We start from the raw sequence: 144,179 nt of genomic DNA, 5'->3' as shown, positions 1-144,179 counted from the left end.
ACCAAGCTCAGGGTCCACTGCGATATATATATATATATGTATATATGTGTGTGTATGTGTATATATATATATATATATATATATATATATATATATATATATATATATATATATATATGCCTATAATGTCGTGATACAGACATGGACGCAATTAGCAAAAACCCTGCGGGAGAGTAACTAGGAAAATTTGCTTGCGTTATATCAACTGAGCTTTACAAAACTGTCTGGAATGTAACTACTCAACTTCCTGTATTGGCCCTATACCCACAAGATTGAAGGACGGATGTCTGATTTAACTGTAGAAACATATTCAAGGTTTGGAAATGCCACTAATGACTTTGCGGTCGTAATGTATCATAACCTTGCCCTCTCACTTTCAAACATGCTTCTGAGTAATCAGACTATAATCACTGCCTTTTGGTCGTTATTAAAAGAGTGATAGACAGGGCGGTTAGGTGGCGTAGCGGAGATTGCGTTCGTCACCAACCCCGGAGACGCTAGGATTCGCCTGTTCGAATCCAGCTCACAGCTCCGGGGTTGTCACCAGCTTGGCTGGCCGTTCACACTAATACAATTGGCAGTATTAGAGGGTGGGAGAAGCTGGCGGGGTGGGTCCGGGTCGTTGTAAACAGCGACTCCTACAGTTCGGTCGGGGCGCCTGCTAAGCGCGGATGGGACCTGAGTGGGATAGTGTGATCCTTCCACACGCTACGCCCTCTCAGAGAATATCCGCGCTGCCAGGTGAAAAGAAGCGGTGATTGGCTGGACGTGTGTCGGAGGAAGCACGTGGTAGCCTCCACTCTCCCAGACCGACTGTGGGGGTAAGTGCGCAGCGACCAGGAAGGGGATTGGGAATTGGCATACGACTAACATTGGGATGGGAGAAAATCGGAGGAAAATGGAGGGGGAAAAAGATCAAGAAAAAAAAGAAAAAAAATAGTGATAGACAGGTCAGAAATGTGCATGGTGACGGTGGTGGTGGTTTGAACGGTGGAGGAAGCAGTCTAGTGGCTGGCAGCTCACTGCCAGCGAGTTGAATGTTGACATTCCTTTAGAACATCAACAAGATAAGCTAGGTAGCAGGCAGAGACAGCAGAGTGGCACGGTTTTTGTTTTGAAACCCGAGGGTTATCTTTAGACAAACAAAAAACGGTGCTCAGAGCATGGAAGCCACTGTGCAGAATTGTATGAGCGAGATGAGAAGAGAGCCACTGCTGCGGGTTAGTATACAGTAGGCTGATAAGCTTAGGATCCTTACGGAGAATTCCCTGTGTGATGAGTAAAACAAAAGCAGGGTGTTTTTGTTCATAGTTATCTAGCTTCTTGATGCGTGTATGTGTGAAACTTGTTCTGTTCGTGGAGCAAAATAAGAGAGATGGTTTTTTTTACACTGTACTAAGTTAACTCTGTCTATTGTTTTAGTACAGGTTCAAAACTGTCAGGTATTGAACTGTGTGTGTATCAAACAAGAGGAACTGTCAGGTTTTAAAACTGTGTAGGACCCAGGCCTAGAACTGTACGCTGAGAAAGGGAACTGCACCCAGAGAGGAAGGTTTGCCCTGCGGGAGTTGTTTTGGGTTGGAGGGGTAGTGAACAGGAGGTTCAGGCCATTCTATTGTTGTAGTCTTTAAAAAGGGAATCGGACCTCTGCAGTTTTAAGCTGCATTTCATAGCCATCGTCTTATTTAATAGGAGAGCCGGCACATCAGTGGCATTCTCGCTCCACCAGGAAAAACCTCTGGTGATTTAACTCCACAAACTCTGTTGCTGCCTCAGCAAAGGTAATGACGGGGCTTGACTGTAGATGTCAAACCGAAGATTTTACATAAAATCTATTACAATGGGACTCTTGCAAACACATGTACTTTAATGCAGAGCTTTATAATGGGTTTATTGATGTCAGTCCTCTCATTGGATTACCATCGTGCTGTTGACTAGTTCTGTATCGTATGGCTCTCGCTCGGCGTCACTCTCTGCACTGTCCTCGCACACGTGCACGCGCACTGAATAAAGACCACAATGTACCTTTAATCCCAATATTTGTCTGACCACACCCCTATCAGCTTACCCATATAAGCAGGGGTGGGGCCACCCACTCGCCTCCTTTCTCGCTTTCACCACAAGGAAGTGCCTCGGTAGATCCCCACTTGACGTGATGTGATGGTAGGAGAAGAGTTGGAAAACAAGGATACGTTGACATCATATCTTTATTTTCTCTCTCACTATATTCGAGAAAATACGGCGATATTGTCTTTGTACTGGAGTGTCTGGAAGATGATGATCATTCTAAAAATCCTCCACCGGTTTTCGTATTGGGAGTTCGCGCCGCTACATGCTTTTCCAACTGCAGTCCTTGCTGTGTGCTGGTTGCGGTAAAGACACAGCTGGGCTGTAGGACGCGCCGCTGTTGTGAGAAGCGGTGGGTTCCAGGTTTGGTGAGTTATGTTTTGCTGGCGAGCTCCACTTGTCTGTTAGTGCTATGGGGGCTAGTTGACAATGTTTATGAAAACCGGCCCCAGACTAGGGTCCTTTGTTCAGCCTCTTAGGCGACAGAAGACCTTGGTCTGAAGCCCATTATAGTTAACTAGTGGGCCACGACCATTAACACTGGTGATCCCTGTGTTTTCTGGACGAGTGGATGTTTTCTCTGTCACCGTGTAGGCCCCGTCTTTCATATCCAAATGAGAGTATTCCCTCACGAGGAAATATGGGCATGGATGTTCGTTAGCGGAAGATCTGTGTTCAAGTCAGCTACAGGCCAGTTGGGTATTGTGCTGGCTCCGTCGGGTGTTGGTAAAATCACCGTTGTAAAACTGTGTTAACATCTTGTTTCTCTTTTCTCTTAAAAAGTGAGGAGGGTTTCAGAACGGCGGCCTGTCTGAGTGAGTGAGTGTTATATCATTGTGTACAAGTTCAGGTGATAGCTGCTTAGCTTACGTGCTAGTGGTGGCCTACTGTTAGCCAGTCAGCTGTTAGCTGCGGCGCTAGCCTGCTGTGATCACTAGGCTAGGAAACGTTAGCTTGCGTGCTAGTCGTGGCCTACCTAGGCTAGGCTAGGAAACGTTAGCTTGCTGCTATCGGCCGAGGCCCAGCGCGGGGTGGCTCCGGCCCCTCGCGCGCCGCCGCAGTTCCCAACTCCCCTCTCCCTCACGGGGAGAGGCGGGGGGGGATTCGAAGTCTCCCCTCTGGTCACGTGCGCCATTCGCTCGGCGTCTCGCGGGCAGGAGCGGTAGCGCCCGACGGTTAGAGCGGCCGTTAGCTTAATGCTACACTGTTGAACGTGCTTTGATTATAACATGTTTTAAACACTCTTGACTACGACGTCATCTTTGACAGAGGATGTTCATCGAACCTGCCCTGGGCCAGGACGGCAAGGACTGCGTCAACAAGGGGGACCGTAGCGGCGGGATGGAGCGGCGACGCTGCCCAGGTCGACAACACAGAACGGCTGTGTTTACTACGGTGCCTTGTTGGAGTCTGCAGTTTCGCTTGATCTGCGCTCAAGGTAGGCCAGGTCTGACCAGACCTTGAGCACTTCTTCTTGCTTTCCCTTCTAAATGTTTTGTAAATAACGATGTTTTCCAAAACGAGTGTTGCTGCACTACATTTAGGATACGATGCGAGTTATGTGTGAATTGTCTTGTCACTGGTATTAGCTTCTCCATGCAAAATGGGTTGTTTGTTACAGATGTGGAAATTATCTGGTTTGTTGTGTTGAGAAACATCATGTGTGTTTATGTACTGTGTACTCACAACTAAGGGGGTTAAACTAACCTATAAAGCTATGCTTAGTGACATATGAGTAAAGAATGATTCTTTTCGGGGAGCTCCCGTAGCTCACCGCATATCTCTGCGCTATTTCTGCGTTGGGGAAAACCGTGCTCGTCACGGATCTGGGGGACACGAGTTCGATTCCCGGACCCGCCGTCATTTCTCAGAATGTCTTCCCCTGCTCTACATCCCATTTCAACCTGTTTCTGTCGGTCATGCTTGACCAGAAAAGCGATAAACGCTAAAAAATAAAGTAAAAAAAAGAATAATAATCATAATAATGAATGAATGATTCTTTTCTCAGCCTGTAATGACAATGAACAGTGTGTTCACATATTAACAGGTTTACCTGTTCAACTGGCCGTATTAAGGGTAAAGTAGGAGGCTTGTGTTTTTCCCCCCGGTTCCCTGGGGACTTCTTCATCCTCCTCTCAGACATGTTGTTGCACTACATTGTGTCACTGTGTGGTAGGGATACAATGATGTAACCCTTAGCTTGATTGCTGAGGTTGTGCTAAACACTGCTTGAGAAACTTTATTTTCCTAAAAGAAAAAATTGTTTGGTCGCTTTTCGTGTGTGCTTAGCAAGGCCTGTGGCCGATACTAATCGAGAATTATGTATTCTCTCATTATGAAAAACGGCGTTCCTCTGTAGAGTGTTTTTGCCATTTTTTGTAGGTGATGATGGGTTGTGTGTGTCATGTGACCTACAACTGGGTTGGGCTGGCCACAGAAGCACATGTGTAAGTTTGGTACCGGGGCTCTTGGAGAGCCCTCTCTATTCTGTGTTTTTTCCTTAGTAAAAATCAGATAGCAGGTTAGCACATGCGCTGTATGAAGCTGTTAGACGCTTCATGGAGCTGACTATGACTGTGTCATACTCTCTTTTGTCATTACATCGTATCATGGGTGTGGGGTCGTAAAGGGGTGAACTGGTAACCTTTCCTCCCCTTTTTTCTGTTGGTCAGGGGTAAACCCACCTGTCCTTCAAGGTTCCTGTCACGTTGCGGTTCGGCACGTTACAGGGTGAGGGGGGGGGGGGGGGTTTCCTGGTCCCACGCCCTGGAATATTGGGCGTGTGCACCGCAGAAATTCCCCCGCCATAGAGTACGTCACCGTGCGCGTCTCTGTTGGTAGGACTTCCGTGTGCTGTTCAGGTCCATATGATGGATCTGTTTAAAACGGGGGGTGGTCAGGGCTCCTATTCGGGCCTTCTGTGAGTTGGGACTCTCCTTCCATGTGAGGGAGCCTCCTCAGAGTACAGAGCCTCCTCCTCAGATTGATAAGGTGAGTGGAACCTCAAGAAGGAGTCCTACTCTATTGTGTGTGTATTCGATTCAATTCGATTATTGAGTGTGTATGGGTTCAGTGCCTCCTCCCCGGAGAGCCCTAAAACCAAACTTTTACATGGCTCAAGGTGCAATATATTCTTTTCAATCTGTACAGCTCGCGTGGGAAGTCTCTCTGGGGATTTCCGTCTCCTCTCTATGGGAGGGTGGTGGAATGTAAAAAATGTAAAAAAAATGTACCCCCGGCTGTGTAGACTGGGATACATACTGTTGGTGCTTCCTTCTTTTCTTTTAAAAAGAGTTGGAGTTAGGAAGTATCACACCCCTCTTGTCGTTCCCCATGGCGCCTTGGGGATTCAATGACAGGTCTAAATAGCCTGTTCATTGATGTGGTTGTGTCCCGACGCATGCATAGTGCTAGCTCGGGGTGTTCTGTAATCAGGCGACTGACTGGCACGCCTTGGTTGCTTGGGGTTAAAACGGCGTTTTTATAAAGCAACTGGGATGGAGGGTTTTCCTCTTCCGACGACCTGTTTTGGTTGTCGACGGATTCTCGTTCATATCTGGGGGATGATGACGGAATGGATCTGAACATATGTAGAGGGGTCTCACGCCCTGGGGGTGGGCCACCGGGCGCGGTTCACCCCGAACGTCTGGGTGGCGCCTTCTTTTCATGTTTAAGATCAACACGCATATCTGCCCCTTCTTCTGGAGTAGGCATGTCGGCGTGGTTAGGGCACGGGACTGGTTCTGGTCACGCTGGTCCGGATCAGTTGAACCCGTTGTCCGCCGGGGATGCAGATCTGCTGTTCTGGTACCCTGAGGGACTTGGGTTTTTTTCAGGGGGAAAAATGCCAGGTCAGTCCGGGTGTCACAGGGTTAAGCGCTATGGAGACCCTGGTTGGGTACATTTTTTACTCAGCACTGTCGTAATGGCTTACGGCCATGCCAACCTGTACACGCTCGATCTCGTCAGATCTCGGCCGCTACACAGGTTGGTCCTGGTTAGTACTTGGTTGGGAGACCGCCTGGGAATACCAAGTACGGTGTGCTTGGGGCTGGTTCTCCATTCTTTTTCGCTCCTCTCTCACGCATGGCGAAGAGGGGCCTGTTGGGGTGGTCTTTGACCTCCTCTGGTGACCCTGTGCTTTCCGTATCGCCGGGCCCGGTACGAAGTCATGTTTCATCGACCCGTAGGCCTGGGTTAACCCTTTTTTGAAAACTGAAACACTTGTACTGCGGTATAGCCGGTGTATACCCGCAGGTGTGTTTTGGAGTTTTTTTCTTGAGGGGTTATAGGAACAACCACCGCATTGGGTAACACCAAGGTGGTTGATTCCCTGGTGTGTTGGAGCAGTGTCAACTCCCGGGTTACCCGGTTGAGGGTGCCCCTGCACGTTCATGACGTCTGCCAATCGTGTCAGCCTTCTCTGCCTCAACCCCTCTGGGTGGGGTTTTTTAAATGGAGGCTTGGTCATGCAACAACGCCAGCATACGCCCCTTCCGCCGGGGCGGCTGTGTTCAGCTGTCCCCTCTGGCGCCTGTCTCGTCCGCAGTCTCCAGGCTAGGGTTAACAGCCTGTTGCCTGGTTTTTCCCCGGTGCGCTGCCTGCTTCCGTTGGTTAACCTTTTTTGTGTGCTTACGGCCATGCTGACTGCCTGTTCTGCAGGGTCAGTGTGCCAGGCGGTGTACTATTGGGGGGACAGGGCCCGCTCGGCTGAGGGGCCTTTGTCCGAATACGCTGGCGATGTGGGGGGCGGGGTCACTAAGTGCCCACCTGGTGGGGTCTTGATGCTGGCATCATGGACTTCTCCGGGCCCCCATTCCAGGGGGTCCAGTCCCTTTGGTGGGTCTGGGCCTTCCTTCGCGCTCCGCTGCTACGGCCTTGCCACGGGGTTTGGTTTGCCCTTGACCCCGTGATTCTGGGGGCAGTAACGAGGGTGTTCCCTCCGTTCGTTCCCGGGTGGCATGCGGGTTGTGCGTGTGTGTAGTCGTGGGGTCAGGCCACGGTCTGCTCACCCTGTGCGTTGAGTTGCTTGAGTGCCTCTTCGCACGGTCGGGTCCGTCGCCCTCCCGGGAAACCTCCAATAGGGGGGGTGCCCTCCATTAGGGTGGGTCGGGGGGGCTCGGCCCTCCCTGTTCTGATGGTTGTGGGGGGCTTACAGCGGGGTGTATTTGTCGGCCGATGGCTCTCGCTCGGCCTCCCTTGTGCAGAGAGTGACGCCGAGCGAGAGCCATACGATACAGAACGTTAGGTTATGACTATAACCAAGTTCTGTTAGTAGTGGTGACGCTCGGCGTCCGACGCCGCTGCAGCCCTTGATCTCGCCTTGTGGTGAAAGCTTGGGAAGGAGGCGAGTGGGTGGCCCCACCCCTGCTTATATGGGTAAGGTGATAGGGGTGTGGTCAGACAAATATTGGGATTAAAGGTACATTGTGGTCTTTATTCAGTGCGCGTGCACGTGTGCGAGGACAGTGCAGAGAGTGACGCCGAGCGTCACCACTACTAACAGAACTTGGTTATAGTCATAACCTAACGTTAACTGGGCAGGTGGCATTAGCCAATCAGATGATCTCAGGCACAGCCTACTTATACGTCTGTTACAGACGTGCGCGTTTGTTTGTTTTCAGTTATTTTGAGTCACTTTTCAGGTTTACTTTGTAGCACTTATCCTTTGTTTAGGTTACAGTTAAACACTGAGTCTATGTATTGCTTTGCTTTTTCCACTTTGCAAGAGACAATGAAACTCTTTAAATGCACTCAACAAGTAGACATCATTTACTATCAAGATAAGTGATCATTTCTTTTCCAAGATAAATGATAAAGGAGGCCCAACTCTTTTTCATTGTGAGGAAGGGAACTGCATCAAAATGTGGAGAACTAGCATTATTCTTCAATAGAAAGGGAACTACACCACACCTTATCTGGTCAGGAGGCTAACGAATGAGAGAAAATGGTGTTTTCAATGTAGGTCACTGAATATCAGCACACTGAGCAGGGAATGTTTTGAATTCCGATCTAAGACACAACAAGCTGATAGCGAGTGTGGGCCCAGAGGGTTGGGCGGAGAGAGGTTTCATCTTAATGAAACAGTAAGGGAACGTTTTAATGTGGGTAAAGGTTAAGACTGTTGTCATGGCAGCCAGAAGGGGCCTGTCGTTGCTATGGCGAGAGGAGACAGTGTAGCAGGCAGAGTGTTTGTTTTGAAGTCCGTGTTAGCAGGGCAGAATGTTTACATTCCTAGCCAGAACATCATTCGATATAAACAACGCTCTTCCAAGAAAGAGTAGCCATTAGATTATGAGCGAGACAAGATGGCCGCAAGGAGCCACGAGGAGGATGAGATAAGATGAGAGGAAATGTCAACAAATTTGCACCAAGACAAGATGGCCGTAGAACCACGAGGAGGCTAACGGATTAGAGTCGGAGAGTGACGTCAGCTAAAATACTCTAGACTGAGTTTGCCACCATCTAGGGGGGACAGTGGGATAATGCAGGCACATTTTTGAAGATAGGTCTGTACTACCATCTAGTGGCGGAGTGGGGGAGTGATTAAAGTCTAGAATCTACCAGGGGATTCGGGTGGATCTATTATAATAATAATATTGATATACAGGTTAATTAAATAGAGTACCAGGGGTACTCTAACTAGTGCTTTCTAGTTAGAAAGGGGTGCTTTCTTGCCTTAGGCGTATTCCAACAATAGTATGGCTGACTACTTAAAACCTGTTGAATTTTTGTTTTGGATATATTACAGTCAGGTTGATTAATACACCAGACGATCTCCAATAAGAGTCCTCTGATCTATTGTTTTGGTACAGGTTCAAGGCTGTCAGGTTTTAAGACTGTCATGTTTTATTTGTATTTCTTTTTTACTGGGATACCATACACAGGTCGAGATGGCTTTTGAACTGTTTGGCAACGTTTCAGAGCAACATTGCTGCACTGTATGTGTTGTGAAGGGCCAGATTAAACTGAGAATATCCCTTTATTGTTTGATATACTTTGTATATTATTTATATATATACACGGAATATCCCTTTACCTGCGTTCAGACCAGAGTAATATTCGCTCTCCTATTGGACAGCGCCCCCAGGCGCCAGCGCGCAAGCCCCCAACGGCAAGTTCAAAGACAACTGCAGGCATGTCAGAACATGCCCGGAGTCAGCGTAGTAATACGAGACAAGGACTGAGGTTGGGACTAGATATTCACTTAAGTATAAATACGGCGCAGGTGTGAACAGCAGCAGTGTTCGTCTAAGTAGCTGTTCATCAAGTTCGGTAAAACAGTGAAGTGAGCAACCTTGCGTCTAAAAAGAGCATTGAGAACCGCGTGCGAATAGAATGGGAAAAGTGTCAGAGTTTAATGAAGTAACGTTGAGTTCGACTTAATCTAATGTGAAGTAAATAGTCGTTCATTTATTGTATATCGTGCGGCCACAGTTCTTTCGTGTGTAGCATTACCCATCGGTTCGTCGTGTCTTTAGCTAGTGCATTTAACCAGGCTGTGTGGCCTAAATACGTCGCCCACACCCGAGGAGTCCTAGGCGGAGAACCGTTGGACATGTACACAGGAGAATCGGCGTCGGCGATTGCAGAACCATTCCTGGTTGGATTATATTGATTTGGAACGTGGCACCCGGAGAAGAGCATCGTTGATTTCCACTATCGTTTGGGATTTAACCTCGTGAGGATTACAACTCGGGCCTGCCTCGTGGACGGGGCTGGCTAACTGTCATCAATGCTGTCGGGCATTTGGATTACAATTATTGCTTTGGCTGCTGATCAAGGGAGTTTATAAGGACCGACTCCTGTACCTGGAGTCTCTTTATTCCTCATTGAATCAGACGGAGTACCCGAACATTCCTCTACCCTCCAGGCCTTACACCCCGGAGGGAACCCATTGTCTCCAGTCGGTACCAGTGTTGCCCTATATAATTGCTACTATACAACAGGTGGCATCAACTTAGACCCATCGTAGGATTCCTGCTATTCTTAGTGACTCATGCTCTTGACTGACTTTACGTATATTCTTCGCCATACAAGCGCGACCCTAATTCTCATTCTGTAACCTAACGTTGCCTAATAATAATAAATTACCCTCAAATACTATTTCTGTGTCAATGCCGTGTTCTTGTGGGTGTTCACCATCTATATTTGATGTACTGTCTGGCCAGTAATTAAAGTACATAACTAGCAGTGGTTTAATCTATCACAATCTTTAATACAGTCAGGGTTTTGTAACCCCTCAGTTACAATTGGTCCTTCGAGCCGGAGGGTATCAGTGTAATATTTAATATAATATTAATATTAACATGGCCAGCGGTGAACACTCCCCAAGCGGCTCCCCTAAGCTAGAACGCCCGCAGCGCAAACGTCAGCTACCTCCAGGAGGAATTCGCTTTCGTTCTACCCCCTAGCTTATCTAAACAGACGTTAAATACGGATAAAGCGGATAGTCTAAGCATGTCCAATCCTATCGACTTGGCGACCCTGCCAGTAGAGACCCCAGTGGGTTCAAACGAAACTGACTCAGCTCACGGGGGGGACCAGGTGGGACATGACATGACTATACCTCCAGACAGCGTCACCGGGATAGACCCCGGAGCGCTCCAGGATAAAGAACGCGCTCCAGGGATAGAACCTGACACACCACCAAGAGAAGAGAACCGCGCCCAGGAGATAGACCTCGGAGCGCGCCAGGAGAACAGATCTCCAACAAGCCCTGTCAGCACCCGATCACCTCCGTCAGTGTCATCCCCCAGCGAGGCGGACCAGAGACTGGCGCAAGCCTTGATCGCCACACTGACAGCCTCAACCGAAAGAGACCGACTTCAGGGTGAACGCGACCGGCTTCAAGCAAAGACGCTTAGTGAGCGCGAACACTCACGGAAAGAGAGCGCCTCCACGCGCAACTCCAAGCGCAAGCCCTTAGTGAGCGCGAACACTCTGCCGTGGAACGAGAGCGCCTCCGGGCGCAACAGTTAAGTGAGCGCGAACACTCTGCCATGGAACGAGAGCGCCTCCAGGCTCAACAGATGAGCGAGCGCGAACAACGAGAGCGCCTCCAGGCGCAACAAGTAAGCGAGCGCGAACACTCTGCAGCGGAACGAGAGCGCCTCCAGGCGCAACAATTAGGCGAGCGCGAACACTCTGCAGCGGAACGAGAGCGCCTTCACGCGCAACTCCAAGCGCAAGCCCTTAGTGAGCGCGAACACTCTGCAACCGAACGAGAACGCCTCCAGGCGCAACAAAGGAGTGAGGACGACCGCATAAGACTGGAGGAGAGGACCTCATCCCATTTCTGCTTTGCACTAGATAGTACTGTACATTAGTACACTGCATAGTATTGTGTATTGTATATTATATGGTAACTCAGAACATTGTACATATGTCTATACCGAACACTGTGACCTCATTTTTCTTCTTCTAAATTCATGCTATATTATGTTATTATGTTATTTGATACTATCTTGTCTAGCACAGTCTCTGGAGCGTAACAGTAAGAAGCATTTTGTATGAAAGTATTCTGTACTTCTGTATGACAACTATTAAAGAACTTGAGAGGCGCCTTCAGACGGAAGAGAACATCGAACGAGAACGCGCCAATGCCCAGCGCGAAGCAGAGCGCGACCGGCTGCAGGCGCAGATGATAGAACAATTGATCGCCAGGGCGACACCCCCTCTCTCCGCACGGAGCTCCCGGAGATCATCACGACAAGGGTCTAGGGCACCTTCCCCTACCCGACAAAGCGACCCGGGACCCGGCCAACAGGAGGAACCTATCTACGTCTCCGAGCCCCCTCCCCGACCGGTCCATACGAGACCCAGCCAACGGGAAGAACCGGCCTACGTCGCCGAGAGACTGACTAGAAGACTCCAGGACCTAGAAGAGGAAGAGGAAGAGGAGGAATGTCAAGCCCACCAGCAAGAACATACTCTGGACCAGGAGGCCCAGTACAGCCCCGACTTCAGCCCCGAGTCACTGCACTACAAACCCCCGACCCAACTCACGGGTGAGTTTGACGTACAGTCAGCACCGAGGAACAGCACCTGGGGACCCGGCCTCTGGTACCCACCAAGTACTAACCCACGACCACACGTACGGGGAGACTCGCCCAGGAGGCCTCTTCCCCTACGCTCACCAATGTACCAGCCATCCATGGCATCGTACCTTGGCACACCGACGTTCCCAGACTTTACGCGCGAGGACAGAGCACAGTACACGGAATTACGCATGTGTTTGGAGACTATGATGTCCGATGTCCCCGACGAGTCGTACAAATATGCCATCCTCCTCAAGCATCTCAAGGTGCCCAGAGCGCATAACATAGCGCTGGCATATTCCAACTCAAGCACCCCATACTCCGCGGCTCTGGTGGCCCTCGACCAGTGTTATGGACGCATATGGGATTACGTGATCCAAGAAATACGGGATATCGACCGCCTCCCCCCAGCCAAAGACAATAGAGCACTGGATGACCTCTCTATCAAGGTACAATCCCTCGTAGGGATGCTGGGGTCCCAAAAGGAGAAGGGGAGATATGAACTGTATGCAAATTCTAATGTGGAGCGAATACTGGAGAAGCTCCCTCCAGCCCGCCAAGAGCGTTTTCGGCGGCAGAGAGACCACCGTGATCCCAACGGCCCAGAGCCATCCCTCCTAGACCTGGCCGCTTTCCTCGCAAGGGAAGTTAGTAGCCTACGACTGGACACATTCGTGTGGAGTGGATCTAGCCCAAGAGATGGACCTCGGAGGTCCAACGATAACCGCCGGTCAGTGACCGTTATGCACCAGGCCGAGTCAGTGCCGCAGCACAAGAACCACAGCACCCCCCAGACCAAGGGGAAGTGGAAGATTGTATGCCAGTACTGTGAAAAGGAACATTGGCTGTCTCAATGTGACACCTTCAAGAAGCTGACGAGGTGAGTCAGTGGATCAAAGCCAACCGCCGCTGCTTCCGCTGCGCGCGCAGCCATATGGCAGCTGAGTGCCGCTTAAAGAAAAGATGCAGCAAGTGCGACGGCGCCCACTTGGAGGTCCTACACGACAGCAACAAGAAGAAACCCGTACCCCCAAGCAGCTCGAGAGTGAACGTCATGTACATAGACCCTGCGAAGAGCGGGAGCTCCCGAGTGCTCTTGAAGGTGGTCCGAGTGATCTTAAGCTACGAGGACAAGGTCATGGACACTTACGCCGTCCTAGACGATGGGTCAGAAAAGACTCTCCTCCTCGCATCCGCCGCAGCCCGGCTGGGTCTGCGGGGGAGCGAAGAAACAATGACAATCCGTACCATTAGAAGAGACCTGAAGACCATAAAGGGTGAAAATGTCTCCTTCACGATAGCAGCGGTCGGGCAGCCCGAGAAGCAGTATAGCATCACTAACGCCTTCACCAGCCACGACATAGGCCTGTCACAGTACACCTACCCCATCCCAAAGCTGATGGAAAAATACGTGCACCTACGTCAACTACCTATACCGCTCATCGACGACGCCACCCCGACCCTGCTCATAGGATCCGACCACGCACACCTCATCGTCCCAACGGACCGGGTCCACATCGGGCCCAGAGGCTGTCCAGCAGCGGTCGAGACCCGCCTGGGTTGGACCCTACAAGGCCCCCTCTCCGGGTCTTCCAACCAACCGACAGCCACTTGCTGTCTCTACTCGAGGATAAACGAAGAAGACACCACCCTCTTACAGCACGTCGAGAGGCTATGGACATTAGACGCGATGCCCTTTAAGAATGAAAAGAAACTTGTTCGCTCAAAGGAAGACACTTATGCCATAACCCTCCTCGAGCAGAGGACAAAGAGAGTCGAGGTCAATGGAGTGATGAGATACGCAACTCCACTCTTGAGGCGAGAGGGTATGCCCACCCTCCACGCCTCAAAAGAAGCGACAGAGCGATATCTACTGAACACCGAGCGGCGTCTAGCCAAAGACCCCACTCAAGCCACTGTGTACCGCGCTGAGATCGACAAGCTGATCACAGCGGGACACATAAAGAAAATTGACATTCAAGAGGCCGACCAGACGATCGAATCTTGGTACGTGCCCCACCACAAGGTCCACCACAACGGCAAGGATCGCATTGTATTCAACTGCAGCTACCAGATCGGACTACAGAATCTGAATAAAGAACTCTTGCCCGGCCCAACACTCGGCCCCTCTCTCCTCGGCGTACTACTACGTTTCCGCCAAGACAAGGTGGCCATCAGCGGTGACATCAAAGGGATGTTCCTGCAGGTGCGACTAGTGGAGGAGGACAAGCCCTTGCTGCGGTTCCTATGGAGAGAGAGGATCAAAGATGAGCAACCATCCATCTACCAATGGGAGGTCCTCCCCTTCGGAACCACATGCAGCCCATGCTGTGCTACGTTCGCACTGCAAAAACATGTGACAGAAGACCCTGAAGCTGACGAGGAAGTCAGACAAAGTGTAGAGAGGAGTTTCTACATGGACAACTGTCTGCAAAGCGTCTCGACGCCAGAAGAAGCCGAAGCCCTCCTACTCAAGCTCCGCGCCTCACTGATCAAAGGCGGCTTTGATCTCCGGCAGTGGGCCAGCAGTGACCCTCAAGTACTTCGCAGCCTCTCCCCAGAGAAAAAGGCAGCAAGCAGCGAGACCTGGATGGCGACCACCCCAGGTGAAGCACAGGAAATGACATTGGGCCTAGTCTGGCGCTTCAAAACAGACTCGCTCCATTACAAATACACACCCCTGACCACGGAGCAGGGAAGGTCGACCCCTCTACCGACCACCAGACGGAGCATATACAGAACACTCGCAAGTCAATACGACCCGCTGGGGTGTATCCTACCTTACACCACTCGGGCGAAAATGATTGTACGAGAGCTGTGGGACAAGGAACAGGGCTGGGACGACCCCATACCCGACCACCTAGCCTCCACCTGGAGAGAGTGGGAGAGAGAACTCAACTCGCTCCAAAATGTGAACATACGCCGAAGCTACTTCCCACCCACAGTGCGGCTGGAGACGTGCCAGATGGACCTGCATGTCTTCAGCGACGCCTCAGAAGTGGCCTACGGCTCGGTGGCTTACTTGCGGGCCCGAGAGGAGGGAGGAGAAATACACACAGCCTTCATCCTGGCTCGCTCAAGGATAGCCCCCCGCAAGCAACAATCGATCCCGCGTCTAGAGCTCTGCGCAGCTCTGGTAGGCGCGCAACTCGCCACGTTAATCCAACGTGAACTCACCATCCCGGTGCAAAGAACAATATTGTGGTCAGACTCCATGACCGTACTCACATGGATCCAGTCCGATTCTTGTAGATACAAGGTCTTCGTGGGAGTCAGAATCACAGAGATTCAAGACCTAGTAGGATCAGCGTGCTGGAGGTACGTGGACACGAAACAGAACCCAGCCGATGTCATCACACGGGGGATGTCCCTAGATGACCTCACACGTCACAATATCTACAGTGACGGTCCTGAGTTCCTCAAGCTCCCGGAGGAAGAGTGGCCTACCCCCACCCCTCGGGAGGCTAGTCAAGAGGAGGCAGAGATCAAGAAATCTATGTTCTGTGGGTTGACGCGCACCCCAGTCCCCACTGACCCTAACATAGACGACTGCCTCACCTTTGAGAGTGCGCAGCTAAAGACATTCCTGTGGCACCACCCTGAGGTTCCCCCCACTACCGACATTAACGCATCGAACTACGAAGAAGCAGAACTCCTTCTGCTACAGCGAGCCCAAAGAGACTCGTTCCCCGACGAGCTAGACTGCCTGCAGGGAACAAAGCCAATCCCGTCAGACAGCAGACTGCTCCACTTGGCCCCCGAACGCGACACCCATGGCCTCATCAGGGTGGGTGGTCGTCTGAGACGGGCCCCGGACTTAACGGATGACGTCAAGTTTCCTATAGTCCTCAACAGCCGACACAAGGTCACCGAGCTCATCATAAAGAAATATGACGAGGATGTGCACCACGCTGGGGCAGAGAGAGTCTTCGCTGAGATCCGACATCGCTATTGGATACTGAACGGAAGAGAAGCAGTACGTCGCTTCCAGCGGACTCGACCAGACTGTCGCCAGTGGCGAGCACAGCCCAGTATACCCAGGATGGCCGACCTGCCTCACCGTCACACCCGACCCGTGGCGAGGCTGATAGAGTTGCCGAGGCTCTCTGACTCCCCTGATGACGATCATGACCCACTGACTTTGTAGATTGCCCTACTCCCCACAACAGACATTGAGCAGTTGACTGGACTATTAATCTGTCTTCCTTTAACTAATTAGGTGCGGACTAATTAGGAGGCGGCTGTTGTGAAGGGCCAGATTAAACTGAGAATATCCCTTTATTGTTTGATATACTTTGTATATTATTTATATATATACACGGAATATCCCTTTACCTGCGTTCAGACCAGAGTAATATTCGCTCTCCTATTGGACAGCGCCCCCAGGCGCCAGCGCGCAAGCCCCCAACGGCAAGTTCAAAGACAACTGCAGGCATGTCAGAACATGCCCGGAGTCAGCGTAGTAATACGAGACAAGGACTGAGGTTGGGACTAGATATTCACTTAAGTATAAATACGGCGCAGGTGTGAACAGCAGCAGTGTTCGTCTAAGTAGCTGTTCATCAAGTTCGGTAAAACAGTGAAGTGAGCAACCTTGCGTCTAAACAGAGCATTGAGAACCGCGTGCGAATAGAATGGGAAAAGTGTCAGAGTTTAATGAAGTAACGTTGAGTTCGACTTAATCTAATGTGTAAATAGTCGTTCATTTATTGTACATCGTGCGGCCACAGTTCTTTCGTGTGTAGCATTACCCATCGGTTCGTCGTGTCTTTAGCTAGTGCATTTAACCAGGCTGTGTGGCCTAAATACGTCGCCCACACCCGAGGAGTCCTAGGCGGAGAACCGTTGGACATGTACACAGGAGAATCGGCGTCGGCGATTGCAGAACCATTCCTGGTTGGATTATATTGATTTGGAACGTGGCACCCGGAGAAGAGCATCGTTGATTTCCACTATCGTTTGGGATTTAACCTCGTGAGGATTACAACTCGGGCCTGCCTCGTGGACGGGGCTGGCTAACTGTCATCAATGCTGTCGGGCATTTGGATTACAATTATTGCTTTGGCTGCTGATCAAGGGAGTTTACAAGGACCGACTCCTGTACCTGGAGTCTCTTTATTCCTCATTGAATCAGACGGAGTACCCGAACATTCCTCTACCCTCCAGGCCTTACACCCCGGAGGGAACCCATTGTCTCCAGTCGGTACCAGTGTTGCCCTATATAATTGCTACTATACAACAGGTGGCGTCAACTTAGACCCATCGTAGGATTCCTGCTATTCTTAGTGACTCATGCTCTTGACTGACTTTACGTATATTCTTCGCCATACAAGCGCAACCCTAATTCTCATTCTGTAACCTAACGTTGCCTAATAATAATAAATTACCCTCAAATACTATTTCTGTGTCAATGCCGTGTTCTTGTGGGTGTTCACCATCTATATTTGATGTACTGTCTGGCCAGTAATTAAAGTACATAACTAGCAGTGGTTTAATCTATCACAATCTTTAATACAGTCAGGGTTTTGTAACCCCTCAGTTACAGTATGATTTGGAGGAAAGAAATGTGATAACGAGCAACATTTTTTATTTTTATTTTTTGCACGCTTTAAGGGAGAGGAGAAGTTGTCACTAATGCAATTAGATAAGTCTTGAGGAAAAGCAAATATATTTGTAGAGGGGACATTGCATTGTGAGATTGTTATTTGATTTCAAAGCAAAAGATGTTAACTGCAAAAGATGTTAACTTGTACATTACCCACTGTCGGGCCACATCGAGTCACTGGGAATGTGTCATGGTTCAATATTATATATATAGATATATATGGTTTGTTTTTTGGCCAACGAGGCTCTAGGGGACATTTGTTTTTGTTGTCATGACCTGGGAAACTGCCCTGCTCATTGAAGCTGAGTTGAAATGTTACCGGACAGTTTTTTATTTTTATTTCTTTTTCTCTCTCTCTCTTTTTCTTTTGTGAGTTCTCGCTGGGCGTGTCTCTCTTCAGTCTCCTGTGCCGGTCCAAATGCCCACCCAGCTGATGGGACGCAGCTAGGACACTGCTGACAGCTGACCACTGAGAAAGGAGGCTGAGGCCCACGGTTCGGGCCGGGGGCATGTGCTGGGCCAGCTGACCACTGAGAGGAAGCTGAGGCCCACTGCTCTAGCACGGGGAGACAGCTATTCTACTGAACTGATTTCTGAGAAAGTAAGCTGTCCCAGTCTGCTGCAGAACTAGGCCTATCGGCTGGTGAACGCATACACCCAGCTGATGGGACGCTAAGAACATCAACTGACAGCTGACCCCAGCCTGATATTATCGGTGGTCCAGAGATAGAGATCTAAGAGACGGCTTCCATCAGGCTTTCGACCAGACTCATTGGGCATCAACTGATGACAAAGATCTAAGCCAGCCGGTCTGGGCCATTCACCGGGCCGCTCCTTGCATCAGAGCCATGGACTGCAGAGGGGGGGTGTTTGGACTGCGGGCAGAGGAAGGAGGAGAGACCGTTCCGGGATTCATCACAGATGATAAATGAGGCAAGTTTGAACCAAACACATACAGATATTACGGTATCATCCTAAAAGATATTAGGTAATAATGTACTGAACTTGGTTCAGAATGAAGATGTTTTTGAATGTGCTGTACATTGCAATGGTAAACTTGGGTTATGTGTGACTTCCCTGAGATTATATTTCATTCTTTGTGAAGAGTCTGCAAATTTGGTTTTTGTTTCTTGCTGTTATCTGTTCTTCGCTACTGAAAGAGTTTTATGGGAATTGTTTGTTTTGAATAAGTTTGTATGGGAAATGCTCTTTTTGGCGAGATACTCTCCTGGTTTTATTTTGTGATTCTATTTTTCAGCTTGGTGGTTAGAGGAAATATGGTGCAGCTGTTCCGGCCTTGACAAAACCAGAGATTGGACATTGTACTGTTGAGTCCTTCGACCACCGTCTGGACATTTGCAAAGAGACACTAATGATGGTTGGCTGTTATGGCAACTTCTCTTTTGCACGTGACACAGGGTCAATCCAGAGGACCTTTTGTTTTTAGATAATAAAAATAGTTTGTGCTGAGTTATTATAATTTGTGTTATTTTTGGTTTAAGGATGATAATATTTTTTGTTGTCTTTATGAAGTGATAATGATTGTGATTAATTATCAAACGGGGGAGTTGTCGTGGAATATATTATCATGTTCTTATAGATCTGTGTTGAGACATCATGTTATACAGCGTGACTTTCAGTGTGACCAGCTTGACTGGTTAATGTGTGTATGTCTCTTTAAGAAGACTCCGACATCTCCCCAGCCATAACTTCTTTGTTGTTACTCCCAGTGACTGAGAACCATTTTTGTTTACCTTCATCATCATATCTGATATTATGTTATGTCTGACAACTGTGTATTTAACATATGTCTGAACAGCGCTCTGGGTCAGTCTATGGCCAGACGCTAATGTGTTAACATATTGTCTCTGACTATAAACTGTCCTTTCATTTGTGGCCAAGGTGAAATAAATGTTCTTATTATTATTAATAATGATTTGTAAACGGCTCATCGTTTAGTCCTTTAATATTTCCCATTACAGATGGCGACGAGTGAAATTATGGGATATTTTTTTAACTAGTTTTATTAGATTTTAAAGCGATGGGTGTCGAGGTGGCCGCGGGACGAATTCTGCAGACAGGGTGAATCTTGGGATTCCAGGGAAGCGCTGCCCTATCTCGACCTCCTCCGCGCACTGGGGGGGGGAGAGGACCGTCTGCGCCGTCCGTTTGGCTGTCACCTCCGGCTTGAACCTTGGGAACGCATGGGGAACATTCCTGAGCTGTTGGCATTCTGTTTAAAGCGTTTTTGTTTTTGAAACTATAAAGTAGTTATGTTACAATTAGATTAGGGTGTCTAGATTGACCAGACAGCGAATGACACAGAGTGGTGCATTGCAGACGAGCAATCCAGGGGAGAACTGTTATCCCTTGCCTCAATCCTCCGGGAAAGTCAAGGAGAAGGGGGACGCCTGTCTACCGACTGTCTTGTCAACTCTGGCAGGTAAACCCATGTGGATGCGTGCAGGAGTTTGAAGTTATTTTGGAGTCTCTGAGTCCAGGTGTTGTCTAGGACTGGAACATAGTATTGTTTTTTGTGGGTACCCTCTTGTTTTCCTCTGAACACTTGGAATTAAAAGGTACGTTCCGATAATTAGGCGAGAATTACATTTGTATCCGAAATTAAGGTGGGGTTGCAAAGGGTACTGTGGGTATGGTGGAAATTACTTTAGTTTATGCAATAGTCCCGAAATTATGGCGTGGGTTTAATATCTTTTAGGCACTGATTCTGTTTTTATTGGTTGTTTTTCTTTCACAGACAGGCGGGTAGTTGACCGTGCGTGGGGAATACCAAGAGATAGGAGACAGGTGCTTTGTTGTATGATTAGTTTCTACCACCATATCTGGTCAAACTGCAGTTTTTCTTAATAGAAATAAGATAGGGGCGTTGTTAGTACGCTGTTCACAGAGCTTTTTTCTCCAAAGTGTTTAGAGGAAACTATTTGTCTGCCACATATTTTATTGTGGTTTTTATTTTAAATTTTAAAATTTTTGTTTGGTTTTATTTTGGGTTTGTTTATTTGGTTTGTTTTGTTATATTTTTATTTTATTTTATTTGCGCTATGGGTAGAGGTAGGAGCAGGTTGGCGGGGCCACAGGAGGAGGAGAGTGGAAAAGTGAAGTATATGAGAAGCACTTATGGCTCAGATTCTGTGGCCCATTACAAGCATTTTTTGTAGAAGTCTGTAGGGTAGCCGTCTGGCCCGGGGACTTGCCACTCTGCATAGATCTAATCGCTGACATAATCTCTGCAACCGTAAGTTCCTCCTCCAGATCTGCGGCCCTCTCTGGGTCGACTGTCGGAACGCGGAGGGTCCTATAGAAATCGTCTAGCGTGGAGGGCCCCACTTGCGAGTCCGAGGTGTATAACGATTGGTAGAACGTTTTAAAGCTTTTATTCATTTTAAGGTTGTCAGTGGCTTTTGAGCCCCGCTCGTCGTTGATAGTGGGGATGGACTGGTTGGCAGTTTTTTGTCGCAGCTGATGGGCAAGTATCCGTCCGGCCTTCTCCCCATGTTCATAGTACCCCTGTCGCGTTTTAGTAATGAGGTACTCAGCCTGTCGCGTTGACAGGAGGTCAAACTCAGTTCGCAGCGATATACGTTTTTTCAACGTGTCGGTTGATGGCGAGTGGCTATGTAGTCTATCTAGCTCCAAAATCTCGTCCGTCAGTTGCTTAAGGCGTGCCGTGTTTATCTTCTTTTGGTTGGCGCAATATGAAATCACCTGTCCCCTTAAGTAGCCTTCAGTGATTCCCAAATGGTTAAAGAAGACATTCCCGGAGTCTTATTAATGTCGAGAAATAATGTAATTTCCGAGGTGATGAAGCTTGTGAAGGCTTCCTCCGACAGGAGCAACGGGTTGAGTCTCCACTGGCGGTGGCCGAGCCGTGTATTCGGGATACTCATTTTCATAACTAAGGGACCATGGTCTGAGATAACTATCGCTCCGTATTCGCATTTGGTTACGAGGGGAAGGAGTCACTTATCCAGGAGAAAGCTGTCTATGCGCGAGAATGTATTATGGACCAGGGAAAAAAAGGAGTATCCTCTGGATGTAGGATTACAAAACCGCCACACGTCAGCTACCCCATATGATTTAAGAAAGCGCCGGATTGCGCGGGCCGAGCTGGACTGGGGGGCCTTTCTGGGCGAGCTACGGTCCAGCACCGGGGAGAGTGCACAATTCATGTCGCCGCCAAGGATGAGATGGTGCGAGGTCATATCCGGTAGACGAGAAAAAAGGCTGGTGAAGAACAAAGGGTTGTCCCAGTTTGGTGCATAGATATTAGCCAGAATGACCGGAAATTAATGCAGTTTCCCCACCACTATAATATAGCGCCCTGCAGGGTCGGCCTCTACACTTGACATAGTAAATGGCGTGTTTTTATCTATCAAAATGGCTGCTCTTCTGGCCCTCGTGTGGAAGTTGGAGTGATACATCTGTCCAGTGGCGTCCTTTCACTAAAAGGCAAGGTATGGCGAGGAGGGGGGGAGGGGGGGGGGTGTTGTGCATTTTTAGCATTTTTAGTATAGAAATGTGTCAACAGACTAAAGCAGGGAACCACAATATTTTGCATACGAATTATGCAGAATGTAATATCATAACTGTCTATTACTTTTCTTGCAATTGAGCCAATTTTCCTTAGGTACGGTTTTGAGGTGTGTGTTCAACAGAATGTAGTATCAAAAACACATTCCTGCACTATTATAATCACTAAGCCAGACCTTACCTGTGTCCCTGTATCACTTGTCTCTGCTGCCCTTTGATAAAAAAAACTTCCCTATGTCCATTTTCCTTTTTTTTTTGGCATATTTCAGTTAGTCACAGCAAAAGTCACCTAGTAAAAGTGAGATAATTGACAATATCAAAACATGCTAGGGCTGTACCGAATAGTTCGAAGCTTCGTTCATAATGTTGACATTCGAATTCTAAATCAACATAAAAAATTGTAAAAAAAAATAAAAAATTTAATTGTAACATTTTTATTTGCCAAGGTATGGCGAGTGCCATACCTTGCCATACCAAATGGACGCCCCTGCAGTCGAGCATGGTCCACAGTTTTTAAGTGTGTCTCCTGTCTACATTGAGTTGTTTTAAATGTGTAAGTATCTTCTTACACTTTACTGGGTGGTTGAGTGATTTAACATTCCAACTCACGAAATTGACAGAGCACCCTTCCAGCCCCATGGTATCACCCGTGTCGATCATAGTAGATGAGAGAGGCAATGCATCTGGAAGCTAGAGAGAGCTCAGCACAACTGCAGGTGAAAAGCAAAACAGACGTCTGATCAGTTAAGCATGTTGAATGTACAAGACCGCCCAAAATACCCTTCAGAAACGAATCCACACATAATGTGCTTGTGTTGAAGGTGCTCTACCTATGGAGCCAGCCGCTCAGGCCCCCGTCGAGCCCCTTAGGTAAAAGAAAATAATAAAGAGAAAGAAAAGAAAAGTAAGAGTAAAAGTTTTTACTCAGATCTTGGTATTATATAAGGTCTTCAGCTGCCCAGTGGGATACACCTAACCAGGTAAGGTAATATAGGTGGCAACGGTAAACGGTAAGCATAACAATAATATAACATTAACAACCTCACATCAAGCAGGCCCCGAAATAAGGCAGAACACCGTACTCCCGAGCAAGGGCAACCAACATGCCCCGTTAAACACAAAAAAGGGTGCCTGATTGGGTGATATAGAATAAATTGGAAGAGGTGTGGGAGTGTGCGTGTGGCCATGCGTCTACAAATGGGTGTGTACCTGGGCATATGCACTTCAGTGCTCGTGCAGTTGCGTGCACGTGAACCTATGTGTGTGTATGGATGTATCGGACACAGACAGGGTGTAAGCGTATGGGTGTGTAGGCGTGAGTGTGTGGGTCCATGCCCCCGTATCTGTATAATGTGTAAACGTGTATGTGTGTCTACATGTGTGTCTGTGCATGCACGTAATATGCCCCCACGTGTGTGTGGGGTACGTCTCTCTAGATAGTGCATCCATTAGGTGTGCGAGCATGTGCGTCATCGTAGGTGTGAGCATGTGTGTACATATTTATATGTCTGTATGTGTATACACACATTGTCCTATTGGGGCCAAAATTATACACTGTTCACATCACCTGTACATCATAAATAGAGGGTGTAACTGAGGGGTACAATTCCCTGACTGTATTGATAAGTATGGTATCATTAAACCACTACCGTCTTATGTACTTTAATTACTGGCCATACAGTACATGATATATAAATATGATGAACACTTCCCACAATGAATCGGTTCCACACAAAGTTGTAATTAAGTATTTATTGCAGCAAAAGGTACGTAATATACTTCTCTATTTTACTTTGGATGCGCTTATAAAGCAAAGGAATGTGCGTAGGCAAATCAATAATGAATGTCCATTCTCTGGTTACGCAGGAGGTAATTATACAACCTGAATCTTAGGGAATTATATCTATGGTGCACTAGTAATATATAGCGGGAGATACTGGAAGGGTCCCCCCGGTTGTAAGCCAGCATGGGTAGAGGATCTGTCGGTAGTAGAGTCTGGGTCAACGATGATAAGGAGACTCCGAGTACGGGAGACGGTGCAATAAGATCTTGATCCACAGACGAATACAGCTGTTCTCCGTAGCCTGTAGATCCACAGGGAAGAAAGCTAGCCTGCCTCAGGCTCTCTGAGGCGCAGACTCGACGTGGCTCCTCACAGGGTAAATCCCACACACGTGTAGGCGTCGGCGATTCTCCGCTCCATTAATCACAGGACCAAAAGCAAATATAATCCAGCCGCAAAGGGCTATGTAGTCGCCGGGTAGATTAATCCAGTGTACATGTCCACACGGTTCTCGTCTAGGGCTCCTCGGGTGAAAGCGCCATGAAAGCAGCCCAGCCTGGATAAGCTCTCTAGCTGATACGAGGAAGCGTTGGTGATGCTGGTCAATGTAGAACTTTAGCCGCACGATACACTATACACAAATAGACTATTACTGACTTAATAGAAATATGTCGCACTCGACGGTATAGCGCCAAACTCTGACAATTCAGTTATTAATTCGCACGCGGTCTCAATGCTCTTATTTGGGGCCAAACAGGCCATACTTCACCGCACGGAGTATCGTGGGTGAGGCTTCAACTTATTGGGTAACATACTTCTGTATTCACCTGCGCCATATTTATATGCACGGCGAACAATCTAGTGCCAACCTCATTTCTGTCTCGTATTCTTGGGCAAGGCCGGGCATGTACAGACATGTCTTGACGGTGGCTTTGAACCTGACTCTGGAGGCATGGCCTTGGCGCCTGTGGACCGCTGTCCAATAGGAGAATGAAATATTATGGTCTGTACTAGGCTAAAGGGATATTCCGTGTATATGTACAAGGAATATACAAGGGATATCAAACGATATACAAATATTATGCAATATATATCAATCAATAAATATATATATTCGGTTTAATCTGATCCTTTGTAACAGCCGCCTCCTAATTAGTCCCACCTAATTAGCTAAGCAGAGACAGATTAACCGCACTGTCCACTACTCAATGTCTGTTGTGAGGGGTCGGGCAGTTCACAAAGTCATGGGGTCATGGTCGTCATCGATAGTATCGGGGAGCCTTGGCAGTTCTATTAGCCTCGCCACGGGTCGGGTGTAGATCCGTCCTTGGACGAGCACTTCGGCTGCTCGGACCTTTCCGTCGGCACCGGTGATCACTTTGCTTACGCGGCCAGCCGGCCACATAGCTCGGGGTAGTGACTGGTCGATAATCATGACGACTGTCCCTTCTGTCAAATTGTCTCTCTCTTTCACCCATTTCTGGCGGGTCTGTAGAGACGGTAGATAGTGGAGTAGGAAGCTGTTCCAAAACTTGTCAGCCAATACTTGACTGTACCTCCACATTCTTCGGCCGTTCGCTTCTTCAGGCCTGTACATTGTCTGTGGTAGCGCGGGGTCCAGCCGCCCCATCAAGAGTGTGTTGGGGGTGACTGGGTCGACATCTGCTACATCACTTGAGACGTAACCGAGGGGCTTTGAGTTCAATACTCCCTCGATCTCCGTGAGGACTGTCATTAGGACTTCTTCCGCCACGGTCTGGGCCCCAAGCACGGCGTACAGGGCTGTCTTTATTGAACGTACTTCTCGTTCCCAAGTTCCACCGAAGTGAGGTGCGTTCGGGGGATTAAACTGGAAGTCAATCTGGGATGGAGCGAGGTGGGTCTTAAGTTCTGGGCCCATAGCTTGGAAGCTCTCTCTCAGCTCTCTTTCTCCGCCTTTGAAGTTTGTCCCGTGATCAGACAATAGTATAGACGGTTTGCCTTTCCGCGATGTGAATCTTCGGAAGGCCATAAGGAATGAGTCTGTGCTCATGGTTGGAAGGAGTTCTATATGCATCGCTCGGGTGGTCATGCATTTGAATACAATACCCCACCGCTTCTCGGTTCCTCTTCCTTTCTTTATATACAGCGGGCCGAAACAGTCCATACCGGTGGAGTGAAAAGGCTTGTCGCCGAGTCGGAGGCGACAGGGAGGTAGGTCAGCCATCCGGGGTATACTGGGCTGCGCTCGCCACTTACGACAGTCTAGACAGGTTCGCTGGAAGCGCCGCACTGCTTCTCTCCCTTGCAGTATCCAATAACAACGTCTGATCTCCGCGAAGACTCTCTCTGCCCCGGCGTGATGCACATCCTCGTCGTATTTCTTTATGATCAGCTCTGTGACCTTGTGTCGGCTGTTTAAGACTATCGGGTACTTGACGTCATCCGGTAAGTCTGGAGCTCTCCGCAGACGACCACCCACTCTGATGAGACCATGGGCGTCGCTCTCGGGGGCTAGGTGGAGCAGTCTGCTGTCTGATGGGACGGGCTTTGCTCCCTGTAGACAGTCTAGCTCATCGGGAAACAAGTCTCTCTGGGCTCGTTGTAGTAGAAGAAGTTCTGCTTCTTCGTAGTCAGCTGCTGTAATGTCAGTAGTGAGCCCAAACCTCTGGGTGGTGCCACAGGAATGTCTTTAGCTGCGCACTCTCTAGGGTGAGGCAATCGTCTATGTCGGGGTCTGTGGAGACGAGTGTGTTCAATCCACAGAACATAGATTTCTTGTTTTCGGCCTCCTCTTTACTCGCTTCCCGTGGGGTGGGTGTAGGCCACTCTTCTTCCGGGAGCTTGAGGAACTCTGGCCCGTCACTGTATAGGTTGTGACGGGAGGTCATCCAGGGACATTCCCCGGGTGATGACGTCAGCTGGGTTGTGTTTTGTGTCCACATACCTCCAGCTTGCTACTTCTGTTAAATCTTGAATCTCTGTGACTCTGACTCCCACGAAGACCTTGTATCTGCACGAATCAGACCGGATCCATGTGAGTACTGTCGTGGAGTCTGACCACAAGATTGTTCTTTGCACCGGAATGGTGAGTTCACGTTGGATTAACGTGGCGAGTTGCGCTCCTGCTAGGGCTGCGCAGAGCTCTAGACGCGGGATAGACTGTTGCTTGCGTGGGGCTATTCTTGAGCGAGCCAGGATGAAAGCAGTATGTATTTCTCCTCCCTCCTCTCGGGCACGCAAGTAGGCCACTGAACCGTAGGCTACTTCGGAGGCGTCGCTGAAGACGTGCAGGTCCATCTGGCACGTCTCCGGCCTCACTGTGGGTGGGAAGTAGCTGCGGCGTATGTTGACACCTGGGAGTGAGCTGAGTTCCGTCTCCCACTCTCTCCATGTGGACGCAAGGTGCTCGGGTATGGGGTCGTCCCAGCCCTGGTCCTTGTCCCATAGCGCTCTTACAATCATCTTTGCCCTGGTGGTGTAAGGTAGAATACATCCCAACGGGTCATATTGTCTGGCGAGTGTTCTGTATACACTCCGTCTGGTGGTCGGTAGTGCAGTCGACCTTCCCTGCTCCTTGGTCAGGGGTGTGTGTTTATAATGGAGCGAGTCTGTTTTGAAGCGCCAGACTAGTCCTAATGTCATTTCTTGGGCTTCTCCTGGGATGGTCGCCATCCAGGTCTCGCTGCTTGCTGCCTTGTCCTCGGGGGAGAGGCTGCGCAATACTTGCGGGTCGCTGCTGGCCCACTGCCTGAGATCAAAGCCGCCTTTGATCAGGGAGGCGCGGAGCTTGAGTAGAAGGGCCTCGGCTTCTTCTGGCGTCGAGACGCTTTGCAGACAGTTGTCCACGTAGAAACTATTTCCTACACTTTGTCGGACCTCTTCATCAGCTGCTGGATCCTCTGCGACGTGCTTTTGCAGTGCAAACGTAGCACAGCATGGGCTGCATGTGGTTCCGAAAGGGAGGACTTCCCATTGATAGATGGCTGGTTGCTCATCCCCGATCCTCTCTCTCCATAGGAACCGCAGCAGGGGCTTGTCCTCCTCCACTAGTCTCACCTGCAGGAACATCCCTTTGATGTCGCCGCTGATGGCCACCTTGTCTTGGCGGAAACGTAGTAACACGCCTAGTAGAGAGGGGCCGAGTGTTGGGCCGGGCAAGAGCTCTTTATTCAGATTTTGTGATCCGATCTGGTAGCTGCAGTTGAACACAATACGATCCTTGCCGTTGTGGTGGACTTTGTGGTGCGGCACGTACCATGATTCGGTCGTCTGATCGGCCTCTTTAATGTCAATTTTCTTTATGTGTCCCGCTGTGATTAGCTTGTTAATCTCAGCGCGGTACACAGTCTCTTGAGCGGGGTCTCTGGCTAGGCGCCGCTCTGTGTTCAATAGATACCGCTCCGTCGCTTCTTTTGGGGCGTGGAAGGTAGGCATACCCTCTCGCCTCAGGAGTGGAGTTGCGTATCTCATCACTCCGTTGACTTTGACTCTCTTTGTCCCCTGCTCGAGGAGGGCTATAGCGTAAATGTCTTCCTTGGAACGAATGTCTTTCTTTTCGTTCTTAAAGGGCATTGTCTCTAGTGTCCATAGCCTCTCGACATGCTGTAGGAGGGTGGTGTCTTCTTCTGTCACTCTGGAGTGGAGGCAGTTAGTGGCTGCTGTTCGGTTAAGAGACTTAGCGAGGGGGCCTTGTAATGTCCATCCTAGGCGGGTCTCGACTGCTGCAGGACAGCCTCTGGGCCCTGTGTGGACCCGGTCTATCGGGACGATGAGGTCTGCATGGTCGGAGCCTATCAGCAGGGTCGGGGTGGCACCGTCTATGAGCGGTATAGGTAGTTGACGCAGGTGCACATATTTATCCATCAGCTTGGCGATGGGGTAGGTGTACTGCGACAGGCCTATTTCTTGGCTGGTGAAAGCGTTAGTAATCCTATACCGTCTCTCTGGCTGCCCGCTTGCTGCGATAGTGAAGGAGACATTCTCGCCCTTTATCGTCTTTAGATCTCTTCTTATTGTCCGAATCGTCATCTGGTTTTCGCTCCCCCGCAGCCCCAGCTGGGCCGCAGCGGACGCGAGGAGAAGGGTCTTCTCTGACCCGTCGTCAAGGACGGCGTAAGTGTCCATGACCTTATCTTGGTAACTCAGTGTTACGCGGACCACCTTTAAGAGCACCCGGGCGCCCCCGCTGCTGGCGGGGTCAATATACATAACACTTGCCTTTGTGCTGCTTGAGGGTGCAGGCTTTCTTCTGTTACTGTCGTGTAGGACATCTAGGTGGGCTCCGTCACACCGACTACACCTCTTCTTTAAGCGGCAATCGGCTGCCATGTGACTGCGCGCACATCGGTAACAGCGTCGGTTGGACTTTATCCATTGACTCACCTCGTCGGCGGTCATCTTCTTGAACGTGTCACATTGTGACAACCAGTGTTCCTTTTCGCAGTACGGGCACACCATCTTCCACTTCTCTTTCATCGAGGGGGTACTGTGGTTCTTGCTGCTCGGTACTGATTCTGATTGGTGCATGACGGTCACCAATCTGCGGCCATCGTTTGCTCTCCTAGGTCCCTCTCTGGAGCTTGGTGTGCTCCGCATGAACGTATCCAACCGTAGGCTGTTGACTTCTCTCGCCAGGAAGTCGGCTAGGTCTAGGAGGGATGGCTCGGGACCGTTAGGATCACGGTGGTCTCTTTGCCGCCTGAAGCGCTCTTGTCGGGCGGGCGGAAGCTTCTCTAAAATCCTCTCGACATTAGAGTTTGCGTACAGTTCGTGCATACCCTTTTCTCTTTGCGCCCCCAGCATCCCTACCAGGGATTGTACCTTGATAGACAGGTCATCTAGTGAGCGATTGTCTGTGGCTGGGGGTAGGCGGTCAATATGCCTTATCTCTTGTATTACGTAGTCCCATATGCGTCCATATCTTTGGTCGAGTGCTGCTAGAGCCGCTGTGTATGGGGTAGTAGAGGTGGCATAGGCCAGCGCTACATTGTGCGCTCGGGGCACCTTGAGGTGCTTCAGTAGGATAGCATACTTGTACGGTTCATCAGCTACATCGGACATCATTGTCTCTAAGCACATTCGTAGCTCCGTGTACTGTGCTCTGTTCTCGTGTGTGAAGTCCGGAAACGTCGGTGTGCCAATGTATGATGCCATGGATGGCTGGCACATCGGTGAGCGTTGGAAGAGAGGCCTCCTAGGCGAGTCTCCTCTTACGCCTCTTGGTGGGCTGGTACCTGCTGGGTACCATGGCCCTTGTACCCAGGTGCTGTTCCTCGGGGCTGGTCGTGCGTCAAGCTCACCCGTGAATTGAGTCGGGGGTCTGTAGCGCAGAGCCGCGGGGGTAGAGCCTGGGCTGTACTGGACCTCCTGGTCCTGTGGAGTACTGTGCTGCTGTCGGGCTTGACTCTCCTCCTCTCCCTCTTCTTCTTCCTCTGGCAGGTCCTCTAGATCCTGTAGTCGTCTATTTAGCCTCTCCGCGGTGTAGACCGTTTCTTCCTTGTAGCTGGGTCTCACTTGGACCGGTCGGGGAAGGGGTTCGGAGGGGGGTATAGGCTCTCTCTGGTGGTCGGGCTCAGGGTCGCTTGATCGGGTAGGGGGGGGTGCCCTTGACCCTTGTCTTGACGAGGCCCTGGAACCCCGTGCGGAGGGAGGGGGTGTTGCCCTGGTGATCAGCTGCTCCATTATCTGCGCTTGTAATCGGTCGCGCTCGGCTTCGCGCTTGGTGAGAGCGAGGTCGCGCTCTGCTTCTCTTTGGGCACTGGCAGCGGCGCGCTGGGCTTCGGTGGCGGCGCGCTGGGCTTCGGCCCGGTCCCTTACCATATTCTCTTCCGTCTGAAGGCGTCTAATCTCTAGACGTATACGATCTTCGTCGCTCCGTTGCTGCGCTTGAAGGCGTTCTCTTTCCATGGAAGAATGTTCGCGCTCACTAAGCGTCTGTGCTTGGAGTCGATCGCGCTCTGTTGAGGCTGCCAGGCTGGCGAGGAATGCCTGTGCCAGCATCTTGTCCGCCTCGCTGGGGGAAGACGCTGGTTGAGGTGATCCGCTCCTGGCAGTACTCGTTGGAGATCTGTTCTCCTGTGGCGAGTCCTGGAGATCCATCTCCGGGGTGCTCGCCTCTTCTTGTAGCGGGTCGAGTTCCATCCCTGGAGGGCTGTCTTTATCCTGGAGCTCTCCGGGGACTACTTCTTCGGTCTTGGCGGGGGGTAAAGTCATGTCGGGTCCCTCCTGGTCCCTACCGTGAGCTTGGTCAGTTACGTTAGAACCCACTAGGGCCTCTATTGGCGGGGTAGCCTGGTCGATAGGGTCGGACATAATTTTACTATCTACTTTTTCCGCGTTTACCGTCTGTAGAAAGCTAGGTAGTATATTGGCAACGTAATCCTCTAAGTACTGAGGTGTCTGCCGTCTACGCTGCGGGCGATCTACTTTAGGAGAACCGTTTTGTGGAGTGTTCATCATTGGCCATGTCAATATTAATACCACTATATTAATATTACACTAGTTACGCTCCGGCTCGAAGGACCAATTGTAACTGAGGGGTACAATTCCCTGACTGTATTGATAAGTATGGTATCATTAAACCACTACCGTCTTATGTACTTTAATTACTGGCCATACAGTACATGATATATAAATATGATGAACACTTCCCACAATGAATCGGTTCCACACAAAGTTGTAATTAAGTATTTATTGCAGCAAAAGGTACATAATATACTTCTCTATTTTACTTTGGATGCGCTTATAAGGCAAAGGAATGTGCGTAGGCAAATCAATAATGAATGTCCATTCTCTGGTTACGCAGGAGGTAATTATACAACCTGAATCTTAGGGAATTATATCTATGGTGCACTAGTAATATATAGCGGGAGATACTGGAAGGGTCCCCCCGGTTGTAAGCCAGCAGGGGTAGAGGATCTGTCGGTAGTAGAGTCTGGGTCAACGATGATAAGGAGACTCCGAGTACGGGAGACGGTGCAATAAGATCTTGATCCACAGACGAATACAGCTGTTCTCCGTAGCCTGTAGATCCACAGGGAAGAAAGCTAGCCTGCCTCAGGCTCTCTGAGGCGCAGACTCGACGTGGCTCCTCACAGGGTAAATCCCACACACGTGTAGGCGTCGGCGATTCTCCGCTCCATTAATCACAGGACCAAAAGCAAATATAATCCAGCCGCAAAGGGCTATGTAGTCGCCGGGTAGATTAATCCAGTGTACATGTCCACACGGTTCTCGTCTAGGGCTCCTCGGGTGAAAGCGCCATGAAAGCAGCCCAGCCTGGATAAGCTCTCTAGCTGATACGAGGAAGCGTTGGTGATGCTTGTCACTGTAGAACTTTAGCCGCACGATACACTATACACAAATAGACTATTACTGACTTAATAGAAATATGTCGCACTCGACGGTATAGCGCCAAACTCTGACAATTCAGTTATTAATTTGCACGCGGTCTCAATGCTCTTATTTGGGGCCAAACAGGCCATACTTCACCGCACGGAGTATCGTGGGTGAGGCTTCAACTTATTGGGTAACATACTTCTGTATTCACCTGCGCCATATTTATATGCACGGCGAACAATCTAGTGCCAACCTCATTTCTGTCTCGTATTCTTGGGCAAGGCCGGGCATGTACAGACATGTCTTGACGGTGGCTTTGAACCTGACTCTGGAGGCATGGCCTTGGCGCCTGTGGACCGCTGTCCAATAGGAGAATGAAATATTATGGTCTGTACTAGGCTAAAGGGATATTCCGTGTATATGTACAAGGAATATACAAGGGATATCAAACGATATACAAATATTATGCAATATATATCAATCAATAAATATATATATTCGGTTTAATCTGATCCTTTGTAACAGAGGGCAATGAATTTGCTGGAGATTGGTGAGTCACTTAGCTTGATATATGGTGTCCAGTGGCATCCTCTCAATCCTAGGCAGATGATGCTACACATAGATCACACAGTAGACATTACAGTAGCCTCTATACATATATTGTCCTGTTGAAGTTAATATGATACATTGTTCACATCACCTGCATATCACAAGCAGCACGTACACACCGATACATCTCTTTCTATGTGGTCTGTTGATATAGGATCAGAGATTTGCTGGGTGTTAAGTCTGTTGTATAGCTTAATAACAACCAGTGGTAAATTCTTGAAAGTGAGTAGGTGGATCATTACACTAGATTGTTAATTAGCAGATTTTACAGTGGCCTTTTAGCAAGCAGTAACCCGTTGGGGACAAGATGGCACATCATTCACAACATCTGTACGGTACAGATATAACACACAAATATCCGAGTATCTCCCCTTTCTGATCGAAAAAGTTTATAGTGATGTGCAGAGCAGACAGCATCTCAAGAATCCTTTATTCTTTTCTAAAGAATGCTAGCATTGTGTGTGCCAAAGGTAGCCTACCCGACCTCACCCGCTGCTGCGTGTACAATGTTCTTTCTGACGTAGCTCATTGCTTCACTTGCATCGATGAACTCTTTATCTTTTCCCTTGTGCGTGATGCGAAGTCGGGCTGGAAAAAGAATGCCGTACCGGGTGTCCTCACGACCGCGTAGTAGCTTCCTTACCTCCGTAAACGCAGCCCTGGCTTTCGCGACGTTTGTGGCATAGTCGGGGAAGATTGCAATAGTCATTCCGTTGATCTGTATTGGAACCTTGGCGCGCGCCCGGCTCAAAACCTCGACACAGTACTGGTAGTAGTGGAGTTTAGCCACGATAGCACGCAGTGGCGAATCCTTATGGAAGCCAACGGAAGCCATGCCTCCCTAATATTAAAATATGAATTAATATCAAATATGAAATATGAAAAAATAAAAAATTAATATAGTTTACATTCTTTTTCATCTGTGCATCTGTGTTATAATTTTTTTATTTTTTTTAAATGTCTCCCTCTTCTCCTTCTCACTCCCTCTAACACACTGTCAGCCTCACTATGCTCACTGCAGCAGGAGAGGAGGCAGATGGTAGGTCTCTTTCTCCAGGCTTCCAGCATTATAGAGTCCAAATCCGATCCTAGCCAATCAGATTCGAGCTGACTGCCACACCCTAAAAGTTTAAAACGGGGCTGAGAGGAAAACACTCAGCATATTTTCCCCTCTGCACTCTGAACATTGTATTAACCCGTAACTGTTCCCACGGGCCGAATATTGCCCCGATCCTCGCGAGATTAAATCCACGGGGACCTCTCGGCGTGCCGAAGCTTTTCCTAAATCACTTCCATCATCGAAAACGAGGGGAAAAGGTCGGCTCGCGACCCTGAAAATATTGCGTGATTTTAAAAACGCTGTATTAAGTGAGCCTATTATGGGATCCACGCGAGCTTTCTATCGTGGAAACATCTCGGCGTCCCGCAACTTTTACTCATTCACATGTAGCCCCTAAAATGCTTAGAAAAGGAAAACAGAAAGCGTGGAATAAACTCGCCGAAACGGAAAAGTGTCCCACGGGCGCGCCGTGATTCCGATCCGCGTGAAAATATTCACGGCCATAGAGGAGACCGTGGGACACCTTTTTGCAACCGAATATGTGTCTCGAATTTGCTCCCACGCGGCGCGCAAAATCGTGCAAGGAAAAATCGGACCAAAAATTAACCAATGCTCCAGCAGTATTAATGACCCTGATGTAAACAAGACAAACGTCTTTCTCTGGTCTGCATCCCCTTATACAATTGTGTGTATTGAGCCGTACTGTATTGTACCCATTCTGCAATCTGTTAAATAAATAAAAAGAAAGTTTGACTGGCCGCCGAGCCATACTGTAGTGTACATGGTGACTGCTTGACTTAAAAAAAGTATAAAAAAAAAAAAAAAAAAAAAAATTTAATAATTTTTTTTTAATAATTTTTTTTTGGCTTCCCCTGTTATTTTACCCACGCGACGCCACTGATAGCACGAGGCTTCCCGTCCGTCCTCTTCGGCCCGTGTTCTGTGCGAGCAGTCTACCAGCACTTCATTATCCATTTGTAGCATGTCTCTCAGTAGTTTTGAGACCGACGCAGTGGAACTCGAGCCATCCGTCTCAGCCACCCCAATTATCCTCACGTTGCACCTCCTCATTCTACCTTCCATGTCCTCACACTTCCCTCTGAGACCTGCCACCTCTGAATTTAAGTCTTCGACTGTGGTTTGTAGCGTTACCACCTCGTCCGACCACCTCGAGAGACCACCCTCCACGTCTTTAACTGTAGCCTCCATTTTGTTCATATCCACGCGCAGTGCCGCTACACAGCTTTGCATTTCCTCATTCATCACTTTCAAATAATTTCTGATAAGGTCGAACTCTTTGGAAAGTGCACCTTTCAATTCCGATTGTATTATCTCTGCGAGTTCCGATTTCAGCGCGAGGAGAATCTCCGCCTTTAAGGCTGTGGTATCCACGCCGGACATCTTTGACAGTGTGGACGGTGGTGGCTCGAAACTGGAAGTCGAGGCTTTTTCAGGCCTTCTTGGAGTCGAGACGTATTTGTATTTGCGTAGTTTTGATGCCATCTGTCCGTGTAAACAATGACCATTGGTTTGAACAAATGTACCCTGAGTAAGATTCACTAAGTTTTGTAAATCCGTAAGCTTATTAAATTAAGATAAAATAAAAATAAGTAGAGGCTCGACGGGAGCTAGAACAAACAGCGTGTTACTCCATTGCTCGCCTAGCCACCACCTGATAATTGTAGTTTAATCAGATTTAAATTGAATATAGAAAAATACATTTCTAATGATTACTAGACATTATACACTTCTTCCTCCTCCCCTATCTATATCTGTGTTTACACAGCTGTTTGGCCTGCTTCTATGCAAATGCTTTCGTCTCCCTTTTCAGTTACACCCACAGCATTTTCTGATTCTTGAATTTCTTAGTTACAGAATGAGTTATTCTTGAAAGATATATATACTTTTCCCCACATAATACTTTGAAGATGTAATGCTTTAAGTTACTTTTTTAAAAGGCTTGATTCAACCAGACGCTCAGGCCATGTTTTATTTCATGATTATATTTTAAATGATTTTCAAGAGCAGCCTACCTGCTCACACAACACTGTGTTGATATAGCTGTTATCACATATGCATGCGATTTGAATGTTAACACCTTCATTGGCCGAATCATTGTTTGAGTCTTCGGGGGTGAATCATATCCCTTGGTTCCTTTTGTGTGTGTTGCTTTGAAGCTTACAGAGGTGTGTAGCCTGCAGGAAAATTCCGTGGGTCAACTTTTGTTCCAAAGTCGGTTGCTAGGTAACCAGGCTCTTGACAAACTGTGACCCCCGGCTACATCTTCACACTATTGTTCTCTAAGGGTTCAGCAGGTCTGTATGCAAAGTTGTTGAGACATCCTTGCTTGCATGACCACAGACAAATGGTCCCTATAATGATTTCCTAGTTAAAATCACCAGATTTAATCTAAAACCTTCATCCTGAATTCCAAAATTGGGAGTTAATATGTATAATTTAACAGCCAAATTATACTACACTTTTCTAACGCTTTTCACCAAATAACAAAATAACAGTTGTTGACAGAATCTGGCTATGGGGCGACAATAATGTGGTCAAGAGGCATGGTTTCTTTTTAAACTTTATTTTTTTATTTATTTATTTATTTTTTTTGCGTTTATCGCTTTCCTGGTCAAGCATGACCGACAGTTGTAGGGTGAAACGGGAGAGAGAGCAGGGGGAGACATTCGGCAAATGACGGCGAGTCCGGGAATCGAACTCGGAGTCAACCAGATCCGTGACGCAGCACGGAGTCCCGCGACGCAGCGCGGTAACATGGTGTGCTACTGGAGCACCCGAGGCATGGTTTCTATCTTCAGCCATTAATCAGCGTGGTTTATTATTTGCATGGTAAAGCAGCAGCACATGAGTTCTCCTCTCCGTGAGAGGCAGGTGGGAAAGAGATAGAGAGGGAGGAGACATCTCCTTAAATACTCGCCACCTGGTGGCAGCATTAGTGGCTCCGCCTAGAACGCCCTCTAGTGGAAACAGTTATGTACAGCCAGTGGAAACAGTTAAATACAGTTAGACAGTTACTTCCTACATAGAACCTCTAACTTTAACAACAGTAATAACAAATTTAGAGCTATTGGCCAAGTTCATTTGGTGAAATGACAACATTGATTTTTCCTGTTTAAATTCAAAAGGCACAGTACATTAACATACAAATGATCCTCAGGTTATTTCAATTAGTTAGCGGTTTTCTTTTTTCCCCCCACAAAGAAGTCTGAGGTTGCTGTCGGACAATGCATGTCAGCGTCCATGCTCACTCTCTTATCTACGAGGTGAATCTCTGCAGTCTCCAGTGTTTTTCCCCGTTGCGTCGCGCTTGCACTTCAGTTTTGTGAGAAGCGAAGGGCAGAGAATCAGGGTTGGTAATGTACTGTGTGTCAGTGAAGCTACACAGGGAGGGGGGATTGTTATGGTCTGGCTAAAGTTAACATGTGGTTTCCGTGGGGTCCCACCAGTCCATGCTGCCGGAGTGGCTGTAGTTTCCCCCGTAGCCGTCGTTGTTGCCAAATCCACCTGGAAGGGAGAGAGTAAAGAGGACAGAGTCAAGACGGGTTCCAGGTGAAAACACCTTTAACGCTACAGAAGGTTAACCTTTCACTACCACACTACAGAAGGTTAACCCTTTCACTACCACACTACAGAAGGTTAACCCTTTCACTATCACACTACAGAAGGTTAACCCTTTCACTACCAAACTACAGGGTAACCCTTTCACTACCACACTACAGAAGGTTAACCCTTTCACTACAGAAGCTTACCGTTTCACTACAGAAGGTTAACCCTTTCACTACAGAAGGTTAAAAGGTAAACCCTTTCACTACAGTAGGTTAACCCTTTCACTTCCACTACAGAATGTTAACCCTTCACTACCACTACAGAAGGTTAACCCTTCACTGCCACTACAGAAGGCTAACCCTTTCACTACCACACTACAGCAGGTTACCCCTTGCACTACCATACTACAGAAGGTTAACCCTTTCACTACAGAAGGTTAACCCCTTCACTAACACACTACAGAAGGTTAACCCTCTCTACCACACTACAGAAGGTTAACCCTTCACTACCACTACAGAATGTTAACCCTCACTACCACTACAGAAGGTTAACCCTCACTACAGAAGGTTAACCTTTCACTACCACACTACAGAAGGTTAACCCTTTCACTACCACACTACAGCAGGTTAACGTTTCACTACAGAAGGTTAACCCTTTCACTACCACACTACAGAAGGTTAACCATTTCACTACAGGTTAACCATTTCACTACCACACTAGATGGTTAACCATTTCACTACATAAGGTTAACCCCTTCACTACCACACTACAGGTTAAAAGGTTAACCCTCTCACTACAGAAGGTTAACACTTTCACTACAGAAGGTTAACCCTTTCACTACCACTACAGAATGTTAACCCTTCACTGCCACTACAGAAGGTTACAACCCCTTCACTACCACACTACAAAAGGTTAACCCTTTCACTACCACTACAGAATGTTAACCTTTCACTACCACACTACAGAAGGTTAACCTTTAGGGCGGCTAACTGGCGCAGTGGGCAAGGCGCTCGCCACTAATGCAGGAGGTGATGGGTTCGAGCCCAGCTCTCTGCATTGCTACCAGCTTGGCTGGTCGTTCATACGAATACAATTGGCAGTATTAGGGGGTGGGAAGCTGGTGGGTGGGGATCGGACGTTGTGGACAGCGACTCCTACAGGTCGGTTGGTGCGCCTGCGCAGCAGAATCAGGAAGCAACGAGGGCGGCGTGTCCCTCCCACGCAGACCCTCGCCGCTGAGAGATCACGCTGTACAGGTGAAAAGTTGCGACAGCTGCCTCCTTGTGTACCGGAGGGGACACGTGATGCAAGGCTTGGTCCACATTGCAGCCGACCTGTGGGAGGCATGGCCTAACAGCGTTCGAGACAGGGGAAGGGTAGAATTGGACAATACGAAATTGGGATGGGAGAAAAATAGAAAAAATGGGAGAAAAAGTAGATAAAAAAAGAAGAAGGTTAACCTTTCACTACAGAAGGTTAACCCTTCACTACCACTACAGAAGGTTAACCCTCACTACAAAAGGTTAACCTTTGGGGGCTCCAGTAGCTCACCGCGTATCTCGGCGCTATTTCTGCGTCGGGAGGAGCCGTGCTGCGTCACGGTTCTGGTTGACTCCGAGTTCGATTCCCGGACCCGCTGTCATTTGCCGAATGTCTTCCCCTGTTCTCCCTCCCGTTTCACTCTACAACTGTCTGTCATGCTTGACCAGAAAAGCGATAAACGCTAAAAAAAAAAGTAAAAAAAAAAATAAAAGGTTAACCTTTCACTACCACACTACAGAAGGTTAACCCTTCACTACCACACTACAGATGATTAACCATTTGTAGTGTGGTAATGAAAGGGTTAATGTCAGTTCAGAGGACTGATAACTTACCACCACCACGTCCGCCACCTCCTCCTCCTCCTCCTCCTCCTCCGTGACTGCCGCCGCGCGGTCCACCGCGTCCGCCACCGCCACCACCGCCGAAGCTGCTGGATCCACCCGACGTCTGGCGGTAATCTCTGGCTCCGAAACCACCACCGGATCTACTGCAATAAGGAAGTTATAACATACGGTAAAGGCTTTTCCCCCAACTCAACACCCGACCACTAGAGGATGACCACTAGATGTTTGTGTTTGAACAGAAGTGTCCTCTCACCCCTTGGACCGTCCCCGTGTAGGGCCCTTGTGCTGGTGCTCGTAGGCCAGGCTCTCCAGCCAGGAGGGTACCTCCTGCTTGGCCTCTACCAGGATATCCAGCAAGTCTTTGGTTATGTTGCTGTTTTTGTCGTTAAAGAACGACGTGGCCAGACCTGCACACAAATACAGGGAACCCGTTTTAATAAAGGCGGTAACTTAAAATATTATAACAAACAGCTGCCCACAAAGCTTCCATGTCCAATATCATCAACGGCTAAATAAAAGAAAATGGGCACATGTGGTGAAAACGAGGCGTGGTTCTGACCTAGGTTGCCCACACGTCCCGTACGGCCGATACGGTGGACATACTCCTCGATGTCACTGGGCAGGTCGAAGTTAATCACGTGCTTCACGTTGGAGATGTCCAGACCTCTGGCAGCGACCTGCAGGAGCACAGGGGGGAGAAAGATGGTGCTTAATAATCAAGGTGAATCACAAGAGGTGTAGAGACACCGCTGCCGTGTGAGTGAGTGACTACGTACAGCTGTGGCCACCAGGATGGGGCAGCGTCCGGAGCGGAACTGATGCAGCGCCTCCTCTCGGTCCCTCTGGGAACGGTCTCCGTGGATACTGGTGCAGGCGTAGCCCTCGCGGTACAGGAAGTCCTCCAGGGAGTCCGCTCCCTTCTTGGTCTCCACAAACACCAGAGTCAAGGACTTCTTGACTGCGCAGACAGGAAGTGGAGGAGGAGGAGCGCGAGAAGAGAGAAACAAATACAAAACACATTGAGAACAGTGTCTGCGGGCTGTACAGGTGAATAAAAAAATAGTGAATGTCCAGATTGAGAAGAGAGATGGGAGCAGGAACTTAAAACTTGTCATCATACAACAAGGCCAGGCGCTCCGAGACCATGAGAAGAGAACCAAAATGGCAACTGAAAATGGAGACGGGGTGCATAGAAGCTTTGCATTCACTGACAACTAGGCTTGGGCGGTATGACGGTATACCAGGGTATTTAAAAATCCTGTCGGTATGATTTTCAATACCGTAAAAAATACATACGTTTCTTTCTAGATGGGATCGTCGCAGCGAGCGTGACGTCACAGACTGTGCGCCACGCAACGTTATAGTGTGTTCCTGTGGGTCGCCCATCTCGCATGCGTGTTAATCTGCATGACAAATAAAGACTTATTCTTCTATAGAATGAGCTTATGGACCGATGGCCATCCGTTTATTAAGGTCGAATGGACCATGGGTCCACTTCCAGACATCGGACGATTGTGGATTCGGGTATCGGAGCGTTTTTCTAACGGTTTGAGAGTACGGATTTGTGCGCGAATGTGGACTCTGGAACACGTTGTTTGGGTAAGTTATGTTATGGTTAAGCGTATGGAAGATAAACGTATGAGGGTCCGGATATTTTTTCTACATGGGTTTAACGGCTTCAGCTGGGTTTTGATTATCAGTTAATTAATACAGATACAATTTTGTGCGTCTGTATGTGTACTGTCGTGAGTTTGTGAGTCACGTTGGTCTCATTTCAGCCTCCGTTATTTGTTCCGTATGTCGTTTCATATCTGTGTCTCGTATTTACGTTGGTAACACGGGTCGCTAAGGAATTTAGGTTTGAGGTTGAAGAAAGTGCACGTTTAGGTTGAAAGAACGGCATTTCAATATAAGCATCTTGTATCATTCTTAAGATACCACAGTTATACCACATGTTCTCCCCGTGCTCGCAAGGGTTTCCCCCCCGATAAGATAAACCCAATGGAAAAACATGCACAACAACAGATCGCTAACGCTGTGGCGTCCTTGACGAAGACGGACAGGAGCACTTGGATTGGTCCCCTGGCGCGGCTCACGTTGACGCCTGTCTGCTCCCGGCTGCCCTTGGGGGGGAAGGACGACGGGATGGGTTAATCGCAGAGACAAATCGCATCGGCGATCCTAAAGAGACAATGCCTGCGTGTGTGTTCCGGTGTGTGTGCTAAACTAACCGCTGTATGTACCGCTAAAAAAAAAACATTGAGTGTTGTTGCATGCCGAATAAAGACCTCTGCAACAGGTCCTGCATTATTATTATTATTATTATTATTATTATTATTATTATTATTATTATTATTATTATTATTATTATTATTATTATTATTATGATGTTGTGGATGTAAATTAACATGTGCTTGCTTATGTAAAAACAATGCATAAGATAACGAGACCTTTTCATTATAACGTCTTGCAACTATGGTTATGATTAAGATATCAAGTATTTACTCCCGGAAAATCTTTATGTATGGTGATAACAAAGTATATTGTTAAAGGGGAACCATCTTATAAATCGCTTTTTCCAGTGTTTAGCATTGTTTTCTAGCAATGTGGGGTTGTATCAACAATGTCTGTCTCAGATTCTCATTTTGGCGGATTTGACTCGCTATCCTACGTAGCAAGGAGCTGATCTAAGCCCGCTCTGTGGTTGAAGCCACCGCCCACAATTCGCTCAACAATGGAGCAGTGGGAACAATGCGGAAATGGTTTCCCTGTCACTTCCGAGCGAGAGCGAGAGACTCTCATACGGAGAGGCTCTCTGAGGCTCTCCGTCTGCCCCTGCATTTACACACAATCGCGAGTCGAGCCGCTCACACACGCGCTCACTGAGCGATCTCTGCCCTCTCTCTCGCTCGTTCTCTCTCTCGTTTTTTTTTTATCCACTTTTTCTCCCATTTTCTATATTTTTTCTCCCATCCCAATTTCGTATCATCCAATTCAACCCTCCCCTGTCACGAACGCTGTTTCTTGCCTCCCACAAGCCGGCTGCAATGTGGACTAAGTCATACATAGCACAAGTCCCCTCCGGTACTTGAGGTAACAGCAGTCGCATCTTTTCACCTGCGCAGCTCGATCTCTCAGTGGCGAGGAGTAACGCGTGGGAGGCTCACGCTGCCCCCGACACTTCCTGATTCTACTGCGCAGGCGCACCAACCGACCTGTAGGAGTCGCTGTCCACAACGCCCGATCCCCACCCATCAGTTTCCCACCCCCTAATACGGCCAATGTGTATTAGTACGGACGACCAGCTAAACTGAAAGCAAATGTGGAGCGCTGGGCTCGAACAGGCGAGCCCAGCGTCTCCATATTTCGTGGGGAGCGCCTTGCCCACTACGCCACGTAGCCGCCCCTGCTCGTTCTCTCTCTCGTATGTATCACGCTGTGTGGGTGACTGTCACTCAAAGCGCATTGCTAGCGCAAAAACAGCTTGGAATCGAAAGTACTTGATTAGAAATACAAAACAATGAATTATTTTTTTTAAACCTTACAGATGTGTTCCATAGACTCACAGGAATTGTGTAAAATTGCCCAAATAGTGAAAGGAATAGCAAAATAGGGGACTTTTAACTTAATTGGTCAAATTGTCAGTGTGTTTTGGTTTTTGGAGAGAAAGGTAGGCATGGCAACACTGAGCAGCACCAAAGAGGACACAACACTAAGCTATCTTCATGCAGTTGCCCTCGTCAAGCCTTGTTACTATGGTGATAACAGACTAGTGTGTGCTTTAGCAAGGCTGCCCATGGCATCCATAATGCATCTCTTCACTTTCAACAGTAGCTGGGTGCACAAGTAACCATGGGAACAGTACAAAAGGTACTTTACGTTTAGGCGAGATCAAAGAGGACTTCTGGGTGACACCAATAAGAGGTGGGGGTTGATCCAGAGACCCCGATATAATACTTAGGCCATGACATTGCGATTTATTATGTTATTACAGTGGAATATGTAGTTTAGCGTGTTCCACCGCCTACTCCCTATTCCTAGGAGCAATATCAAGTTATCCAACACAGTTGGTCTGTTGTGCATTCAACTTGCTGTGAACCAACAGGTCTGTGCCAATATCAGATCTATGTCACGGCCGTCGGACTCATGGAAGACTGGGGGGCTCCGTTTCTACGGGCAACCCACCAATTAGTCCATATTGAGCTGGCAAATGCCACGTGTTGGTGTTGAAAATGTTCCCAGGCAGCAACACAGAGCCAAAAAGGTCTCCTTTGGCCACAGGGAGTTTGGGGGGGGCGGAGCTGGGGGGTTGGGGTGGAGAGAAGAGAACATTTATCGAGATGCAATACAAGATCTGCTGCTCCACTAAAAGCAGTGTTCCCTTGGTGCATGGCAAGTGTTACTCGCTGCGCCTAGAAGTTCATAATCGGACAGGAGAAGGAAAAGAAAATAGAAGAAAAAAGGGTGAAAAAAAGACAGGATGTGTGAGCTGGGGAAGGAGGGGGTGAGGTGCAAGATGTCTCTGGCTTGTGGGTCAAGCCAGAGCCAAAGACAGTGTGGTGAGTCTTTACTTACCGGGTTTATCTGGTATGTCGGGCACACTTTCCGGAACATCAGCGAGAATGACTGAGATAAAAATGAGACCGCCCAGTTAACGCAAAGCTGCTCATCGTTACTTTCACAGCTTTTATTAAAGAGGAAAACGAGAAGGAAGCCCCTCAAATACATTCTTGGTGTGTTGACCGTAGTTACGCGGCGGCCGTTTTGCTCTTACTTCGTGTGGGAATCGGGGGGTGGGAAGGAACCCAACCGAGTGACATAAGCGCAAAATGGCCGCCGCATGACTACGCGCCTGTGCTTACCCCTAAATAAGCATAACCCAATTGCTCCAAACGGTCTTTAGGGAGACTTAACACATTTTAGCTTACAGGGATGTGGCTAAGTCAATATTAGCTTAGCATGGGTCAGACGGACAAACACAGGAGGATGGGGGCACAAGGAGAAATATGAAATCTTTTACAACTCAATGCGTTTATCATAAAAAAAAACACAGCATAATATTTGTGTGTGCGTTTCTCACCTGTAGCGTTGAGCAGGTCAAGAAGGAAAGACCTCTTGTCGTTCCCCTCCACCCAGACCACCTTCTGGGTGATGTTTTCTGAGGTGGAGCCCACACGGCCCACAGCCAAGAAAATGTAGTCCTCAAGGAAATCACGGGCCAGGATCTGAAATGGAAATAAAATCGATAAATTGGCCATAATATACCAAGACTGAGATGTGCAGATCTGTGCACTGATTGGCTAGCCATATCTACCTGGATCTCCTTGGGGAAGGTGGCACTGAACATCATGGTCTGGCGAATGCCTTTGGGTGGCATGGTGTCCTGTTCCACAATGCGCCTGATCTGGGGCTCAAAGCCCATGTCCAACATACAGTCAGCCTCGTCCAGGATCAGGTAGCTAGAGAGGACACGGCACAGACACTTAGACCATGACACCGTCTGCCGTGTCAAAAACACATTCTTCTGCGGGCGGCTGGGTAGCGCAGTGGACAAAACACTCGTCTACCACCCTAGAGACTCTGGGATCGAATCCAGCAGTCAGCGGTACCTCCGGCTTGGTCAGTCGTCCCTACCAACACAATTGGCAGTTAGCAGGTGGGAAGCCGGTGTGGTATGTGTCCTGGTCGTTGTAAACTGCGACTCCCACTGGTCGGTCGGGGCGCCTGTTCAGCAGGGAGGGGATCTGGGGTAAATTGCGTGAACCTCCGCACACGTTACATTCCCCCAGTGAAACTCCTCGCTGTCAGGTGAAAAGAAGCGGCTGGCGACTCCACATGTATCGGAGGCATGTGGTGGTTCTAGACCCTCCCCAGGCCGACAGTGGGGCAATGCACGCAACGACCAGGAAGGGAATTGGCATGACTAAATTGGGATGGGTGAAATTCAGAAAAAATACCTAAACAAATTTAAATAAACATTCTACTATTGGAGGGCGGAGCTAGGCGATCATGGAGTAGACGTGTTTCACGTGAGCTCCCTTCTATCGTGCGAAATATACTTTTCTCCCCATTAGTCTTTATTTTATTTTTGTTTGTTGTTTGTCTGCTTGTTGAGTTGTCGAGTTTCAACTACTGTCGTCGACTTTTTTCAACTTTCTGCGATGTCGTTGGTGGCGACCAGATCCATGAGCGCCCCAGCCGGCAAGCTGCCACCGGCCCTAGCCTCGCCGTCGCCCGGTATCGGTGAGATAAGCGAAGCTGTGCTCTCGGTCATGACCAAGCTCCATGCAGACTTTGAGACACGCTTCGCTGAAACACAAAGAAAAGTGCTGGCGGAATTTTTTGATAACCTTCATCGAGAGATGTCAGAGGAAATTAGGTTGGCGGTCGACCCGTTGAAAGACAAGATGGAGTCGCTGCACGTTGTCTCCTCGGCTAATGCTAACAAACTAGCCACGCTAACGACAGAGGTCTCACTACAAGGCGAGAGGATGGCGGGTCTGGAGACCTCCCTGCTGGCTAGGCAGGCTGAAGTTGCCAAACTACAGTCGGTAATTGTGGAAATGCAGTCCCGGGAGAGACGCTACAACATCAGGATTGTTGGTGTACCGGAGGGCAACGAGAGAGGCCGTCTCTCGGAGACCATGCCGGAATTGCTGCAGGAAATACTGGGGAAAGATGTCCTCCCCACCCCTCCCGTATGTGAATCGGCCTACAGAGCGGGCAAAACCAGTCCTGGAGTGAACAAAGAGCCGAGGCCCATCATTGTCAAGCTGAACAGGCTTCAGCAGAGGGAGCTCATCATGCGGTCGGCCCGTGCCAGAAGGGGTAAACTAAGTCTTGGCGATTACAAAGTGGCCATTTTCGAAGACTTTACGCCGGAGGTTCAAGCACAGAGAGGCGAATACAAAGTGGTCATGTCCAGGCTATGGTAACTAGGCCTGAGGCCTACGCTATTCGCTCCCGCGAAATTATCTGTGCTGGGTAAGGACGATGATCGGCGTTCATTTTGGTCGTTGGCTAAAGCGAAGGAATATCTCGGGGGGATAGCCGAGACTGTAGCTTGATATCTATGTCGGGTGAGTGACTTGGCGATGTGGGCCTGAATACATTGATGGGGCGGACTACTCACAAATGCTTGTTGTCATGTCCAGACATGCTAACTGTCCACTGCCCATCCAAACTAGCGGGGCATCCCAATGACTTCTGTTACTTGCTAATGCTGACCTCATGGTCGTACGTGTGTGTCGCCTCTATGAAAGCTAGCGAGCTAGCTGAACAATGTACAAAACAGATTCTAGCGTGCTAGCCGGATTCATCACTAGCTTACGCGCTAGCCTCGGGCTAGCTAGCAGGCTGTGTCTATCGCCCGCGCCGAGATATTCGAGACCCGTTAATGTTTACGTATTTTGATTGTTGTTGCTGTTTAAGTGACATCGGTTTGCACAATTCAACGGTGATCGGGTCCTTAACTAACTTCTTGTATGCTTTTATTTTTATATCCAGGCTGTTTTGAGCTTTGGGCTCCAGTGGTGGAAGGTCGGTTGAATATATATATACAATATATGATAACAGGTTGTGTCAGGTATAGCTTATTACTATCCCCGGGTTAATGAAGGTGTTTAATTCTATTCTTACATAGGTTATGTCATTCCAGCCGTTGTGCCTGATCAGAGGGGCTGTTACATGAGTGCACTTTGACCATAACCCTTTTTTTCCCTTTCTTCTTATTGTCGCTGTTTAAATGACATCTGTTTGCGCAATTTAACTGTGATCCGATCCTGCCTTAGACTATCTGCTGGTATGCTTTAATTTAATTTTGTTTTGAATTTTCCTTTACCCATTTATGCTATAACATTGCGACATTAATACGCAGACTCGGAAGTAGATGGTTACAGCGTTGATGTTGAGTTATTATATAATAATGGCTATTTTTTCCATTATAGTTGTCTCATGTTAGGGCCAAGGCTCACGGTGGTTTTCGACCGATATCTTTATTGAATTTTAATTTTAATTTGTGTTTATTGGACTAGTGGGGGTTTAATCAGGGGTTTATCTAGAGGGGGGTCGGAGTGGAGAGCGTCTTATTGGATCCATGACTCCAGTGGGAAATGATAGGAAGAAGGACACGGGGCTCGCAGACCTATGGCGCTTATCCAATCCCACCCTCAAGGATTACTCTCACCTGTCAGCCAGACACAAAACCTTCTCTCGAATAGACTATGCATTCGCGTCCCCTAATATGTTTGATAGTTTCGACGTCTCATTGTTTCACCTGGCTCTCTCGGACCACAAGGGGATTTTCCTTGTGGCAACCTTTGGCAGGCTCTCCACGAGAGCTCCCAGGTGGCGTTTTAACTCAACCTTATTAAAGAACGATGATTTCTGTTCTGAGTTCAGGAGTAAACTAGCTGAATTCTTGCAGATCAATGTTGGCACGGTCGATGACCCCAGGGTCCTATGGAACGCATTGAAAGGATTTATCAGGGGTCATGTCACACTTTTCGCCTCCAATTTGCGTAAATCCCGGTCAAAAAAACTAGAAGGACTGGAAACATTATATGCAGACCTATACGCATCTTTGCAAACTAACTATAGTGAACGACTAAACACACAACGTAAGATAGTCAAGAAAGAAATAAACTCCATACTTAAACAACAGTCTGAGTTCTTGATACATAGTTTCACGGCTCCAGGCCTAGCCATCTATTGGCAATGAAAATACGCTCAAATGATCATTTCTCGGATATCCCCTCGATCAAGACGCAACAGGGTACAGTCACTACTGATTCGAAAAAGATCAACGACACTTTTAAAGAGTTTTACTCACAGTTATATAGCTCAGAGGTTAATCTCGACGACTCTAAATTTGAATCGTTCATTGGCGGGCTTGAGATACCCCACATTTCTGAGGAAGAGGCTAAGGAACTGGGGAAACCGATCACTCTTATGGAACTAAGGGAGACGATTGCTGAAATGCAGAGGGGTAAGGCACCAGGCTGGGATGGTATTCCACCCGAGGTGTATTTAGCTTTCTGGGACCAACTGGGTCCATTGATGCTCGATATGATCAATTACGCTATCGAACAAGGGGAGTTCTCAAGAGATGTCAACATGGCATTGATTTCTTTACTTCTCAAGAAGGACAAAGATCCCAATGATTGTGGTAGCTATAGGCCCTTGAGTCTTCTCTGGGCCGATTTAAAAGTGTTTGCCAAGGTGCTGGCCCGCCGCCTGCAGAGATTTATGACGGTATTGGTACACTGCGATCAAACTGGTTTTATCCCGGGGCGCCTGGCTGCAGATAATCTTAGGAGGCTGTTGCATGTAGTCGATAACAGTAAAGACAATACAGCTCCGTCCACAGTTCTGTCTTTGGATGCCATGAAGGCGTTTGACAGACTAGAATGGTCATACCTGTGGAAGGTACTTGAGGTCATGGGTCTTGGAAAGAATTTTATTCATATGATTAAAGTCATGTATGCCTCGCCGTCGGCAATGATACTGACAGGCAAAAACTGTTCCACACTTTTCCCAGTCTCCAGATCTTCTAGACAGGGTTGTCCTCTGAGCCCAGGACTATTCGCGCTTTCCCTCGAACCATTGGCCCAATTTATTAGGCAATCGGAGGACATCGTCCCCATAATGATCAATAATACACCACACAAAATTGCTCTCTATGCGGATGACCTACTGATTTGTATGGATGACCCTTCCCGGTCGGCCACAAAATTATTGGGAATAATCGACGACTTTGGTAAATTGTCAGGCTTTAAGATTAACTGGAACAAATCAGCCTGCCTACCTCTTAATGAGCTGGCCAAGGCGGTGCGACTACCAGCTGATATCCCCATAGTGGAACATTTTAAATACTTAGGCATAGAGATATTCCCCACGCTGAGTCAAACTACTAAGTACAACTTCACGGGTACTTATGATAAAATACGCCAGGATCTAGACAGATGGTCGTCCCTTCCTAACTCCTTACAAGCCCGAGATTCCATAATCAAAATGAACGTCCTGCCTAGGATACATTTTGTTAGCTCAATGCTCCCCCTGCCCCCTCCAATAGACCACTGGCGCAAGGTACAATCGATGGTATCTAAGTTTATCTGGAATAACAAGCGCCCGAGAATCAAAAGAGCTACTACTCAACGTAGGAAACAAGATGGGGGCCTCGCAATCCCTGATTTTAAGCTTTATTTCTGGTCCTTTTCACTGAGACCTCTGATGTGCTGGCTAGACCCTGTAGATGCTGTATCTTGGCGCTCCTTAGAAGCGGCGGCGGTCTCACCGCTAAGATTGCAGGATGTGGTGTACTCCACTGTCCCTATTTCGAAATGCCGACTGAGGTATGGACCGATCATAACTCACGTGATCCAGACGTGGCGTAATGTACAGAAGTCGTGTGGGGTTAAATGCCCATGGCACCTGGACTCTCCAATTTTTAATAACCAGCAAGTACTTGTTGGGCACAAGCCGGTTAATATTCCTCAATGGCAAAGGAGGGGGGTTCATACTCTGGAGGATATTTATGATAAGAACGGCCTCCGTGCGTTTCAGGACTTAAGAGAATTTTATGATCTTCCCGGCGAGTCCTTCTTTCTTTACCTTCAACTAAGGTCAGCGCTGAGGGCGCATGGCGTGCCGTGGGCTCAAGCTTTGCAACCACACCCCTCAGGCTCATAGTGGACAGGACGACCTCCAGAGGGTTTGTCTCAGACTTTTATACGCTCTTAATTCAGTCCACGTATAAAAATGTATCATTGGATACAATCTGGCGTGTGGATATCCCGGAGTTGGACCCCGAGTTTGACTGGGATGATGTTTGGGCAAATGTGGCATTGTCTTCCCGCAACCCCAATCACCAGCAAATTCATTTTAATTATATTCATATGACCTATCTTACACCTAGGAAGCTATTTGCTATGGGACTGATAACCGACTCTCGGTGCACTTTGTGCTCTCAAAAGGCCACTGGCACTTATATGCATATGTACTGGGATTGCCCACCAGTGGCCCACTTCTGGAGGTCAATAACGGACAAACTTTCAGATCTGTGTGGCTTAACTATCCCATTCACAGCTGTTACGCTACTCCTGAACGATATAACAACACTACCTGCGTCCGTACAACTAAAGAGGGTTGTCCTAGCGGGCGTCACAGCAGCGAAGAAGCTAATAGCATTGAGATGGAAGGAGCCTGAGAAGCTCACAGTGATTAACTGGTCCCTAACACTGTTGGATGTGATTTATCTTGAGATATCCACGGCGCGGGTGATTGGGGTGGGGCAGGCTGGGATTGACCTATGGTTCGCAGCAGCTGAGAAGGTCAGGACCGCCGTGTGCGGCTGAGCGGGGTTGGGGTGCTTGTTCGGGGGAGTCCGGCGGTCTCGTGGGAGGGGGAGGAGGAAATGTCTTGTCTGTCTTGTCTTTTGTGATGTCTTGAATTTAACAAGGGATTTTATTGGGGGGCAGCTATTTAGCTAGTTCTTCGCTATTTGGTCATCTATTAGATAGTACCCCTGGAATTTTGAATTTTGAATTTAAAATTTAAAAAGGTTGAACTCTGTTTTCTTTCTTTTTGTCTTTATAATTTATAAATTGTTATATTCTGTATTATTATTGTTTTTGTTATTTTCCTGTGAAGTTCTGTGTATTGTGATTGTGATTAATGTGTTGTCTTGTTTCATGTAAGTAATAATAAAAACAATTTGATCAAAAAAAAATAAAACATTCTACTATTCAAAAGCCTGGCATGTAAAAATACACCTCTCCCTGGTACTGACTTGCAGTAGTCGAGTCCAATCTTGCCCCTCTCCATCATGTCGACGAGGCGCCCGGGCGTGGCCACCAGCAGGTGGCAGCCTCTCTCCAGTTCTCTTATCTGCTGGCCGATGTCTGCTCCTCCGTACACCACGCAGGGACGCACCTTGGAGCGGTAGGCCACCTAGAGCGGGAGGAGAGGGGATTCAAGAGAGATTTAAGCTACCCACTCAATAATAATTCATTACATTTATATAGCGCTTTTCTAGACAGAAAGTGCTCCCCACAATGTAGGGCGGAAATGTCCTCCTTCACTGGTAGCACCCAACCTTGGGCTACGCAGGCTCAATGCCTGCCATACACTGGCACTAGGGCTGGGCGATATGGCCTCTAAATGATATCGCGATCTTTTTTGGCCATATCACGATACACGATATATATCGCGATATTTTGACATTTCCTCTAAAGCACTTAAAAATGCTTGATTTAACCCTTTGATGCACGCCAATATGATGATTATAATAAGTCCCTGCAAAATATGTTTGCATTATTAAACCATGAAGATGCTTTAAAAAATAATTAAATGAAAATGTACTAAGAGTAGTCTACTGACACACTAATAAAAAAAATTATTTACATCTAAGACAATTTATATAAAAACTATTGGGTGCCTAAGACTTTTGCACAGTACTGTGTTTTCTATCCACTTTAGCCAAACACACACACACACACACACACACACACACACATATATATATATATATATATATATATATATATATATATATATATATATATATATATATATATATATATATATATATATATATATATATATATATACCGTAATTTTCGGACTATAAGCCGCGCCTTTTCCCCCCATTTTTCTACCCTTATAACCCACCCCCTTTTCTCACGAATGGAACTAGTGTCGTGGAGTCTGCTTTGAGCGCTTCCAGGGTTAGCAGCTAAGAGCTAATGCTAGTTAGCTTAGCCTATTTATGGTTTAACTTAGCAGCTAACGTTAGCCCATTGCTCGCATCAATTATATTGCATGTCATTGAAGGTCCGCGCTGGTCTGTGTAATGAAATTACAATTGCATGTCATTTAAGGTCCGCGCTGGTCTGTCTATAATGAAATGAGAGGAACGCTCTGCACTAAAGCAAGTCTCATATCAGCCGCGACAACATATACTCGATGTTCACGATATAGTAATTTACTACATCTCACGTAGAACAAGCCGCGATACATCGAGTATACTCGATATATCGCCCAGCCCTAACTGGCACCAGGCACACATCACACTACACAATGGCTGAACGGCTCAGGAGACAGGGATTGACGTCAGCCAATTAAGGGGAAGGGATGATTAGGTGGCCTTGATGTCAGAGACCTGATTGGGAATTTGGCCAGGAACGTCAGGGGAACCCCCTTCTCTTTGCGATAGGCGTCCTGGGTTCTTTAACGACCGAGATTCAGTCAGGATTAGGCATGGGCCGGTTACCGGTTTGACGCGGTTTGAAAACATTGCAGTGTCAAAACCACTAATATTATGTTCAGACGGTAGGCGCCGATGGTATACGCTAGCAAGCTATCCAAAAAGAAACTGTTTAAAAGGAACACGCCAACTTTTTGGGAAAGTGGAAATCTTCCATTTACTTAGGTATGTATTTTTAGGCGGATTTTCAGAAAATAGGGCTTGGGCTTAAGAGGTTAATCCAGTAAGAATAGTTCCCGCTGTGTGTAATACAGACAGTCTTCACACATTCATAAATAACACAGAAAAGCTGATCACAAGCACTCTGTAATAAAATAAGTTTTGTTCAATGGTTTCAATGTTTTTTTTTACCGAATACCGTGATATACCGTCAAACCGTGGTATTTTTGCCCAAGGTTATCATACCATCAAAATGTCATACCGGCACATGCCTAGTCAGGACCTCGATTAAGCGTCCCGTCCGAGCGAGGAAAGAGAATCAAAAGCAAGCTTTCAGCTCCTCGCTGGTCTTCGTGCGACATGTGCGGTGGCCTTACCTTCCTAGCCTCGTCGTAGATCTGCAGGGCCAGCTCTCTAGTGGGAGCCAGCACCAGAGAGATGGGGTACTGCTTACGGCGTCCGTACTTGCCGTTCTCCTGTGGAGAGGACGAGGAAAACGTGTCAACATAACGTGAGCAGAAGGGGAGTGTAGGAACGGTTTTGTTGAGGAAGTCTACATCTAGCCCTATGTTCCCACAGCCCTATGTTCCCACATTTCTAAGATCTTTCTCAAAATTAGGCCTCATGTTCCCACAGCCCTATGTTCCCAGATAAACCCTCTACTACCAGAGGACAATTGGATAATAGGTTGGGTGTAATTGCCTATCAAATTAAGAGAAAGGGGGGTAAAATCAGATGCAATTCATGAAAAAAGGAAATGTGGGAACATAGCAGGGCTCTACGCTAACCTTTTTCCCAAGGAGCACATGTGCTCCTAAATGAAAATATTTAGGAGCACAAAGAAATTTAGGAGCACACAAAAATATTTAGGAGCACAGTGAAAATATTTCAAGTAACAGATTTTTTAATTTTTATATAAATGTATATTTGTACTGTGCGTGCATGTGCAAACAGGAACGGGACACACATCTGTGCAATAGCACATACCACCAAAGTCACTGGCCCACTGTGTGCGTGTGTGTGTATCTGTGTGCAAACGGGAATGGGACACAGACATTTGAACTATTAAGTGATTAATGCCTACTGTGGCAAAGTTGTAGCCAACAACTAGGCCTAATAAAAAAGCCAGTGACATTGAACAAAAAGGAGACACTGGCATTACCACCAGGGCCATCAGTAGAGGGGACTGTAAGGTGCCTTTTCGGTATACTACCTTTGCTAAAACTGTGTTCTCTGGGTGGTAACTACTGGAATAGCCTACCAGTTGTGATTAGAGTGCCCCACATACTCCATGTTCAAGACCCATCTTAAACTGCATCTTAAGGAAAACCAGAACTGTGATCATTTTTAATCTGATTTAGTTTATGTAACTTGTTTCTTGTTTTTATTGTTGTTTTTATCATTGATTGTCACAATGCTTTTACCCTAAGCAGGCTATTTATTTATTGAAAGAGGTTTGCTGTCTCCTGGTGTAAATTAGCTCTTGCTACAACCCTGCATGTTTACATTTTGTATTTTGTACTTGATGTTCATTAACATGTGCTGTCCCTATCAAATAAACTATCAAATCAAACTACTGCTACAAAAGTAACAGTCACTTAACTTTAGCTTTTGCCCAGGGCGGCTACGTGGCGTAGTGGGCAAGGCACTCGCCACGAAATGCTGGAGACGCTGGGCTCGTCAGTTCGAGCCCAGCGCTCCACATTTGCTTTCAGTTTAGCTGGTCGTCCGTACTAATACACATTAGCCGTATTAGGGGGTGGGAAACTGATGGGTGGGGATCGGGCGTTGTGGACAGCGACTCCTACAGGTCGGTTGGTGCGCCTGCGCAGTAGAATCAGGAAGTGTCGGGGTGTTACTCCTCGCCACTGAGAGATCGAGCTGCGCAGGTGAAAAGATGCGACTGCTGTTACCTCAAGTACCGGAGGGGACTTGTGCTATGTATGACTTAGTCCACATTGCAGCCGGCTTGTGGGAGGCAAGAAACAGCGTCCGTGACAGGGGAGGGTTGAATTGGATGATACGAAATTGGGATGGGAGAAAATATAGAAAATGGGAGAAAAAGTGGATTAAAAAAAAATAAATAGCTTTTGCCCCTTTTATGCATACAATGCCTATGTTTTGGCTAGTGTTGCTCTTCTAGAAAAATAATCCTTTCAGGGTTGCCTATTGAAATACTGTACACCTCCAGTACAGAAACATTGTTTATGAGTTTGCGTGTCAGGTAGACCATTGATTGACAGTCGATTCTGCCAATTACATCACACCGGTTGCACTCCGGCTGTCCTGCGCTGCAGCTGGACCCTATTGCCCACCTCTGCTGTTGTGTGCGGCACAACGACATACTGCATCAACGTTATGATTAACAAAGCAAGGCATTCGTTTTGTTGCATTAACGTTATATTACTATTGCTATCGCTAAATCTAGGTGTTCTAAAATCTATTGCTATTGGTAAGACTAGAATAAGTTACATGTCTCTGGAAACTCGCATATCGCAATGGCGGACTTTCAGGAAGTAAACAAGCAAAATGAGAGCTTCCGATTGGTCATTTGCTTTCTTTCCCATGAAACCAGTCACGTCACTCTACTGTGATTGGACCGTTGGCTTGAGTGCAATGTGGGACTTGTAGTTCTTTAACGATTTATCAGCGGAGGAATAAAAAGGACGACTGAGGCTGTAATCTTCACTCATCTTCAATTGATTTTTCCGGTTCGCACACACATATTTCTAGGGGCATATGCGAGCAATATGGTCGCACTGTAGAGCCCTGCATAGGGCTGTGGGAACGTAGGCACGCTCCCGTTCTCCTTACATGTCCGCTGGTCTTGGCAGCCTGCAGTGCGTCTCCAGGACCCTCCATGAAGATCTGACTCAGCACTGGTAGCAGGAAGGCAGCGGTCTTTCCAGAGCCTGAAACGCAATGGGGACACTTCATTATTCACATCTACTAAAATATGAAGACCAGGTTGCAAATATAAAACATGTCCCAACAACAACCCTGCTTACAGTCCCCATGGCGTCCGCCGATACTAACCAGACAAACTCAAGAGCCTTATAGTACGGTCCATCAATGCCATGGGGCCAGTATAGCCCCTTACGTGACTGCGAGTGAGCCTGGGTCTCTACCACAGTCACTCTCACCTAGACTGCGACCATTTGCAACTTAACGTACCAAGCGTGATCACATGGAGCGCGCTGGGTCAAAAATATATCATATATGAATTTCAAAGATACCCAGCGTACAATATGGGTTTAACACAGCTTTACAGTGGGGTCTGGAAGCTCGGAGTTGCTAATAAACAGTTTAAATCATTGTTACAAAACGAGTGGTATTTACAGACAGAACGTCCATTTCCGCCATTGGTGCCACAGCGCATGCGCACCAGGCAGCCGAATAGCGGCAGAAGAAGAAGACGCCATCTTGCCAACGTTCGCTCTGTGAGTACCACTCGTTTTGTAACAATGATTTAAACTGTTTATTAGCAACTCCGAGCTTCCAGACCCCACTGTAAAGCTGTGTTAAACCCATATTGTACGCTGGGTATCTTTGAAATTCATATATGATATATTTTTGACCCAGCGCGCTCCATGTGATCACGCTTGGTACGTTAAGTTGCAAATGGTCGCAGTCTAGGTGAGAGTGACTGTGGTAGAGACCCAGGCTCGCTCGCAGTCACGTAAGGGGCTAGGGCCAGTAAGGATCTACATTTAGTATACTACTACCGACTGCAAATGACCAGTAGCGGTGGGTGCAAGCAAGCGTGAACAGTCAGGAGAGGTCCTCACCAGTCTGGGCACAAGCCATCAGGTCTCTCTTGGACTTGATGATGGGGATGGCGTACTTCTGGACCGGGGTGGGCCGAGTGTAGCGGCTCAGGTTAATGTTGGCCATGATGATCTCCCCCATGTCAACATCATGGAACTATGTCACAAGAGAAACATCGTCAATACCACGATTCCAATGAGTCATTAACTTCGATCACAGACCATGACGTCTGGAATAGGACGTGTGGAAGCTAAGACTTACACTCTCTATGTGAGGCGGAGAGTTGGCTCCAGTCGCCTCCACGGGAATGTCATCATATTTCTCAAAGTTAATCCCAGTGTTGCTGCCAGCGAACAGCTCGCTGGAGGAGACAAGGGAGGGGTTTAGGGTTTAGAGTGACTTGAAAAGGGCTTCCAACATGGAGGCAAGACTGGTGGTTAAGGTTTTATCTTACTTTTCCAGGCGCTCGTTGGGTGGGGTGGGCTTGGACCAATCCTCGTCATCTCTGTTGCCTCCGCCTCCGCCCAAACCTCCGCGCTCATACCTAGAACACAGGTAGGTGGTGTTACACAGGTGTCGCTACACAAACCACACAGGAGACCAGGGTATCTGCCGGTTTCAACACGTTACATTCAAGACCTTTTTAATACCAATTTCACAACCAGAGTAGCAAAAAATTAAACACATAGGGACACTGAACTGATGGCGGTTGTGCGCCAATAAAAAATGATCATGTGTTTGATACAAGCTCTCACCAGACACACCAAGCTCCCGGTAGCCACGCAAAAAAACAACTACTTGAATACAAAAGCATTTCATATATTTAATCTCCCGACAACCGGGCTTGCCCCCCTGACCAGAATTTAACACCCCTGTACAAATTAAATGCAAGACTTTAATACCTTTTAAGTAGGGATGTTCGATATTGGCTTTTTTACCGATACCGATATACCGATATTGTCCAACTCTTAATTTCCGATACCGATATAAACCGATACCGATATATGCAGGGTTCCCCCCCAAAAAAACGGAATAATTTCAGGTAATTAACACTTTAAGTGCCGAAAACGTGTTTAGGCGTCCTCCTTCCCCGCCATGCTCAAGTTGCAGAGGACGCCGTAACTCGTCTTTAATATCAATATTTCAAAAATCTGTGATCGAAATCATATTTTTCCTCCACAGCCCTGAGACACAGTGCTGGCCTCCTCTCAACCCTCTAGCGGTTCAAGAGCGCCATCTGGTGGCCGATCGGCAGAAGCGCCAAACAGGAAGTCATGTGGATGAAGTGCTGATCGTCCATATTACTTCCGGGCACTCTCTATAGGTCCCGGGACTCGATCTCGACACAATACATAGCGATCCGTTGCCAATAACTCGATAAACAACATGATTTGGACGTATATACTATTATACAACCTGGAAATAGATCGCGTATTTCTACATCCCATAATAGGAATATTTCAGTTCCACGCTCATCGTCCAACGGCGCGAGGAAGATACGGTAAGATTCAGCGTTATTTTTGAACGTGTTCGATATAAACTGCTCTGATGATCATATCACCCACACTAGATGAATGATATAACGCTGCCCACGGAATTATAAACGATCCCCCGCCCATCCGGTCATCATCAGATGATACGTAGAAACTTCTAGAAGTACGTCCAATTGAAATTTTTTATCTCGCACAGATTCCTACCAAACTGTATTTCATCATCAATATAATGCATTTGGGGCTATAAATCACGTTCTGGAGAAAGCTGCAGAAAGAGATGAAAACATACTTATACTTTAGACCATATTTTACTATGAATATGTGAATGAAAAAGTTTAACGTTGCTACACAATGAACAATACATATAGGACCTTGAATGGGCCCTAATAATGGCAATCTAGCAATAGAATTTAAAAAGTTATAGCCCTGCAAAGAAGGGGAACTTCTCCATAGACAAATAGAGATGGCAACGGATGGTATATCATGAATTTAGCCTTAGGCAATCAAAGTGTTAACATTACATATCTCTTGTCGTGGAATTAACACAACATTATGCATACTTTTGACAATAAATAATATCTGAATTTGTTCTTACTTGCTTGGCTGGGTAGATAAAAGGTTAAATAAATGTAAAAAATATATATATTTTTTTTTCGAAAGCAGATACTTTCCGATATAACATTTTAATGCCAATATCGGCTGATAATATCGGTAGGCCGATAATATCGGACATCCCTACTTTTAAGGCCTTAAATTGAGAATGAATACATTTTTAAACCCCTGCAGATACCCTGCATACAGGAGATCAATAGATGAAGTCTTCAAAATATGCTACTCAAGAGCGCACTCTCACCTGCCCCTGGAGCCTGTCCCGCAGTCATTGAAGGCGGACTTGCCCCTGTCGGCGCGTCCAAAGCTGTTGTACGCTGCGTCCCGGGGTTGACCTCCCCAGCCAGCCTCTTTGTTTTCTAAACCGCCGCCAAAACCTAGAGCCGGAGCACACGGCGAGATGGGTTAGCAAGAGCCCTGTCCACAGTTTCACACGCTGGCAGGCAACATTTTCTTACCGATAGCGTAGCTTCGGCTTTCCCTTTCTCCAAGGATTACCTCAGCCGGGTTTGCCTTTGGTCTAAAACGTATCACCTAAGTGAAAAGTCGTAGAGTTATGAAGAATGATGGCTAGAGCTGCTGAAGGGAGGGAGGATCACTGGGACTAAACTACACTGTGCGTCTAAAACTATGTTGAGTCGCTACTTTTCTCTTTAATCTAAGGAACAATAGGTTGTCCCCACCTGCATTTTGCATTGGCTGATTAAACGTGCCTCCGCCCTCGTTACCACGGTAGCCGCCAGGCCCACCTCTATCATTGCGAGGGGGGGCTCCGCGACCGCCAAAGCCCCCATTTATGCGGTTGTCATGGTAACCATTCACAAATCCATTGCTGCATCCACCGTCTCATCCGGGTGGATCTATAGGGGGGGGGGTGGAAAGAAGATGAATGGGAGAGGGGTGTGTGTGAGAGGTAGGGTGCAGAGTAAGCTAAGTGAAGGAGGTAAAGGTAGGGGACAGAGTAACTAGGTGAAGGGGTAAAGGTAGGGGACAGAGTAGCTAAGTGAAAGGGGGTAAAGGTAGGGTAGAGTAGATAAGTGAAGGGTGTAAAGGTAGGGTAGAGTAGCTAAGTGAAGGGGTAAAGGTAGAGTAGCTAAGTGAAGGGGTAAAGGTAGAGTAGCTAAGTGAAGGGTGTAAAGATAGCTATGTGAAGGGTGTAAAGATAGGGTAGAGTAGGTAAGTGAAGGGGGTAAAGATAGGGTAGTGTAGCTAAGTGAAGGGGGTAAAGATAGGGTAGAGTAGCTAAGTGAAGGGGGTAAAGATAGGTAGAGTAGCTAAGTCAAGGGTGTAAAGATAGCTACCCTAAGTGAAGGGGGTAAAGATAGGGTCAAGTAGCTAAGTGAAGGGGGTAAAGACACTGATTCCTTTACAGCCCAAGGTCACTCCTGTTAGCTCAGCTAGTTATAATGGAGCTGGTCTACAAATACTAAAAGCAATGCTTATTACACATAAAATGGGAGGGATGGGGGAGGGGTCTTCATTAATTGACAAAAAGCATTGTATCTCCTTCAACACTGGTCAAAGGGGTCTTAAAAAACATTTCCATGCTATAAATGGGCATGTTCAATCCAACAGAACAAATTAAAATGAAAATAAAATTCTCATACAAGAGAGGATGGGTAGAATGAGAGGAGGGCAAGCTTACAAATCACAATAAATCCTGATCTTCCCAGACTTTTGAACATGGGTAAGGCAAAACACATCTTTTCCCAGACGACCTAATGGAGCCACGCCTCTGTCTGGGGGGGGGGACGACATTTACTGGCCGTGTCGTCCTTCCCAGCGATGGACACACTTTTCAGTGCCGGCTGGGGGAAGAGGCTGGGGGCAACAAGGGACAGTTAGCATCACGTGGTGAAGCTTGCTAGGTAGCACAGATCTAGGCTTAGATTGCCTCTGAACGCCGATGTTAAGAGGAGTGGATATGGAGGACACGAGGCTGACCTCAGATCTGTTAAGTAGGGTATTATACTTAAACCTGTGGGCCAACAGGTAAGTGCTTTCAGTGCAGTGCCCACTCCCAAGCACACACACACAAGGGGCAAAACTAGTAATGTTGGTTTGTAATGACACACCAGCTCAGATGCTTTGGACCAGGCATTGGTTGGTGATGTGCTCAAACAGACCCACTCGCTGCCCTGTGCAAACATGGTTAGCCACAACATCAAGATACAATGACAAGAGGCAGCAACTCCAGCCTATCTGGTACAATTCAGAATCTATTAATGCACACTATGCTAACACCCCCCACCTCCCAACATAGAAATGTGTGGAGAATTGGCCAGGCAATCACTTGCAAAGACATTTTTAACATAAACCCGAAATCACACCACTATTATGGGCCACTGAGAAAGTTTGTGTATGAAATCATCAGGAGCAATCCATAACAATAGATCAACTATTTCTGACATTATAATCACAGAAAACCATCAACCAAAGTAATTTTGTGTTTGTCTTGACAATGGCCACCTTCTTGGCCAGATCCAGCCATGCCTCAACTTTTAAATGATCTAATGGCTGCATAAAAACAACCGCTATGCAAAAGGATAAAGCTAACTTTGCCTTATTCAGAAGTATCCAAAAGCCGGCCGGTCCTGACAACGTCCTCCAAAAAAAGGAAATCCTTTTAATGCGCCATTTAGATACTTGAGAAACCCAGGGAGAAAAAGTGGAATGCAGTGCAGTCAGCTTTGATTTCCCAACTGTTACGAGGAACTGTCCAGAGAATAAAGAGCAGTAGTGGATAAACACGGGACACAAGTGGTAGGCTGGAGACACTGCCTCACTGTCATTAGTAAGACAGCCATACTAGTGATGCAGTGCAGAACCTTCAAAGCACCACTACCATGCATCACAAGCAACTACAATGCAAGCTTTGACAATCATTGCATTAGGCCACAATTCACACTGCTGTCAGTGTTTACAAGTGACCATCACAAAGCATAGGCTAAATGCAGTGATTTAGGCCTGGCAGTTTGTGCTGGATAGTTCCGTAATATATGAAGGTGAAATCATAGCATGCATGTAGATCCAGGTATATACCACATCTGATTGGCCAGCCCCCACTGTAGGCGTGGTAAAAGGCAAGCTCCTGAGGGGCCAGTCTTGGGTAACCTAAGCAAAGGTAAGGAAGCAGGCTATAAAAAAACCCAAAGACTCTCACCAGGATTACTGGAAGCTGAAGTAAAGAGTGTTGAGGTTGACACTAATAGTTATGTCTTTGCTGGTGCTCTGCCTGCCATGGATGTGGGTACTGCTTCGACAGAACTAGGATATTAGTTAAACACATACAATGAAAAATGCAGTCCTGTTACCAAATGTAAAATGATTTTATGATTCTCCCAGCACACACTGCAAATTATATCAAACTTCTAGCGCCTAGCTGCTTATTGAAAGCAGCCTTAATTAAAAGTCAGAACAAGGGCGGCTAGGTGGTGTAGTGGGCAAGGCGCTCGCCATCAGAAGATATTACCTACCTGGGTTCCATCCTAGAGGCAAATCTTTCCTGTGACAAAATGGCATCCAATGTAATAAAAAAAGTCAACCAACGAACTCGTTTCTTGTACCGGATCTCCTCACTGGTAAACAAGAATACCCTGAAGACTCTAGCAGGAGCACTCATTCAAGGGTACTACGACTATGCTTGCACCTCATGGTACCAAAGCACCTCAAAGGCGCTAAAAACAAAATTACAAACATCTCAAAACAAACTGGTCAGACTACTGCTTGACCTTACTCCTAGAACCCACCTCACCCCTGCCCACTTTGACAACCTAGGATGGCTTAGAGTAGACGACAGAGTACAGCAACTTGCAATGGGCCTGGTCTACAAGATACACTACACGACCAAGGTACCCATGTACATGACTAAATACTTCCCAAAGGTCAGTGAATACCACGATCACAACACCAGAGGGAGCTCCACAAATCATGTTAAACCCAGATTCGGCTCAAACAAGGGACTAAACACGTTTCGCAATTATGCCACATCAATGTGGAACGCCCTACCCAAAGCTGTAAAGGAATGTGAATCACTACCCACTTTCAAAAACACTCTCAAAAAACACCTAAGGGAGACTGCAACTCGAAACTGGCCCCTGTAAATGTCCGAACACAACCCCCGCCAATGTACAGTAAATTACCAAGTATGGTCTTGTCAATAATCCAATGTACAGTGTTGTTTGTACAGTTGTACAGTGTCCCCCACCCACCCCTCCTACCCACCCCCCCCCCACCCACCCAACCACCTCCAATGTACAGTCCAATGTACAGTCCCATAATCCAATGTACAGTGTTGTTTGTACAGTTATACAGTGTCCCCCACCCACCCCTCCTACCCAACCCCCCCCCCCCCCCACTCCTACCCAACACCCCCCCCCCCCCCCCACTCCTACCCCCCCCCCCCCCCCCCCCCCCCCAACCACCTCCAATGTACAGTCCCACCCCCACCTACCCAATCCAATGTACAGTTTCTACGCCTAATGTATATACTCTTTTCTTTCTGGACTCTTTTTGTATCACAAATACAGTACTGTAATTGCAAATCTGGTATGTCATAAATGTATAGATGTAGCAGTACTGTCTATCTGTATGTCATGTATGTCATATATGTTACGATGAATTGGAAATGGGGGACCCTGGTGGAAACAAGACGAAAGTCTTTCTCTGGTCTGCATCCCCTTAACAATTGTATGTATTGAGCTGTACTGCACTGTACCCATTCTGCAATCTGTTAATAAAGTTTTCATTCATTCATTCATTCATTCATTCATTCATCAACGCTGGAGACGCTGGGTTCGAATCCAGCTCTCGGCGTTGCTATCAGCTTGGCTGGTCGTTCATACTAACACAATTGGCAGTGTTATGAATGAAAATGACGTCAGCCTCCTCTTACCGTTGGGCGATGAGACTGGAGCAAAAAGATCCCAGTTATTTGATGGGGATCGAGTAGATCCATTTCCGGTTTGTATAATACTAATACACGCCCAAATCATGTCGATTATTGAGTTATGGCAGCGATCCATATCCACGGTGTGTGGCTAGAGTCCCGCGATGATATGCGAGTGGCCGGACGGATTTAGGAGACGCACCGATATCCAACCGGCCATTTCCGGTTTGGCAACTCGCCGATCATCCACCAGGGGGCAGTATTGAAGTGTTGCAGAGTTGTGCCGGCTCACACAGCATCAGACCAGGCTGCGTGAGGGAAATATGAATACCATGTCGAAAATATGAAATATGATCTCAATAACGTCATACGCCGTGGATTGGCAGAATTCGCATGAACTTGAAACACGTCGTACAACATGATTGGCGGGGAAAGTGTTAAGAGGCTCTTGTTTCATGGACTCCCCGCTACTGGGGCTGTAATTGCGACACACGGCGACCACATCCTGGAAAAATCGGAAGTCCAAATCGGTTGCTGGTGTTCAAGTCAATTGTGGGGTTCTTTCATTTAGATCAGGGGTCGGCAACCATTGGCACGCAGTATCTTAACCAATGGCACACTAGCAAGTGTGTAAGAGAGGAACCTTTTTAGAAAATGTTGAAGTGTCCTCTCATGCCGAGTTACCTCTTTCACAGCTTGTTATTTATGGTAGGTTGACTGATATATCAGGGATAGTTCAGGGTCAGAGCCAATCAGAAGGGTCAGTCTGTTTGCCGGACATTGAGTGTAAACCTCTTCCACCCGTGCGGTACCGGACCGCAAATGACATCACGTCATAAATCATTCTCTCTACTGTCTGACATAATTATCGTTTATTTTCAAATGTATTCAAGAGTAAACATCCTAACCATGTCACAACAGCAGTCATAGTGTATATTTTCAGCAATACGTTTGTTTACCAATAGGTTAAACTTTAAATATAACACATTTCTAAAACTAAAATCTCACTAATAACACTTTAACCGTTAAAGTGTTATTAGTGAGATTTTAGTTTTAGAAATGTGTTATATTTTTCGCGGAGATCCGCCATTTTGAATTAGCGGCCGTCGCTGAATGATGATGATTGTAGTCATTATGAGAAGAGGACATCCAGAGCTCTCAATGAGCGTTGGAATTTCGAAAAACTATACTGCTCAACGGATTCTAGCTTCCTGCAAGCAAATTACGTGTGTATGAATTTTCTTAATTTCTCTTATTTCTCTGGATTATATACCACAAAACTGAACGTTATTGGCATATTGGAGCGCAGTTAGTTTGTCTCCCCTATTGTGAACATTTAGCAACCATCCGTGTTGAAATCAGTTTCAAAATGGCGGAGCTGTAGAAAGAATAAAGAAAAGAAAAGAAAGAAAAAATACGGTAGATTTCATTCTCTGTTCTTCATGCACGCCTGGTGATACTAAATCCAAATTGAACTCGGCCATTTGAAAGAGAAGACCCAATAGATATCCATAGATGTGCGAGTTGGCTATAATAAGGTCATTTATAGGCCTCATATTCTATAATAATATTTCAAATTGCATGGGTCCGGATGGCAGAATTCAGTACTGCATCTACAAAACCTTCTTGTTACGAAGGATCAGATTAAACCGAATATATATATTTATTGATTGATATATATTGCATAATATTTGTATATCGTTTGATATCCCTTGTGTATTCCTTGTACATATACACGGAATATCCCTTTAACCTAGTACAGACCAGGGCGGCTAGGTGGTGTAGTGGGCAAGGCACTCGCCACCAGTGTGGAGACGCTAGGATTCGCGTGTTCGAATCCAGCTCTCCACATTGTTTTTCAGTTTGGCTGGTCGTCCGCAGTAATACACATTGGCCGTATTACGGGGAGGGAAAACTGAAGGGTGAGGATCGAACGTTGTGAACAAGCGACTCCTACAAGTCGGTTGGTGCGCCTGCGCAGTAGAATCAGGAAGTGTCGGGGGCAGCGTGAGCCTCCCACGCGTTACTCCTCGACACTGAGAGATCGAGCTGCGCAGGTGAAAAGATGCGACTGCTGTTACCTCAAGTACCGGAGGGGACTTGTGCTATGTATGACTTAGTCCACATTGCAGCCGGCTTGTGGGAGGCAAGAAACAGCGTTCGTGACAGGGGAGGGTTGAATTGGATGATACGAAATTGGGATGGGAGAAAAATATGGAAAAATGGGAGAAAAAGTGGATAAAAAAAAAACCTAGTACAGACCATAATATTTCGTTCTCCTATTGGACAGCGGTCCCTTAGGCGCCATTGCCATACCCACAGGGTCTAGTTCAAAGTCACCGTCAAAGACTTGCCTGGACATGAACGGCTCTGCGCAAGGATACGAGACAGGAATAGGGCTGGTACTAGTTTGTTCGCCTAACGTATAAATACGGCGCAGGTGAATACAGCAGTTAGTTAACCTAGTTCGAGTTACCCAAGTGAAGCCTCACCCACGATACAACGTGCGGTGAAGTAAGGCCTGTTTGGCCCCAAATAGAGCATTGAGACCGCGTGCGAATTAATAACTGAAGTATCAGAGTTTAACGCTGTACCGTCGAGTTCGACCTATTCTATTAATTCAGTAATAGTCTATTTAGGTATAGTGTATCGTGCGGCTACCGTTCTACAGTGACCAGCATCACCAATGCTTCCTCGCACCAGCTAGTGTGCTTATCCAGGCTGGGCAGCTTACCCTGGCGCCTTCATCCGAGGAGCCCTAGACGAGGACCGTGTGGATTATGTACACTGGATAACCTACCCGACGACTACAGAGCCCTTTTCTGCTGGATTATATTTGCTTTGGTCCTGTAACTGATGGAGCGGAGAATCGTCTACACCCACAATTGTGTGGGATTTACCCTGTGAGGAGCAACGTCGAGCCCGCCTCTAGGAAGCCTGAGGCTGGCTAGTTTTCTTCCATGTGGAGCTGCATGCCGGAGAACAGCTGTTATTCGTCTGCGGATCAAGAGATTATTGCACCGTCTCCTGTACTTGGAGTCTCTCTATTCATCGTTGACCCAGACTCTACTACCGACAAATCCTCTCCCCTTGCTGGCTTACAACCGGAGGGACCCTACCAGTATCTCCCGCTACCTTACTAGAGAACCATAGATATAATTCCTAAGATTCAGGTTGTATTAATTATCTCCTGCGTAATATGAGAAATGGACATACGTTATTGATTTGCTCACGCACATTCTTTTGCATTATAAGCGCACCCTACGTAAAGTATTGTTATATATACTATCATTGCTGCTAATAAATATTCTTAAACCCAGTTTTGTGTGGAACCGTGTCATTGTGGAGGTGTTCTCATCATATACCTGTGTACTGTATGGCCAGTAGTAATGTACATAAGACAGTAGTGGTTTAATGATACCATACTTATATAATACAGTCAGGGAATTGTACCCCTCAGTTACAATTGGTCCTTCGAGCCCCGGATGGTAATTAGCGTAATATTAATATAATATTAATATTAACATGGCCGATGATGAACACTCCACAAACGGTTCTCCTAAACTAGATCGCCCGGAGCGCAGACGGCAGCCACCTCTTCACCTAGAGGACTACGTTGTCAGTCCAATACCTAGCTTTAAAAGGAAGTTAAATACGGATAAAATAACTAAAGCGGATAGTAAAAGTATGCCAAACCCTACCGAACAGGCGACCCCGCCAGTAGAGACCCTAGTGCAGGGCTATTCAACTGGCGGCCCGCGGGCCAGATCCGGCCCGCGGGATGATTCTGACCGGCCCGCCAAAGATTACATGAAAATTAAAAAAAATTTAATTTTTTTTTTTTTTTTTTTTTTTTTTTTTTTTTTTTCATGTCAACGTTAACACGCACAATTGAGCCAAAAGTCACTCAATTAATGACAGATTTCATTGATAAATTGAGGGAAAACTTTGCAAGTCGATTTGATGAATTTGACATGTCCAGAGAATTGATGCATTTTGTGAGCAACCCATTTGCCAATGTAGCTGCTATTTCCACAAAAGGACAAGAGTTCCTTGCATCACTTCACATTGATGAAGGTCTCCTGCAACTTGAAATAATTGACATGCAAGCATCATCTGCTCTGAAGCAGGCACTTGAGATAAAGTGTATTCATGTCAAGACATTCCCCAAAATAAAAACGCTGGCAATATCTGTGCTAACAATGTTTGGCTCAACATACACCTGTGAATCCAGTTTCTCTCACATGAATGCCATTAAAACAAGCAACCATGCCTCCTTGACAAATTAGCATTTGCATCACTGTTTGCGGGTAGCCCTCACTTCCTATGAACCCTCTTTCTCTGCCATTGCCCAGTCAAAGAAGTGCAATCGCTCTCATTAGATGTGTGTATGTAGGCTAGGCCTGTCTGCCCCCCACCCCCCTGATGTTTGAGAGTTAAGAGTCGACAATAAGTGCTAATAAGATGCTGTGATTTGCTGTTGTTGCACAGAAATTAAGCACTTTTTCATAAGCTCAGCTGCACTATAAATGTGTTTTTTTGTTCAAGTGTTGATGTTAGAATGTTCAGATGCACATCATGCACTTGTTTGTTTTTATATTGAAATGTTGAAGAGGAGATGTTGCAGTTGTTGCACAGTCATAAATGAAGCACTTTTTGCAGGAGATGTTGCAGATGTGGCACATAAATGAAGCACTTTTTTTGAAAAGTATACTACTTTTGCAATGTAGTTAAAGGGGAACTATCTTATAAATGGCCTTTTTCAGTGTTTAGCATTGTTTCCTAGCTATGTGGACTTATATTAATATGATCTATGATGATCATATTGGCGCATTCTTCCAATTCTCCTCTCACAATATTCACCCTCACTGAACTGAGTCATCTGAAAATGTGCTGATTTGTGATGTCAGAGAGACACCACTGCATGATAATCAGCTGAGTTTCCACACAGTTCCCACTGTGGTTGGAGCCCATGAGGCTCAAAACGGCTTAAGATCTTGAGGTAGAAAAATGCTGTTTTTGAGTACTTGATTAGAAATACAAAACAATGAATTAAAAAAAAAATTACAGAGGTGTTCCATAAACCCACAGGAATTGTGTAAAAGTGCCCAAATAGTGAAAGAAATAGTAAAATAGTTCCCCTTTAAATAAAAGTTGTGAAAATGTGGTTGCGTGTTGTGTCAAGTGTACATATATTCATAGCACGGGGAGGCGCCGTGGCAGTCCGGCCCCTGGCCCCTTGGGTTTCTGACAATGTGGCCCCCTGAACAATTTAGTTGAATAGCCCTGCCCTAGTGGGTTCTAACGTAACTGACCAAGCTCACGGGGGGGACCAGGAGGGACCTGACATGACTTTACCCCCCGCCGACGCCAACGAGGTAGTCCCCGGAGAGCTCCAGGATAAAGAAAGCCCTCCAGGGACGGAACCCGACTCACTACCAGAAGAGACGCACACCCAGGAGACGGACCTCCTCGGAGCGCGACAGGAGAACGGATCTCCAACGAGCACTGCCAGAAGCCGATCCCCTCCGCCGGTGTCTTCCCCCAGCGAAGCGGACAAGATGCTGGCGCAGGCACTCATCGCCACCCTGGCAGCCTCCACCGAACGCGATCGACTTCAAGCGCAACAGACGAGCGAGCGCGAACAAGCTGCAGACCAACGAGAGCGCCTTCACGCGCAACTCCAAGCGCAAGCCCTCAGTGAACGCGAACATTCTACAACCGAGCGAGACCGCTTCCAGGCGCAACAAAGGAGTGAAGACGACCGCATAAGACTGGAGACCAGACGCCTCCAGACGGAAGAGAACATTGAGAGAAGCCGCGCCGATGCGCAGCACGCCGCCGCCAATGCACAACGCGACGCCGCCAATGCACAGCGCGAAGCAGTGCGCGACGCCGCCCATGCCCAGCGCGAGGCAGAGCGCGACCGGCTGCAGGCGCAGCTGATGGACAAATTGATTACCATGGCGACACCCCCTCAATCCGCACGGAGCTCCCGGAGATCATCAAGACAAGGGTCTAGGACACATTCCCCTACCCGACCAAGCGACCCGGGACCCCGCCAACAGGAGGATCCTGTCCACGTCTCCGAACCCCCTCCCCGGCCGGTCCATACGAGACCCAGCAACCGGGAAGAACCGGACCACGCCGAGAGACTGAACAGAAGACTCCAGGACCTAGCAGAGGAAGAGGAGGAGGAAGAGGAGGAATGTCAAGCCGACCAGCAGCAACGTACTCTGGACCAGGAGGCCCAGTACAGCCCCGACCAGCAGCAACGTACTCTGGACCAGGAGGCCCAGTACAGCCCCGACCAGCAGCAACGTACTCTGGACCAGGAGGTCCAGTACAGCCCAGACGTCAGCCCCGAGGCACTGCGCTACAAACCCCCGACTCAACTCACGGGTGAGTTTGACGCACCGCCAGCCCCGAGGAACAGCACCTGGGTACCCGGGCTTCGGTACCCACCAAGTACCAGCCCAAGACGACACGCACGGGGAGACTCGCCCAGGAGGCCTCTTCCCCAATGCTCACCGATGTGCCAGCCATCCATGGCATCGTACCTTGGCACACCGACGTTCCCGGACTTCACACACGAGAACAGAGCACAGTACACAGAGCTACGAATGTGCTTAGAGACAATGATGTCCGATGTACCGGATGAAACGTACAAGTATGCTATCCTACTCAAGCACCTGAAGGTGCCCAGAGCGCACAATATAGCGCTGGCATATTCCAACTCTACTACCCCATACACCGCGGCTCTAGTAGCCCTCGACCAACGTTATGGACGCATATGGGACTACGTGATACAGGAGATAAGAGACATTAACCGTCTCCCCCCAGCCAGAGACAACAGAGCATTGGATGACCTCTCTATCAAGGTACAGTCCCTGGTAGGGATGCTGGGGTCCCAAAAGGAAAAGGGATACACGAACTGTACGCTAACTCTAATGTAGAGAGAATATTAGAGAAGCTCCCTCCCGCCCGACAAGAGCGTTTTCGGCGGCAGAGAGACCACCGTGACCCCAACGGCCCAGAGGCATCCCTCCTAGACCTGTCTGAGTTCCTCGCCAGGGAGGTCAGCAGCTTACGACTGGACACGTTCGTATGGAGTGGACCAAGCCCAAGACCAGGACCTCGGGGATTAAATGATAACCGCCGGTCGGTGACCGTTATGCACCAAGCCGAATCAGTACCGCAGCACAAGAACCACGACACCCCCTCGACGAAAGAGGAGTGGAAGATTGAATGCCAGTACTGTGAAGGGGAACATCGGCTGTATCAATGCGACGATTTCAAGAAGCTGACCACGGATGAGGTGAGTCAGTGGATCAAGGACCACCGCCGCTGCTTCCGCTGTGCGCGCAGCCACCTGGCAGCGGAGTGCCGCTTGAAGAAGAAGTGCGGCAGGTGCGGCGGCACCCACTTGGAGGTCCTGCATGACATCAACAAGCGTCAGCCAGGATAACAGAGTGGGCCCGTCGCGGTAATGTACCATGCCGAGGCGGTGGCACCAGTACCAAAGATCCACCAGTACCAAAGATCCACCAGACCGCTCCCTGGTGTCCCGACTGCTACAGCAGACACTGGGAGTCACGGTGCTACTCGGACGACCGCGAGTCAGCACCACCCCAGACGATCCAAAGCAACCGACCAACAGGAGTGCTCCACATTGACCAGCATAGCGGAACCCCCCGAGTGCTCATCAAAGTGGTCAGAGTGCTCCTGAGCTACGAGGACAAGGTCCTGGACACTTACGCCGTCCTGGACGATGGATCTGAAAAGACTCTCCTCCTCGCTTCCGCAGCAGCCCAGTTGGGCCTGCGGGGTGCCAAAGGTACCATGACCATACGCACCATCAGAAGGGACCAGAAGACCATAAAAGGTGAAAGGGTCTCCTTCAAGATAGCAGCGGTGGACCAGCCCGAGAAGCAGTATAGTATAACCAACGTCTTCACCAGCCACGACATAGGCCTGTCTCAGTACACCTACCCCATCCCACAGCTGATGGCAAAGTATGTGCACCTACGTCAACTACCTATACCGCTTATCGACGGCGCCACACCGACCCTGCTCATCGGCTCCGACCACGCGGACCTCATTCTCCCAATTGAGGCGGCCCACATCGGACCCAAAGGATGCCCAGTCGCGGTTCAGACCCGACTGGGATGGACGCTCCAGGGCCCCCTCTACGGACTTGACAGTCAACCCACGTCGACACGCTGCCTACACACAAAGGCGAGCGACACCGGTCACTCCCTCGTACAGCCCGTTGAGAGGCTATTGACATTAAGCGAGAGGCCTGTGAGAGAACCGTGGGCACAAGAGGGAGTTCGGAACTCCACCCCCCTCAGCTGCGCTCCAGACGTAGCTGACCTCGAACCTAGCACCCCAAGCGACTCCTTGATGGGGCGGCCAGAACCGGCCCCTCCTCAGACGGGGTACAGAGCAAACAAGAGAAACAGACGGAGGAGGAGGAGGCACAGCCAAGCACAGATCAAAGCAGTCTCAGGCCCGCTTCCTCCTAAGCCCCCCTTCATCCCGTCCAGTCGTCATGATCATAGACCAGTCACTACCCCGAGCTGAGTGGCCGGCCGGCCGCGTAAGCAAAGTGATCACTGGTGCCGACGGAAAGGTCAGAGCGGCAGAAGTGCTCGTCCAAGGGCGGACATATAACCGACCCGTGGCGAGGCTGATAGAGTTGCCAAGGCTCCCTGACTCGCTTAATGATGACCATGACCCACTGACTTTGTGAACTGCCCTACCCTCACAACAGACATTGAGTAGTGGACAGTGCGGTTAATCTGTCTCTGCTTATCTAATTAGGTGGGACTAATTAGGAGGCGGCTGTTACGAAGGATCAGATTAAACCGAATATATATATTTATTGATTGATATATATTGCATAATATTTGTATATCGTTTGATATCCCTTGTGTATTCCTTGTACATATACACGGAATATCCCTTTAACCTAGTACAGACCATAATATTTCGTTCTCCTATTGGACAGCGGTCCCTTAGGCGCCATTGCCATACCCCCAGGGTCTAATTCAAAGTCACCGTCAAAGACTTGCCTGGACATGAACGGCTCTGCGCAAGGATACGAGACAGGAATAGGGCTGGTACTAGTTTGTTCGCCTAACGTATAAATACGGCGCAGGTGAATACAGCAGTTAGTTAACCTAGTTCGAGTTACCCAAGTGAAGCCTCACCCACGATACAACGTGCGGTGAAGTAAGGCCTGTTTGGCCCCAAATAGAGCATTGAGACCGCGTGCGAATTAATAACTGAAGTATCAGAGTTTAACGCTGTACCGTCGAGTTCGACCTATTCTATTAATTCAGTAATAGTCTATTTAGGTATAGTGTATCGTGCGGCTACCGTTCTACAGTGACCAGCATCACCAACGCTTCCTCGCACCAGCTAGTGTGCTTATCCAGGCTGGGCAGCTTACCCTGGCGCCTTCATCCGAGGAGCCCTAGACGAGGACCGTGTGGATTATGTACACTGGATAACCTACCCGACGACTACAGAGCCCTTTTCTGCTGGATTATATTTGCTTTGGTCCTGTAACTGATGGAGCGGAGAATCGTCTACACCCACAATTGTGTGGGATTTACCCTGTGAGGAGCAACGTCGAGCCCGCCTCTAGGAAGCCTGAGGCTGGCTAGTTTTCTTCCATGCGGAGCTGCATGCCGGAGAACAGCTGTTATTCGTCTGCGGATCAAGAGATTATTGCACCGTCTCCTGTACTTGGAGTCTCTCTATTCATCGTTGACCCACTCTACTACCGACAAATCCTCTCCCCTTGCTGGCTTACAACCGGAGGGACCCTACCAGTATCTCCCGCTACCTTACTAGAGAACCATAGATATAATTCCTAAGATTCAGGTTGTATTAATTATCTCCTGCGTAATATGAGAAATGGACATACGTTATTGATTTGCTCACGCACATTATTTTGCATTATAAGCGCACCCTACGTAACGTATTGTTATATATACTATCATTGCTGCTAATAAATATTCTTAAACCCAGTTTTGTGTGGAACCGTGTCATTGTGGAGGTGTTCTCATCATATACCTGTGTACTGTATGGCCAGTAGTAATGTACATAAGACAGTAGTGGTTTAATGATACCATACTTATATAATACAGTCAGGGAATTGTACCCCTCAGTTACACTTCTGTTTAATCATCTTCCCTTTATTCATTTCCTTAGATTTGTTTTACACGTGATCTCAAGAAGGTACTAGCATGGTGTTATTCACTGTCAAAGAAAAATCATAATTCATATTCTCCTTTGTTTCATCACAATTTAAGCAAGCCTAGTAATAGTCACAATATTTCTGACACTGGGAATACATTCACTGCGGTCCATAGATGTCCCTAGATACCAAGAACATGCAAATAGACCTTGTAGAAGTGGAGCAATATTCCATTTACTTAGGTATGTATTTTAGGCGGATTTTCAGAAAATAGGGCTCCCGGGCTTAAGAGGTTAAACGCCATTTTGTGACCAAACATGAGAAATCTTTTAAAGTTGATGCAGACAAGGCTGAATGTGTTGAGGTATGGCAAGCAAGCATCTCATAAAAGGTGACAGCATTTCTTGTATAGCGCTCTTATATAATTATGAGAGAAATTGTTATTAAAACTATTGCTATGTGCACGTTGTCTATATGGATGGAATATAATTACAGATCCCTTGGAGATTTACATTTTAAAATGGCACTTTGAATCAAAAAGGTAGCTGACCCCTGCTTTAGAAAATCCCCTTCGTTAGTACAGCCACCACCTAGCGTGTCTCTTCTAGCCAACGTCACTTGCTATTCTGGAATCCATTCTGCAGCTGGGCCAGGCTATTTGGTCACCCGTCATATGTCTTAACCTGCGATAACCATTTCCAAGAAAGAGAGGGGGGAGAGGAGTGGCAAACAGAAGAACAGGATCTCCCGTTGACTTAAAAAGGCAAGGAAATCAAATCTAAAACGAATTTTGAAATAAATATGCCCCGTTTTCCGGCCTTTAATTGTGATCAGACGGGGTACAAGGCTGTGACTGGTTTTACTGTAAGCAGCAGCTGTCGTTGTTTAACTGTGCTAAAATCCATTTCAGGCACGTTTACTTTTCGCGTTACCAAGAAAATGTACGTTCTCCCCCTTCAGTTGTCTTTGGCCCCCGAGGAGTTGAAATGTAACAGAATCTAAGGGTATGGGAAAGAAAGCTCAAACAATGTGCGGAGTTAAGTTACCGTTACGTTGTTGTAACAGACGGTAGAGGTCAAGGTGTCAAACACTGAATAAAGAATATCAAGTACTGTCTGGGAACTGGTTCGGCAGAAATATATGCCCTATATTTGATCTAAGAACAATCTAGTGCTATTAAGAAAATAGAACAGAAAGACAGAAGAGAGCCCATGATGTGGTGACAATCTGATTGTGGCTCTCTGGGTGAGAGATGACGCTCTGGGTGAGAGAGATGATGCTCTGGGTGAGAGAGATGAAGCTCTCTGGGTGAGAGAGCTGAAGCTCTCCGGGTGAGAGATGAAGCTCTCCGGGTGAGAGAGATGAAGCTCTCCGGGTGAGAGAGATGAAGCTCTCTGGGTGAGAGATGAAGCTCTCTGGGTGAGAGATGACGCTCTCTGGGTGTGCGAGATGAAGCTCTACGGGTGAGAGATGAAGCTCTCCGGGTGAGAGATGAAGCTCTACGGGTGAGCGATGAAGCTCTCTGGGTGAGAGATGACGCTCTGTGGGTGAGAGAGATGAAGCTCTCTGGGTGAGAGATGAAGCTCTACAAGTGAGAGATGAAGCTCTCCGGGTGTGAGATGAAGCTCTACGGGTGAGAGATGAAGCTCTACGGGTGAGAGATGAAGCTCTCCGGGTGTGAGATGAAGCTCTACGGGTGAGAGATGAAGCTATACGGGTGAGAGATGAAGCTCTCTGGGTGAGAGATGAAGCTCTACGGGTGAGAGATGAAGCTCTCCGGGTGAGAGAGATGAAGCTCTCCGGGTGTAAGAGATGAAACTCTCCGGGTGTGAGAGATGAAGGATGAAGCTCTCCGGGTGTGAGAGATGAAGCTCTGGGTGTGAGAGATGAAGCTTCATCTCTGGGTGAGAGATGAAGCTCTGGGTGAGAGATGAAGCTTCATCTCTGGGTGAGAGAGATGACGCGAGATGATGCTCTCTGGGTGAGAGATGACGCTCTGTGGGTGAGAGAGATGAAGCTCTGTGGGTGAGAGAGATGAAGCTCTGTGGGTGAGAGAGATGACGCTCTGTGGGTGAGAGATAACACTCTGTGGGTGAGAGAGATGAAGCTCTGTAGGTGAGAGAGATGACGCTCTCTGGGTGAGAGAGATGATGGTCTCTGGGTGAGAGAGATGACGCTCTGTGGGTGAGAGAGATGATGGTCTCTGGGTGAGAGATAACGCTCTGTGGGTGTGAGAGATGGCGCTCTGTGGGTGAGAGAGATGACGCTCTCTGGGTGAGAGAGATGATGGTCTGTGGGTGAGAGAGATGACGCTCTCTGGGTGAGAGAGATGATGGTCTCTGGGTGAGAGAGATGACGCTCTGTGGGTGAGAGAGATGGCGCTTTGTGGGTGAGAGAGATGACGCTCTCTGGGTGAGAGAGATGATGGTCTCTGGGTGAGAGAGATGACGCTCTGTGGGTGAGAGAGATGGCGCTCTGTGGGTGAGAGAGATGACGCTCTGTGGGTGAGAGAGATGACGCTCTGTGGGTGAGAGATGACGCTCTGTGGGTGAGAGAGATGACGCTCTGGGTGAGAGAGATGACGCTCTGTGGGTGAGAGAGATGAAGCTCTCTGGGTGAGAGATGACGCTCTCTGGGTGTGCGAGATGAAGCTCTACGGGTGAGAGATGAAGCTCTCCGGGTGAGAGATGAAGCTCTACGGGTGAGCGATGAAGCTCTCTGGGTGAGAGATGACGCTCTGTGGGTGAGAGAGATGAAGCTCTCTGGGTGAGAGATGAAGCTCTACGGGTGAGAGATGAAGCTCTCCGGGTGTGAGATGAAGCTCAACGGGTGAGAGATGAAGCTCTACGGGTGAGAGATGAAGCTCTCCGGGTGTGAGATGAAGCTCAACGGGTGAGAGATGAAGCTCTACGGGTGAGAGATGAAGCTCTCCGGGTGTGAGATGAAGCTCTACGGGTGAGAGATGAAGCTATACGGGTGAGAGATGAAGCTCTCTGGGTGAGAGATGAAGCTCTACGGGTGAGAGATGAAGCTCTCCGGGTGAGAGAGATGAAGCTCTCCGGGTGTAAGAGATGAAACTCTCCGGGTGTGAGAGATGAAGGATGAAGCTCTCCGGGTGTGAGAGATGAAGCTCTGGGTGTGAGAGATGAAGCTTCATCTCTGGGTGAGAGATGAAGCTTCATCTCTGGGTGAGAGAGATGACGCGAGATGATGCTCTCTGGGTGAGAGATGACGCTCTGTGGGTGAGAGAGATGAAGCTCTGTGGGTGAGAGAGATGAAGCTCTGTGGGTGAGAGAGATGACGCTCTGTGGGTGAGAGATAACACTCTGTGGGTGAGAGAGATGAAGCTCTGTAGGTGAGAGAGATGACGCTCTCTGGGTGAGAGAGATGATGGTCTCTGGGTGAGAGAGATGACGCTCTGTGGGTGAGAGAGATGATGGTCTCTGGGTGAGAGATAACGCTCTGTGGGTGTGAGATGGCGCTCTGTGGGTGAGAGAGATGACGCTCTCTGGGTGAGAGAGATGATGGTCTCTGGGTGAGAGAGATGACGCTCTGTGGGTGAGAGAGATGACGCTCTCTGGGTGAGAGAGATGATGGTCTCTGGGTGAGAGAGATGACGCTCTGTGGGTGAGAGAGATGACGCTCTGTGGGTGAGAGATGACGCTCTGTGGGTGAGAGATGATGCTCTCTGGGTGAGAGAGATGACGCTCTGTGGGAGAGAGAGATGACGCTCTGTGGGTGAGAGAGATGACGCTCTGTGGGTGAGAGAGATGAAGCTCTGTGGGTGAGAGAGATGATGCTCTCTGGGTGAGAGAGATGGCGCTCTGTGGGTGAGAGAGAGATGACGCTCTCTGGGTGAGAGAGATGACGCTCTGTGGGTGAGAGAGATGAAGCTCTGTGGGTGAGAGAGATGATGCTCTCTGGGTGAGAGAGATGATGCTCTCTGGGTGAGAGAGATGATGGTCTCTGGGTGAGAGAGATGACGCTCTGTGGGTGAGAGAGATGATGCTCTGTGGGTGAGAGATAACGCTCTGTGGGTGAGAGAGATGACGCTCTGTGGGTGAGAGAGATGACGCTCTGTGGGTGAGAGAGATGACGCTCTGTGGGTGAGAGAGATGACGCTCTGTGGGAGAGAGAGATGACGCTCTGTGGGTGAGAGATGACGCTCTCTGGGTGAGAGATGATGCTCTCTGGGTGAGAGAGATGACGCTCTCTGGGTGAGAGAGATGGCGCTCTCTGGGAGAGAGATGACGCTCTCTGGGAGAGAGAGATGACGCTCTCTGGGAGAGAGAGATGATGCTCTGTGGGAGAGAGAGATGATGCTCTCTGGGTGAGAGATGAAGCAGTGTGTGAGATGATGCTCACCATTTTTGGAAACCTCTTTGTTCCTCAAGTGAGGTGGAATGTAATGTCCTGAATAGAAAAGAAAAAAAACAATGTCACAGGGGATCACATTAAGCATCCACACATTTTTTTCACTGCCAATAATAAACTTAAGTATCGGCCGCTACAGAGTACCGATCCATTACCTCACTGAGCAGATCAGTTTAGGGTCATTGAACAAATATGACTATGAGCAGGGCTGCACAGAGCTTTGTATGCATTACATATATACAAAGCTATATAACAAATTGCAGCAGATTGAGGGTCAAGTCAAAACTCGTCCTAACTAATTATTGCAAGTTGCATTGTGTTTTCAAAGGGATCAACAGAAAGCTCAAAGAGTCTCTATAAAGGCTGGTGTGGTGAAAACACAAGCTTCTGCTGAAATACAGTATAAAAGTACTCTATTCTCTGCAAAGTCTCCTTTCAAATTGGTAATGGCGCCTACTTATGGTCATTTTCTGGGATGGCTCGGAGAGCGCTCTGTGCTGCCACCACTGGTCGCCAATAAAACACATTACCATCGCTGTTAACCTGTCGTGTAAAGGTGCTGATCTTATTGGCAACCAGTGGTGGCAGCACAGAGCATTCGTCAACTGGAGGATTTGAAAGGAGACTTAGGAGAGAAAGGGGTAATTTTCTACTGTATTTCAGCAGCAGCTTGTGTCTTCACCCCACTGGTCTTTGTAGACTGAGCTTTATATTGATCCCTTGCGAAGTTGCGATTATTAGTTAGGATGAGTCCTGACTTAACCCCCAGAATTAAGTTTGGTTATAGAGCTCTGTATACATGTAATGGACACAAAGCTCATCAATAGAGCTAAGATTTACCATGCTCCCATGTGCCTAAGCTAGCTTCACCACCAGTAGTGGGTTCGATACATCCCTTATTTTTATTGAAACAAAGAAGCAGTAATCACAGAACAGAATTTACATTGTACTATTCCAATGCTCTTGTGCTCCCGTGTCCGGGCAAAAACCTTGCATATCCAAATGGGTAAACATTTCAGGAAGTAAGAAAAAAATATCTAAATTTTTTTATTTGACACTCATGTAGTTATGTCATTTAGTTAGGTTTAATATGTTTCGTGATTCTTGGGGTCACAAAATTGACTGACAACTAAGAGAACATGAAAGAAAAAATTGAAAATCAGACAGCAGCGATGGACAATGGTCTCCCTAAGCAGGAAAGCATCACGTCATCAGAAAACACTTTTTGGAATAGATCCATTGACAATGAAGTAGTGACCGAAGTTTGTTGGCTCAGAATTTTTGTATTTGTATAAATAAATGTATTTATATGTAGGGCTCTAAATCAGAAATATACATATGAGTCAAATCACCATAGCACTGTCGTGTCCTAGGAGTAGTCCCATTCATTCACTGTCTATGGAGCAGCTCCAGGATGTGTCTCTTGGTGACATCACTAGTTTTGTTTCTCTTGTGCTCGGCTTAAGGAGACACCTATGCAAATTCACAAATTGAAACTGAGCTGTGTGATATAGAAATAACTGATGTGACTTCTACTTTGTAGTGAATTTCCCTTATGGGTAAAAAGAATTGTGGAATTTAGTCAAGAGCATTTGTACTACATCATATAACTGTATGTCCAATACTTACTGCCAGTGCCTCCGCCTTGCCCGTCATTCAAGTCCAGGCCAGCAAGCTAGAACGTATGTAAAAAAATATATAATTTTAAAACTGCTCAAGAACGCTTCACATAAAAACGGGTTTAAAACACATGTGGAAGTATGTGATGGAAACGGGCTCTTGTGGAAAACCTAATTTGTTAATGGTTGGGTTGGACGGATGGGTTAACCCTGTCAGATGTGAGATTAGACGTTTGAGAACAGAACATTATAATCATGGTCGTTCGTATGTACTGTACCATTGTGACAGCAATAGGGTGGTAGAATTGAAGAATTCTAAGAAAGAATTGAAGGCCTTGTTTTTTTTTTAGCTAGGCCTAAACCTGAAAGTGGCAATATCATTGACAATATAGTCTTGACAATAAATACCACAAGCACGTCTATGATTATGACAAGTTTTATACTACATGGCACCTACATTATTTTTACCGTAGCTACTAAATCCGACCAGGCAGAGACTCTGGGTTAAGTACCGGGAGGGCAATTCCATGAAAATGTCAACCTCACCATGAACATTTTAAAATAACATGATCATAACCAAACCAATTTAAAATGTATCATCAATGTCTATATTTTGAAGTACAAAATAGATTTGATCGTAATATTTATGAGAATGCATGTTTTTCCACACTACAGAAGGAGTCACAATGATGTAAAAATTTATTTTTCGATTAACCTAATTGTATGACTTTCTGAACGGCCAGAATGGCAAAAAATAAATCAACAGATATTTTTCTAACCTCACCTTTGGTCATGAAGGGCTGTTGTATCAATATGTGAATCAATTATGTACTTTGTGTCTTTCCATTGGCAGGTGAAGCATGCTGTTATAATGCCCCTTTATGGGACTTCTTACAGACCACGAGATCTAGGCCTGCTAACTTCTTACAGACCACGAGATGTAGGTAAGACACAGTCCGAGGCCTGTTCTGCATTTCTCTCTCTCTCTCTCTCTCACACACAGACACACAAAACACCAACAGCAAGACTCACTCCTTTGAAGTCCGAGTCGACATCAGAGTCCTCCAGATTCTCCTCCTGTGGTACATTTCTCTTCTTCGGTAGGTGTTCGTCTCGTTTGTTCTGAAAGAGAAAGACAGAAGCGGGGCAGAGATTAGAGATGATGCACCGACTGCAATCGTTTTTAAAGTGTGACCCGATTCCTGTCAGATGTGTCTTTCCAAGAACTATAATTGTTCAGAATGTTTTCCTGGTTGTTCCTCCTCCACGGCTTATTCTGGCATCACATGTGTCACAAATTGCAAACTTGGTGTGTTCTGAGGAACTTCCACGCTGACGACATGTGTGTGTGTCTGTGTGTGTGTGGCTGTGAGATTACCATCTGTAACCTAACCACCATGTGGCGCATGTGTGTGAATTTGACGGCACAGAATCTGATAACTGATTCAACAAGTTACATTCAAGACCTTTTAAGACCTTTTAATACCACTTAAGAGCAAAATGTTATAGCAATTTCACGACCATACTAGCAAAAAGAAAGCAACATACATTTTATGGCCTAATAAGAATTAATACATTTGTTTAATACCCTGCAGATACCCTGTTTAATTAAAGATGTTCTCCTAGTATAGAGCCCTCAACATTTCTGGTTGAAATGTCTGAGCGCCCACGTTAACGCATAGTTTTGTTTTTACTGTGCTGTCAGGCGATTAAAAAGATGAATCTAATTAATTACAGGATTTGTAATTAATTAATCTAATTAATCAAATTTTTATCGCATAACAATTGTATGCCTGATATTCTATATTCTATAATCATATTTCAAATTGCATGTGTCCGGATGGCAGAATTCAGTACTGTATCTACAAACCCTTCTGTTTAATCATCTTCCATCTATTAATTTGCTTCGATTTTTCAGGTCTGGTCAATTTGAGCATGGTGTTATTCAGTAATAAAATTACAAATAAAAAATGTGTAATTAATTTTGAGTTAATTTTCATAACGCGATAATTTGCTGTGTAATTCATTAATCTAATTAACGCGATAAACTGACAGCCAAAAAATATATCATTTTAAAACTGCTCAAGAACGCTTCACATAAAAACGGGTTTAAAACACATGTGGAAGTATGTGACGGAAACGGGCTCTTGTGGAAAACCTAATTTGTTAATGGTTGGGTTGGACGGATGGGTTAACCCCGTCAGATGTGAGATTAGACGTTTGAGAACAGAACATTATAATCAAGGTCATATGTACTGTACCATTGTGACAGCAATAGGGTGGTAGAATTGAAGAATTCTAAGAAAGAATTGAAGGCCTTGTTTTTTTTTTAGCTAGGCCTAAACCTGAAAGTGGCAATATCATTAACAATATAGTCTTGACAATAAATACCACAAGCATGTCTATGATTATGACATGTTTTATACTACATGGCACCTACATTATTTTTACCGTAGCTACTAAATCCGACCAGGCAGAGACTCTGGGTTAAGTACCGGGAGGGCAATTCCATGAAAATGTCAACCTCACCATGAACATTTTAAAATAACATGATCATAACCAAACCAATTTAAAATGTATCATCAGGGTCTATATTTTGAAGTACAAAATAGATTTGATCGTAATATTTATGAGAATACATGTTTTTCCACACTACAGAAGGAGACACAATGATGTAAAAATGTATTTTTCGATTAACCTAATTGTATGACTTTCTGAATGGCCAGAATGGCAAAAAAATAAATCAACAGATATTTTTCTAACCTCACCTTTGGTCACGACGGGCTGTTGTATCAATATGTGAATCAATTATGTACTTTGTGTCTTTCCATTAGCAGGTGAAGCATGCTGTTATAATGCCCCTTTATGGGACAGCCAATGTAACGTCCATAATGTTTTCCAGGAAAAGTTGTCATAAAACATGCATCTGGAATGCAATGTCAACCAAACTTCCTAAGCAAAGCTAACTTTTATAAAGATGACATATTAGTAACAATTAGTCATCCTGGTCTTATTTTTTAAGTGTTATGGACGTTACCGTGACGGACGTTACATTGCAAATGTGTGTTGTTAAGTCCGATTATGACCCCTTTGTTTGATTTAAATCAGAAGTATTTTATGACTCCTTGTTTGATTAAAATCCAACGTATTTCCAGACAACTTTTTTACAGATTGTTGTGTCTAGGCAGAGCAATGTCCATGTTAGCCTACTGCTAATCGGCTGCTGTCGGCCATCCCCCCCTCGCGTCTGCGCAGCCTACACGTGTATTTGTTATTGTTTTGCCGAGTATCGTGACAACTCTGCTGATCGGATGATTGGGCGGATGAACTATCTGCGAAGATGGGCTGTACAGGACCCCCCACGATTGACCAATGGGTGCACACGCATCAGAACTTGCCATTCGTCACTCAAACCTGCAAGATGTCTCTGAGGATATTTATCGACCACTCGCATCCTGTTGCTCGCATCCAAGTCAAAAGGTAATGCATACTAATCGGTCAGTAAAAGCAATCAAATGAGACATTGACATTTGCTGACGACACAGTGGTGGTGGGCCTGATCTCTGCCAACGACGAGAGGGCCTACCTGGAAGAGGTCAAGGTCCTGGCGGGATGGTGCCAGGAAAACAGCCTCTCCCTGAACGTCAGCAAAACAAAGGAGATGATTGTGGACTTCAGGAGGTCGGGGGTCAAGGACTACAGCCCCCTCAGCATCGACGGGGCACCGGTTGAGAGAGTCAACAGCTTTAAGTACCTCGGAGCCTACATATCCGAGGACTTGACATGGACCACACACATTAACAGTGTTGTGAAGAAGGCACGACAACGCCTCTACTTCCTCAGGCGCCTAAGGAAGTTCCAAGTCAGCCAGAAGATCCTTAAGAACTTCTACTCATGTACAATAGAGAGCATCTTGACCGGCAACATCACCTCCTGGTTTGGGAATAGCACTGCACAAGACCAAAGCAGACTACAAAGAGTGACACGTTCAGCCGAACGCACAATTGGAGGGGGGCTCCCCACCCTCCAGAACATTTACTACAAGCGTTGCAAGGGCAAGGCTAAGAGAATCATTAAAGACTCCAGTCACCCGAACAACTGCCTCTTTGAACTGCTGCCGTCAGGCAAGCGATACAGGAGTCTCAAGGCGAGCACAGAAAGACTCAGAAGAAGCTTCTATCCCCAGGCCATCAGGCTGCTAAACGAACAATGAATGAACACTACACAACAACAACCACCAAACGCACATAGCACACACATCCACACGCACACACTCACTTTAAACAAACACACTGTAGCACCCACTCCACACACTTATAGCACACACCCACTTTAAACAAACACACTGTAGCACCCACTCCCCACACTTTATATTTATGGATGAAGGATTGCACTACAACTCGTACACCTTACTGTAAATTGTACCTAAAATTGTACCTCATCCCATTTCTGCTTTGCACTAGATAGTACTGTACATTAGTACACTGCATAGTATTGTGTATTGTATATTATATGGTAACTCAGAACATTGTACATATGTCTATACCGAACACTGTGACCTCATTTTCTTCTTCTAAATTCATGCTATATTATGTTATTATGTTATTTGATACTATCTTGTCTAGCACAGTCTCTGGAGCGTAACAGTAAGAAGCATTTTGTATGAAAGTATTCTGTACTTCTGTATGACAACTATTAAAGAACTTGAACTTGAACTTGAGAAGCTGGGGTTTTAAGTGATGATGACATCTCCATGTATTAAAAAGCATTTGTTTTAGTTAACTAGTGCCGTCAATAGATTAAAAAAAAGAAATAACTAATTAATCTCACAATTTTCTGTAATTAATCTAGATTAAAATGTAATTTTCTACTTAAGACCGAAGCTTGTAACAGATATTTACTTGAGTCTAAGTGTATAGTCTGCGGAGTTGTATGCCATTTGGATGGCGTTAGAGTGGGTGGAGGAAGCCAAACCGAGCAGTACTGATATGCAGCGATTCTGCAAGTGGCCTGTACAGCATTAAGTTGGGTACATCTAGAAAGCGGCAAGATCCGATAGGTGAGATATTGGAAATACATACAAGAGTAATAAAGAAAGGAACTGTGGTTGCATTCATATGGGCCCCAGCGCATGTGGGCATTTTGGGGAATGAGAGGGTGGATAAGGTAGCTAAACTAGCTGTTAAGAAAGGAGAAATAGACACGGTAATTCAATGATCAAAGGCAGATGGAAAGAGTATAGTGTGGAGGGAAGCTAATAATGAGTGGCAGCGGCAGTGGGATCAGGAGACTAGGGGAAGACAGTTACATATAGTGCAAAACAGAGTGGGTGGTGTGAGAATCAGGCGAGGAAATAGGAAAGAGGCGGTGGTGATGACAAGGTTAAGAATAGGGCACAGTACGTTGAAGGGGACTCTTAAAATGATGGGGAAGCATCCAACAGGGTTATGTGACTGTTGTCAGGTGGAGGAGACAGTGGAACATGTAGTGGTTAAGTGCAGGAAATATTCATCAGAAAGGGGGGACATGATGGAGGGAATGGAAAGAGCAGGAATGACAGGAGCAGGGTTGAAAGGTATTGGAGTGTGGAGGAAGTGGACAAGGCAGGAAGTGTTTGATTAGCTTCAGTGGATTGCACTGTGCAACATTTGCATTATAATCTGATCAAAGTTTGTTTCGTGTTTGATATATATGACCTAAATGTTCAAAATAGCAGTTTTGCTCATCAAAAATGTGTTTTGTTTTTTGGTGTGCTTCGTATTCTAGATTTTCAGGGGAAATGGTTTGTTTTAACACAAAAAATGCACTGGACATGGCTGATGTTATGCTTCAAAACTGAAGATTCCGTTGAGACATTCTGTTATGACATCATGACGTTCCATTATGACATCATGACATTCCATTATAACATCATGACATTCCATTGTGACATCATGACATTCTGTTATGACATACAAAAAAAAACGTTTTTATTAAATTAATTATATTTCTTTTATTTATTTTTTGGATCATTTCATTTGGGCTGTGGGGGTGCTTAATGTATGATTTACCCTAATTCAGACACTAAGCACCCCCACAGCCCAAATAGAATGATGAAAAAAAAATAATAATAATAATAATTTTTGTTTAAATGTTTTTTATTTAAATTTTTTGTTATTATCTTTTTCCCCCTCCTTTTTCCGATTTTTCTCCCATCCCACTGTTAGTCGTTATGCCAATTCCCAACCCCCTTCCTGGTTGTTGCGCACCCCCCCCTACTGTTGGTCCGGGAGGCCGGAGACTATCACATGCTTTCCTCCGACACATGTGCAGCCAGCCGGCAGCCAGCCTGGCAGCGCAGACTCTCACTGGGAGTGTAACGTGTGGAGGGTCACACTACCTCCAGATCCTTCCCTCGCTGTGCAGGCGCCCCGACCGAACTGTAGGAGTCGCTGTTTACAACGACCAGCTTTCCCACCCCTAACACTGCCAATTGTGTTAGTATGAGCGACCAGCCAAGCTGGTAGCAACGCCGAGAGCTGGGCTCGAAGCCAGCATATCCTGCGTTGGTGGCGAGTGCCTTGCCCACTAACACCACCTAGCCGCCCCAATAATAATAATTTAATAAAAACATTTTTTTTTATTATATGTTTGACATATAATAGTATTAATAATAGTAGTAATAATCATAATAACAACTACAATAATAATAACAATATAATATTACTTTACTACATAACTTTGAAAAGGAAATAAATATATAATTTCCATTTGTACAAATGTACTCAATAAACTAGAGTCTGCCATACCTGTTATCATAACATAAACCATCGTTATATTCCTTTACAGATGTATAGGATAGCAGACCGACACAACAGCGGCAAAACCCGAAGACATGCAGCACCACGAATGAACCGAGACGACACCGGGACCCCCGGGACCCCCCCCCCGAAACACAGCGGAAGCCACAGCGAGCCCCCCACGCAAGGAATCCTCAAAACGCCAGCGAACCGAGGGAGCCCAACGACGAGAACCAACCAAAATCCATCAAAGCACACGCAAGAGACCAGCACCCAACTCCAGGAAAGGCCCAGCCGAAGCCATACACAGGAAAAACTGGAGAGTAATTTTCCCAGAGTAATTATTACGGAGTTATTATTTTCCTCTCAAGTAGTCATATTTACTCCCTTTGGGGCATAATCTGTGGCCAATAGAGTGAGAGTAAAGTTCCAGAAGAATTTCTATTGGCGTAATACAGCATGGTCACTCACACCTACTATGCCTATAATTCCTAAATCTGACGGCGCCATCTTTCTAGGAGCCATAGGCTGTCAACTGGCAACCTGAATTTTAACATTCAGTATTCAATATGGTCTGATTCAATATTAACATTCAGTATTCAAGTAGAACAGCTAGCTAGCCGTTGTGGACACTCACCTTTCCACAGCTAAACCAAGGCATCTTGTTTGAGAAATGCAGGCTTCAGTCTATGTGTTGTTTAGTCTATTAGTCAGGACTCTTGTTCAGTCCTGTTTCAAAATGCACAATGAGATCTTCTGAGAGAATTGTTGACTAGATACAAATGTTCTAGAATGTTCTATTATGACATCATACTGTGACATCACAACGGAACATGTTTGAGTTCCATTTGAATAATATATGTATGGTAAGGCTGTCCCCGAAGCCTGTTTTTGGGATTCAAACTTCGTCAGGGTTTTTCGAACGGACGTTCGAACCGTCGTTTTTAATGAAAATGATTATCGCCTTAGTATGCTTCATCGACGCAACTAAGGCCAATTTAATTCAGTTGGCATTTGAGAAGGACTTAACAAAAAAGTTCAGGAATGAGTGGAGGGGCAGTGTTTTAAGAGGATTTCACTCTGTCCCCAAACACCGCTTGCCGCTCTACTAATGATGGTGAGTAGCCTGTGGAGGAATTTTGTTTGCTTTTTTATGCACCTTATTTTTGTCAGTTCAGTTCAGTTTGTCAGTGAATTCAGAAGTGTTGAATAAATGGAGACTTTTCAAAGATATAGAATAGAATAGAATATAATAGAAATGTATTATCCTGAGGGAAATTTGACACTGCAAATCACTCAACATTAAACATTTAGACAGAACAAGTCACAAATAAGAATAACAAAACAAATGGCCTAAGAATAGAATAAAATGAAATAGAATAAAAATAGAATAAAAGATACAGTAAATAAATACAGTAAAAATATACTGAAGTCTACAGTAGGTGTAATAATGCACAGTGCTGTTTAAAAAGTAAGAGTCCAGGAAGATGGTAACTGTCACTCTGTGCTCAGTGATGCAGTGAGGCACAGTGATGCATTGTATAGTCTGATGGCTGTCGGAATGAAGGACTTCCTGTGCCGTTCAGTGCTGCATTTAGGTAGTGTGAGCCTATAACATGCTCCTCCTGTCAGCCAAGTCTGTGTATAGTGGGTGGGAGGGGTTTTCCCTGATGACCTGAAGCTTAGCAAGGTTCCTCCTCTCCGCCACCCTCGCTAGAGTCCAGCTCCACCCAACCACGCTACTGGCCTTCTTGACCATCTTATCCAGCCTGTTTGTGTCCCCTGCTCTCAGTCCGCTGCCCCAGCAGGTCTGTTATATATATCCGTTCAGTCTGTTTTTGTATAAGTGAAAGTTCTTAAGATAGAGAGAAATTAGATTTTTCAATTGCCTCTCTGCTGTTTAGTTCAGCACCGTGGGCAGCGCCAAGCAAGCCACAGCGCCGCTGTCCCAGCTGAAACGTATAAAAGGGAACCTGTGTTGAAAAACCATTGTGCCCCCCCGAGAACATTTTATGCCCCCCCACTAATTTGTTTCTGCAGCCTGGTCTGCCAATGGGGAGGGAGCGTATGCGGCCGCATGCTGCCGCCTATAGGAAATGCGCTGCAGTCGGCTTCTTTTTTCAGCGCTTTTCAGCTTTTTCTCCCATTTTCTATTTTTCTCCCATCCCAATTTCGTATCGTCCAATTCAACCCTCCCCTATCTCGAACGCTGTTTCATGCCTCCCACAAGCCGGCTGCAATGTGGACGTGTAAGCCATACATAGCACGAGTCCCCTCCGATACTCGAGGTAGCAGCCGTCGCATCTTTTCACCTGCGCAGCGCAATCTTTCAGCATCAGGGGTCAAGTCAAGTCAAGAGTTTTAATTGTCACGGCATACAAGTATACAATGAAATGCGGGTGGTCTTGCCCGCAACGATGTGCAATACAGTGGTACAACATATAATAGAATCCAATAAAAAAACAACATTGTGCAATAAACAGGTAACAGGTAACATGGTGTGACATCTCGGTATCTGTACATAGTTATTTACAGAGCATATAGGACATGCTAGGTAGCTTTGGTAGTGCAATACACTGTTCCTGTTATTCTAATTTAAAGTGGCCTTTCCTTTTGGCCATAAGTGTGCGTGTGTGCGGCATGAGTGTGTGCCCGCTCATGTTAAAGTGTTAAGTGGCTGCTAGTGTGTGAGCGTGCACAGCGTGCGTGTCGTGTGTGTGCTCATGTGTGCTTGTGTGTGGATAGTTCAGTGTTCTGTGGCACTCAATGTTCATTGTTCAGGGCTCTGATGGCCTGGGGGAAGAAGCTGAGCCTAAGCCGCTCTGTCCTAGTAGCTGGGGTTCGCAGGCGTCTGCCTGACCTCAGCAGCTGGAACAGGCTGTTATTGGGGTGGTGAGGGTCTTTCATTTATCCTGCAGGCTCTGGATTTGCACCTCTTGTTGTATAGAACCTGCAGGGGAGGTAGTGCAATACCCGTGGTACGCTCGGCTGAGCGCACCACTCTCTGTAGGGCCTTCTTGTCCTGTGCCGTGCTGTTTCCATACCAGGCAGTGATGTTTCCGGTCAAGATGCTCTCTACAGCTCCTGAGTAGAAGGACTGGAGTATCTTCCCCGATACTCTGAACTTCCTTAACTGTCTCAGGTGGTAGAGGCGCTGTTTCGCCTTCTTTACTACTGTGTCTATGTGTGTTGACCATGTCAGATCCTCTGAGATGTGGACCCCCAGGTACTTAAAGCTGCTCACCCTGTCCACGGTAGCCCCGTTAATCATCAGCCGCCCCCATCGCTTCTTGATTCTACTGCGCAGGCGCACCAACCGACCTGTAGGAGTCGCTGTCCACAACGTCCGATCCCCACCCATCAGTTTTCCCTCCCCCTAATACTGCCAATTGTATTAGTACGGACGACCAGCCAAACTGAAAACAATGTGGAGAGCTGGGCTCGAACCCAGCGTCTCCAGCATTGGTGGTGAGTGCCTTGCCCACTGCACCACCTAGCCGCCCAAAGTTGAAACTTTCTGAACTTTTCAGAGCGATGCGCTGAGCGCATTTTCAGACAACCAATCACAGCCAATCATATCTACCACTCTGTTTGTAACCTGACACCGGAGTTGCCTGCCTGTCTGCCTGTAGCTGTTCCGCAACCGTTGCTATTTCCGGGGTAGGCCTGATTGGCCCCGACAGGCACGTGACCCGCCGCGGCCACGCCCCGCGGCAGCCTCAGGACGCGGCAACGAGGCTGCTGTGGTTCACAGGCGCTTTCCGCCTTCAACGCCGCCCGCAGCATTAGGAAGGAGTTTGCGGCGCCTTTCACATCGCAGTCATCAGTCATAATAATCGCGCCGCAGTCGGCAGTCATGCAATCATTTATCATTTAACATTTGAAAGGCATACATTGTTGTATGAAATAAAATAGTATAGAGACATATGTACAGCGTCGCGCCGCAGTCGGCAGTCATGCAATCATTTATCATTTAACATTTGAAAGGCATACATTGTTGTATGAAATAAAATAGCGGGGAGAATATGCTCACGCGAGTGGCATCGCTGAGCTCTGGTGACGGTCTTATTGGGGCTTATGCCGAGAACAGCAGTAACACAACATTGCAACTGTTGTGTTACTGCTTTCTGACCGAATTAGTCATTAATTTGTAGCTATAAAGACATATTCATAATCCAACATATGTGTAAAGAAACAACATATTCCGATTGGAAGGACTCCCAGCTCCTTCCTGCTCGCGTCTCACAGCACAGGGCTGAGCTGTGCACGGCTTTAGTCTCACTCGAGTGAGGAGGAGCGGAACTTCGGAAGACCGCTGGTTCTCCAACATACAGCGGTGTGCTCTTCAGAATGTACCGGGAGAAACGTTTACTGTACCCCGCAGACATAATAAGCATATAAGCAGTGCTTACTAACGTTATTAGTTACGTTATTTCTGACCGAATTAGTCATTAATTTGTCTAGCACAGTCTCTAACAGTGTAACAGTAAGAAGCATTTAGGATAAAAGTATTCTGTACTTCTGTATGACAACAATGTATGCCTTTCAAATGTTAAATGATTAAATGATACACAGCGAAATCTACGCTCTCGCCTCTCATCCTGCTTTTGCCAACGGCAGCGATGTGAAAGGCGAAGCGAACTCCAGCAGTAGCGCGCTTGCCGCTGGGGCTGCCGCGTGGCCGCGGCGGGTCACGTGCCTGTCGGGGCCAATCAGGCCTACCCCGGAAATAGCAACGGTTGCGGAACAGCTACAGGCTGCCTGTCTACCCACAAGAGACGGCACAAATACACTAATAACTACACGAATACACTAATAAAAAGCTAATAAAAAGCAAAGGGTGAACTGTGGTGTCAGGCAATAACTATATATATAATTAATATACAATAAAGTGTATTAAAATATGCTATATGTGCAAAACCGCGGCAGTAAAATACGATAAAAAGATGGCTGTCGCTAGATTTCTTTCTCTCTGTCATCTCGCTACAAGATGCGCTTCATCCCAGCACTACCGGCGCACGCCAGCGTTTTTCAGCTGGAAATGTGAGCTAGGTGGACGCATTCCCTTAGGATTCGAATCAATTAAGGGTAGCAGGTGTGCATGACTCTGAGAGAGCTGTCAATCAACTCAGTACTGCTGACCTAGCAATGACCTCTCAGGGCATTAACCCTTGATGCCCCCTTTTTGTATCTTTTGAACCGTTTGTCGTAGAGACTTGCGGGTTGTGTCATTGTACTCAGTAGGGATATCCTCTTTCATTGATCTATGTTGACCACTCCCCCGATCCTTAGGCCACACCCCCTTTTTGTATATTTTGAACCGTTTGTCGTAGAGACTTGCGGGTTGTGCCATTGTACTCAGTAGGGATATCCTCTTTCATTGGTCTATGTTGACCACTCCCCCGATCCTTAGGCCACACCCCCTTTTTGTATCTTTTGAACCGTTTGTCATAGAGACTTGCGGGTTGTGCCATTGTACTCAGTAGGGATATCCTCTTTCATTGGTCTATGTTGACCACTCCCCTGACCCTTAGGCCACACCCCCTTTTTGTATCTTTTGAACCATTTGTCGTAGAGACTTGCGGGTTGTGCCATTGTACTCAGTAGGGATATCCTCTTTCATTGGTCTATGTTGACCACTCCCCCGATCCGTAGGCCACGCTCCCTTTTGTGTATCTTTTGAACCGTTTGTCGTAGAGACTTGCGGGTTGTGCCATTGTACTCAGTAGGGATATTCTTTCATTGGTCTATGTTGACCACAGGATTTGAATCAATTAAGGCTTGCAGGTGTACTGAGTTGATTGACACCTGTATGTGCATGACTCTTAAGGGATGTGTCAATCAACTCAGTACTGACTTCTACATTCATTGGTGGATGTTAGCCATGACCTCTATACAATGGGTTAACCCTTTAACTATACCACTTACATTAGACACCCCAACAACACCCTAGCAACCACCTATAACACCCTAGCAACCACCTAGAAACACCCTAGCAACCACCTAGAAACACCCTAGCAACCACCTAGAAACACCCTAGCAACCACCTATAACACCCTAGCAACCACCTAGAACACCCTAGCAACCACCTAGAAATACCCTAGCAACCGCCTAGAAACACCCTAGCAACCACATATAACACCCTAGCAACCACCTAGAAACACCATAGCAACCAGCTATAACACCCTAGCAACCACCTATAACAACCTAGCAACCAACTATAACACCCTAGCAACCACCTAGAAATACCCTAGCAACCACCTAGAACACCCTAGCAACCACCTAGAAATACCCTAGCAACCGCCTAGAAACACCCTAGCAACCACATATTTTGTCATTAAATAGTAATAGTTGGTAACACTTCAACATTAAGTGTTCATATGGTTGTAATTACATAGTAATAATAAAATGTGTATCATCAACAGTTCATTTTGATGTAATTTACTAACTTTCCGGTTTCATTGCAGTCAGCCACTGAGAAAAAGAAAGCGTTAGCAAAGGCTAGGCTAGCAAAATTCAGAGAAAAGGTTTACAACAACCCTGACCTGCTGGACGAGTACAGAAGGAAGGAGAGAGAGAGGTTAGGGGGGTTGGAAATGGTACAGTCATTAGCAAACATGCTAGTTTATAGGAAGCCTCATACAAGCCATTTAGTTGATAGGATGTCCAGCTTTCTGGCCCTTACTAGAAGATGTGTACACACTCGCACTTTGTAAGCCATTCAGTCCCTACTGTAGGACACACACACACACACGCACGCACGCACGCACACACACACACACACACACACACACACACACACACACACACACACACACACACACACACACACACACACACACACACACACACACACACACACACACACACACACACACACACACACACACACACACACACACACACACACACACACACACACACACACAGGGAGAACCCTACTGTAGGACACACATATGCACACACACTAGTATATGGTCTGTCCATATATGTTTTTCCTAATTTTATGGTATGCTTCCTTTCCATTTCTAGATATCAAAAACGAAAGGAAAATGGTAAGATCAAGAAAATGGAAGATCTTACCTCCAAACAATATGAAAGGAAACAAAAACAATGGAGAGAAAATTCGAACAGGCATTATGCTAAAAAGAAAACACTGAATGCCATCTTGGATTTGACCCCTCCCTCCATCAATGAGCCAGATGCCGCACAGGTACCGGAGCAAGATGGAGGCCTACCGGTACCACCAAGCCCCCCAGAACTGCCATCAAACTGCCCAACACCAGAGCAGACGTCCACCCCCAAAGCAAGAAGAAAAAGGAGGATGCAGGATGTGCAGGTAGTACCAAGCCCTCCTGAGCCACCTTTGAACTGCCCAACACCAGAGCAGACCTCCACCCCCAAAGCAGGAAGAAAAAGGAAGGCAACCATAACCTTCTGAGGTCAAAACTGAGAGCAACAAAAGATCAACTGGAAATCCAGTCCCGAAAATACTCTAACCTAACGAGGCAGAAAAACAAGAAAAAACAAAAAAGGACCAGCTCCTTTGATAGGCGCCATTGAGAAGAGAGCCACCCACCGGAGAGAGCCCAATACCCTGCCCAACAACAGCCAGAGACGATTGATGGGACATGTTGTGAGTCGTTTCTTGCACCAGGATGACAACTCAACCGTCATCAATGGCAAAACAGGGGAAGTCCGCAAGAAAGGACAAGTGTTCAGGAAGAGGGCACTGACTGACACTATGGAGAGACTACATGTTACATTTTTCAGTCAGCATCCTCGCTACAAACTCTCAAGGGCTCAGTTCTGCAGACTGAAGCCCTTTTGGACCGTGAGACCCAACGTTTCCCAAAGAGAAACCTGTGCCTGCAAAATCCACGAGAATTTCCAATTCAAAATCAAGAAGCTTCACCAGCTTGGGATTGTTGCCACACCATCCATAACTGAAATAGTTGAGTCCTGTGTCTGCAGCTCAAGTGATATGGAATGCATGTACAGAAGGTGCATTCAATGCCAAGGCAAAACCTTCCCTACAACTATTGATCCATCAACCAAGGGAAACATAATTTCCTGGGACCAGTGGGTTACCCGGACAGGTAAAATCACAAAAAAGGGAAAAGATGGTGCACTGGAGGAGACGAATGTCAAAAACACAGCACTGGAGAAGACACACACATCTATCGACAAACTTGTTGACCTCAGGACCATGTAAATAAACTGGCCATTCATGTGTATAACATCCAGCACCAGTTCCAGAGGCTGAAGTCACTCAAGGAGAGCCTTACTGAGAAAGAGGTGGCCGTCCACATTGATTACAGTGAGGTGACCACCCACACTATTGTAATCTATACTATATATTTTTATTTATTATTTATTCTGCCGATTTTTGTCCAGCTTTCACACCACACACAAGTGTAAGGTATCAAAACGACCGGCTTGAGGGCGGCTAAGTGGTGCAGTGGGCAAGGTGCTCGCCACTAACGCAGGAGATGCTGAGTTCGAGCCAAGCTCTCTGCGTTGCTTCCGGCTTGGCTGGTCATTCATACTAATACAATTGGCAGTATTAGGGGGTGGGAAAGCCGGTGGGGATCGGACGATGTGGACAGCGACTCCTACAGGTCGGTTGGTGCACCTGTACAGCAGAATCAGGAAGTAACGGGGGCAGCGTGAGCCTCCCACGCGTTACTCCTCGCCACTGAGAGATCGCGCTGTACAGGTGAAAAGATGCGACGGCTGCCTCCTCGTGTACCGGAGGGGACACGTGATGCAAGGCTTTGTCATCACTGCAGCCGACCAGTGGGAGGCATGGTCTGGCAACGTTCGAGACAGGGGAGGGGTGAATTGAAGGGAGAATTGGCAAGGCGAAATTGGGATGGGAGAAAAATAGAAAAGAAATGGGAGAAAAAGAGAATAAAAAAAGAAACAACCGGCTTGGTCCAACTTGAGTTGCTATAACTTTTTGGAAAGTTTCACTGCAGCGTTTGGCTACAAATCGACTTTAAACGGGAAATGTTGGTCATAAGGAATGAATGGCAGAACATTCTAGAACATTTGTGATGTCACAGTATGATGTCATAATAGACCATTCTAGAACATTTGTGATGGCACAGTATGATGTCAATAGAACATTCTAGAACATTTGTGATGTCACAGTATGATGTCATAATAGAACATTCTAGAACATTTGTGTATCTTATTCAACAATTCATAGACCGTCTCCCGTTGGCCGGCGGTGCACAGACATCACCCACACTTTCACAATTTCCCCACGCGAACAGCTAGCTAGCCGTTGTGGACACTCACCTTAGGCATCTTGTTTGAGAAAAGCAGGCTTCAGTCTATGTGTTGTTTAATCTATCTGTCTGAACAGGACTGATTAGTCCTGTTTCAAGATGCACAATGAGATCTTCTGAGAGAATTGTTGAATAGATACAAATGTTCTAGAATGCACATTTGAATAATATAAATAAATAATAATGTTTGGTAAGGCTGTCCCCGAAGCCTGTTTTTGGGATTCAAACTTCGTTTTTAATTAAAAAAGATTTATTAAAAAAAAAAAAAAAATTATACTTTTTTATTTTTTTATCCTCAAACTAAATCCTCAATTTGAATAAAGTGATTAATCTGATTAAACGGACGTTCGAACATTCGTTTTTAATAAAAATATTAAATAAAAGTATAATTTTTTTAATATCCTCAAATAGTGATTCATCTGATTAAATGCGTCTTTTTTCATTCAGTATTCAATATTGTCTGATTCAATATTAGCATTCAGTATTCAATAGTGTCTGATTCAATATTAACATTCAGTATTCATGTTACAAAGGATCAGATTAAACCGAATATATATATTTATTGATTGATATATATTGCATAGTATTTGTATATCGTTTGATATCCCTTGTATATTCCTTGTACATATACACGGAATATCCCTTTAGCCTATTACAGACCATAATATTTCATTCTCCTATTGGACAGCGGTCCACAGGCGCCGGGGCCGTGCCTCCAGAGTCAGGTTCAAAGCCACCGTCAAGACATGTCTATACATGCCCGGCCTTGCCCAGGGATACGAGACAGAAATGAGGTTGGCACTAGATTGTTCGCCGTGCATATAAATATGGCGCAGGTGAATACAGAAGTAGAGTTACCCAATAAGTTGAAGCCTCACCCACGAAGTTGAAGCCTCACCCACGATACTCCGTGCGGTGAAGTATGGCCTGTTTGGCCCCAAATAGAGCATTGAGACCGCGTGCGAATTAATAACTGAATTGTCAGAGTTTGGCGCTATACCGTCGAGTGCGACATATTTCTATTAAGTCAGTAATAGTCTATTTGTGTATAGTGTATCGTGCGGCTAAAGTTCTACAGTGACCAGCATCACCAACGCTTCCTCGTATCAGCTAGAGTGCTTATCCAGGCTGGGCTGCTTTCATGGCGCTTTCACCCGAGGAGACCTAGACGAGAACCGTGTGGACATGTACACTGGATTAATCTACCCGACGACTGCATAGCCCTTTGCGGCTGGATTATATTTGTTTTGGTCCTGTGATTTATGGAGCGGAGAATCGCCGACGCCTACACGTGTTGGATTTACCCTGTGAGGAGACCAGTCGAGTCTGCGCCTCAGAGAGCCTGAGGCCGGCTAGCTTTCTTCACTGTGGAGCTACAGTCTACGGAGAACAGCTGTATTCGTCTGTGGATCAAGAGGCTATTGCACCGTCTCCTGTACTTGGAGTCTCCTTAGTCATCGTTGACCAGACTCTCTACTACCGACAGATCCTCTACCCCTGCTGGCTTACAACCGGGGGGACCCTTCCAGTATCTCCCGCTATATATTACTAGTGTACCATAGATATAATTCCCTAAGATTCAGGTTGTATAATTACCTCCTGCGTAACCAGAGAATGGACATTCATTATTGATTTGCCTACGCACATTCCTTTGCCTTATAAGCGCATCCAAAGTAAAATACAGAGAAGTATATTATGTACCTTTTGCTGCAATAAATACTTAAAGACAACTTTGTGTAGAACCGATTCATTGTGGGAAGTGTTCATCATATTTATATATCATGTACTGTATGGCCAGTAATTAAAGTACATAAAGCGGTAGTGGTTTAATGATACCATACTTATCAATACAGTCAGGGAATTGTACCCCTCAGTTACAATTCAAGTAGAACAGCTAGCTAGCCGTTGTGGACACTCACCTTAGGCATCTTGTTTGAGAAATGCAGGCTTCAGTCTATGTGTCAGTCCTGATTCTTCTTCAGAATGAGATCTTCTGAGAGAATTGTTAGAATTGTTCTATATATATAGAACACAAATGTTCTAGAATGTTCTATTATGACATCATACTGTGACACACAAATGTTCTAGAATGTTCTATTATGACATCATACTGTGCCATCACAAATGTTCTAGAATGTTCTATTATGACATCATACTACAACATCAGAATGTCCTATTATGACATCATACTGTGACATCACAAATGTTCTAGAATGTTCTATTATGACATCATACTGTGACATCGCAAATGTTCTAGAATGTTCTGCCATTCATTCCTTATGGACCAAAAGTTCCTGTTTAAAGTCTATTTGTAGCCAAACGGTGAGGTGAAACTTTCCAAAAAGTAATAGAACTCGAGTTGGACCAAAAAATGCTCTGGCAGGAGCTACTGGACAAAAATCGGCGGAATCAATAATAAATAAATAAATAGTATAGATTACAATAGTGTGGGTGGTCTGAACAGGACTAATCAGTCCTGTTTCAAGATGCACAATGAGATCTTCTGAGAGAATTGTTGAATAGATACACGAATGGACTTTGAGGAGGGCTTTATTTGAGAAAATTCAAATTGTAAATCCGGATTTGTTTTGACAGTCTGAGAGTTGTTTTTGTGGAGGACATCTTCGGTTTTGCAGGATTTTTGGAGAAGGCATGGCACTTGAGACAAAACACACTGTATCCTATATAATTGTATTTGAATTTCTCTTGTTTCTTTGTTTATTTACATTGCGTACAGCTTGTGTTATATTACGTTTTATTGTATTTTCTTATTCTTGTGGCCATCTTGGTCTATATGTCATTTGTTAAGTGATTGGTAAAGTATATTATTATATACTTATTGTTATGTGTCTTGTAAGCCCATATGGGCTGGGCATGTACCTGTATGTAAGACACAAAAATAAAAAACATCAAATCAAATCAAATCAATTATGACATCATAATCAGTAGGGATATCCTCTTTCATTGGTCTATGTTGACCACGCCCCCATGGTTCGGCCCCTCCCCCTTCAGGGGATTAACCCTTGATCATTAGGTCACGCCCCTTTTTGTATCTTTTGAAACACTTATCGTAGAGACTTGCGGGTTGTGCCATTGTACTCAGTAGGGATATCCTCTTTCATTGGTCTATGTTGACCACGCCCCCATGGTTCGGCTCCTCCCCCTTCAGGGGATTAACCCTTGATCCTTAGGCCGCGCCCCCTTTTTGTATCTTTTGAACCGTTTGTCGTAGAGACTTGCGGGTTGTGCCATTGTACTCAGTAGGGATATTCTCTTTCTTTGGTCTATGTTGACCACGCCCCCATGGTTCGGCTCCTCCCCTTTTGTGTATCTTTTGAACCGTTTGTCGTAGAGACTTGCGGGTTGTGCCATTGTACTCAGTAGGGATATCCTCTTTCATTGGTCTATGTTGACCACATGATTTGAATCAATTAAGGCTTGCAGGTGTACTGAGTTGATTGACACCTGCATGTGCATGACACTTAAGGGAGGTGTCAATCAACTCAGTACTGACTTCTACATTCATTGGTGGATGTTAGCCATGACCTCTATACAATGGGTTAACCCTTTAACTATACCATTTACATTAGACACCCTAGCAACCACCTATAACACGCTAGCAACCACCTAGAAACACCCTAGCAACCACCTATAACACCCTAGCAACCACCTATAACACCCTAGCAACCGCCTAGAAACACCCTAGCAACCACTCATAACACCCTAGCAACCACCTAGAAACACCCTAGCAACCAGCTATAACACCCTAGCAACCACCTATAACACCCTAGCAACCACCTAAAAACACCCTAGCAACCACCTATAACACCCTAGAAACCACCTAGAAACACCCTAGCAACCACCTGTAACACCCTAGCAACCACCTAAAAACACCCTAGCAACCACCTATAACACCCTAGCAACCACCTAGAAATACCCTAGCAACCACCTATAACACCCTAGCAACCACCTAGAAACACCCTAGCAACCAGCTATAACACCCTAGCAACCACCTAGAAACACCCTAGCAACCACCTAGAAATACCCTAGCAACCACCTAGAAACACCCTAGCAACCACCTATAACAACCTAGCAACTACCTAGAAACACCCTAGCAACCAGCTATAACACCCTAGCAACCACCTATAACACCCTAGCAACCGCCTAGAAACACCCTAGCAACCACATATAACACCCTAGCAACCACCTATAACACCCTAGCAACCACCTAGAAACACCCTAGCAACCACCTATAACACCCTAGCAACCACCTAGAAATACCCTAGCAACCACCTACAAACACCCTAGCAACCACCTATAACACCCTAGCAACCACCTAGAAACACCCTAGCAACGAGCTAGAAACACCATAGCAACCACTTATAACACCCTAGCAACCACCTAGTAACACCCTAGCAACCACATAGTAACACCCTAGCAACCACCTAGAAATACCCTAGCAACCACCTAGAAACACCCTAGCAACCAGCTATAACACCCTAGCAACCACCTAGAAACACCCTAGCAACCACCTATAACACCCTAGCAACCACCTAGAAACACCCTAGCAACCACCTAGAAACACCCTAGCAACCACCTATAACACCCTAGCAACCACCTAGAACACCCTAGCAACCACCTAGAAATACCCTAGCAACTGCCTAGAAACACCCTAGCAACCACATATAACACCCTAGCAACCACCTAGAAACACCATAGCAACCAGCTATAACACCCTAGCAACCACCTATAACAACCTAGCAACCAACTATAACACCCTAGCAACCACCTAGAAATACCCTAGCAACCACCTAGAACACCCTAGCAACCACCTAGAAATACCATAGCAACCAGCTATAACACCCTAGCAACCACCTATAACAACCTAGCAACCAACTATAACACCCTAGCAACCACCTAGAAATACCCTAGCAACCACCTAGAACACCCTAGCAACCACGTAGAAATACCCTAGCAACCGCCTAGAAACACCCTAGCAACCACATATGGGTCATTCTCATGAAATCAATGATTTACCATGGCCGTGATCTTTTCTAAATAAAGGTTACCATTTATTCAAGTAAACAAAACATAATATTAAAGAAAAAAATTTGCTCTTTCTTGTACAATGAGTTGTTTACTCATAACAATTAATTATTTTAATATTTTAGTACATTTTGTGCTTAAATTCTCATTAGCACATTCTATGGACCATTGACTTAATTTTATATTTAATAAACTCAAAATGTTTCTCTAAAACTTTATTAATATTGTTTATTTATTTGTGTCATCAAGGAAATTCTGATGAATTATACAATTAAATTGACAAATTAATGATTTTTTTGTGGAAAACATAATGTCCATGGATGCAGTTCTCATTCTCTGCAACAGTCAAGATGTCATCATGGCTTCTCCATTGTTGCAATGCAACATGACTATTGCAATGCACTCCTCATCGGGATCCCTAGTAAAAGCATTAAAAACCTGCAAACCATCCAGAATGTCGCTGCTAGAATCCTGATGAGGGTGCGCAAATATGATCACATCACCCCCACCCTCAGATCCCTTCACTGGCTTCATTTTATTATTATATTATTTTACTTTTATGTTCTTCCATTTCATTGGTTGTTTTATTCATTTTAATTGTTTTATTCATTTAACTTTTTGTCTATATCTCCTGTAGCACTCTGAGATTCTCGCGAATATATAGTGCGGTACAAATTGAATCTATTATTATTATTATTATTAGCTAAAAATGCTAACTCCTCTCATCCTCCGCAACACACTTCTCATATACCGCAACATTTTAATGGGTGTTTCGGTAATGAGAACTTCTCTTTCGGTAATGAGAATTTGGTAACACATCACATAACTTTGTCATTAAATAGTAATAGTTGGTAACACTTCAACATTAAGTGTTCATATGGTTGTAATTACATAGTAATAATAAAATGTGTATCATCAACAGTTCATTTTGATGTAATTTACTAACTTTCCGGTTTCATTGCAGTCAGCCACTGAGAAAAAGAAAGCGTTAGCAAAGGCTAGGCTAGCAAAATTCAGAGAAAAGGTTTACAACAACACCCTAGCAACAACCTATAACAACCTAGCAACCACCTAAAACACCCTAGCAACCACTTAGAAACACCCTAGCAACCAGCTATAACACCCTAGCAACAACCTATAACACCCTAGCAACCACCTAGAAACACCCTAGCAACCAGCTAGAAACACCCTAGCAACCACCTATAACACCCTAGCAACCACCTAGAAACACCCTAGCAACCACCTAGAAACACCCTAGCAACCAGCTATAACACCCTAGCAACCATCTAGAAACACCCTAGCAACCAGCTATAACACCCTAGCAACCACCTCTTTTGTATCTTTTGAACCGTTTGTCATAGAGACAATACAGACCCTCTCCCGTTGGCCGGCGGTGCACAGGCATCACCCACACTTTCACAATTTCCCCCGCGGAATTGTCTAGTTCAATATTAACATTCAGTATTCAATATTGTCTGATTCAATATTAACATTCAGTATTCAAGTAGAACAGCTAGCTAGCCATTGTGGACACTCACCTTTCCACAGCTAAACCAAGGCATCTTGTTTGAGAAATGCAGGTTTCAGTCTATATGTTGTTCAAGTTAACGTTACGTTAATCATACCATATTTATAAGCGCTGAATCTCCTTCATTAATATAGGCTACACGCAGGCTTTTAAAGTCTTTAAGACTTTAAAGGCTTTTAAAGTCATGAAATGTGTAGCGCATTGCTTAGAGTTATAGAGGGCCATATATCTGCTGCGCTCTGGAAAAAATCTGCAGTGCGTAATTGTACATCTTTCTCCCCGCAGTGATCCTGACACCTGCGCGTCAGACTTCAACAACATATAACAACACGAGACACTGAAAGCTAGGCAGGTAATGTTAATTGGAAGCAGTTTTATATAGAAACAAAAGGAATATGAGGCGTCAGTGAAAGTGATTTTCTCCCCACACTACAGTTGATGCGGACAGCATGCATGCGTCAGACCCACCCAGCTTGACTGTCAAAGATCTACCCAGCCATCCCCGATTAAAACCACAGGACAGGTACAGGCAGGGCTAGGGAGACAAGCAAAGCCAGGGAGACATGCGCAAGTTTTGTCATTGTTTTTGTAGCCTATGTTATTTAATTAGTTATTTAGTCAATGAAAACGAGAAGAAAAAGAACACTACTTTGCCTCCAAGGAAATAAATTAAAAGGGAGAGGTGCTCGTTGCCGTGGGGTTAAGTACAAAAGTAAAATAGAGACAAACTCTACAAAGCGAAAGCACTTTGTCTCCATGTATTAAAAAGCATTTGTTTTAACTAGTGCTGTCAATAGATTAATTAATCTAGATTAAAATGGCATTTTCTACTTAAGACCGAAGCTTGAAGATATTTACTTTTAAGAGTAAAATCATGAAATTAATGTAAAATCAACACAAAGAAAGTTCAAAGTTCACGAGACCACTGCACAAGATCCGCGAAAATATCAGAATGTTTAATAAAAATTCCTGCGGTAGGGCCATCCTCTCAGTGCGCGTGGGAGCTTGCGCAAAATCACCAATATGTTTCCACGTCGCGCGCGGCAGTTCTCGTCTTCCGGCTCACACCAGATTACAACACACTGGTGAACCGCATGCAATGCCAGTCTTCCCACTAACAAAGACACCAGATGTTGTCAGTGGCAACATGGCAGTGCCATGGCAAAGTTGAATACAATATTTAAATAATAAATAAGATTGGACTGAAACACTGGATTGCATGGTTCGGTCGCTTGATTTCCTCAAGGAAATACTTTAAACCGTTCAAGAAGAGCTTGGATGTGAGTTGTTATATACATATTCACTGTGTTCACAGTTAATTTTCCTCCATAAATGAATTAAGCTCTGGAAATCCGGCCCATTTCTACTCCTGCGCTCGAGTTTCCTCATGAACGCTTGTATCCTGCAGCTCAAACAGGTGTCGCTCGCAACGTGCATAGGACAAAGGAAATCCATTGGCTGAATGTGATTTATTATCAGCATTTTAAGTCTATTATTTTACACTTCAAAAGCATTTATTTGACCAGTTTAATGTATTTTAATTGTTTTTAATTAAACTTTTATTTTGGGACGGTTCTGGGACGGTGGTGGAAAAAGTTAGTCTGGAGCCCTGGTGGCGTGTAGCTTATTGCCAGCGGAAGAGTGCAAGAATGCTTCCGCATTCGTCACCGCACGCCAGTACGGTAATGCGCCTTTCCTTTCGCCCCACTCAGACAAATGCATGTAGTACATTGCAACACAACGCAGCATTTCCGCGTACATTGCAACGAATCACTTGGAGTTTGAAAGTGATATCAGAAGAAACTACTCAACCTCGGCTGTCTTTAACTAGCAGGACGCTAGTGGGCTAGTCGCTAAAATATATATCGTTTTATATATAATTGTACCAACACAGATATTAGGCAGTACACACATTGTCCTGCAATACATGTACAGTGAATGCACAGCTACATTCGCCATATATTTCTATCGCTGCTGCGGTCTACAGTGAAATGCAATATTATTATTATTATTATTGTAAAGATTATCATTACAATCGCAGCCTGGAGAGGCAATGTTACAAGTGTACGAGGGTTGTGTGCAAAGAGCACAGCCTCTCAATTTGCACAACGTGCACAAAATAATAATTGTAATGATCTTTACAATAATAATAATATTGCATTTCACTGTAGACCGCTTTCAGTTTAGCTGGTCGTCCGTACTAATACACATTGGCCGTATTAGGGGGTGGGAAACTGATGGGTGAGGATCGGGCGTTGTGGACAGCGACTCCTACAGGTCGGTTGGTGCGCCTGCGCAGTAGAATCAGGAAGTGTCGGGGGCAGCGTGAGCCTCCCACGCGTTACTCCTCGCCACTGAGAGATCGAGCTGCGCAGGTGAAAAGATGCGACTGCTGTTACCTCAAGTACCGGAGGGGACTTGTGCTATGTATGACTTAGTCCACATTGCAGCCGGCTTGTGGGAGGCAAGAAACAGCGTCCGTGACAGGGGAGGGTTGAATTGGATGATACGAAATTGGGATGGGAGAAAATATAGAAAATGGGAGAAAAAGTGGATAAAAAAAAAAATGGCGTCTTCTCAAAAGTAACAGCCAAGATTCCCAAGAAGTCAGTCAGTCTGCAAAGCCTTTTAAAACAAGGTAATCATTTGGGAAGGCGGTAAAACGCACACTCAAGGCTCTGCCAAAAAGCCCATAAAAGAAAAAAGCAGTGATTGAAAATTTGGCCGTCTTAATGCACTTGATCATCAAGAAACCCACCCCAGAGGGGCTTCCGGTATGAGAGCGGAAGGGTAACACGCATGCGGTGGAGCTCCTGGTCAAAAGAGTGAAAAAACTGATAAAAAAGGACCCGAAAAGTGATTAAAAATGAAAATGCAAACGAGAAGGAAGGAGGAAAAAACAATTGTGAAGGAGAGAGAAATGGAGGACTCACGGGAAGAGGAGAGTTTGATGGAACAGAGCCCCCGAAACGAGACCGAGAAGGGTCAGGCGGAGGAAGGAGGAGGATCGGCTGGGACAAGCACGGGAATGCCAGGATGGGCCGTGGTCATGCAGGCCGGGATATTGGAGACCATAACAGCGACGATAAAACTGAACACGGACACGATAAGGAACAATATTGGGAAGTTACGGTAGGAATTGAGGAAGGAACAGGAGGACTTCAGAGGTGAAATGAATACAGAACTCAAAAGGGTGGATGAGAAGATGGCGGAACAGGACAGAAACGTAACCGAGTTACAGACAAGAACGGCGCAAGCGGAGGAATGGAACACAGAGATACACGAGGTATTAACGTGTGCGATTCAACAACAAGAACAGATGGAGACAAAGCTATCGGACATGGAGGGGAGGTCACGGAGAAATAACATCAGAATATGGGGATTGAAAGAAGAAGTCGAAGGGGAATCGGTGACCCAATATGTGGAAAAGCTTATCAAGGAACAACTGGAGGAGACGGGACTGGAAAAAATGGAGATACAGAGGGCCCACAGGGCGTTGGCTCCGAGACCGAAACCGGACAGACCTCCGAGGGCGGTGATTATTAACTTTCTGAGATTTGAGATTAAGGAATTGATACTCAGAACCGCGTGGACCAAGAAGATAGAAATCGAGGGGAAAAGACTGTCGTTTGATCACGATTACTCGACAGCGGTAGCAATAACACGCAGGTCCTACGCGGGACTGAAGAGAATTCTGAAAGAAAACGGAATGAAATTCCAATCACCCATGACCTCGCTAAGGATTCACTGGAAGGAAAGGACGGTGACGTACGCGACGGCGCGGGAGGCGGCGGAGGAGATGAGGCGACGGGGGATGCAGATGGCGGAGGACGGAGAAGGAAGGGGAAAGGAGGGCCAGACGCTGAGCCTGCAGCAGAGATTGGAGAAAGCACGCAGATGGACCAGAGTAGGAGATCGAAACCCGGGAGAGGAGGGAGGAGAGAGGAGAAGGCCGAGGTGAGACGTGACAGACCGAAGGCGGAGACAGACGAGGAGGCCAGAGACGGAGAAGGAGGAGAGAGGAGGCGGGAGGAGACGAACGGATGAGTACACGCACAAGAGATTGAAAAAACTATCCAAATAGAGACAAAATATAGAAACTGAAATAACATATACATAAACACACATTCCCAGGTAGAGGCAGGATATAGGAACGAACATAATGTATACATGGACACATAATACACATGCTGATGGAGGAAATAAATGGAAATATAATTAGGTAAAATAGACGGAACACAGAACATATTGAAACAAATACATAGACACACGCTGTGAGCAACACAGTTGGAAGGGATTAAGGGGATAAATGGACATCACATAGAAAATAGAGGGGAGGAAAAGAAAGTAAAAGGGGTACACAGAAGACACCACACACGTGTTTGGGAGGAAGGAGGGACATTGGAACATATGAGCCACACTGAGAGGGACCTAGGAAATGGGGGTCTTTGATCAGAATGAAGGACAGAGCGCTTTTGACCAGGAGCTCGACAGCAATAAAAACAGTAAGAAGGCTGGACAAATATGACGAGCGGTTGGGGGTAAGGGTTTCAAACCCCCAAGCCGTCAGGAGGGGGCCTCTCGCTAGGAGAGCAATTACCCCTCACCCACCAGCAGAGGACAGGGGGGGACACAGGGACCCCCCGAACGCCTTGGGAGCACTTTATGTAAAGTTTATGTTTTTTATTTATGTTAATCATTATATGTATTCGGTGAAGAGAGCGGAGGCTACAACCGGAGGGGGGAATGACTGTGACATGGGGGGGACTGATAGACGAAAGAAGAAGAAAGATGACAGAGGTTAAAGGTATAAAAATGATGTCGTTAAACGTTAATGGAATGAATAATACGATAAAGAGGGGCAAAGTGATGTTGAAGTGTAAAAAAAGTTAGATGGAAGTGATTTTTTTGCAGGAGACACATTTGGTAGCACAGGATCATGAGAAACTGAAGAGATTTGGATATGAAAATGCATACTATAGTTCCTTTAAACGGAACCTGAGGAGAGGAGTAATCACGTTAATCAAAAACACAGTCAAATTTGAATTGATCAAGGAAGTAAGAGACAAGGAGGGAAGATTTGTTCTGGTGAAGGGGAAAATGGAGGGCCAAATGGTTACGTTAGTGAATGTTTATGCACCCCCAGAGAGTGAGAGGGATTTATATGAGACCATTTTTGATATGATAGTGATGGAACTAGAAGGGATATTGATATGCGCGGGAGATTTTAATGTAGTACTGAATCACGACCTAGACACCACGAGTACTGGAAAAGGACGGACACCACTCAGTAAATATATGAATATTCAGATGACGGAAATGGGAATTATAGATGTTTGGAGGGGGATGCACACCATGGACAGGGAATACACACATTACTCACACCCGCACGTGACATATGCGAGAATAGACTACCTTTTTATGACGACGGGGGACAGTTACAGGGTACGGGAGAGCAGAATAGGAGTAGCGGACATATCGGATCACAGTGCCATATATCTGACAGTAGATCTAGAAGGGAGATGGAGGAACACGATCTGGAGACTAAATGTAGGAATATTAAATAACAAGGGGGTGGTGAGTCAGATCAAGGAGGAGATAGCCAGGTATAAGGAAGAAAATGACAACGGGGCGGTAGATCCGAACATTCTATGGGACACACTGAAGGTGGTGATAAGGGGGAAATTGATGGAGAAGACAGCAATGCTGAAGAAGGCCAGAACGGAGACATATCACAATCTGATAGGGAAGCTGAAGAAGCTAGAGGGGAGACACCAGATATCAAAAGAACAGGAAACGCTCGGAGAAATCAAAGAAGTAAAGGCCAGGATAAATAGGGAATTATTGACGGAAATAGAAAAGAAAGCGAGGTTCATGAAACAAACGTACTATGAAGGGGGACCAAAAGCGACCAGACTGTTGGCTAGGAGAATTAGGACGCAACAGAAGTTGAACACGATACACACAATAAGGGATACAAAGACTAATGAAATATTGAGAGACCCAGCTGAAATAGAGAGGACATTTAGAGAATACTATGAGAGACTATACACACAGCCAAAAGCAGCGGGAGAAGAGGAAATAGAAGCATATCTGGAGAAGCTAGAGTTACCATCGATAGGGAAAGAACAGAATGAAGAATTAAATAAAATAATTACGGAACGAGAACTGGAAGAGGCAATTAGTAGAGCTAAAAACAACAAATCTCCGGGGAGCGACGGATTCCCATCGGAATTCTACAAGACATTTAGAACGGAATTAGCACACATGTTAGGGGCGGCGTTCAGACACACGATGGAAGAGGGCAAAATGCCCCCCCTCGTGGAAGGAAGCCATAATCACCACGATACCGAAGGAAGGGAAGGATAGAGAATTATGTAGTAGTTTCAGACCTGTGTCCATACTCAACGTGGATTACAAGATGTATACATCGATAATATCAAAGAGATTTGAGACGTTTATGCCAGACATTATAGATGAAGATCAAACTGGATTTATTAAAGGGAGACAGACACAGGACAACGTGAGAAAGACATTACACATAGTAGAGGAGATACAAAAACAAGGTGGTAGCGCGGTACTGATTAGCCTAGATGCAGAAAAAGCATTCGACAGTGTGAGCTGGAAATTTTTATATAAAACATTGATGAGGTTCGGACTGAACGGGAGGGCGATGAAGATGATCAAGGCGCTATATCAAGAACCGACAGCGAGGGTTAAGGTGAATGGCAGCCTGACGGATAGAATCAGATTAGAGAGGGCTACCAGACAGGGATGTTGTCTCTCACCAACGCTCTTCGTCGTTTTCATAGAACCACTGGCGCAACTGATCAGACAGACCGAGGACATCAAGGGAGTAAGGATAAAGGGAACGGAATATAAACTAGGCCTATTTGCGGACGACGTGATAGTATACATGAGACAACCAGACAAGAGCTTCCCGGCACTGATGGATCTACTGAAGGAATATGGCCACTACTCAGGATACAAACTAAACGTGACAAAGACACAGACCTTAGCATGGAACTATACCCCAACAACGGAAATTAGGGAACAGTACGGGATAAGATGGGACATGGACAAGATTAAATACTTAGGGGTGAACATCACGAGAGGGGTGGGGAAACTGTTTGAGGCGAACTATACACAGATAAATCAGAACATCAAGAGAGACTTAGAGAGATGGACAGTAATGCCCTTGGACTTCAATTCAAGAATAGAGGTCATTAAAATGAACATACTATCAAGGTTACTGTACCTGTTCCAGTCACTACCGATACAAATACCACAGAATCAATTCAGGGAGTGGGACAGACTGATATCGAGGTTCATATGGGCGGGGAGAAGACCATGGGTCAGATATAAAACACTACAACTACCAAAGGAAGAGGGAGGGATGGCAGTACCCAGCCTACAAGATTATTATTATGCAGCGCAACTGAGAGCAGTGACGTGCTGGTGTAACGATAAATATGAGGCAAGATGGAAAGACATTGAAAAAGAAGGGGAGGGATACAAGGTACAAGCTCTGGTGGGAGATAGGGAACTGTTCAAAGAAAAAGAGGGACTGTTAGATCCTATCACCAAATGCACCTTGACCATATGGAACAGAGTAGTAAAAACACACAAATTAAAGAAGCAGTCAGGGGTTCTGAGATGAATAGCACATGACAAGAGATTCAAACCAGGGAGGCTGGACCATGGATTCAGAAGGTGGGAGAGGGGGGGGGCAACAGCAATATGCAAAATGATAGAGAAGGGGGAAATGCAAACACTACAAAAATTAAAGGAGAAATTTGGACTAGAAACAAGGACCACTTCAGATATCTACAGATTAGAGATTACTATAATAAAGAAATAAGAGGGGACAAGGAAGAAGAACAGAATGGAATAATTAGGATGATAGTAAGGGCATACGAAGGAGGGAAAGGAAGGGTAATATCAGCACTGTACCGGGCTATAATGACCAGCAAGGGACACACGACCGATTATATAAGGGAGAAATGGGAGAGAGAACTAGAGATAGGAATAACAGGGAAGGAATGGGGGAACATATGCGAGGTGCAACATTCAACAACAGGATCGAGGATATGGAAAGAGTTTGGATGGAAAAACATAATCAGATTCTTTATAACCCCAGAGCTGAAGGGAAAATATGCACCAACACAAAGAGCATGCTGGAGGATGTGTGGGAAGGAGGGGGCAAATCACACGCACATATTCTGGGGATGTCAGAAGCTGAAGGGGTATTGGGAGGAGATAGGGGAGGCAATGATCAGAATATTAGGATACGGGTTACCACAAACAGGACTGGTGCTTTACTTAGGAGACCTGACACACGAGGGAATACAAGGGGGGGACAAATATTTAATAAAGATAATGTTGATAGCGGCCAGAAAAGCAATAACAAAACTGTGGTACAAAGAAGACCCACCGACAATAGCACAATGGGTAGGAATAGTGGAGGAGATACAGGATATGGAGAGGATAACACACATGCTGAGGTTACAGGAAGAGAAATTTGGAGAAAGATGGGGAAAGTGGGAGGATTACAAGGGGAACGAAAACGACATCACAGAGGAAGAACCAAATGCATCACAAGAGGGCGAAGGGTAAAGGAGGAAAGAGGTTCAAGGAGGGTCTCTGAACCCATATCACACACTTTTGACTTATTTTGTACTTTATTATTTATGTCTGTTTAACAATGTTGTACTAATAATCAAGGAAGATGTGGTTTGTAAATGGGTGAATCAAAAGGCAAAGAGAAATTTAGTATAAAAGAAATAGAAAGGGCGAAGGATAAGAGAAGAAGGAAATTCAAGGAGGGTCACTGGACCCATACCATACATATTTGCCTTAGTCAGTACCTAATCCTTTTGAGTAGGTATTAAATTTGTCTATACCTGTTCAAGGGCGGTATACAATCAGTCTTTGTATTAAGTGCCTGGAAAAACAACTGTAGTGGAAACATATAACCAACAATGCTATTCATGTAACCATTTATGTTCACTGCATTCTTTCATATTGTGTTATGGGATCCATTTTTGTGTAAGTGTTGTTTGTCTATAAATGTTAATAAAAATTTAAGTTAAAAAAAAAAGAAAAACCACCCCAAAAAACACAGAAATCTCAAATGAAACCAAACAGAAAGTAAATGAGTATTATTCCAGGGACGACATTTCAAGGCAGGCCCCAGGAATGAAGGATGCAGTGACCATAAGAGAGGGAGGAGTCAAGAAGAGGGTTAAAAAACAAAATGTCCATGTCCCTTATGGAGGCTTACCGCTGTTTTAAGGAGGACAATCCTGACATTGTCATTGGCAAATCCAAGTTTGCTGAACTCCGGCCACATGTCTGTCTCTGTTCAGAAACGCCAAGGAACGTGTGTCTGTGTAGGTACCATGCAAACACTACCCTTCTCCTGGAATGTGTGTTGCGCCATGTTCCTCGCAAAGTCTTTAAGAGCTCGACAGAATTTGTCAGTTCCGTGGTTTGCAGCACTGATGAGCCACAATGCATGCTGAACACTTGCGAGGAGTGCAGAGATACAAAACTGTTCCGGAACAGTATTGTGGACCACATACCAGATGAGGATAAACAACTGAAGACCACCTGGTATGCCTGGGAGACGGTCGGTGGAGTGCAAATGAAGGTCCAGAAGACTGGGGTACTAGGAGATGTACTTCGTCTTCTCACGAGCAGTGCACTACAATTTCTGAAGCACTGCTTCTTAAAAAGAAAACAAGTGCTGCATTTGAGGAGAAGAAGGCGACCGCCCAAGCAGATGGAGATTCTGTGGTTCTGCAAGTGGACTTCGCCGAGAACTACACGGCGGCGTACCAGGATGAGATCCAGTATGCCCACTGGAATCAGAAGCAGATCTCCATCTTCACCTCCGTTGCCTGGTCTGACGCTGACCCCTTGTCCTATGTGGTGGTGAGTGACAGCCTGGACCACGACAAGAAGGCTGTGGCAACCTTTATGGGAAAGATTGTAGAAAACATCAGGAGAAAACATCCCCACATGACACAGCTGCACATATTCAGCGATGGAGCTGCCTCCCAGTTAAAAAACAAATTTTTGTGGGCCTTTTTATCGTCAAGTTTCCGGGAAATGTTCCCCAACCTCCACGTTGAGTGGCACTTTTTTGCCACCAGCCATGGCAAGGGAGCCATTGACGGAGTAGGAGGCACGGTCAAGCGAGCAGTCAGCACAGCCGTGGTCAGCAGACAGGCGGGAGTTGTCAACACTGCTGCCGACTTCGCCAGAGTCGCTGGGCAGAGGTGCCCAAACATATCTGTTGACGAGGTGACACCTGAGGAGATCAAGAGCTTCAGTGAGAAACAGGAGCTGGAGGCCAAGTGGGAAGATGTCCCCACGCTTCATGGCACACAGGGAGTGCATCACATCGAGGTTGTATCATGGGGGAAGATCAAACACAAGATGTACTCCATCGCTGATACATCATACCATCACACTTTTCTCTCCTCCTCTGAATTGGCCAGACCACCCGTCTCCTCTGACAAGACCACCTCTCTCTTGTCAACAGCCAGACCCCCAGCTGTCTCGTGCACACAAGCCAGTAGTCACATTGAAGAGGCCAGACGTCCACCACCTGTATCCTCTGACAAGGTCAACTGTCACCCACCTACCATCAAGACAGGGGATTGTCTCCTCGTTGAGTTTGAGACAACAAACAAAACGAACAGGCAATTTGTAGGATTGGTCACCCAGCAAGACAACACAGGGGCTGAAATTCAATTTCTCAGAAAAAATTACAAATCGGGCCTGGTCTTTGCACTTCCAACCAAAGAGGACATGTCCTGGGTCAGTTTTGATCAGATTCGTGAACACCTCAATCCTCACATGGATAACAGAGGGAGATACCATTTCTCTGAACCAGTGAATTGGACTTGATTTTTTATAACTTTCTTTTTCATGGTGAGGTTGACATTTTCATGGAATTGCTCCAAAACTCATTTTGGAGGCGTGGCTTTGACTATACAGATTGTTCTATTTCATTATGGCTTCCGCTCAGCATCATTCTGCACGCACTTCACTTCATGCACGAGCACTGAATAAAAATTCCACAATGTACCTTTACATCCCAACATTCGTCTGGCCACACCCCTATCCGCTTACCTTCATAAGCAGGTGTGTGGTCACCTACTCTCCTCCTTCTTCACTTTCACCACAAGGAAGTGCCTTCGGTAGATCCCCACTTGACGAGGTTGTTAGTAGAAGAAAGTTGGAAAACAAAAGAACGGGAAGATACGTTGACATCATATCTTTATTTTCTCTCTCACTATTTACGGCGATATTGTCTTCGTCACTGGAGTGTCTGGAAGATGATGATCATTCTGACCTTCAACGGCTTTTTCGTATTAGGAGCTCACGCCGCTGACATGCTCCCCAACTACAGTCCTCCTTGCTGCGGCTGGATGGGTTTGGCCCTCCGGCCATACAGCTGGACTGTGGGAAGCACCGACTGTTGTGAGAAAGCGGTTGCTTCCAGGGTGGGGTACATACTGTTTTGCTTGCGAGCTCTGGTTGTTGTTGATGCTGTGGGGGTTAGCTGACAATTTTACGAAACGCTGACTCCAGACTGGGGTCCTCTGCTCGGCTTCTTAAACGGCGGTCGGAGGATCTTGGTCTGACGCCCATGATGGTCAATCTAGTGGGCCGCGACCAGGACCTGGTGAACCCAGGATTCTCTGGACGAGCGGATGCTTCTCTGTCCCGTGCAGGCCCCATCTTTCACATAAAAGTGAAAGTACGCCCTAACGAGGAAATGTGGGCATAGGATCTTCTTTATCGGGTGTTCCATGCTCAAAGTCGGCTGCAGCCCGAAATGTGAATTGTGCTGGCTCCGCTGTATGTCTGGTAAATCACTGTTGAAAACTGTGTTTGACATTCTTTTTCTCTTCCCTCTTAGGATGGGGAGGGACTTGGACAGCGGCCTGTCTGAAGTGTGGCTTGTTATGTTGTTGTGTACAGTTCAGGTGATAGCTGCTTAGCTGGCGTGCTAGTTTGTGGCCTACTGTGTTAGCCAGTCAGCTGTTAGCTGCGGCGCTAGCTCGCTGTGTTTACCAGGCTAGTAAACGTTAGCTTGTTGCTATCAGTCGGACGGCTGTTAGCTTAATGCTACACTGTTTTTTTTTTTTTTTTTTTTATCCACTTTTTCTCCCATTTTCTATATTTTCTCCCATCCCAATTTTGCATCATCCAATTCAACCCTCCCCTGTCATGAACGCTGTTTCTTGCCTCCCACAAGCCGGCTGCAATGTGGACTAAGTCATACATAGCACAAGTCCCCTCCGGTACTTGAGGTAACAGCAGTCGCATCTTTTCACCTGCGCAGCTCGATCTCTCAGTGGCGAGGAGTAACGCGTGGGAGGCTCACGCTGCCCCCGACACTTCCTGATTCTACTGCGCAGGCGCACCAACCGACCTGTAGGAGTCGCTGTCCACAACGCCCGATCCCCACCCATCAGTTTCCCACCCCCTAATACGGCCAATGTGTATTAGTATGAACGACCAGCTAAACTGAAAGCAATGTGGAGCGCTGGGCTCGAACAGGCGAGCCCAGCGTCTCCGCATTCGTGGCGAGCGCCTTGCCCACTACGCCACGTAGCCACCCGCTTAATGCTACACTGTTGAAACGATACTGTGACTATAACATGCCTTAAAACACTCTGACTACGACGTCATCTTTGACAGAGGATGTTAGTCGACCCTACACCCGGTTGCCAGTGCCAGCGAGGACTTCGTCAATATGGAGAACGGCGGCTGGGTGGCGTTGCGGACATACCCTCGTCACCGGCGCAGGAGGTGCTGGGTTCAACCCAGTCTCCCGTTAACCAGTGTTGCTGTTCTTTCGGCCGGCGTTCTGGGTGAAGGTAGGAGTCCCGACCGGACTTTAAACACTTCTTCTTTTCTTCCCTTCTAAATGTTTTGTAATAACGATGTTTCCAAAACATGTGTTGCTGCAATACATTGAGGATACGACGCGTGTTGTGTGTGAATTGTCTCGTCACTGGTATAGCTTTTCTCTGTAGTAAATCGGCGTTGTTTTTTACGTGTGTAAAAATGAACTGGTTTGGTTGTGATGAGAACATGTGTGTTCATGTAACGTTGTACTTGTACCGTGGGTGAACTCACAACTAAGAGGGTTATTTAAACCTGTAAAGCTATGCTTAGTGACATGTGATTGAGGAATGAATCTTTTTCTCGGCCTGTGATGACAATGAACAGTATGTTCACACATTAACAGAGGTGCCTGTTCGCCTGGGTCGTATCAAGGGTAAGATGGGAGGGGTGTCCCCCCGGTTCCCTGGGGCTTCCCCCCCTCCTCTCAGACATGTTTGGTTACAATATATTGTGTCACTGTGTTTGTGGGGATACGAAGTAACCCTCAGCTTAATTGCTGGGGTTGTGCTTTCTGCTTGAGAAACTATTTTTTCCTAGAGAAAAGGTTGTTGGTCACTTATCATATGTGCTTAGCAAGGCCTGTGGCCAATACATAATCGAAGACTTCTGTCTTCTCTCGTTATGAAAAACAGCGTTCCTCTGTAGCAAGAGTGTACTTTTGCCATTTTTTGTTGTGATGAAGGGTTGTGTGTGTCTTGTGATCTACAACTGGGTTAGGTTTGGCCCACAGAAGCACATGTGTAAGTCTGGACCGGGGCTCTTAAAGGGGCCCTCTCTGTTCTGTGTTTTTTCCTTAATAAAACTCTATTTGTCATTACATCGTATCATGGGTGAGGGGTCGTAAAGGGGTGAACTGGTAATCCTTTCCTCCCCTTTTTCTGTTGGTCAGGGGTTAAAACCACCTGTCCTTCAAGGTTCCTGTCACGTTTCTGTTCGGCACGTTACAGGGTAAGGGGGGGGGGGGTTTCCTGGTCCCACGCCCTGGAAGATTGGGCGTGTGCACCGCGGAAATTCCCCCGCCATAGAGTACGTCACTGAGCGCGTCTCTAGTGGTAGGACTTCCGTGGGTTGTTCAGGTCCATGTTATGGATCTGTTTCAGGGAGTTGTCAGAGCTCCTCCTCACGAAGCTCCTCCTCAGAGAGAAGTGCCTTCTGTGAGTTCGGACTCTCCTTCCCAGTGAGGGAGCCTCCTCAGAGTACAGAGCCTCCTCCTCAGATTGTCAAGGTGAGTAGAACTTCAAAAAAGGAGTTCTGCTCTATTGTGTGTGTATTCGATTCAATTCGATTATTGAGTGTGTATTGGTTCAGTGCCTCCTCCTCGGAGAGCCCTAAACTCAAGTGTTACATAGCTCAATGTTGCAATATATACTTTTCAATCTGTACAGCTCGCGTGGGAAGTCTCTCTGGGGATTTCCGTCTCCTCCCTGTGGCGAGGGTGGCGGGATGTAAAAATGTAAAAATGTTTACCCTCAGCTGCGTCACGTGGGATTCATGTCAGTCTGTGTTTCTTTCTTTTTTAAATAAAAAGAGGAAGGGACATAAAGCACGACGGCTCCGTGTCGTTCTCCCAGACGACTTGGAGGAACAATGTCTGGTGTCTTGCTAGACTATCCATTGATGTGTTTGGGTCTCGACGCGTACATAGTGCTGGCTCGGGGTGTTCACGCAGGGGCTATGTGCGCCTTGGTTGCTCGTTATTAAAACAGCGTTTTTATAGAGTTTTGTCTCTTCCGAGCGCCAGTTTACTAGGTTGTCTCGGTGAATTCTCGTTCATGTCTGGGGGATGTTAACGGAATAGATCAGAACATAGGTAGAGGGGTCTCACGCCCTTGGGGTGGGCCACTGAGCGCGGTACGAATGGGACCGTCTGGGTGGCGCCCTCTTTTCATGTTTTAGATCGACACGCATACCTACCCCCTCTTCTGGAGTGGGCATGTCGGCGTGGTTAGGGCACGGGACTGGTTCTGGTCACGCTGGTCCAGGTCAGTTCAACCCGTTGTCCGCCGGGGATGCAGATCTGCTGTTCTGGTACCCTGAGGGACTTGTGCTTTTTTCGGGGGGAAAAATGCCGGGTCGGCCCGGGTGTCACAGGATTAGGCGTTATGGAGACCCTTTGTTGGGTACATGTTGTACTCTGCTCTATCGTAATGGCTTACGGCCATACCAACCTGAACGCGCCCGATCTCGTCCGATCTCGGAAGCTAAGCAGGTTCGGTCCTGGTTAGTACTTGGATGGGAGACCGCCTGGGAATACCAAGTGCAGTGAGCTTAGGGCTGGTTATCCATTATTTTCGCTCCTCTCTCACGCGTGGCGAAGAGGGGGCTGTTGGGGTGGTCTTTTGGACCTCCTCTGGTAACCCTGTGTGCTTCCCGAGCCGCCGGGCCCGGTCCGAAGTAATGTTTCGTCGACCCGTAGGCCTGGAATAACCCTTTTTTGGAAACTGAAACACTTGTACTGCGGTATAGCCAGTGTATACCCGCAGGTGTGTTTTGGAGTTTTTTCTTGAGGGGTTATAGGAACAACCACCGTCTGTGTACCGAGAGGGTGGTTGATTCCCTGGTGTGTTGGAGCAGAGTCAACTCCCGGGTTACCCGGTTGAGTGTGCCCCTGCACGTTCATGACGTCTGCCAATCGTGTCAGCCTTCTCTGCCTCGACCCCTCTGGGTGGGTTTTTTTTAATGGAGGCTTTGTCATGGTGCTCAACAACGCCAGCATACGCCCCTTCCGCCGGGGGGGCTGTTTTTCAGTTGACTCCTTTGGCGCCTGTCTCGTCCGCAGTGCTCCAGGCTCAGGTCTCCAGCCTGCTGCCTGGTTTCCCCGGTGCGCTGCCTGCTTCCGTTGGTTAACCTTTTTTGAGTGCTTTATGGCCATGCTGACTGCCTGTTCTGCAGGGTCAGTGTGCCAGGCGGTGTACTATTGGGGGGTAAGGGCCCGCTCTTGGAGGGGCTCTATCCGAATATGCTGGCGATGTGGGGGGCGGTGTCACTAAGTGACCGCCTGGTGGGGTCTTGATGCCTGGCGTCATTGACCTCTCCGGGCCCCCTTTTTTCCAGGGGATCCAGTCCCTTCAGTGGGTCTGGGTCTTCCTTCGCGCTCCGCTGCTACGGCCTTGCCACGGGGTTGGGTTTGCTCTTGACCCCGTGATTTTGGGGGCAGTAACGAGGGTTGTTCCATCCGTTCGTTCCCTGGTGGCATGCAGGTTGTGCGTGTGCGTAGTCGTGGGGTCAAGCCACGGTCTGCTCACCCTGTGCGTTGAGTTGCTTGAGTTCCTCTTTGCACGGTCGGATCCGTCTCCCTCCCGTAAGCCTCCAATAGGGAGGGTATCCTCCATTAGGGAGGGTCGGGGGGCTCGGTCCTCCCCGGTCTGATGGTTGTGGGGGGCCTCAGCGGGGTACATTTGTCGAGCTTTGGCTCCCGCTCAGCTCCTCTTGTGCAGAATGATGCTGAGCGGAAGCCATAATGAAATAGAACGTAAGGTTATGTATATAACCAAGTTCTATGAATTATGGTGACGCTCAGCATCAGGACGCCACTGCGGCCCTTGATCTCGCCTTGTGGTGAAAGTTTGGGAAGGAGGCGAGTAGGTGACCACACACCTGCTTATGAAGGTAAGCGGATAGGGGTGTGGCCAGACAAATGTTGGGATGTAAAGGTACATTGTGGAATTTTTATTCAGTGCTCGTGCACGAAGTGAAGTGCGTGCAGAATGATGCTGAGCGTCACCATAATTCATAGAACTTGGTTATATACATAACCTTACGTTATTTATGGTTAACTCCTCTTTGAGGTGTGACTTTGACTATACAGATTGTTATTTATGGTTAACTCCTCTTGGAGGTGTGACTTTGACTATACAGATAGTTATTTATGGTTAACTCCTCTTGGAGGTGTGACTTTGACTATACAGATTGTTATTTGTGTAGAACTTGTCACCAGAGCACCTTTTTCACATTCTTGGAGAGAGAGAGCTTCTCTGTACTTTCCTGAAATCTGAGTTACATGTGTGATGTCACTAATAGGTCAAACCTATCAGGGTCCAGTATGTGGTGACTTGACATCTTTAGCCTCAACGTACACAGGAATCTGAGTAGATACTGACATGTCCTGAAAGAATATAAGCTGCTGATATCATCTTCAGTAGTTTATTGAACAAGTCTTTCCATTGTGTATATTTCACCTATAATGGCCTTGATCCATTTGTATTTTGTTGGAGGTTCTTGGTGATACCAGAGACGCGTGATCGCTTTCTTACTTGCTGCTAAAAATATTTTAATCAAATATCTGTCTCCTCCTACTAATTCCTCAGGTAAGTTACCCAGGTACAAATAGGAGAAGGTCTCCGGTATCTTAAAACTCAATATATCCTGCATGGTGGAGTGAACATCTTGCCAATAACGTTGAATACCTGGACAATTCCAAAAGATATGAGAGTGGTTTGCCTCCCTCTGGCCGCACTGTCTCCAACATGGTTGCTCTATGCCTACTTGTTGGGATTTGATTTTGGGGGTTATGAAGAATCTGGTCAAGTTTTTCCAGCAGAATTCTCTCCATGTTTTTGATTTAGTCGAGCTACATTTAGTTCTGCACATGTTTTCCCATTCGTCTTCAGTTATTTCAATGTTTGATTCATTTTCCCAATTTGTTCTAATGTAACTTGTGGAGTTAGTTCTGGCCTGAACAAAGCTATTATATAATTTAGACACAGTTTTACTCATCTTGTTTTTGTATGCCTGAATGAATATAATAACACTATTGGGGTATTGGACTCAGACACCTTTACCTCTTTTAGAAAGTACTGGCGTAGCTGTAGGTATCTGAAAAAGTTGTATTTTTCCAAACCGTATGTATCTTTCAAGGTTTGAAAGCTCACAAGTCCTCCATTTTCTAACATTGTGCAGAATGAGGTAATACCTGAATTGGACTTGATTTGATTTTTATTTATTTGTTCAAGGGGGACACAGTACATTAACACTTTGGCTGCCATGGGTTAAATTCATTATCAACCGTAGGTTGCCGGCTCTATTTGTCTATAGAGAAAGTCCCCTTCTTTGCAGGGCTATAACTTTTTAAATTATATTGCTACATTGCCATTATTAGGGCCCATTCAAAGTCCTATATGTATTGTTCATTGTGTAGCAACGTTAAACTTTTTCATTCACATATTCATAGTAAAGTATGGTCTAATGTATAAGTATGTTTTCATCTCTTTCTGCAGCTTTCTCCAGAACGTGATCTATAGCCCCAAATACATTATATTGATGATGCAATAAAGTTTTATGGCAATCAGCGCGATATAAAAAATTCCAACTAGACGTACTTCTAGAAGTTACTACACGTCATCTGATGTTGACCGGATGGGCTAGGGGGCGTTTATAATTCCGTGGGCAGCGTTATACCAATCATCTAATGTGGGTCAAATGTTGATAATAGCAGTTAGTATCGAAGACGGTAACTTTACACGCTAAAACTCACCCCAGTCTCCGCGCGCCGTTGGGCGATCATCGTAGAGTAGAAATTTTACCATTATGGGATGTCGATTTACCCGGTCCATCTCCAGCTTGTATAATGGTATATACGTCCAAATCATGTTGTTTATCGAGTTATTGGCAATCGATCGCTATGTAGTGTGTCGAGATCGAGTCCCGGAACCTATAGCTAGTGCCCGGAAGTAATACGGCCGACCAGCACAATCTCCATAGCACTTCCTGTTAAGCGATTGCGCCGATCGGCCACCAGATGGCGCTCCTGAACCGCCAGAGAGCTCAGTGGGTCCTCCTGGTGGATCTCAGGCCAGCGGAGGGGAAATATGAATCCGATCCCAGATTTTTGAAATATTGATATTAAAGACGCTGTAAAGCGTCTTCGGCAACTTGAGCATGGCCGGGAATGACGTGTTTAGGCGTTTTCCGGCAGCCAAAGTGTTAGTTAATGGACACACAAAAATGTAATTACATCAGGTGTAAATGTACCCAATTATAGCCATAGGCTAATTTCCGTTGGTTGTTGTTGATTAATGTTTTATGTTGATTGATGATGAATTTGGATGTTTATTCAACTTGCATTTTAATGTTTTAACATGTTTGTTGTTGTTAACACTTTGAGTGCCACGGGTCCGGTGCCCCGGAACCCCGTTGCGTGCCACCACCCACTTCAATGACAGAGCTCTCATATTTGCGAACGCATAAACTATATCTTAGCTTATGGCTATGTGTCTAATATGGCCGTCGCTTATCAATGACTTGTTTGCAGTCAACATTGTCGAAACGGATCGTTTTTTAATCGGTTCATTTCCGTTTTATACCATTTTGAAAAACTCTAGTTTTTTTAAAGTTCCAAAACAAAATAAAGATTCTGTGATAAACGCCCTTTACTGGAATACACAAAACACGTTGTAATTTTTCGGCCTATTTATGAATAGTTTTCAAATAAACGCTAGATTATCAATAGTATATGTGTACTTATGCACGCTGAAAAATCGATTATCTTATTTCCTGATCGCACACACACACAGACACACGCTGATATATAGGTGAAAATAGCTCTGATTATCCCAAGACTGGTAAAATAGATTCCTTACCTCAGATCAGATGTTCTCCAAAAAGATTATTCCAATTCCTGATCGCCATTCCAAATATCGATCGCGTTTATTGATCCAACGCTGGGTACTGGAAACATTCTCCGCTGTTCTGGTGGTGGGCGATTACTTGGACCGTCTCCGGTTACTTGTCTGACAAGTAAAATGTGGAAGCAGGACTTTTTTTTCTCCATGCTTTTCATTCAATCCAATCCAAAGGGGTGCAGTACCATCCGGAGAGACAATAGGGGGCGGTATTTTTCCTGTTAGAGTTCAGACAGATCCCCACTGGTAACGTGAGGCTAGATTAATGAAAAATTTATGGAAATCGATAATTAAGGGCGGGTATTTACATTTATACTGCAGGAGCATCTGACTATAAAGGAAGAAAATGCGTGTTTGTCTGTGGCACGCATATCTCGACAACCGTCATATCAACTTCCATCCCTTGGCAGATGTGTTGCTGACATGACACTAAACTAATGGTCTAAGTCTAACTGGTGTAGTAAAGACTAAGATAACGCGAGAGAGAGAGAGAGAGATAGAGAGAGAGAGAGAGAGAGAGAGAGAGAGAGAGAGAGAGAGAGAGAGAGAGAGAGAGAAAGCGAGAGAGAGAGAGAGATTTTTTTGATTTTAGAAAAACATTTATTTACATAATTCTCATCAGCACTAGACTTTCCTTTCTTTAATATAAACACACAAAAACAATGTCAACCATGTTTAAATTCCCTGATTGTCAGTTCTTAATGGAAAGATTCGTTTTCTGCTTGAAATTATTATGTTTCTGTCTACATTTATTTAGACTAACATTATTTAAATATTGAGTGCAACTGTGGTGGATTACGTAATTCGGTGAGTTGGAACTATCTATGGGTTGGCGCCGGGTCCCCACGGACATTTTAGCGTCACGGACCACCAGCTCCGGTAACGTTAGGAGGAGTTATATCTATGATAACATCAACATGCAGTGGAAAAGCGGCAATAGTCCCGGTTGGAGTTAGTAAAACACAGTTGTATGTTAGCCTTTGAAGTGGATTCCCAGGCTGTTTCGGTTCTGCTCTGCTTCAGAACCGGGTTGCCTTAGTACTCTGCGTTGTGATTAAATACCTTAAAGCTGGGAATCACTTCTCTTCAAACTGACTGAGCAGGCGTGCAGGCAGAAGGAATTTAGGAGGAAAGATAGTTTAACAGTTGTTTAATCAAAGTTTAAGAATGTATACAAATTATAATAAGAAGATGCTATGGTTGTTGATCACAAACACTATGCCGTAAGATGATACAACCAGCCTAATATTACAGTATAAAGAATGATAATTGATAAGTTGTTGCTGGTCTTTGTGTTGTCTTGGCTGACAAAACAAAGAAGTTGGTTTTCCCTCCAAAAAGTCCTTTTGTTCTCGTTCTGCCTTGGCCTCCCTTGGTGTTGATGGTGGAGATGGTGAGAGAGGTCTTGTCCTGTGTGGGTTTTTGGTTCAGAGTTCTTCTGTTGTTCTCCTTGAGTTCCTCTCCCCACATCACACACCCATTATTATAGCCCAGGCCGTGTCTCGGAGTTGATGACATCATCACATTAATTGCTCCAATCACAAGCCGGTTAAGCTGGCATTTTGAAAATAGGGGTTTGGCTTATAGGCCAAACCCTCTTCACAGTTACTGCAAAAAGAGGCTGTCTTTAACCCTCTACCTTAATCAAAGTTTAAACATTGCATCATTTTCATTTCCTTATATCTTTTACTTAAACACATTACTTGACTTGTTAGTACTTTGATGTACCTCAAGATATATTGATTACCTAAACACAGATATATTTCTTTATTACTAAGTCTGTTTGACTTTTAGAACATATATCTAACAAATCTACAAATTCTGTTAGCTTAATAGAATACATTTCAATACCATATAGCTAAATGAAAATAGCACAGACACATTAACTAATTGTAGACATTTAGGTATGACCAAACCTAATTATATTTTAACTTACTTCAATGATTCAAATTACTATTTTAACAATATACCAGGAAATAGTTAACTTGGAGATCTTCTGGGTGTGTGTGTGTGTGTGTGTATGTGTATGTGTGAATGTGTGTGTGTGTGTGTGTGTGTGTGTGTGTGTGTGTGTGTGTATGTGTGTGTGTGTGTGAGTGTGTGAGAGTGTGTGTGTGTATGTGTGTGTGTGTGTGTGTGACTATGTGTGTGTCTCTGTGTGTGTGAGTGTGTGTGTGTGGATGTGTATTCGAAAATGTGTGTGTGTGATTATGTGTGTGTGTCTGTCTGTGTCCCCAGGCCGTAAGCAGCTGATAACACTTCACTGTGTGTGTGACAGGAAACTTCAGCGAGATAACATGTCTACATGACCTTTTGTCTTTGTTTGATCTTTACAGAGCCCATTGTCCCCGGCCATAGCAGATGGTCCTTGGGTTGCGGTCATAGATAGAATCATTTGACCACTCACGTCATGTGTAAATCGACCTGTGTGGCCTACAATGGCAATCACGTCTCTGTAACCACACACACATTCATATTTCTTATTGTTTTGAGGCCTAAATATTTCCACACATTAGTTAATCATGAGTCTATGTTTGGGAATTTACTACACCTTCTTGGATGTTGAATAAACGCCTATCATTGTCTTTAAACACCCCGCCTCTCAGACTCCCATTTCCTCCTCTGCTACAGTAGCTAGTAGCTACGGTGACATTTCATTGACTACAGTATTAGCTTGCGGGCTGCGTCGGGCTACCATAGTTAAAACGTGCGTTGTGTTTACAAACTCCTAACGCTATGGCAAGATGTGTGTAGGCCTATGTAATGTTAATGGCTATGTTTTTAAAGTCGTAATGAAGATTGATTTATATTGTGCGTGCCATTTTTACACAAACTGACTAGCACCTGGCTGCAGTGCTGCTGCTACCTGCAGCCAGTGCAGAACACCGGCTCCGCCAAATGATTTTTTTTATTTGCGCGTCATCTGAACCGTACGATACACAGACGCTCCATTACCGGATAAATATATATATATAATTAGTAAACTGTCGGGAGCATTAAGTGCCCCCCTTAACTGATTTTCGAGGGCATTTTGTCCATTTTCAAGGGCATTATGCCCTAAGCCCCCGTTAATTTCTAACCCTGGTGTATGTCAATACAATTAAACAACTAACTACACATTATATCGGGCAACATGTGTCCCCATCACACTTAAAACCACATGAGATCTCACAAAAAAAAATGCTAAAATACACCTGTCCTTCTGCAACACAACAAAAAAACATTGAAGCTCCACCCAAACAAAAAAAAGTATCCATACTTCCATTCAACACATAATATGTCATCAAGAAGGGCAGCTACGTGGCGTAGTGGGCAAGGCGCTCGACACGAATGCGGAGACGCTGGGCTCGCCTGTTCGAGCCCAGCGCTCCACATTGCTTTCAGTTTAGCTGGTCGTTCATACTAATACACATTGGCCGTATTAGGGGGTGGGAAACTGAAGGGTGGGGATCGGGCGTTGTGGACAGCGACTCCTACAGGTCGGTTGGTGCGCCTGCGCAGTAGAATCAGGAAGTGTCGGGGGCAGCGTGAGCCTCCCACGCGTTACTCCTCGCCACTGAGAGATCGAGCTGCGCAGGTGAAAAGATGCGACTGCTGTTACCTCAAGTACCGGAGGGGACTCGTGCTATGTATGACTTAGTCCACATTGCAGCCGGCTTGTGGGAGGCAAGAAACAGCGTTCGTGACAGGGGAGGGTTGAATTGGATGATACGAAATTGGGATGGGAGAAAAATATAGAAAATGGGAGAAAAAGTGGATAAAAAAAAATATGTCATCAAGAACAACATATGAGCAACCCAAAAGGCTCCCGTCAGTCCATTTGTGTCAGTTTTTATCCAGCTCATGAAAAAAAGATCCCCTTCATCAGGACCTTCCGTTCCACCGAAATAATCCTGCAACAGGTATTGTTCCCCGATGCTCCGCGCTTCAGTCCAATCGTCCAGACAGACCCTGTTGTGACAGGCCATCCTCAGCCCCAATAAAGAAGCCACTTCCTCTGACCCGGCTACATTCACAACATCTTTCAGTGTCATTGTCCCAACTGCTTGCAGACACTGTCCAAGCCCAGATCTACTCCCTTCCCGAATGTCCAGCCGGGCTCCACACATCAGAAGCTCCATTATCATGGTAACATTATATTATCCAGTTTTCTGAGCTTCTGCAAAATTTTTCTCAGTCTAAGAACTTCCTGGGAAGTGTACCCCCCATTGTTCTTCAACCTCATTTGAGTCCTTGCTGAAAAAATAAACATCTCTAAATCTTCAAAAAAATCGTCCACTTTGACACTTGTCGCGGGTGGGGGTCTAGGGGTATCTGTATGGGGGGTGTCTATACCTGCGGAAGCCAAAGAGGAGGACGTGTCCCGGGATGGTCTGGAAGAGGACCTAAAGGCATACCTGGCTGATGGAAAAGGCAAGTGAATATCAGCTGATAAATGATATGTGAAGTACCGTCGCTGTACTGCACCATGCTGTCCCTGTTGTTTGTTTAGACGGAGTGGAGTCCAGGAGGTCCTGACGGGAGTGGAGAGAGCCATCTTGGGAGGATGGTGATTTTGTGCAGACGACAGCTACAGCAGGCGAGTGCAGGACCACCAGGGGGGGGTAGCGTATGTAAACATTATACAGGCTACACATGTGTGCCCTCTTCTTCTTACGCAGCTGGGGAGCGTCGTTGGAGGGAGCGCGAGGTGATTGGCTGGCTGGCGTGACGGGGGCGGTGCCCGGAAGTGCTGGCGCTACTGAAAGGAGAATCAATGATGAACAATGGCGGAACGAAAACGGGAGTCGAGAGGACGCTAGCAGAGGACGCAGGGCTGCGAGGATACACAGCTCTTTTTGTGTTTTACCTTTTCTCCAGTGGAACCAGTTCATAGCGGCGACTGCGGTGTTTCCTCCAGAGTGGAAACAAGTGGAGCTTCAGACCGGAGGGACATTATCGCCACACCGGGCGCCGTGAGTAAAGAACACAAGACAGTGGAATACGTGCTTAAACAAACGAACTATTTTCCCGAGTGGTAAATGAAGACATAGAGAACGGTGACTGCATTTGAATTAGGAATATTATTAGTGGCGTGAAGCTGAAGATTATCGGAACGGCATACAGTAAAGCCAGTAATACTGTCGAAGACTGGAACCTAGTATTGTGGATTCTCCATCCTCTGTGAACTACCTTTTTCTCTCTCTTTTCCAAATCATATGGAGGATATCTAATCAATTGTGCATTGTGACGAACCCGTGAACGGGGGGGGAACCTTGCTCTTACTGACTGTGCCTTTCATTACAGGCGGAAGGACATTATTGCACGCCTGGTGCTTGGAGGGCCTAAAACACCCCAGTACAGACCGAACAGTTTTTAGCCCGAAGCCGAGAGGGGCTACGGGAGCGGAAGGAGGTGACGTCCTTCCGGCCCTCAGCTTCGGGCCCCGGTTATTAATAACCTTTCTTTTTGTATTGTTTGTAACTCAGCGCTTCCACTGCCCCAGACCTAGGTTAGGATATGGGAGGAATATTCTAGGCCTGGTCATAACCCCTAGTGGTGAACAACACCCACTATCCTATCCAAACCCCCTTAATTTACCGTGTGAACACTTAGTGTGTATTTATCTACCTATATTCTCCCTAAAGCATTTGCCGTGGCTCCCCGAGGGATAGTGTGATATCGATGCTTATTTCAGGATGTTTTGCAGTGAACCGTGTGGTATAGTGTGATTCTAAGTTGACGTTTGATAAGTCATAGACCCGTGTGCAGGGTAGACTCTTTTTGCCTTCACGTGTGCAGTGTCTCAGGGGTGGGGATAGGTGACGTGGGTGGGAGTAACAGTCTGGGGGTGGGTTTACGGGGCATGGAGCACTTCCTCTTTTTAGACTACCCTAGGCTTAAGAGGCGTGGTTCTTTTAAATAGGCTAACCGACCAGTTATTTATATCAACATATAACCTTGTATTAAACTATCTATTTTTATGCAATAAAAGCTTTCTTACTGTTTCTCGGCGCATTCTCCTGTGTCTGTTTGTGGTCCTGGGGAGATTCATGGTGGTAGGTCGGCTGGCCCCTGTGGGAAGAGTATCCGTGCATGTGCACACCTTAGCCTTAGACCTGGATGCTTCCCGTGGGGGTCAGGTGACATATTTTGGCGTAGTCGGTAGGACTTCCCCATAGTCCACAGCAAACATGGTCGATGAGAATGTTAGAGAAGCGGGGATGCGAGCAGTCATGATGCCCTGGTACTTGGGGTCGCATTGGGTCCCTAAGTTTAGTGGAGAACCGGGGACCACTAAATATAGTCAATGGCTAACCCAGGTCGAGACCTTTTTGCGAGCACAGACATTGCCCTCCCCACAGGGAATAGATTTCCTGTTTAGCTCCCTTGATGGCCCTGCACATAGAGAAGCCATGCTCCTCTCAGCCACTATTAAAGCTTCCCCTAAGGAAGTAATCAGGGCGTTAACCCTAAAGTACGGAGACCATAGGTCTTCTGATACCCTTCAAGAAGGTTTTTTTTGTTGTAGGCAGGCGGAGAAGGAAGGGATAGAGGAGTTCACCCTGCGCCTTAGAGAGTGCCTGTACCTATGGAGGGTTAGTGACCCAGATGGGGCAGGGGAGGAAAATAAGAGGCTGAGGGCGCAGTTCACTAAAGGCCTCCGGGAAGGCCCTATCAAGCGCGAACTCCTGCGCCACCTGAGACGGAACCCAGAGGCAACTTTTGAGGAGGTTCGGCAGGAAGCGAGCTCCATTGAGCGGGAGGAACGAGCATCCACTGAGGTGGCGGCGGCTTGCCAGACCCGAGCTGCCCCAGCTATCCCACCTCCCGGCGTCGAAGCAGTATCCCAGAGCGGCCTACAACAGCTGAAAGACTCGCTACGGGTGGAGCTACAGAGGGAACTACGTGACCAGGTGACACTGCTGGGGAGCACCTTTGCCGAGGAAATACGGAGCCAGATGTGGGGTTCTGGACCTGGACCCAAGTCAGCCCAGAGGTGGGAACAGCCAGGCCCTTCAGCTAGACCCTCTGCACGGCCGCGCCGACGCCCTGACAACCGGGAGCCGCGAAACTACCAGTGGGATGAACAGGGTCGGCCGATCTGCAAGAACTGCGGGGAGGCGGGACATATTGAGAGATACTGCGCGCGTAGGACCACACTTCCCCCGGATTTTCAACAGTCCCGGTCACTACAGGGCAAGTGACCGGTTCAGAAGGTACGACGGATGCCCTACAGAGACCAACCATGGTGGGTCGCTGTCCCGAGGTAGAGGTCCTGATTAGGGGTAAGAAGATACCCTGTGTGCTGGACACGGGTTCACAGGTGACTATGTTTGGCAAATCATTCTTTCAGCGCCATTTCGGGGGCGAAGGGTTCCAAGGGCCTGGAGGACTACCCTGGCTGACCCTGCGAGCGGCTAATGGGCTACAAATTCCATTTGTGGGCTACGTGGTTCTGGACTTTACCATCGGCGGTATTGAGGTACTGGGTCGGGGAGTGGTGATTGTAAACGATGATTGTATTAGTACGGAATATGGGTTGTTGGGCATGAACGTTATCTCAGAATGTTGGGAGGGCATATTTCAGGGGGGACACCCGGGGCGGGAAGCTTTCACCTCCACTGTTCCTCCAACGGCCCGGAGGGTGTGGGAAAAGGCGTTTAACCTCTGTCAGCAGGTACAGAGCACCCCCCCAGCTGATGTGGCCAGCGGCACAGCTAGACTGCGGCGGCAGGCCCCTGTCCTGGTGCCTCCCGAGTCGGAGACCGTGGTATGGGCAGAGGTTAGCCCACGGATGAGTCGCCTGGACTGCCCGGTGTTAGTGGAAGACCACACTGACCTGGTGGTAGGAGAGCGTGGCTGGCGAGTGGCTCGATCCATCAGCTGGGTACGGGGGGGTAAGGTGCCATTGCGTATTTGTAACCCCCACCTCTCCTCTGTGCTGATCCCCCAGCGGTGCTCCCTGGCCACAGTGTCCTTGGTCCCCCTGCAGGATATCCATGGGACCAACCAGCTGATTCTGAGGGACACCAGCCCTGGGGTGGTAGAAGTGGACGTGCGTCGAGTGGCTGAATCCCCCCTTGCCGACCATCCGGCCCTAGATCTGAGAGGAGAGGGACTGACCGGCCCTGTCCAGCGGGGGTGCCCTCATACCCTGATGAAGTGCTGGAGGGACCGGCAGAAGGTAGGGCCCCCCTTGAAACCCAGGGTCTCCACTTCCCCTTCCTGCCGCTCCCAGCGACCGGCCAGGGCGGTTACATCCTCCCGGTCCCAGAGCTTCACTTTGGCCCCGCTGTACCGAGACCTGCGGAGGAACCCCCATTACCTGTGCAGCTGGAGGCAGCCGAGGCTGCAGTAGTCCCCCTGGAGGTGATACCACCTCGACGATCCCGGCGCCTGGAGTCAAGTGGGGGACCTGTCGGTCCTGAGGAAGGAGGTCCTGGAGAGGTGGAGGTACCTGTCAATCCTGAGGAAGGAGGGAGCAGCCAAGGGAATGGAAGGGCCGAAGCCGGGCCTGCAGTGGTCCCCCTGGAAGCCAGACCGCCTCGACGATCCCGGCGCAGCAACTTGGGCAAACCCCCCATCCGCTTGGTCCAGCTGTGATGGCCGGGACAGCCATCGAAATAGGGGGGGGGAAATGTCGCGGGTGGGGGTCTAGGGGTATCTGTATGGGGGGTGTCTATACCTGCGGGAGCCGAAGAGGAGGACGTGTCCCGGGATGGTCTGGAAGAGGACCTAAAGGCATACCTGGCTGATGGAAAAGGCAAGTGAATATCAGCTGATAAATGATATGTGAAGTACCGTCGCTGTACTGCACCATGCTGTCCCTGTTGTTTGTTTAGACGGAGTGGAGTCCAGGAGGTCCTGACGGGAGCGGAGAGAGCCATCTTGGGAGGATGGTGATTTTGTGCAGACGACAGCTACAGCAGGCGAGTGCAGGACCACCAGGGGGGGGTAGCGTATGTAAACATTATACAGGCTACACATGTGTGCCCTCTTCTTCTTACGCAGCTGGGGAGCGTCGTTGGAGGGAGCGCGAGGTGATTGGCTGGCTGGCGTGACGGGGGCGGTGCCCGGAAGTGCTGGCGCTACTGAAAGGAGAATCAATGACGAACAATGGCGGAATGAAAACGGGAGTCGAGAGGACGCTAGCAGAGGACGCAGGGCTGCGAGGATACACGGCTCTTTTTGTGTTTTACCTTTTCTCCAGTGGAACCAGTTCATAGCGGCGACTGCGGTGTTTCCTCCAGAGTGGAAACGAGTGGAGCTTCAGACCGGAGGGACATTATCGCCACACCGGGCACCGTGAGTAAAGAACACAAGACAGTGGAATACGTGCCTAAACAAACAAACTATTTTCCCGAGTGGTAAATGAAGACATAGAGAATTAGGAATATTATTAGTGGCGTGAAGCTGAAGATTATCGGAACGGCACACTTCTCAAATTTTTTGTTGTGTGCAGGAACTTCTGTATCTGCCTGACTGCATAAAAAAAATTCCGTTGTGAATCAGACACTTGAGAAGCATTTGGGAACTCATCTTCCTCAACACTTGAGATGTCATCCCCCCATTGTATTTCAATCTCACCCCATTGCTTTTCAACCTCATCCTCGTCCATGCTGGACTGAGAGGAACCTGTGTCTTCTACACCCTCCTGACTCTCTTTGACCAAACTTGTCACTCCTTCCTTATCCTGAGAGCCCACCCCTCCATCACTTCCCACCACGCCATCCACTGTCTGACTGTGTACATTGTCCACCACATTCAAATTTCCCCTATTACTTCACTTGTCATATTTTTTTTATTCCTTTTTTTACCCCTACGCGGTGTTGGGCTTGGGGGGACAAAAAAAACTCTGCTCTCCCCTGTTACCTCGCCACTTGTTGAAGGGGGGGCAGCATCTCTGATTCCCACCTCCTTACCTACACAACCACTGGTTGAGGGGGGAACAGCGTCTCGCACCCCTCCCTCCTCTGTACCTGCACCACCCGCACCACCCCCTGTTACCCCACAGTCGCCACTAGTTGAGGGGGGGGCAGCTTCCCTCACTCCTCCCTCCTCTGTACCAAGGCTCTGCTCCGTACCTGCTACACCGGTTCTGTGGCCCTGCATCTGGATACTATCTGCTGCGCTACTGACGGTCTGCAAAGGGCCACTGTTTACATTGCTGACGGTCTGCAGCGGGACACCGTCTACACTGCCGACGGCCTGCAAAGGATCACTACCGACAGTGCTCTGCATCGGGACACTGTTGTTGTCACTGCTCTCAGCTCTGCGCTGCCACACTCCGAGTTCTCCCTTCTCTACACCTGCACTATGCGCAGCTTCGACTGGGATCACTGTCCCTGCTGCACTGCGCGCAGGCTGAGATTGTGCGCCTCTCCCCTCTTCCCTCACACAGTCTCGGATTAAATGTCCCTCTTCCCCGCATCTGAAACATTTTGAGTTTCCAGAGTTCACAAAAACGACGTAATCAAAATCATCAACTCTTAATTTTAAAACCAAATCAATCTCTTCTCTGTTGTTCTCGAGAATCATTAAAACTTGGCGTCTATGTGACACAACATGTTTTAACAATGGAGATTTGCATCCAGATGACAGTTTTCTTATCGGGGAAATTATCCTCCCATATCTTGCAAGTTGATTTATCAGTAGGCCTACTTCGTCACTTATGAACGGCGGGATGTTATTTATATTAATCCTTCTGCCTGGTGTGGAGAGAGGCTCCACTTTAATAAACACATCCTCGATATTGATTCCTGATTCAACAACCGAGTGCACCTTCTCAAGACAGTCTAGGAAAATAACAACTCCACCGTTCATCCTTGCGGCTGATTTCACACTTTTATGTCCAACGACTTTACCTATTGCCAAGCTGCAATCCTCTACGGACACATTAGAAGCATTAATCTTTACACCATGCTTCCTGCTCATTTTGGCAAACTCCATACTGGCGTCTGACGTCAGCCAGCAACACAGCCTGGCCGACTGCCAAACAAACAAAACACTCCCACTTAACCCTATACACACCAAAAACACACAGCAACCCAACACAACACTATAATACAATATCCCATAAACAAATTAATAAAATAGACAGATAAAGATAGAAAAAAACTCACTACACCTCCAATCTCCAACCTCTCCAATCTCTCCAATCTCATTCCCAGCATGCACTGAGAGAGAGAGAGAGAGAGAGAGAGAGAGAGAGAGAGAGAGAGAGAGAGAGAGAGAGAGAGAGAGAGAGAGAGAGAGAGAGAGAGAGAAAGCGAGAGAGAGAGCGATAAAGCGAGAGAGACACGTTTTGTTCTCAGGATTTCTAGGGAAGACCATTGAAATATATGACCTCCCGACCACATTCCATTCACCGCGTGACCTACTTGAGGCCCCCCAGGCCCAGCAGGGAGTTGTAGGCCACGGCCTCGATCTTGTTCCTCTCCAGGTAGACGTGGGTGAGGTTCTCCATTCCCCTCAGCGCCCCGGGGATCCTGCGCATGTTGTTCTGGAAGCAGAGCAGCTCCCGGAGCGCCGTTTGCTCCAGGAAAATGCGATCAGGAATGTTGAAGATGTTAGTCGGACACGTCCAGGCGCACCAGCTTCCTCGGGGTGGCGAAGGTGCGCGTGTGGAGGTAGCTGATGTACTCGTTGTGTGCCATCCTCAGCTCCACCAGGTTGGGCAGACCCTGCAGGAGAGAGACGTGTTGACTATCTACACAGCTTTTCAACAAGCTTTTAACATTTTTTATGAACAAAACAGACTAAGAAAAAAAGTTATTTGCGATTTATTATACGTTATGAGTCTGGTCTCCTTTGAAAGGTAACATTCTTACACAATAAAGAAAAATCATCATGCGATTAAATGCATACTTTTTTTTTAACTTTTAATTCTTTCTGTAGTTAATTAATCAAAATGAATGCGATAAAGTCCCAGCCCTAACTTTTTTTTTTATATACCTACAATATCTATCAGTTACTCACTCACTCACTCAGTTAGCCACTCCACTTCAATCTGCCCTATTGCTTCACGTCTGTGACACTGTGACGCCTTGTTCTCTACTAGTTCTATGAAGCCAGACAGGTGGATACATCTCTTAATGTCTTCTAACTAATTTTGTTGTCACAATAAGACTCATCCACAGCAGAATCACGACTATCATGTCACTGGCCTGATAACAATATAAAACTCCAGAGGTCCTGTGGGGCGGTAGTGTGTTGGGGTGCACCTTGAAGGCTCCAGGGGTGATGAAGGAGATGTTGTTGTGGCCCAGCGAGAGGGTCCTGAGGGAGGGTAGGGTTCCAAAAGCCCTCTCCGACAGGAACTTCAGGCTGTTCTTGTCCAGGTTGATGGAGGAGGCCTCGCAGGGGAACTCCCTGGGCAGGTTGGCCAGGCTGCGTCTATATTAATCCCAGCCGAAGAGTGCGTCGCGTTTCTCTGATTGGCCATGACGCCCATGTGACCGCGGCGCGCGGCAGAGTGGTAGAGCGGAAATAGGCTGCTGCCTCCACGTCAAGAAAGACAGACAAACCCTAACCTTAACCAACTCCGAAATAATGCCTAACCTTAACCCTAACCTTAACTTAACCCTAACCTTAACCAACTCCGAAATAATGCCTAACCTTAACTTAACCCTAACCTTAACCAACTCCGAAAGAATGCCTAAACTTAACCAGCGAAAGAATGCACGTTTATAGCGAGAGATGATAAACGAAAAAAAAAAAAAAAAAAAAATTGAAGTGATTCGAACTTGTCACCAACCGCACCGCAGGCTCCACAGCAAGGCGGCGAACGAGTTGAGCTTAGCGTCGATGGAAAAACAGCAGGGATTACGGCTGCATAATGCCGCGGCCGCTGCCGCGGGGCGTGTCGCGGCCAATCAGGGAAAACGCGGAAGCACTCGGCAGCACTCTTCGGCTGGGATTAAAGAATAGGCAGCCAGCGTGGAGCGCCAGCGGTCACACAGCACGCTGCAGCTCTTCTCCTGGGTGCACGTGCAGGCAGGGGGACAGGCGCGCGCACACGCCCACACCGCCAGCGCCGCCGGGGGCAGCAGGCCCAGCACCAACACTGGAGCCAGAGAGAGAGAAAGGTATGAGGAGCGAGGGACGTTCTCTCGTGTAAAGAGTAAAAAATAAACACTTATTTACCGTCTACACTCCTCCCCTCATATTTTCCTATTTCTATTTTCATCTAATTTTATTGCCTATATATATTTTTTTGATCACATTTTTTTTATTATTATTCACATGAAACAAGACAACACATTAACACAATCACAATACATAGAACTTCACAAGAAAATAACAAAAACAATAATAATACAGAATAACAATTTATACAGACAAAGAGAAAAGAAAACAGAGTTCAACCTTCAAAATTTTAAATCCAAGGGGTACTATCTAATAAATGGTCTTTCCCAGTGTTCAGCCCCGATTCCCGGCCGTGTGACCCTATATTAATAAAACGTACATCTCTAATTCACCACAAGGACCACTTTTTGAGAACACGACCCGAAAACAGAGCAATGAACCTTCATGAAAAAAACAAAAACCTGTAGAGGTGTTCCATAGACTCACAGAGACCGTGTAAAAGTGACCAAACAGTGAAGAAATAGTTAAATAGCTGCCCCCCCATAAAATCCCCAGCTAAACTCAAGAGGACAAGACAAAAGACAAGACAGACAAGACATTTCCTCCTCCCCCTCCCACGAGACCCCCGGACTCCCCCGAACACGCACCTCAACCCCGCTCAGCCGCACACGGCGGTCCTGACCTTTTCGGCTGCTGCAAACCACAGGTCAATACCTGCCTGTCCCACCCCAATCACCCGCGCCGTGGATATCTCAAGATAAATCACATCCAATAGTGTTAGGGACCAGTTAATCACTGTGAGCTTCTCAGGCTCTTTCCATCTCATTGCTATTAGCTTCTTCGCTGCTGTGACACCCACTAGGACAACCCTTTTTAGTTGAAAGGACGCAGGTAGTGTCGTTATATCGTTCAGGAGTAGCGTAACAGCTGTGAATGGGATAGTTAAGCCACACAGATCTGAAAGTTTGTCCGTTATTGACCTCCAGAAGCGGGCCACTGGTGGGCAATCCCAATACATATGCATATAAGTGCCAGCGGCCCTTTGAGAGCACAAAGTGCACCGAGAGTCAGATACCAGTCCCATAGCAAATAGCTTCCTAGGTGTAAGATAGGTCCTATGAATATAATTAAAATTAATCTGCTGGTGATTGGGGTTGCGGGAAGACAATGCCACATTTGCCCAAACATCATCCCAGTCAAACTCGGGGTCCAACTCCGGGATGTCCCCACACCAGATTGTATCTAATGACAAATTTTTATACGTGGATTGAATTAAGAGCGTATAAAGATCTGAGACAAACCCTCTGGAGGTCGTCCTGTCCACTATGAGCCTGAGGAAGGGGTGTGGTTGCAAAGCTTGAGCCCACGGCACGCCATGCGCCCTCAGCGCTGACCTTAGTTGAAGGTAAAGAAAGAAAGACTCGCCGGGAAGATCATAAAATTCTCTTAAGTCCTGAAACGCCCGAAGGCCGTTCGTATCATAAATATCCTCCAGAGTATGAACTCCCCTCCTTTGCCATTGAGGAATACTAACCGGCTTATGCCCAACAAGTAGTTGCTGATTATAAAAAATTGGAGAGTCCAGGTGCCATGGGCATTTAACCCCACACGACTTCTGTACATTACGCCACGTTTGGATCACGTGAGTTATGATCAGTCCATACCTCAGTCGGCATTTCGAAATAGGGACAGTGGAGTACACTACATCCTGCAATCTTAGCGGTGAAACCGCCGCTGCTTCTAAGGTGCGCCAAGATACAGCCTCAACAGGGTCTAGCCAGCACATCAGAGGTCTCAGTGAAAAGGACCAGAAATAAAGCTTAAAATCAGGGATTGCGAGGCCCCCATCTTGTTTTCTACGTTGAGTAGTAGCCCTTTTGATTCTCGGGCGTTTGTTATTCCAGATAAACTTAGATACCATCGATTGTACCTTGCGCCAGTGGTCTATTGGAGGGGGCAGGGGGAGCATTGAGCTAACAAAATTTATCCTAGGCAGGACGTTCATTTTGATTATGGAAGCCCGGGCCTGTAAGGAGTTAGGAAGGGACGACCACCTGTCTAGATCCTGGCGTATTTTATCATAAGTACCCGTGAAGTTGTACTTAGTAGTTTGATTCAGCGTGGGGAATATCTCTATGCCCAAGTATTTAAAATGTTCCACTATGGGGATATCAGCTGGTAGTCGCACCGCCTTGGCCAGCTCATTAAGAGGTAGGCAGGCTGATTTGTTCCAGTTAATCTTAAAGCCTGACATTTTACCAAAGTCGTCGATTATTCCCAGTAATTTCGTGGCCGACCGGGAGGGGTCGTCCATAAAAATCAGTAGGTCATCCGCATAGAGAGAAATTTTGTGTGGAGTATTATTGACCATTATGGGGACTATGTCCTCCGATTGCCTAATAAATTGGGCCAATGGTTCGAGGGAAAGCGCGAACAGTCCTGGGCTCAGAGGACAACCCTGTCTAGAAGATCTGGAGACTGGAAAAAGTGTGGAACAGTTTTTGCCTGTCAGTATCATCGCAGACGGCGAGGCATACAGGACTTTAATCATATGAATAAAACTCTTTCCAAGACCCATAACCTCAAGTACCTTCCACAGATATGACCACTCAAGTCTGTCAAACGCCTTCATGGCATCCAAAGACAGAACTGTGGACGGAGCTGTATTGTCTTTACTGTTATCGACTACATGCAACAGCCTCCTAAGATTATCTGCAGCCAGGCGCCCCGGGATAAAACCAGTTTGATCGCAGTGTACCAATACCGTCATAAATCTCTGCAGGCGGCGGGCCAGCACCTTGGCAAACACTTTTAAATCGGCCCCGAGAAGACTCAAGGGCCTATAGCTACCACAATCATTGGGATCTTTGTCCTTCTTGAGAAGTAAAGAAATCAATGCCATGTTGACATCTCTTGAGAACTCCCCTTGTTCGATAGCGTAATTGATCATATCGAGCATCAATGGACCCAGTTGGTCCCAGAAAGCTAAATACACCTCGGGTGGAATACCATCCCAGCCTGGTGCCTTACCCCTCTGCATTTCAGCAATCGTCTCCCTTAGTTCCATCAGAGTGATCGGTTTCCCCAGTTCCTTGGCCTCTTCCTCAGAAATGTGGGGTATCTCAAGCCCGCCCATGAACGATTCAAATTTAGAGTCGTCGAGATTAACCTCTGAGCTATATAACTGTGAGTAAAACTCTTTAAAGGTGTCGTTGATCTTTTTCGAATCAGTAGTGACTGTACCCTGTCTCGTCTTGATCGAGGGGATATCCGAGAAATGATCATTCGAGCGTATTTTCATTGCCAATAGATGGCTAGGCCTGGAGCCGTGAAAGTAGTAATTTTGTCTTGTCCTATGTATCAAGAACTCAGACTGTTGTTTAAGTATGGAGTTTATTTCTTTCTTGACTATCTTACGTTGTGTGTTTAGTCGTTCACTATAGTTAGTTTGCAAGGATGCGTATAGGTCCGCATATAATGTTTCCAGTCCTTCTAGCTTTTTTGACCGGGATTTACGCAAATTGGAGGCGAAAAGTGTGACATGACCCCTGATAAATCCTTTCAATGCGTTCCACAGGACCCTAGGTTCTTCGACCGTGCCAACGTTGATCTGCAAGAATTCAGCTAGTTTACTCCTGAATTCAGAACAGAAATCATCGTTCTTTAATAAGGTTGAGTTAAAACGCCACCTGGGAGCTCTCGTGGAGAGCGTGCCAAAGGTTGCCGTAAGGAAAATCCCCTTGTGGTCCGAGAGAGCCAGGGGAACCAATGAGATGTCGAAACTATCAAACATATTAGGGGACGCGAATGCATAGTCTATTCGAGAGAAGGTTTTGTGTCTGGCTGACAGGTGAGAGTAATCCTTGAGGGTGGGATTGGATATGCGCCATAGGTCTGCGAGCCCCGTGTCCTGGGCCCACATCCTGAGGGCCTTAGAGGACCGTTTTTGGTCGCCTGTTTCAGAGGACCCGGACCTATCCATCTCCGCATCCCAGCACGCATTAAAATCGCCACCCACAATGAGAGCGTATCCAGTAAGTTCCAACATATTCTTCGTGATTGTATCGTAGAACGCTGAATCAAATGTGTTAGGGGCATACAATGCTATTATTGCCATCTTCCTATGAGAGAACTCAACTTTTGCTATAGTAATCCTTCCCTCCGTGTCCGACCACACGTCCAGGACTTTGATATCAAGGTTACGTCTTGTAACTATGACGACTCCTTTCGTCTTATCATCGGCTGAGGATGAGGAGATAACGTGATATTGTCGATTTGCCAGCCTTGACACATCACCCACCAATAAATGCGTCTCACTAAGGAGAGCAATGTCAATATTTCTTCTCTTCAATAACCAAAGGACACTGGCACGCTTGTGAGGGGCGTTAAGACCCCCTGCGTTCCAAATTAAAATATTCAATTTAGCCATGGTCGAATTTGTCTAAATGCGTAGAGAACATACCAGTGCAGCCAGGCTGAGGCTCGAGGCGCTGATCCAGGCGGGCACTGACGGTCAATCTCAGGAGTTCAGAGGAGGAACAATCACACACATATAAGACAACAGTACATAAAACACAGAACAATACCACCCCAGTTACAACCCCCCCTCCTTCTACTCTAAACCCTAACCCACCCGTCCTATTATTAACCCTCCTATACCCACTCTCCAATCCCCTCCCTATGCCCCATCCACTAAGGATGGTCATCTTCCTCTCATTACCCATTGGAGTCATGGATCCAATAAGACACTCTCCACTCCAACCCCCCTCTAGATAAACCCCTGATTAAACCCCCACTAGTCCAATAAACACAAATAAAAATTTAAATTAAATTCAATAAAGATATCGGTCGAAAACCACCGTGAGCCTTGGCCCTAACATGAGATAACTAAAATGGAAAAAATAGCCATTATTATATAGTAACTCAACATCAACCCTGTAGCCATCTACTTCTGAGTCTGCGTATCAATGTCGCAACGTTATAGCATAAATGGATAAAGGAAAATTCCAAACAAAATTAAATTAAAGCATACCAGCAGATAGTCTAAGGCAGGATCGGATCACATTTAAATCGCGCATACAGATGTCATTAAAACAGCGACAATAAGAAGAAAAGGAAAAGAGGGTTATGGCCAGAGTGCAAGCAAAGCTATACCCGACCCAACCTGTTATCATATATTGTATATGTATATTCAACCGACCTTCCACTACTGGAGCCCAAAGCTCAAAACATCCTGGATATAAAAATAAAAGCATACAAGAAGTTAGTTAAGGACGCTATGTACATTGTTCAGTTAGCTCGCTAGCTTCCATAGAGCTTGGATGGGCAGCGGATAGTTAGCCTGTCTGGGCATGACAACAAGCATTTGTGAGCAGTCCGCCCTATCAATGTATTTAGGTCCACAACGCCAAGTTACTCACCCGACATAGCTATCAAGCAACCGTTTCGAACTTTCGACCAACCCCCCGAGGTATTCCTCCGCTTTGGCCAACGACCAAAATGAGCGACGTTCATCGCCCTTACATAGCACAGACAATCTCGCGGGGGCGAATAGCGTAGGCCTCAAGCCCAGTTTCCATAGCTTGGCCATGACCACTTTGTATTCGCCCCTCTGTGCCTGAACCTCCGGTGTGAAGTCCTCGAAAATGGCCACTTTGTGATTGCCGAGACCCAGATCCCCTCTTCTGGCCCGGGCCGACCGCATGATGAGTTCTCTCTGCTGTAGCCTGTTTAGCTTGACAATGATGGGCCTCGGCTCCTTGCTCACACCAGGACTGGTCTTGCCCGCTCTGTAAGCCGACTCACATATGGGCGGATCGGGAAGGACATCATTCCCCAGTATTCTCTGCAGCAGCTCCGGCATATTCTCCGAGAGAGGTCCTCCCTCACTGCCCTCCGGTACACCAACAATCCTGATGTTGTATCGTCTCTCCCTGGACTGCATTTCCATAATTACCGACTGTAGTTTGGCGACGTCAGCCTGCCCAGCCAGCAAGGAGGTCTCCAGACCCGCCACCTTCTCGCCTTGTCGAGGCCTCAGCCGTTAGCGAGGCTAGTTCGCTAGCGTTAGCTGCGGCGTCAGCGTGTAGCGACTCCATCTTTTCTCTCAACGGGCCTACCGCCAGCCTGATTTCCTCCGACATTGCCCGATGAAAGGTATCAAAAAGTTCCGCCTGCGCTTTCATTTGTGCATCAGCGAAGCGTACCTCAAAGTCCGCATGGAGTTTGGTCACGACCGAGAGAATTTAACTTATTTCAGGCGAAAGCGAGGACGGGTTCGGTGCCATTTTGTCGGCTGAAGTGATCATGGCTCTGGTACCCTTCGACATTGTGAAAAGTTGAAAAAAGGTCGATGAAAGTAGTAGATGCTCGACCACTCAACAAAAAGACCAATAACAAATAAAAATTAAATAAAGACTAGTGGGGTGACAGTGTTTTCCGCACGATAGTAGGGAGCTCCCGTGAAACACGTCTTACCCCATGAACGCCTGGCTCCGCCCCCATTTTATTGCCTATATTTATGTCTTTCGCGACAGTGGCTCGGGAGGTAGAGCAGTCGTCTGGTAATCCGGAGGTTCCCGGTTCGATTCCCGCTCCTCCTTGAGCAAGACACTGTTGGGGAAAATGTGTATACGAGGGTGGAGGTAGGAAAGGGGTTAGTCTTGACTAGTTTAATACAGCCGGAACGTTGAGGGACTCAGTGGGCTCACTCTGGGCCAGGTTGAGGGGTTTGCTTCCTTCCGGGGAACAAGATGGGGGCGACTATGACTATGACGAGGAAGACCCGGAGGCTGACCCGATGTATAGGGCGGCTTTAGGGAATGAGTGGTTTAAGTGGGTCCAGTACACGAGCGCGCAGAATCAGATAGAGGATTGTTATGTCTGCTCCAAGGCACGTCCGGATAGGCTGCTGGTGAAGGGCACGAAGTTCAGTTGGGCTCAGTGTGACAGGGACGCAGAGGCATGGGAGGGGCCCCATAATAGTCGCCCTTGGTGCGAGGCAGAGTGTTTGGGGTTTCTCGGCTCTAGTCGTTTTAAGGCGGCAGGAAACGTCACGGATTTCAAGGATGTCACTATGCGGGAACGGTGTAGGAAATTGGATGTACGTGTGCACGGGGTTAGGGAGGGGATTAGGCACCCCGAACCTCTAGCCTCTAACAGGCGGCAGTGGGCTCGCAAGAGTCTGGGCGCACGTTAAACACACACTATAGTGCTGGGGAGAAACTGAAGGCCCTCGTGCGTAACGAGGTATGAAATAACATACCACTGTGGTACCGTCTAGTCGGCCCAGGAAACGTCGCACGTAAGTTGGTGTGGGCACTGGGTGGTACGTGGGCGACAGTCCACACCTAGGAGCAGGGCGGTGCACCGTAGGGGGCACAGCTCCTGCCATGAACAGGCAAGGCTGGCGAAAACGGTCAATATTTCCATGCCCAGAGCAAGTGGGGTGGGGACAAGACCGTCGGTTTCTAAACTGAGTGGCTGATAGGTACTACGGACAGTCAGCCGCTTGGGGTCCTGACTTGATGACGGACTATGAGGTCGCTATCGACTGGGTCGCCAGCCGGTTGGGAGAGCGTTATGACCCTGTTTATAGTCACAGACACGCGGGATGTGGGACCGTGAGTGACTGGACAACAGTGGCATGAATGCACCTGGCTCAATGTACAGTCAGGCCACAGTAACCTTACTAACCGATACAGGGTTAGTAGGCGAGTTGTGCTTCTGTGATCAGCAGGTTTGAAAAGAACCACTGGGAAGCAGAAGGATAAGGGGTGTCAATTCAGAGGAATCTGGATTGTCTCTCCTAAGGTTGGAAAGGGACCCAGCCTTAAACTGCACCTGAAGGTAAAATAAGGGGACTGCTTCCGTTCATGAGAGGAGACCTTACCGCCGGAAGTGGAGACCTGCATCTCTGTTGGGGGAGAGGGGCCGACGTCGGACAAGGCAGTCCTGAGAAAGGAGCTGGTTGTTGCGTCGTAGCGGACTGCCTAAACCTTACGGGGAGAGGTGCATCTAAGTAGGGGAAGGAGTGCATCCGAACGGGAGGAGGGTACTCTTAACTGGAAGGAGGTTAAAAGGGTCAAAGCGAGCGACGGGGTTGCCAATACCCAGAGGTGTCAAACTATGGCTGACCAAGGATTTCGAGTGCTTGCAAAAGGAGGGGACCCGGGATGTAGGGGAGGTGGCAGAGGGGCGGTGCACTACTATTTGGAGCATCACGACTAACTGTACGAAAGAAGGAAAGTGTGGACACGGGGTCGTGTTAAAGGGAGTGGATACCAACCCACGGCCTGTAGCTTGCCCTTTTCATGTCCAGGATATGGCACTGGCGGACCAATACTGGCTCTGCGGCGGTAGGAGGTTGAGGAATACACTTCCTTTAGATTGGTCAGGTAGATGTGCCCGGGTTCAGGCGATCATGCCAATGGTGGTCCTACCATTATCAGTGACGGAAGGACCTTCTGAGTCTCCTATCTCTCGAACGAAGCGTAGCTACAAGGCAGACCCAAGGGTGTATCTGGACAGCATAGGACAGCCAAGGGGCATTCCAGCCGAGTTCATGGCTAAGAATGAGATTGCGGCAGGGTTTGAGTCTATTCTGCCATGGATATCGGTCAATAAGAACACCGGGTGGATCAACTATTTGTTTTACAATCAGCAGCGGTATCTCAATTACACCGAGGAGGCGTTGGATGCAATGGGGGACCAGATGCACGCGACCAGTACGGTGGCGTGGCAGAATAGACAGGCTCTGAACTGGTTAATGGCGGAGAAGGGTGGAGTCTGTTCCATGTTTGGACAGTACTGCTGCACATTCATTCCGACGAATGTGGGGCCAGGGGGAAAGTTCTCCGAGGCCATGGCTAAGCTGAAGGATTTGAGGGAGGAATTGAGGGGGAATTCTGGCCGGAATGAAGAATGGTGGGGGAGTGGGGTGTTGGAAAGATTGGGACAGTGGGGAAGCATAGTGATGCAGACGGGGATATCCATCGGGGTGGCAGGGTTGATATTGGTTCTCCTTTTCTGTTGTGGTA

The 144,179-nt window shown here is 46.8% G+C and overlaps 1 protein-coding gene and 1 pseudogene across 2 annotated transcripts; both read right to left on the bottom strand.

The window, feature by feature from the left end:
* Positions 1-37,470: 37,470 nt before the first annotated feature.
* On the bottom strand, positions 37,471-111,872 carry LOC311226089 (putative ATP-dependent RNA helicase Pl10; the record flags this gene model as incomplete). The annotated part of the gene is made up of 18 exons (XM_084311464.1): positions 37,471-37,559; positions 39,476-39,630; positions 39,741-39,894; positions 40,047-40,164; positions 40,264-40,445; positions 44,568-44,712; positions 44,802-44,946; positions 51,276-51,436; positions 53,288-53,386; positions 55,725-55,822; positions 56,699-56,834; positions 56,940-57,039; positions 57,133-57,222; positions 59,025-59,157; positions 78,244-78,291; positions 79,882-79,927; positions 80,904-80,993; positions 111,804-111,872. 18 exons carry the CDS (start codon positions 111,870-111,872, stop codon positions 37,471-37,473), a joined length of 2,058 nt encoding a protein of 685 aa, XP_084167590.1.
* A 21,557-nt stretch (positions 111,873-133,429) lies between these two features.
* On the bottom strand, positions 133,430-140,845 carry LOC311226088 (nyctalopin-like; annotated as a pseudogene). The gene is made up of 4 exons: positions 140,665-140,845; positions 135,001-135,118; positions 134,277-134,448; positions 133,430-133,736 (listed from the first exon to the last, which is right to left on the bottom strand). The product of its transcript is annotated as a nyctalopin-like (transcript).
* Between the last annotated feature and the right edge of the window lie 3,334 nt (positions 140,846-144,179).

The sequence above is a fragment of the Notolepis coatsorum genome (genome assembly GCF_963971535.1).
Source record: "Notolepis coatsorum genome assembly, chromosome: 3".
NCBI lineage: Eukaryota > Metazoa > Chordata > Actinopteri > Aulopiformes > Paralepididae > Notolepis > Notolepis coatsorum.
The sequence above is the reverse complement of the archived record's forward strand: the minus strand, read 5'-3'. Positions and strand labels throughout refer to the sequence as shown.